The sequence below is a fragment of the Schistocerca americana genome, chromosome 2 (assembly GCF_021461395.2).
Source record: "Schistocerca americana isolate TAMUIC-IGC-003095 chromosome 2, iqSchAmer2.1, whole genome shotgun sequence".
Classification (NCBI taxonomy): Eukaryota; Metazoa; Arthropoda; class Insecta; order Orthoptera; family Acrididae; genus Schistocerca; species Schistocerca americana.
This window is the reverse complement of record NC_060120.1, coordinates 117,704,939-117,849,117: the sequence shown is the minus strand read 5'-3', so window position 1 is coordinate 117,849,117 and position 144,179 is coordinate 117,704,939. Positions and strand designations below refer to the sequence as shown.

General features: G+C 40.3%; 1 protein-coding gene across 1 annotated transcript; it reads left to right on the top strand.

Annotated features, from left to right (window-relative positions):
* The first annotated feature begins 67,962 nt into the window (after nt 1-67,962).
* On the top strand, nt 67,963-136,398 carry LOC124594997 (bystin). Its single transcript, XM_047133541.1, has 7 exons — nt 67,963-68,178; nt 70,357-70,548; nt 110,001-110,142; nt 111,076-111,225; nt 111,327-111,553; nt 127,705-127,913; nt 136,061-136,398. Exons 1-7 carry the CDS (start codon nt 68,044-68,046, stop codon nt 136,272-136,274), a joined length of 1,269 nt encoding a protein of 422 aa, XP_046989497.1. The 5' UTR covers nt 67,963-68,043; the 3' UTR covers nt 136,275-136,398.
* The last annotated feature ends 7,781 nt before the right edge of the window (nt 136,399-144,179 follow it).

Below are 144,179 nucleotides of genomic sequence, written 5' to 3'. Positions count from 1 at the left end.
TCACAACTAAGTCATCTGCATATGCAAGACTGCTTATTTTGTGTTCACATATCTTAATTTCACCCAGCCAGTCTATTGTTTTCAACATATGATCCATATATAATATGAACAACAGTGCAGACAGTTTGCAGCATTGTCTTACCCTTGAAACTACTCTGAACCATGAACTCAATTTACCATCAACTCTAACTGCTGCCTGACTATCCATGTAAAGACCTTTAATTGCTTGCAAAAGTTTGCCTCCCATTCCATAATCTTGTAGAACAGACAATAACTTCCTCCTAGGAACCCGGTCATATGCCTTTTCTAGATCTATAAAGCATAGATACAATTCCCTGTTCCATTCATAACACTTCTCCATTATTTGCCGTAAGCTAAAGATCTGGTCCTGACAACCTCTAAGAGGCCTAAATCCACACTGATTTTCATCCAATTGGTCCTCAACTAATACTCGCACTTTCCATTCAACAATACCTGAAAAGATTTTACCCACAACGCTGATTAAAGAGATACCTCTGTAGTTGTTACAGTCTTTTCTGTTTCCATGTTTAAAGATTGGTGTGATTACTGCTTTTGTCCAGTCTGATGGAACCTGTCCCAACTCCCAGGCCATTTCAATTATCCTGTGTAGCCATTTAAGATCTGACATTCCACTGTATTTGATGAGTTCCGACTTAATTTCATCCACCCCAGCCGCTTTATTGCACTGCAATCTATTGACCATTTTTTCCACTTCCTCAAATGTGATCCTATTTCCATCATCATTCCGATCCCATTGTACCTCGAAATCTGAAACATTACTGATTGCATTTTCACCTACATTGAGCAACTCTTCAAAATATTCCCTCCATCTGCCCAAGGCATCCACAGGATTCACCAGCAGCTTTCCTGACCTGTCCAAAATACTTGTCATTTCCTTCTTACCTCCCTTTCGAAGACTGCTAATTACACTCCAGAATGGTTTTCCAGCAGCTTGACCCATAGTCTCCAACCTTTTTCCAAAGTCTTCCCACGATTTCTTCTTGGATGCTGCAATTATCTGTTTGGCTTTGTTTCTTTCTTCAACATAACTTTCTCTGTCTACCTGGGTTCTGGTATGTAGCCATTTTTGATACGCCTTCTTTTTCCTTTTACAGGCTGCCTTGACTGTATCATTCCACCAAGCTGTTTGCTTCATCCTACTTTTACACACTACTGTTCCAAGACATTCTTTAGCCACTTCTAGTACTGTGTCCCTATACCTTGTCCATTCCTATTCCAATGACTGTAATTGACTACATTCAACTAACTGGTACCTTTCTGAGATCGCTGTTATGTACTTATGCCTGATTTCCTTATCCTGAAGTTCCTCCACTCTATCCTCCTACATATGGACCTGACCTCCTGCACTTTCGGCCTCACAATCCCAATTTCACTGCAGATTAACTAATGATCAGTGCCATCAAAGAAAAAGAATCCCCTGAATACACGTGTGTCCCTCACAGCCTTCCTGAATTCCTGATCTGTTATTATATAGTCAATGACAGATATGGTTCCCCTGCCTTCCCAAGTATACCGGTGAATGTTCTTATGTTTAAAAAATGAGTTTGTGATTACTAAGCCCATACTGGCACAGAAAACCAAGAGTTGTTTCCCGTTCCTGTTGGCCTCCATATCCTCTCCAAATTTACCCATAACCTTTTCATACCCTTCTGTTCGATTTCCAATCCTGGCATTAAAATCACCCATGAGCAGAACACTGTCCTTGTCCTTTACTCTAACAACTACATCATTGATTGCCTCATAAAAACTATCCATCTTATCTTGATCTGTCCCTTCGCTATGCGAATATACTGACACAATCCTAATTTTCTTGCTAGCCACTGTCAAATCTATTCACATCAGTCGTGCATCTACATACCTTATTGCAATTATGCTGGGTTCCATTTCTTTCCTGATGTAAAGCCCTACACCCCATTGTGCTATTCCTGCTTTGACTCCTGACAGGTAGACCTTGTATTCTCCCACTTCCTCTTCTTTCTCACCCCTTACCCGAATGTCACTAACAGCTAAAACGTCCAGCCCCATCTTACTTGCAGCCTCTGCCAGCTCTACCTTCTTCCCAGAGTAGCCCCCATTGATATTAATAGCTCCCCATCTCATTACCATTTGTTTGCCAAGTCGTATCTTAGGAGTCCCTGGTTTGTCAGTTAGAGGTGGGACTCCATCACCTCCAAAGGTCCGAGGCATTTTGCTCTGATTGTTGCCAGCATCATATTTAAAGTACCAGGGAACCAGGTTGCTAGCCTTACTTGCCCCAAGTCCCATTGGGTTTTACCCCTAATGGCTGAGGGACTAACCGGTGGATTTGGTAGTCTTTGCCGTATGAGCACAAAGGTGACCACGACTCAGAATATGTCTGAGATGCCCAGCCTTATTCCAAAGTAACTGGTATCCCGACTGTCGGGACCACTTACTTGGCCACTCATACGTTGCCCGTGGTTCATGAACTAGGACATGACTACAGGAACCCACACCAGTGCTTTAAAATATATGAGAAATGATTTTTGTTGTCTACAGTACTACTAGTTAAGAACTTACTGCTGTATTTCTGTACTTGTTTTACTACGAATAATACATGGTGCTTCAGCATGAAAGATACTTGCAACAAAACTTTCTTACTGGTGCTTAGACCAGTTGGTTTCCTGGTATGGTACGTAGAACATTCTTAATTAAGTATTTATTTTCTAATTTGTCTCATTACACAGGTCTGCGAGTGAAAAAGTGCATAGGATATTTTAACATTTTCTTATAGATTTTGACCTCCCAAAAACAGGAAAAATATTCAAAAATTTCCATCACATAGGTTTTTATGTATATTACAGTATTTAAGTTCATTAGTAATAAACCTATGTGGCTTTTTTTAATTTAATAATTATTAAAAATTATATCAATTATAATTGATAAAATAAACATAAATTTAAAAAATTTACAATGTTAGTGTTCTTTGTTACCACTTGCAGGTTTTACCATAAACTCCTGGGCGCCAGAACCAAATGCAAACAATGTTATTGTTCAGTTTTATCGTGTTGCGACAAGTCAAATGATGATTTGTATCTTGTATGAAATGAAGAGACACTTTCAGTAGACATATTGCTATTCAAGTGAACAGTGCTGTTGTTTATCTCTAGTCATAGCTACAATAGGTTGTGTTATTTCTCCAAACAGCTTTTCTTATATCTGTGGTGAATACACTATAAAAAGTCAACAGTGAAACATAAGCGATTTTGTGAGGAAAGTTTATTTTGCTAACTTTAAATTAAAACTTGGTGATCAAGATAAACCATGGGCCACGCATATGGTGTGTAGAAGATGTGAAGAAGATCTTCGTTTGTGGTTTAAGCGTAAGAAAAATGGATTTCAATTTGGAATTCCTATGATATGGTGTGAGTAGAAAAACCATATCACTGATTGCAAACTTCTATTCAGTTGATGTAAAGGGATTCAATTCAAAAAACAAATGAAGCATAAGTTATCCTAACCTCGACTCAGCTATACACCCAGTGCCCCATAGCTCTGATATACCTATACCACAGCCACCTTCCAGTTTGGATGAATACCCGAGTTGGAACACGAAGTTACATGCACCTCCTCAGGGTGAATCAAGCTCATATCTTTCTTTAGACAAAGATAAAAGGCCTCAACTATTTTCTCAAAGTGAGCTCAATGATCTAGAAAGAGAGTTAGGTCTTTCAAAAGATACAGACGAACTGTTAGGTTCCAGATTCAAAAATAAAAACCTTTTATCATCTGGCTCCTCATTTTAATGGTACAGACACCGAGTAAAAGAATTTACCCAGTTTTTCTCAAAAGAAGGAAATTTAGTTGTTTGCAATGATGTGGAAAGAATCATGCATTGCATTTATATGCGGTATGACTCATCTGAATGGAACCTATTCATTGATTCATCCAAAACTAGTCTTAAAGTAGTATTATTGCACAATGGAAATAAATTTGCATCACTTCCGATGGGACATTCTGTGCACATGGACGAAAACTATAACTATTTGGCCATTACCATGGAAAAAATCAAATATCAGGACCATCAATGGATGGTTTGTGGAGACTTCAAAATACTCGTGATGTTTTTGGGTCAGCAGACAGGCTATACTAAAATACCCATACTTCTTATGCTTGTGGGATAGTAGAGCCAGAGAACAGCACTGGACTAAAAGTGATTGGCCACCCCGAGATACTTTAAAACCTGAGAGAAAAATGTTATCAATACTACTTTGGTACCAACAGAAAAGGTTTTGTTGCCCCCTCTCCATATCAAATTGGGGTTGATGAAACAATTTGTAAAATCGCTGCAAAAGGATGGAGACTGTTTTAAACATCTATGTACAAAATTCTCGAAGCTGTCAGAAGCAAAATTGAAAGAGGGAGTCTTCACTGGCCCTGACGTAAGAAAACTTTTAACTGACACCCTCTTTGTGGAAAGTATGAATGAGAAGGAAAAAGAAGCTTGGGTATCGTTCAAGGATGTAGTGCGAAATTTTTTGCGAAATACTAAGGATCCAGACTACAAAACCATTGTTCAATGGATGCTAGCAGCATAGGAAGCTCAAGGCTGCAAGATGAGCTTGAAGGTTCATTTTTTACACTCGCACATAGACAGTTTTCCTGAAAATATGGGAGCTTACAGTGAAGAACAGGGGGAGCGGTTTCACCAGGATGTCCATGATATCGAGAGACGGTACCAAGGAAAATGGGTTGTCACTATGCTTGCTGACTACTGTTTGATGCACAACTAAAGATAGAAATCGGAAAAGGGCTCGGCGAAGTATCAAGGAAAAGAAGAAAAGGTTTCATAAAAAGCATGAATAAGTATAATATTGTCACTGTATGTCTCAAAATAATGTTTCATGGGTTGTAAAAAAATATTATGTTTGATAATTTTGAATAAACGAGTACTTTTACCAGTTTTTTGGGTTTGAATTTGCAAAAAAAACCTTATATGATAGAAAAAATGGACATCACATCTGAAATCACCGCATTCTAAAATATATAATTCACTACAAATATCTCATGCAGCTGACAAAAATTTTTTTTTGCAGACCTGTGTTATTTTTTGCGGGGATGCGGCGAGTAGCATAATTGTGTAGTATCAGAATATCTTCTCAGTTTTTTGGGTACAAATCAGTCATGTACAAACAGAGATATATTGTTTTTCATTCTCCTAATAAATCTGAGATTTGGCACTTGGAACGTTTCTCGCTTGTGCTCATAACAGCTACAGTGTATATCTGAATTGCAACATGCTGATACTTTCATCAATTTCTCGAAATATTTTTGCTCTCTTTTCTGCGATGAATTTTAATATCTTTAACGCGAAATTTTTTGAGTTTGCATGTGAATACGAGAATCATATTTTAGACGATCTCGCTAGTTCAAGCGTAGGGCATTTAAGTTGTAATCAATAAGGAAAAAAAAGGAGGAAAGTCCCTCTATTCCTGGGAGATAAGCACGGGAATAGAAAAGGTGGAACGGGGCATAGAGTGTGCGCTAATTGTACAACAAAGACTACTAGTCTGTGGCCTGCCTCTGAGGAAGAAGTATTTGGAGTAAGTTGCGAGGCAAAAGTGTTCAAGTGTGCCTCGTATGCGAATGACTTAAAATTGCAGTGTAGATGTATACGTAGACGTAGATCTAAAAACAGGCACTTTTTGACATAGTCATTGCAGCATATGTGGAGACCAGTGTATAATACGCAAACGCATGCCGCAGAGGACGATCGTTTGGTTGCAAAGCTTGGGCCATTTCCACTTTGTACACAAAAATGTGTAACCGCTCCGGTAACATTTTATGCACAATTGATCTTACTTCCTACAGTTTGCATGATGCACAATGGATTGACTTCTGGGAGCTGAGTTGAAACGTAGCTTGCACTCCGTCAACACCAGCTTGAGACACAGCGGGATATCCACTTAGAGGAAGGTTCTAACACTGCTTGTCTGTTTAAAGTTTTTAAATCGCCTCATTACGTTTATTTTTGTCGGTGGGTGCCTCTCATGCTGGCATCAATAGTTTCGTAGTACCATTGTAACAGATTTGGATTCTGTGTATCTGATGACGCTTTGCACGTTCTACTGATCTGTCACCATTTTGATGCACTCCTAGTCAAATGTGCAGCAAAGGATAAAGAAACAAACTTTGAGAACTGCTAAACATTTTACAAGAAACCACGGTCTTCCGTCTCTAGTAGTGTCCAGCTTATGAGAGTTTGTAATGATGCATGGAGAACGCTTCCCTAAACACTGACACATGGCAATATGGATAGGTTTACTGGTGAAGAGCACAGCGTTGTCACTTTGTGTACGGGAGCAACAAATACAATGGAACAGCAGCAGATCGACGCTGTCTTGAGTTGTTCCAGAAAAAACGGCAACCATATCAGAGTGCCTTTGCTTCTGTCCATAGGCGTCTACGAGAAAACGAGTCATTTCATGTTATCGTGATTGCATATTATAGGCTTTTGCACTGAAGTACAAGTATCTTCAAGGAAAGGAAGGTAAATGGGATAATACACTGAGGTGAAAAAGAGCCATGTGACACCTCCTAATATCGTGTCGGACCTCCTATTGCCGGGTGTAGTGTAGCAACTCAACAAGTGATTTGAAGTCCCCGGCAGAAATATTGAGCATTGCTGCATCTGTAGCCGTCCATAATTGCGAAAGTGTTGCCGGTGCAGGATTTTGTGCACGAACTGACCTCTCGATTATGTCCCATAAATGTTCGATGGGATTCATTTCGGGTGATCTGGGTGGCCATATTATTCACGCGAATTGTCCAGGACGCTTTTCAAACCAAACGCGAGCAATTTTGGCCCAGTGACACGGTGCATTTCATCGATAAAAATTCCAATGTTGTTTGGCTGCAGATGCTCTCCCAGTAGCCAAAGACAACGATTTCCAGTCAATGATCGATTCTGTTGGAGCAGAGAACCCATTCCATTCCATGTAAATATAAGTCACGCTATTATGGAGCCACCACAAGCTTGCAGACTAGTTCCTGTGAGTTACCATGGGAAGATGTCGTTCTTGCCAACCGGAATAAAACAATGGTTGGATCCGGGAGTTGTTGACAACTTGGGTCCATGATTCTGTGGGGTCTGCACTACACTCGAACCCTGTTATCAGCTTTATCAAATGAAATCGGGACTGAGCCGACGAGGCCACGGTTTTGTAGTCGTCTACGATCCAAGCAATACGGTCACGAGTCTAGGAAAGGCGTTGCAGGCGATGTCGTGCTGTTAGCAAAGGGACTCACGTCGGTCGTCTGCTACCTATTAACGCCCAATTTCGCCGGCCTGTCATAACGGATGCGTTCGTCGTACGTCCCGCATGGATTTCTGCGGCTATTTCACTCAGTGTTGCTTGCCTGTTAGCAGTGACTACTCTACACAAGCGTCCCTTACCTAGGTCGTTACGTGAAGGCCGTCGGCCACTGTGTTGTCTGTGATGAGAGGCAACGCCTGAAATGTGGTATTCCGGGCACACTCTTGACACTGTGGATCTCGGAATATCGAGTTCCCTAACTATTTCAGAAATAGAGTATACCGTCTGTCTAGCACCAAATTCCAAACCGCTTTCAAAGACTGTTAATTCCGGTCAGGAATCAGCTGTGTACAAATGATAGCTGCGCCAATGGACGGCCGTTTTATACCTTGTGTAAGCGATACTGCCGCCATCTGCGTACGTGCATATCGCTATGGAATGGTGTCTGTCGCCTTAGTGTAAATCGAATAAATGACGCTTCATTATTATTGTGTGTTGAGTCATCAGAGGCCACGGGTTCCTTATACCAAATGTGTGAATTGCTAATGGACCAAACTGCAAAGGTCATCGGTTCCTAGTCTTACACAGTACTTAAACTAACTTGCAAGGGGAGGCAACGGCGTTTGGAACGAGCATTTACTTCAAACTTCGAACACTCGTAGTACTCCATTAAGACAATAAAATGTGTAAGCAGTAGCGCGTACTTCTCAAGTGTTATTGAGAAAATCACAAGATAATTTCAGTCGTCAAATACATACCTCTGCGTTGCCGTTTCTGCCATGAAGCGGCGGCAGCCTGGGAAAAAAAAATGGGTAGCGTTAAAGCCCCGTAATCGCTGGATCGCTAGATCGAGTCCCATTCGTCAGTTGTTTTTTTTTTTTTTTTTTTTACTTTTAACACAGTCATTTTCTTTACTATTTATATTACAATTGATATAATGGGAAAATTTACAATGTTATTTGGTACTCTACAAATTTTTATTATCACAAATAATATAATATTCGTAACTATCAACTAGCAAACGACCAAACGCATAAAGTGGTACTGAAAATGTATGCTTGTCCGTGTCTTCAAAATTGTTCGTATATAATCGAAAAAGAACAAGAAATTTCTTCTCGTGAAGACGCTATTAAAATACACTCGATACTGCATGGTCAATTATCAGCGTCGATATTTGAGGAAATGCTGCGTTATGCACGGTTTGCTTCCAAATTATCAGCTGAAAGCGAGGTTTTCGAAAATATTACGGAGGTTTGTTTTTCCACGGAAAACCTAAAAAGACCTTGCGTATGCGGAAACAGCATTTGTTCAATGCAGCTGCGCCGTTTAACTTTATGTTTTCCATGTTTTTACGAAAAATACCATCCTGCCATTGTACTCGTAATGTCGAAAGCGACGATTGATTGTACATCTTTCGAAAGCCGTCTGTGCCGGACAAAACTTGGAGGTACCAAGTAGTTTCGGGCTCCTTCCACGTATAAGGGATTTCTCGAATCACGGACAAGCATACATTTTCAGTATCACTTTATACGTTTGATCGTTTACTAGTCGAGAGTTATGAATATTATATTATTTGTGATAATTAAAATTTGTAGACTGCCAAATAACATTGTAAATTTAAGGGGGGTAGGACGTCAAACTGGCCGACTTGGAACAGGAGAGGCACCACAGTCTATACTTTTATAAGTAATTCATAAAACTTTGTCAGCATGACCAGGAAGAATTCAGGATTCACACTCGTAGCAGCGGAAGTTCAAAAATATAACAAAATAATTTTTTTACATGTGAAATTTCATCATTTTTTCACTTACTATTGGCTGCATTTGTTGCTATAGGTACACTTTTCTTCATAAGTAAGAGAGACCGTTCGATGAATTTTGCACAGCATACAAACCATACCTAGAGGTGTCTTGAAACTCTTGAATCTATTTAATTTATGAAAAAATGAATGAGCTGTTACGTTTTAAACTTTATGCTTAGAAAAAAATCAAATTTTGTAGTTAATTATCTCATTTTTTACCACAGTTTTTAATAGATTTGGAAAATTCTAGAGTTTCATACACCTTTAAGTATGGTTTGTATGCTGTGCAAAATTCATCAAAGAATCTCTCTTACTTGTGAAGAAAAATGTACCTATAGCAACAAATGCAGCCAACAGTAAGTGAAAAAATGATGAAATTTCATACCTAAAAAAAATTATTTTGTTATGTTTTTGCACTTCCACTGCTATGAGTGTGAATTTTGAATCCTTCCTGGTCATGCTGACAAAGTTTTATGAATTTATTTGTAAAAGTATAGTAGACAGTAGAAAATCAAATGTCCTGTGGAGCCTCTCCTGCTCCAAGTCGGCCCGTTTGACGTCCTACCCCCTTAATAAAAGTTCATCCGATTACACGTATTTATCCCATTATATCAATTCCAATATAAATAGTACAGAATATGACTGTGTTAAAAATAAAAAATAAAACTGACAAACGGGACTCGATCCAGCGATTACGGGGCTTGAACGCTACCCATTTTTTTTTTTTTAATCTCATTTTGTTCGTCTTCGTTCTTTGTATCTGCTCGGGGTGGACTTCACAAGACAGCCATTTTAGTTCGTCGTTGATTCATTAACTCAGTTTTTTATTAGAGACGGCAGCTAACCGTCTGACCGAACACGCTGAGTTACCGTGCCGGCATCCACTCGGCTGGCGCCGCTTTCTGGTAAAAACGGCCACGCACAGGTATATATTTGAGGACCGAAATTATCTTGCCATTTTCTCAATAACGCTTGAGAAGTACGCGCTACTGCTTACACATTTTGTTGTCGTAATGGAGTACTACGAGCGTACGAATTTTTAAGTAAATCCGTGTTCCAAATGTCGTGGCCTCCCCTTGTTAGCCTAACTTACGCTAAAGCCGTCGGCACACGGACTGTGCCGTCGAACGTTAACGTTGAGCGTGCCAAGTTCAACGTGCTGCTGAACGCTCAGGAACGATGCGACTTGTGCATACGGTACGTGGGCCCCAACGTGGTATACGCGATCGCAACGCACTCCTGCGGCAGTTGAGGGATGTTTCTAGTTCGTAAATCACATCGTTTACTCAACGAGCGCTCGTAAATTTCCCACATTAGGTCTTTCAAAACGCACATTTCCTCCATCGTCCACGAAAAGGAAAGTACCATGTCCAACCAATAAGACACAGGCTTATAAAAGTTCCATTACAAACAATGTGGTACAAATTTGGAATACTTCTCCACATAAGATAAACATTATTTCATCATTCCCACATTTTAGTAAAACCCCAAGGTCAGTCTTACTTGATCACTGTTCCTACCCAGAAGCAGAATCTTTGCAACATGTGAATTACGAAGCGTAAAAGAAAAAGGAGCAAAATTTCTTTATACAAGTAGCGCAAGCTGTCCTGTAGATTAAGCCAATCGAACAAAGTTACCCTCAAAAAGAGGTGAACTTATATTTGCATAACATCAGACATTATAGTATATACTTACATTAAACTAATAATAAAGTATCTGAACCTAATAAAAACGCGAATGTTAGGAAAAGAAATTTGGAAGTGGCAAAACGCAAACCACTGCTACAACAGACAGTCCCATACGGTACAGTGATGCTACTCATTAAGCTAAACCAACAACACACAGATGTTTACTAAACATTTATTTTACTTGTTGCTGAAAACCTTAATCGTAAATATGTTACTAATTGCAATTTAATTATAACAAGTTGTATCAAGAACAATGCTTTTTGGGTGGATCTTCAGTGTGTCGCTGCCTTCAAATAGCATACTCTCATAATATGCAGGTTACAATAATTCTTTTCCCATGAATATGATGCTACTCATCATTTTATTGGAACGAATCACAAAGTTAACAATGGGTTTTTCCAGTGATTCTCAATTTGCGTGTGCTCAGAAACGGCATATATAGATATAAGCTTGAAATGAATGCGAATATGGCGCCTCACAACTCTGTACTGAAGGGAGACGGCGTGCGTGTGACGTAGGTGGCGTTGTGCCATCTCATTGGTCAACGCTCAGACGCACGCTCAGAAAATCTGACATGCCAGATGTTGCTCTGCGCGTTCGGAAAGACTCCAGAACGTGCTACTCCACGCTATGACGTCAGAAACTCGGCACACTCAATGCTCAACGTTCGGATCCACGCTCCCGTGCCGACAGCTTAAGGACCACACAACACCCATGCCCGAGGGAGGACTCGAACCTCCGACGGGGGCTCCTTATACCAAAACACTCAGAAAATATCCCTGAACAACCCCCCGCCCGTTGCCGCGCCTCTATCGCTGTATCCCTCCCTCTCTCCACCTCCACACGCTCCATCTCCTTCATCGGGGCAATTTCCAGCACCTCCCCCTCCCGGATGATGAACTTCGCCGTGACATCTACCCTTCCTTACAACTGTAACCTGGCCTTGTTCCCCCCCTCTCCCCAGGGCCCCCTTTTTCCTCTCCCCTCCTTCTCCCAGAGCGGATTTTCCTCCTTCCCCCCCCCCCTAAGGCCCTGCACCCCATCCTTGCCTCTTTCCTTCCCACATCCCTCCCTACCTGGCCCTCTTCAGCGCGCCCCCCGCCCATCCCCCCCCTCTCTTCCCCTCCCTCCCTTCCCCCTTCTCTCGGTCTCCCTCATCTCCTTGCGCCTGGCAGATCCTCCATTTTGATCATCGTCAGTGTGCCACGACAGTGCTGTGTTTAGTGCTGTTTCTCCTGTGTGTCAAGAGGTGTGATTTTAATTGTGTGCTGCCTTGAGGTTCACTGTCAGTGTTTGTTATGTGCTATGCCATCTGTCGATACTTTTATGCTCCAGTCATACTGTGCCTTGTGTTCTTTTAATTGTGCCAGTGTGTGGTTTTTTTGTGTGCACTACTTTTTTACAGTTTTTATCTCCATTTTACAGTCACCCTTTTTTTCTATTGCCTTCCACAATGTTCCCCCGTTTTTATATCTGTGTTCACCATATTTTCTCCTTTGTATACACTCCTGGAAATGGAAAAAAGAACACATTGACACCGGTGTGTCAGACCCACCATACTTGCTCCGGACACTGCGAGAGGGCTGTACAAGCAATGATCACACGCACGGCACAGCGGACACACCAGGAACCGCGGTGTTGGCCGTCGAATGGCGCTAGCTGCGCAGCATTTGTGCACCGCCGCCGTCAGTGTCAGCCAGTTTGCCGTGGCATACGGAGCTCCATCGCAGTCTTTAACACTGGTAGCATGCCGCGACAGCGTGGACGTGAACCGTATGTGCAGTTGACGGACTTTGAGCGAGGGCGTATAGTGGGCATGCGGGAGGCCGGGTGGACGTACCGCCGAATTGCTCAACACGTGGGGCGTGAGGTCTCCAAAGTACATCGATGTTGTCGCCAGTGGTCGGCGGAAGGTGCACGTGCCCGTCGACCTGGGACCGGACCGCAGCGACGTACGGATGCACGCCAAGACCGTAGGATCATACGCAGTGCCGTAGGGGACCGCACCGCCACTTCCCAGCAAATTAGGGACACTGTTGCTCCTGGGGTATCGACGAGGACCATTCGCAACCGTCTCCATGAAGCTGGGCTACGGTCCAGCACACCGTGAGGCCGTCTTCCGCTCACGCCCCAACATCGTGCAGCCCGCCTCCAGTGGTGTCGCGACAGGCGTGAATGGAGGGACGAATGGAGACGTGTCGTCTTCAGCGATGAGAGTCGCTTCTGCCTTGGTGCCAATGATGGTCGTATGCGTGTTTGGCGCCGTGCAGGTGAGCGCCACAATCAGGACTGCATACGACCGAGGCACACAGGGCCAACACCCGGCATCATGGTGTGGGGAGCGATCTCCTACACTGGCCGTACACCACTGGTGATCGTCGAGGGGACACTGAATAGTGCACGGTACATCCAAACCGTCATCGAACCCATCGTTCTACCATTCCTAGACCGGCAAGGGAACTTGCTGTTCCAACAGGACAATGCACGTCCGCATGTATCCCGTGCCACCCAACGTGCTCTAGAAGGTGTAAGTCAACTACCCTGGCCAGCAAGATCTCCGGATCTCTCCCCCATTGAGCATGTTTGGGACTGGATGAAGCGTCGTCTCACGCGGTCTGGACGTCCAGCACGAACGCTGGTCCAACTGAGGCGCCAGGTGGAAATGGCATGGCAAGCCGTTCCACAGGACTACATCCAGCATCTCTACGATCGTCTCCATGGGAGAATAGCAGCCTGCATTGCTGCGAAAGGTGGATATACACTGTACTAGTGCCGACATTGTGCATGCTCTGTTGCCTGTGTCCATGTGCCTGTGGTTCTGTCAGTGTGATCATGTGATGTATCTGTCCCCAGGAATGTGTCAATAAAGTTTCCCCTTCCTGGGACAATGAATTCACGGTGTTCTTATTTCAATTTCCAGGAGTGTATTTTTAAATGTTTTCTATTGTTTGTTCTATGTCTCTCGGCTATAGCGTAGCGGATATGCTGCTGCAAGCCCACCCCGATGGGCAATTGAAATACAATAAAGGAAAAAAAAATCCCTGAACAACCTCCGAAATGTTGTCGGAGTTCAGGTTTACTGCATATAACGACCAGACTGCTACGAACAAATAGTGCCTGTTTTCACCTGTCTCCGCGGGACGCAAACTTGCCCCGCCGTCGAAGTGGAGGGCTGTGGCGTCGACACGCAGATCCGGCGGGGAGGCCTGAGACCGGACCTGATCTGAGGCGCCCTGAGGCCGGAGGTCCGCGGGGTGGCTGTGGGCGAGGGCGCGCAGGGAGCGCACGGCGCCGCAGAGGCGCGGGCAGAGCCGTACGTCTGCGGCGGGCGCAGGCCGCTAGCGCGCGGCACGCGGGACTGTGCGCCCGGGCACGAGGACGGCGCGCGCACCGGCACCGGCAGCCGGCCCGCGCTGCGCGTCGGCATCGGAAGCTGAGACCGGCCGGCCATCTTGCGGGCGTAGCATCGTCTGCGGCCGAGCCCAACACGCAGCCTTGTTTTTGTAAACATTATTCAGTGTATGCTTTACGATCGTGTTCGTGATAATAAAACCACAAACAATTCGTGTACAAACTTTTTATTTAAAAACATATTCAAAACTTACAATTCGTGAAAACTGTGTGCACTTGAAAGCTCAACCCTGCCAATAACTGCTTTATGATTGACCTCCCTATCTGAATGCCCTTGTCGTGTTCTTTCTAAGGAAATTCTTATCTTCTCTGAAAACTGTGCTACTAAAAAATTACCTTCATTCAAAACTATTGATACACAGTACGTTGTAATCTTAGAAATTAAGGGGGATAGGACGTCAAGCGGGACGACTTGGAGCAGGAGAGACACCACAGGCATTTTTAACTTCCACTGTCTATACTTTTAAAAATAAATTCATAAAACTTTGTCAGCATCACCAGGAAGGATTCAGGATTCACACTCATAGTAGTGGAAGTGCAAAAACATAACAAAATAATTTAATTTTTACATTTGTATTTCACCTTTTTTCACTTACCATTTCCTGCATTTGTTGCTGTAGGTACACTTTTCTTCATAAGTAAGGGAGATTTTTCGATTAATTTTGCACAGCATACAAACCATACTTACGGGTGTATTAAACTCTAGAATTTTCCAAACGTATTAAAAACTGTGGTAAAAATTGTAATAATTAACTATAATATTTGAGTTTTTTCTAAACATAAAGTTTAAAATGTAACAACGCATTCATTTTTTCATAAATTAAATAATTTCTAGAGTTTCATACACCTGTAAGTATGGTTTGTATGTTGTGCAAAATTCATCGAAGATGAAACGTGTACCTCTTCCACTGCTATGATTGTGAATCCTGAATCCTTCCTTGTCATGCTGACAAAGTTTTATGAATTTATTGGTAAAAGTATAGACAGTAGAAATTAAAATGTCCTGTCGTGTCTCTCCTGCTCCAAGACGGCCCGTTTGACGTCCTACCCCCCTTAATGCTTTCGAAAATACAGGGCGTTCGAAATTTTTTTTTCGAAATTTGTCGTTAAGTTCCTACGGGACCAAACTGCTGAGGTCATCGGTCCGTAGGCTTACACACTACTTAATCTAAGTTAAACTACCTTACGCTAAGAACAACACACACACACACACCTATGCCCGAGGGAGGACTCGTACCTCCGACGGGGGAGCCGTGGCAAGGCGCCCGAGACCACGCGGCTACCACGCACGGCTGGTGTTTGGAAATTCCCGTTGTAAACTTCTACGACCCGTAGAGGGGAGTGAGTACATAATATCTTGAATAGGAACCCACTTCCGGAAAAGTACCGTTTCTGTTCTACGACAGTTTCAGTTGTGTAACAAGTCCACGTCTGCTGAAGGAAAGAGAAAAGTCTCAGAGCTGCTTGTCCTGATATGCAGTTGGGTAGACAGGATGACGTTTACACCTATGGACTACTTGTGTATCTTATGTAAAGTTTAATTTACGAGGCTCCTGTAGAGACAGAGGAAGATCTGCTGGCACGAGTTCTGGCCGCTGCACTAGAAACTGAAGAGACACCAGGTGGCAACGAGAGTTTATCAGAACAGGCTTCGTAGATACAATGTCAGTAACACCGTTGGTCGTCGCCACATCGAGCCGCAGTTGTAATACGTCAGTACTGTTCTCTATTTACAGTGTGCTTGGATCTTTTTTTGTTTTGGAATAGTGTAAAAACGTAATGTTTAAGTGTTAATACAAATAAAAGTGCTTAAATGATAAATGGATATTTCATTATGTATCCTTTCGAATGGTTACCTAGTAATTACACTGCATTATGACTAACTGAATTGCTCAAGCAGAAGTGAATTGAAACCGTCGTGTAACGCAAATGGTACGTTTCTCAGCATGTGTTCCTATTGAATATGTTTGTACTCACTCACCTCTACAAATCCTAGAACTTTGTAATGGGGATTTAAGAACACCCTGTACAACGTCACTGTCTCGTAGTCACAATTTTTCTGTATCCAAGAAAGTATAATTACCACTTTAGTGAAGTATGGAAAAACTGGTAGAAGCCAACCTCGTGGAAGATCAATTTGGATTCTGGATACGTCTAGGAAGGACCGTGGCAATACTGACTCTGCGACTTCTCTTAAAAGACAGGTTAATTAAAGGCAAACGTATGTTTATAGCATTTGTAAACTTAAAAGAAAGCTTTTGACAAAGTTGACTGGACTACTCTCTTTCTAATTCTGAAGATAGCAGGGGTAAAACACAGGGAGCGAAAGAAACCAGACGGCAGTAATTAAGAGTCGAGGGGCATGAAAGGGAAGCACTCGCTAAGAAGGGAGTGAGACACTGTTTTAGTCTATCCCCGATGTTATTCAATCTGTACATTGAGCAAAAAGTACAGGAAATTAAAGAAAAATTTGGAGCAGGAATTAAAAATCAGTGAGAAGAAATAAGAACTTTGAGTTTGCCAATGACATTGTAATTCTGTCGAAGACAGCAAAGGACTTGGAAGAGCAATTGAACGAAGTGCAGTGTCTTGAAAGGAGGATATAAGACGAACATCAACAAAAGCAAAACGCCTGATAGTAAATAACAACTGCACTTTAAAAAAAGACTAATGAGGCACCCATTCGCTGTAGTCAGAAAAGTAGGCTGTGGCAGATGGTATAGCCTCACGTGGCACAGAATAGTCCGTGTGAGCCACCTCCGCTCTACACGGAAATAATATTTCAACGAAAGGACACATAGCACTAATGCAGAAGCGACGAAATAAAGTACTAGGGTTAGTCAAAAAAAATGGTTCAAATGGCTCAGAGCACTATGGGACTTAACTTTTGTGGTCATCAGTCCTCTAGAACTTAGAACTACTTAAACCTAACTAACCTAAGAACATCACGCACATCCATGCCCGAGGCAGGATTCGAACCTGCGAGCGTAGCGGTCGCGCGGTTCCAGACTGTAGCGCCTAGAACCACTCGGCCAGCCCGGCCGGCTCGGGATAGTCTTAAAGTTTTAATTATCACTTCTAAAAGAATATAGTTACACAATTAATTTTGTTTATTTTCAGATACGTCCCTGTAGTCATGATACACATTGACATAGCTGCTCCAACAGTACCGTAACACACCGCTAGAGGACCTAAAACAAAACGCCGCAGCCGACCTCCACTTTGTGGTAAACGGACATTGTTCCTTACTACGAACAGTGACTAAAAACGTGTGATAATTCCCCAGGTTTTCTAACCAAAGCACATTTTCATCCACAAGTTAATCTTGATTTATTAAAAGGGCCGAAGTCAATTGACTCTGCTTTTGAGAAAACTAAAATAACTGTTTGCCAGCTGGTTCAGTTGTGTGACTTCAATTCAAGCTGCTGTAACGGGTGCTACTCTTATTTCTGAACGTGTTTATTAGAATACTTTTCGTTTCAGAAGCAGTTTAGACGTATTTTAAGGTATTCATAGTGACTGGAAGTAAGCCCACTTAACAATTCCAAAAATAGTATTTTTATTGCTTTTAATATTGTTAATCCCAAGTAAAACCATATTTTTATCTGAAAGCACTATTATTTTAAACTGAATAGTGGCTTCATATATTTTTCCGAATGACCACTAATTCCAGATATAATATTATTTAATACTTTTACAACGTCCAAGCACATAATAAACAAAATGTATACTGTGGTTTCTAAGAGTGGCATGAAGTCAATGATTTGACAAATACTTATTTAACAATGACCTCTAAGTAGTCTTCACTAACATTCTCAGCTCCAGCCATGCCGTTCAAGTTAACAACTGTATGGTACAAAATTATTTCTTCTCCGCTTTGAGGAATATATGACAGTCGTTGCTGAATGTCCAATGCTTTTTGCTTTTGGGGGGGGGGGGGGACACTGCTTTCTGGATATGCTAAGGTTTTAGGATTAGGTACACAATTCCTGTTATTACGCCATGAAAGCTTAAATGTATGACATGCAGGGCTGCATATGCAACTTGAAATCACTACAGTTTCAGATCTGAAGGGTACTTAAATTCCATACATTCACAAGGGCTTAAATGTTACTTTCTCATATTGTGGCACAGAACATTTCGTTCTTTCCATTTGTAGTGTTTTTTTTCCTTCCAGTATCATGGCCAACAGGCATTAACATTCAATATATCACATGATTCAATCATTTTCACAGTCTCTTGCGAGTGTTTATGTATTATTGTCCTTTTACATGAGCATGCTTTATTATGTTCCTTGAAAATAAGATATTCCTCACACCCTTCGCTTTTCGCCGTGTTTTGTTGTTTCATTAACAGATTCACCTCATTAAACCATGTTTAAAATATAAAGTAACCATGAATAACCAAACACAAAAGAATCGAAGCTTCTTCTCTATTACGTTTGTGGTCAGTGATTAGTCTATCACCTCCATATGAAACTGTTTTCATTCTGTTCACTCAGAGAGTTCAGTGTTATTAAAGCTTTGGTGTTTGGTCAAGGATTGGTAGGAGAAAAGTCCTTTTAACACTAACATATAAACTTATTGTCAGGATCCCAACAAAGTATTTCACAAAATAAAAAAGGTAAAACTTCCCTTAAACCCCTTTAACAAATCATGACTGAATTTAATATCGGAGCTGGTTGTTAGTCCAAATGAAGAAGAGTTTGACAAAGTGGAGATGGGCTGCAACATTTTGTTGTGACTCCTCTAGTGGCGCATTATACTGCTATGGTGCAAGGGATTTCAGTTTGTACTACAACTGCAGACATGTACCTGAAACAAACAAAACAATTAATTACTTAGCTTTATTTTTCTCAAGGTGAAATTTGAAACTTCATTACTACCCTTCACATGTTTTCCTTCCTTCCTTTAGGTCTAGGCTTTGTGCTAGCAGTGTCTATGTTAGAAATACACACTACAGTTGATTGTTACGTTTGTTTTAAGTCTTCATCTTGGCAAACTAGGATCACGTAACAACTGCATTGTAGTGAACTATTCAGAACAGTCTGACTGACCTTGAACCTGGTGACAGCATGTGACCTCATTTACATTGAATACATGACGTCATCAGTGAACTTGGTACATGCACATATGACATCATTATTGACCATGATCACATGATACCATGATGTGCAATTTAACATTCACGAGATGGTAGTAAATTTAAAAAATCCAATATGCTTCTGGTGGGAAATATTTTTTTCAGCCGGTCACAGTACAAGGTGTCGGTGGTAAGAAAAATAAAGTAGACAATCAAAGACTGGTGTGTAATCACTAAATTTCGTTGCTTTTATGCTTTCTTTCGTTTCTTTCTTCTCTCTCTCTCTATCTATCTGTGTGTGTGTGTGTGTGTGTGTGGGTGTGTGTGTGTGTGTGTGTGTGTGTGTGTGTGTATGTGTGTGTATGTGTGTGTGTGTGTTCATACTACACTAATGTTTACTTCAAAATACTGTACTACCTCTTCATTAGTATAGTTTATGTCTCTATGTTCATGTCAACTACTGTATTGCCTAACTGTCAGTAAATTTCACGTTAGTTTTTGTAATATATTACAGAGGAATGAGAAAGGAAAAAACTCAGACAAAAATTGCATCAATTTAAAATTTATTGTAAAAATTTATGACATTCCGAATAAAGTTAGATACTGCACTACCTTTTGCCTTTATCTGAACTTAAACTCTGCTGGGGTGGGCCGTGGGGTGGGGGGGGGGGGGGGAGGGAATGGAAGGAGGGAGGCGTCTATCAACTACTTCAGTGTAATGCAGACTTAAAGGTTTGCATGCTTTCTTAACCTCTGTTTAAATTAACTTGCTTGTAGGTGAGATAGCTGTGCTTATGAACATTGGTTGCTCAGAGAATTCTACTGTCGTTTTCAATATTTTGTGCTGTATAACTTATCTTAGATAGTTTAATTTTAAATACTAGAGTACATAATCGTGTCGTCCTTTGATATCTTATGCCATGAATAATTAAATCGTACCTTTTGACAGTTACCTGTGAATTACCAGTCATACACACTCTTGCTGTTGGTTCCGATTTGACATTGTATACAGTACCAAGCCTTTTTTCTGTTGGTTTACCAAAAAGATGATACTATCAGTTTACCCTATGTCTCTGCTATACCATTTTTTGTTACACTCCTCCACCTCCTGCTTTCAGAAATACATCGCTTTCTTTAGCCTCATTTCCATCTTGTCCCATCTTTTTCTCCTTTCAGAACAGCCAACACAATCTCTCTAGCAGTTGAGAACTGGTCTGATGAGAGGTTTAAATATGCTTCTTAAATCACATCTTTTCCTCTTACAGACCCAGCGATTTCTTTTTTTTTTTTTTTTTTTTGTATGCGACATTAAGTACAGCTGCATTAGGATTTTAAATTGCAAATAATATAATATCTTCTTTTGGTGATGATAAGAAACTATATAAATATCGTTGTTTTACAAAGTGACTTATCATTTTTGTTGTGAATGATACCAAAAAGTTTGAAAATTAATTCATGTTAAGATATTCAATAACTTTATATAAAATACTGCTTTCTTACCTAATTAAAATCTACAACCATGTGTAAATGTAAATACTAGTACCAACTGAATCAGTTATCATTTTTCAACAGAATCACTAAACCTTCATAAAATTTATTCCATATTTACCAGCGTTCTTCCTCTATGAAGCACCAACCATTATTCCTTTCCCCACATCGCTATATGTTTCCTTGGTGTTGTGCCTCTATTTGTCTTCTATATGTAATTTCTCAAGTTTCTTTTGTTCAGCCTAGCGTGACTTGACCAAAGACTCAAGTCAGTCCTTCAGATAAACCAGCACTGCCACTCCAAATTTGGTGGTCATGTGTCTTGCTCTCAAGATGTATTGGCGCTTCTCTTTCCCATGCCAAAAGTCTTTTGACGCATATTTTATTTCCACCAACACCTAGTTGTCTCAAGTTCTGTAACATGGACACAGAACAATCCCTGCTTTCTCGAATTATAATGAGTAACTTATAAACAAAATACAAGTTTTATTAGTAGCATTCCTTTCTAATTTGTTGATGCACGCACAGACGACAGCACCCGTAGCAACAGTATCATTGACCTACTTCTTATTGGTGGTTTATCTATACATATTTTCCCGTTGAATCAGCAACACTCGTTTTATACCGGCAAGCAAAAGCGCTTAGTGAACAAGCCAACACTGTTGCAATCTCCATGTGTATCATATTACGCCAACTGGATATCACAGCAAGAGAAGACATTTTGCTTATTCTAAGCAAATGAAAAGCTCAGTCAGCGAGTTCAATCTTGCTACTGCCTAGTAGACACGTATGCCATATTATGCCAGCCTGAGAGTAAAATACATTGGCAGAACTGTAAGCCACATAACGAGCTAGTATGGTTTATAGAAACATCAAACATAATTTGGTCAGGCATCATACCGTCAACCCCTATCTATAACGTGATTATGATAAGCAATGGAGTGTTATTAAATCATCGAAAAAAATCATTTAGGAAATTTTTGAACTTAATGCGAAATTCAGTTATCTTTGAACACGACAGCTCGTGTGCTGTGTTGTAGCATATCTCGCAGTGAATGACTATGCACAACCCGAGCTGTGCATCTGTCAGCTCTGTCCTTTAACAGATGTAGCGAGCTCGCCTTATGCGGTCTTCGGTGTACAACGCGAGTGCTGTTTATTTTTTCTCGAGAGCGCCTTGTTGTCTGTGCAAAGCCATGTCATACCCATTCGAAATGACGCCAGGCAGGCGATATGACTGATCCGTTTTTCAAACAACATTTTCTGCGTTTGTCTCTGACAATACATACAGCATTAGCTGGAGACGCATCGATTTCCTAATTTTCAGATCAAATTTACCTCATTAGCACTTATGAGGGCTGCCAATGACAGCCTTAAATATAAAATAATTTTTAAGTGTTAATTATCTTCTGTGTCTTGTAATATGTTATACAAGGTGTTTTTATATATATTCCATATTCCATGCAATAATGTCTGAAATAGTTACTCTGTGTCAGTCAGTTGTTTTCTTATCCAAGCATGCTGTAGTGCTGTACATAAGTGAATGATATGTTAAAGTGTTATCCTTTATATACCACAAAATAGTTACTTATCTTTAAAACAAGAATTTATCTAGAAGAATGCAACGTACTCGAGAACCAGCAGCATTTCAAATACTTCAAAACGCCACAATACACAAAATCTGTGAGGAAAATGTAAGGAATCTGTGTAAGGAACTGTTGAGAATATCTTAAATCCACAGAACTGGCCCACAGTGCATCTTTTTGAATTGTGTTTGCTGCACCAGCAGTGAATAATTTTGTCCTCACTATTATTTTCCGCTATTGGTCAAAACTTTTTAATCAAAATTCAATTTGTTTTAGGTGTTTCCTTTCGTTTTCTTTTTGTTTCCATTCATGCAGTAACATAAAACCTTCGTATTTCGTGACATGTGGTCTATTATAAGCTAGATCAGACAACAACTCTTACTCAGATACTAAGAAAATTACGCAAGGTGTGTGAAAACTGAATTGTATTTATATAAGCATTCTGTATTGTCATGCTGGTATATAAATTTTGATAACTTTGAAAATGATTTTGTCATCAGTTGACCTTGGAATAATTTTCATTAGTGTTTCAGTGAATTTTAGACCCTGAGGAGACAAGAGAGAATCACAGGCACTAGGTTGTTGAGCTCCAAGTCTAACATGCTAATTTTGAAGTGAGAAGTAACTAACACCGGCGTGAAAGCTATATGGAAAAACTGGAAACACAATGGGTTCCGTAGTTCACCTTCATATCACTTGAAGTGCTGGGAGAGTGAATGAAGCCCTCTAATTGTTGAATGGTTTATTCGATTTATATCTGCTATTGCGAATCATATTTACTTATATTTTCGTAAGATTGTATACTCTAATGTCGTACCCTTCACCATCAAACTGGAGGGAGTTCCTGCTGAAAGAAATGTGTCCGAGTAATACTGTGATAAGATTTTTAGCTGACAGTATTTTCTTTACGAATATATGAAATGTGTTATTAAGCTGAGGGATTTCCCTTTGTTTAGTTACATAAAAGTCTGATGTGTCATTAAGGATACAGGATACTTATAAATGGCGGAAAAATTGAAATTTTTATGACTTTATTAAATTCTATAGTCTTTACAGATTACATTGATGTATACATTATAGGGTTTCAAATGAAAAATGACCTATATACCAAATTTTAAAGTTACGGTCATGTATGCAGCCGTGCCCTCCTTTATTTCTGTTACAGAAACCAGTATTATTTCGAAAAGAACTGTGAACTTTCCAGCGATTATATGCATGATACACTGTATATGTTGGTAACAGTGAAGGTTTATAGTGTCTGTAAATGATTATCTTTGCTAGTATATACTTTTGTTTCGCTGAAGCAGTTTGTTCAGTTGTTACTGAATGTTTGTTGCCCAAGTGCTACATATATTTGTCGAAGTACATATCCTTTAGTGTGCAATAAATACTAACTATACCACACATCAAGAAATTCAATAAAAGGAAACTATGTGGTAAACAGTTCACAAACAAAGCAAGTCACACTATTGAAAGTAACCTATGAATCAGTTCTTCAGGGAAGAAACTCCCACATAGCACACCTCCTGGTGATTCAAATTTTTGTGTTAACAATGACGCTTTTTGTAGTGGATTTGTTGTTGCTGATGTGGGCATCTTATCTTGTTTGATAAAGGAAGTTATGAAATGTAAACAGCGTGATGGTGTAGGCTGCCTGAAAATAACTGAACAACAAAGTAGCAGGAAGGGGTTTGTGTCAAAATTAGTTGTTCTGTGTAGATCCTGCAATAAATCTACCTCGAAAATGACTTCGAACATTGTGCATAATTCAAAGTATGTAAATTTGAAGTTAGTGTATGCAATGTGTGCAATAGGAATAGGAAAAACGGCTGCTCAAAAGTATTGTGGTTTGATGGACCTTCCTCCTCCTCCCACCAGGTTCAGCAAGTACATAAAAATAGTTTAAGGTACTTTGATGGTTGTGTCTAAAGCATCTATGAAACGTGCAGTAGAACAAACTGTAAATATTAGTGGAACCAGGAATATTGCTGCTGCACTTGATGGGATATGGCAACATCGAAGACATTGTTCCTTAAATGGTGTTGTAAGTGCTATGTCTCTGGAGAATGGAAAAGTTGTTGACGTTCAGTGCTTATCTAAGTACAACTACAACTGCAATGGTAACTCTGAAGGACATATTGAACATCAGTGTTTTAAGAATTATGATGCTTACAGTGAAGGTATGGAGTGTGATGGAGCTCTAAAAATATTTCAGAGGTTGGTGCCCATTTATAACGTTAGGTATACGAAGTACCTAGGCGATGGGGACTCTAAAAGCTTTCAATAAAATTAATGAGTTCAATATTTATGGTGATACCTTGGTAACAAAACAGGGGTGTTGTGGACATATGCAAAGGAGGATGGGTGCTAGATTGAGGAAGCTATGAAGAGAAATGAAAGTTGGAAAATCTCTGTCTGGTCGAGGCAGACTGACAGAAATTGAAATAGATCTTCAGAGTTATTATGGACTGGCCATTAGATGAACTGCACCTTTGAGTGATGTTACAGCAACGGGAAAAGCTGTATGGGCCACCTACTTTCATCAGTTGTTCGCAGATGACCACCCTGTTCACAGACTTTGCCCTAAAGGAGCAGATTCTTGATGTGGTTACCAAAAGGCAAAAGAAAGTGGTCAAATATACCATCATAAACATTTTCTTTCTGAGCCTGTTATGAATTATATAAAACCAATTCTTAGATACCTGAGTGACCCTGTTTTGCTTAGTAAATGTCTTCATGGGGGCAGTCAGAATACAAATGAAAGTATCAGGCATTGCATATGGGTAAGATCACCCAAGAATGTTTTTGTAGGACTAAATATATTAAAAGCTGGTGTACTAGATGCAGTGATATGTTTCAATGATGGAGTGATAGGAAGGTTGGAAGTCCTGAGGAATTTAGACATAAAATGTGGCTCTAATATGGAAGACCAATTGCTTGCACGTGACAGACAACAGGTGCATAAAGCTGGAAGATTCGCTCTTCAAGTTACCAAAGAAGCAAGAAGTGCTAAAAGGAATGCCAAAAGGAATCTTGAACATGAAGAAATGCTGCAGGATGAAGACTATGCATCAGCAATGTTCTGAGGCACAGTTTAATTGGACTCATATCTTCACTCGCAATTTCCCGCATGTTGTGTTTTTCAGAATTCAGGTACAAATATTTCCTAAAGTTTATAAAGCATTGCTCAAATTTTTTCTGTAACTTACAATAGTCCATACTTATGTAGCAAACCTAAGCTTTATTGCAGAATCAACTAAATTATAAGAAATAACTTTTTGTTAGGAAAAAAATTATAAAAATTAAAATGTAAGATGTGATATTTTTTATCCTTGTAATATACATAACATGTGGAATTAAATATGTCTGGTACCTCAGCCATTATGTCCTGCATATCTGGTAAAAATTTGGTCTACTGCAAATGTATAAGATTGGATTAAATGGTACCGCAATTTGAGGAAGCACCTTGGAAAAAAAATTCCATCAATTTCTTTGTAATTTTTTAATAACCTTAAGCAGGTTCAAAAATATTCAAAATACTTCTGATTTGTTTAGAATGTGGGCTGAACTACCTGATATCCAAAAAAAATCTGTAAACCATATACATTATAAACACTGCCTGAAAGAAATAGGTCTTGATTTCTACATAATTTTGAGCCATTTGGTTATACAGTATCTTCTCTGGAGCTAGGCAGATGTGTGTATATGAAGCTCTCACTAAGTTAAGTGATTAATATTGAAAGGTAGCAAGCAAAGGACGAAAAAGGGAAACAGTTGAAAAACCTCCAGAAATTCAATTAGTAAATCAGTTTGGCTTGCTATCTGAAGTGGAGAAAGGGCCTCATCCACATGTGGTTAAAAATAGGTTGAAGCAGAATACTAGCATAATGAAAAAAGACAGGTCGGGATCAAACCAGAATTGGGAAAGAAGAATTCTGCTTATAGGCAGCAGTCATGGCAGGGGTGTGGGCCAGCAGCTTCAGGAGAAATTTGGTGCGGGGTACCATGTCACAAGTTTTGTGAAACCATGTGCAAGCCTTAGCCAGGTGACAGAAAACTTAGGTCAGCTATGCAGGGGCTTTGAGAAGGAAGATCAGGTAATTATAGTTGGGGGAGCAGGAAACAGCCTGGCTATGAATCCAAGATACAGTATCAGGGGTGACCTCGATAAAATAGGAGCAGAAACTGAGCACACAAATGTGAGGTTTGTGGATGTCTTTCAGCGCCATGATCAGCTCTGGGCAAACACTGCTGTAAGGCATGTTAACACTGAGCTGAACAGGATGCTCCAGATACTGGCAAAATCTCACATAAGTGTTGTTCCAGTAAATGCTTTTGGTAGGTGGGGATACACTACACATGGCTTGCACCTGAATAGGATGGGGAAAATTAAGTTAGCTTCTCTATTGGCAGAAACTGTAAGGGGGTCCACAGTCACACAATGGGTGATCCCTGTGGTTAATGGGTCCAGGCAGACAGGCTTTTTAGGTTAAAGCCAAAGTCCAGACAGATGACAATCAAGATAAATAGATTAAAAGAAACTTCACATACAGTTAATTGGGGTAAAGCTAAGGGGAGTATCAACATACTTCATCGAAATATCAGGGGAATAAAAAATTAAGTAGATGAGCTATTAGTGTGTTTAGATGATCTCAAAAATAAGAATGAGATTGATATACCCTGTCTGTCTGAACGCCATGTAACTGTGGGCATGGATAGTGTCAGTATAAGTGGTTATAATTTAGCATCTAACACTTACAGATCTAGGATGGATAAAGGAGGAGTTGCCATTTTCATAAAACAAGGGTATAATGCAAAACTGTAGAAGTAAGCATATTTTGTGTTGATCAGCACTTTGAGGTTTGTGCATGTGAACTTAAGCTAGATAATGTAGTATTGATAGCAACAGTGTACAGGTCATCATTAGGAGACTGGGAGCTGTTCATAAAAACGTTTGACTCCCTATTACTTGTGATGATAATTCTTGAAAGTAAGGTGTTATTCGATAATTAATAAGGTTTTTTTACCCACTTGCTCAGTATTTACTGCTGTAAGTTTCATGCAGCAATAGAAAGGATATTAAGGTATCTTCAAGTCGGTAAATTAGTTTTATTGTGCAGTTTCTTGAGACATCACAGTATATGACTTTACATTTAATTCACACATATGTTGTCAACAAATAATTAGATCTTTGTGGTGATTGCGTATCCAAAGTAACATTGACGTTTTTGATTTTTAAAATTTCTGTTAACAATTTAATTTTGTGGTTTAGTTCTTAGCACAACAAAAGATGGCGCTATACAAAGCTCATTTTACATTCTTAGTTCAATGTCAGTGGCATGCGCAGACTGGCAAGTTCACTCAACAGATAGACATAATGAACACTGCTGCATCTGTATGATTTCATTACTTCTTCATTTGTGGTTTAAACTCTCTTTCTAACAAACCCTTCAACTGCCAATAAATTTCGGCGATCTTATAGCTTACAATCCAGTGACAAGCACCCACTGCTCATACCCACTGTCATCTTCTGCTGTTTAAATGCTATTTAAGACTTAGCAGCTAATATCCATTGCACATACACACTGTCAGAGTCTGGTGAGACAGTGCTGTATAAGATCCAGTAGCTGACATCAATCTGGTGTTAGAATACTAGTTAAGATCCACTTGTTGACATTAATTGTAAGATTTTGACACATGCCATTTCGATGACCATTTACCCAAATGAGTAGTGATATCTAAAGAACCTTATAGGCTTAAAATCCAGTAACTAGCACCTGCTGCACATGTACACTGTCGGCTTCTGGTGTTAGAATACTGATTAGGATCGAGTTGCTGACATTCTCTGCACTTACACACTGTCAGACTCTGGTGATACGATACTGTTTCATTTACCTTTTACACAAGTGGACAGTAGTGTTTAAGGGATCTTATAGGATTAAAATCTAGTAGCTGCACATACGCACAGTGAGCTTAATGTGAGAAAATTTCGTTTAAGATCAGTAGTTGACATCCACGTCACTTACCCATAGTCAGAATCTAGTGATAAAATACTAAAAATACTATTTAAGACCCAGTAACCGACTGCGAGATTTTGGCACTTACTACAGCTGAACGTTCTTATAAGGACTTCAGTTATAAAGACAACTCGGCTATAGCGACGTGATTTCTTCAGTACGGCCATATGACTCGTAAGTAACATAGTTCTCATCCTTGTTTAATACGACAAAAGTAGATTCGCGTACTCGCATATAACGTCATTTTAACCCTTAATTAGCAACATTTTCCAGGAATCAATGTACTGTAGAAGGAAATCTGTTGTTGTAGTATGGCAACTTGGTATATTCTTCACTCTGCCCTTGAATCTACAATAGATGTAGTATAGACTCCTCACCTCATTGTTGCCATAGCGCATCATACTACAGTAGTGGTGACAAACACAGAACTAGTCAACAGTACACACATGTCAGTTTCCATAGCAATTTATTATGAAGTGCGTGCATTGTACAGCGGCATGTTCAGTAAAAGAAAAGTTTTGATGGTGGAAGAAAAAGTGAAACTGATTCGTGAAATCGAGAATGGTCGTCAATTTTATCCACAGTCCAAGGATAAAACTGTTATTGTGTTTGAAGAAAATGGATCTAGAATTAAGTGGTTAAGGAAAGCTGAACGGAGCGACGTGGATGAAGCGACGCTTAAGTGGTTTAAGCAACAGAGAAGCATTGGTGTACCCATTAGTAGACCTTTTCTTATGGTGAATGTAGAATAATTTGATAAAAAATTAAAAGATAAGGCATTTATGTGCAGCAGTGGCTGGATTGACAGATTTAACCAACTTCACAGCATTACTTTTGGCAAAGTGAGAGGTTAAGCCTATATTGTGAATACTGAAAAAATCCAAAAATAGCTCACTACCGTGTGGCCTACAGTTCGTGAAGGACACGCAAACTGTAACATCTTTAGTGCAGACGAGACTGGCATTTTCTTTAAACTGACATTTGACAAAACTCTGACATTCATAGGGAAAAATATGTTGGAGGCAAGGTATGAGAAGAAAAAATTGCTTGTGATAGATAAATAAAAAGTCCTAGGTGTGCTATGCATGTAAAAAATCTGCCAGTGCTACTGGTGTTGCTACTGCCGGCGATGGTGGTGCTGCTGCTGTCCTCTGTATGTGCCTCATCGAATTAGGAAAAAAAGTCTAATATGCGCTACTACTAATGAAATTTGTATTTTGCTTATTACGTGTTGCAGTTAAAAAATAGCCTTTTTGTAAGATGAGTTTGCTCATTGCTATTTTTTCCCAGAACCATGTATGATGTCCTCTTCTACTGTCAAGTATTTCATACCACATGCAGTCGATTTATTCAGAAGGAACTTGCATTTAGGATAGTGAGTGGTATTCGAAATAGCGTGGTTGTTTCTGGTGGTCTCGTTCTATAAATGACAGTGTCCTACTTTGAGCTGGATACAACTTCTGCAAAATGGTTAGTAGAAAGTGCACACCATCACATTGTGGTCTCAGCTGATCTATTATGGGAAACAATTACTGAATGGTTTATGCTCTGTTATTTCTCTTTAGTTGTGTTTCTTTGTGAAAGGCTTGGGAAAAATAAAATGGATTACCAGAATATGATGTGCAGAATGTTGAGAACAAGGCCTGCACCTCTCCCCCTGAACTCTGATCGGAAATGGTGTTGGCAAATACCAACCCGTGAATGCGGAATTAAATGGGAAGTTTTTGGGACAGTGGTAACATGATTGTCATTTCTGAGAGTTCCCAGATGATGTCAATGAGTGAAATGGACCTTGTTGTTGAACAAAGAAAGAAGTGTTATCTTTTTATGGTAAACGTTTGTCTGCACTCTGAATGAAAATATGCACTAAGAAGTTAATTTGTTTTTACTATATGTATGAAAACATGATTTATTGTGTGAAAAAGTAAGTAAAATTTATACCTTCCTATTCCTCTCTGTGATATAATGAAGTTACATCATTATGGAGAGAGCTAAAGAGAGAGAGAGAGAAAAGAAACTTCGCATGACCATTTTTAGAGAAGAATAATAGACAGTGCTGAAATTTGCTGATGAGATAGAAAAGTCCATGGCATGAATTTCCTTTTAGTGGAGTATAAATCATATGGCGAAAAGAAATATAATACTGATGCAGAATTTTAGTTGCTATTGTATTTTGGTAAACAAATGGTTCAAATGGCTCTGAGCACTATGAGACTTAACTTCTGAGGTCATCAGTCCCCTAGAACTTAGAACTACTTAAACCTAACTAACCTAAGGACATCACACACATCCATGCCCGAGGCAGTGTTCAAACCTGCGACCGCAGCGGTCGCGCGGTTCCAGACTGTACCGCCTAGAACCGCTCGGCCACTCCGGCCGGCCTTTTGGTAAACAATGTAGATGTAGAAAGGCAATAATTTTTGATACTGTGTGTATGTGTGTGCGTGGGGGGGGGGTGTAATTACAAAAACTTTTGTGTAAATAATTTTGTGTGTGTGTGTGTGTGTGTGTGTGTGTGTGTGTGTGTGTGTGTGGTTTGGGGGAGGGGGTTCTTATGAAAATTTTCGGTAAATAGAGCTGTGGATAATTTTGAATATGATGCACTGTGACTGGCTGAAAAATATTTCTCACTAGTGTCATCTGGCACTGTGACTGGTTGAAAGTATTTCTCATCATCTGCCATCTTCAATTTTTAAAATTTTTCGCTGTCTGTCATGTTTATTTATTTCAAATTCTCGCCATCAGCCATCTTGATAGTTCATATGTTCAAGGTCATTGATGACGTCAACGATCCTAAATGACGTCACGAGGGTCTTCTGTCTTTAAAGCCCCTTTTAATACTTTATTCTTACAAAGGTTTCTTTCCTTTATTTCTAATTCTTTGGTGTTGCTTCTTTCCTATCTTTTTCTTATTCCTGCAATCCAATTTATTGTCGATTTTTTTCCAAAATTACAAGAATATTTATGCGGTTTCTGCTCTTTCGGATGTCTCTCAAAGAATAGACACCACTCTGATCCAGCAGCCATTATGAATTAAGACATAAAGGAATTATAGACATTGGCTGTGGATGGGAACTTGAAACCAATGGGAAAGGTTGGAAATCGCTCTGATCACTGTGCCTTCCAGACACATTGGTCATCACAACTGCATAGACTACCCTAGCACGCCTCCAGTCAGACCCAAATTATCAACCTATCCACACAGTACAAATGTAGTGCCCCTTGTTCATTATCCTCATTACTCGCGACATTTTGCTGACTCCCCAGAGAGTTCAAGCTTGGTGTGCATCCGCACTGAAGAGATCATCAGCTGTCCTCGCCTTAATTATATATGAGTTCTATCTGTTCTTCCAGATGTGTCTGATGTGGATGGCGCAATGGTCAGGGCATCAGCCTAGTAAGCAGAAGATGAAGGTTCGAATAGTGGTCCAGCACCTTCCCAATTTATTTCAGTCAATGCCAACTCACAGCCATGGTCTGTAATTGTTTTGTGAAGAAGACCCAAGCTTGTATACTGGTCCAGCACCTTCCCCATTGACTTCAATCAATGCCAACTCGCAGCCATTCTCTGTAGTTATTTTGTGACAAGAATATTTGTATCTTTAGTCTATTCTCATTTGTTCAGGAGAGGTGTCCAAAGAAGATTAATCTTTGCTTTGGTATTAGTCCCACCATTTTTTCTGTACTTTCACAGATCTCTTCATTTCCTTCCAACTGTAGCTCGCACCCATTATTTTTTCTAATAATCCATATTTTAAGTGCCTTTTCTCTACCACCTTCGAGTTCATCCTTAAGCATTTATATGTATACAAACATTCTGGTCCAGCCTCTGTGGTATAGTGTTTTAGTATCTGTTTTTAGATATATATTTCTCACAGTAGATAGTTTTTGTCAAACCATGTGCTGTTTGCATTTTATTAACTCTCACATCTACTGGAAGTTTTTCTAGTCCATCCTGCTGTATATATCCTCCAATGTTATTAAATTTCCTAAATCACTTTCTTTCATCGGTTTGTGTTACTAAGTGTTTTGGCATATTTTTTACATTTTTCATGAATTTTGTTTCTTCAGTTTAAATTTTTGCTCCCTTGTTTCTCTGTCTATAGAATTAAATACTTTCTTGAAATAAATAAATGATACTATTAGAGGTTTGCTGGTTAACATCCTAGATCAAATTATTGGTTTTAAATCTGTTGTGTGTAGGATCTTCCTACGCAGAAGTCATCCCAGTTGTTTGTCTAAAGCTTCTTCAACTCGAGAGCCAGCCAAAAATTTTGTTAATATTTCACAATTTTCCTTGTAATTTAATAGTATTTTGCCATTTTCATCTTTGAACCAAGTACTTTGGGCTTGACACGCTTTACATATACGTAAAGTTTGGTAAAAGTTTCTGCCGATATTTTAGATGAAATTCTTTTCTATGTATATGAGTTAAGATTTTTCAATGGTTCTTTGGATTTTCTGTATTACTAATGATAGTTCTGTACTTTGTTGTCTGAATTGTTCTAAGTGTTGTCCTATTTTTGGAAATCTCTATTTTTGAGATCTTTGTTCTTCACAGTCCCCATTCTAACAAGTTTTCTTTTTATTCTTGGCCAGTCCTAATGCTTTCTCTGCCACTTTAGTAAAATGAACCTTGAGTTCATCCTAATGATCTGTTTTACTTGTCTCAATTTTTCTATATTATCTTCCGTAATACTGACCCTACTGCCATTGTATGTAATTACTTTCTGGCTTTCTTTTTTATTTTATATGGGAGGAATCGTATTTTAAACTGAGAAACATAATGTTCTGAATCAAATGCCCCATTTTTTATCATTTTAACATTCATAATATCCTTAATATTTGTTTTTGATATGACCTTGTAATCCAGTTGAAATCGTCCTAGATTTGGATTCGGAGATACCCAAGTTGGTTTTATTGGTAGTAAGAGAAAATGTGTGGAACATCAGTTTTAACTAGAATATTTTACATGTATGTTGTTGAGAAAAAAGCCTGGGTCCTTTCTTATTTGTATAGGTGACAGTTTTTAATTAGCTGAGTGAGCATTCTATCCAATAAGCCATAATAATTTCCTTTATTCTTCTGATATATCGACTGTGAAATGTTGAGCCATCTTCTTAGCCAAAAGACACACAGTAGGGCCCTCATGACTCTGCTAAACCATGGGCTATCATCTTGTACATGCATAAGCATCATGCAATTCATGGGTTTTATGTGGACTGTACTTATAACATGACAACATATTTTCACATAAAGTCCACAAAAAAAAATTTTTTTGCCACCTGAATATCTGCAAATGTGAACTGAAATCAGAGAATAAGCCTCTAAAGCCAGTTTCTTGTGAAGTAAAATAAAGTACAAATTAAATTCTTTCTATGCATCCTTATGTTTTTGCTTTGTATTGACTGATCTGTTAGATTTTGGGTGCGTAGGTGGAGAAACTCTTATTTCTTCTCTATCATAAAATTAATTTGCATACTGAGAAACCAATTTGATGTCAGTTGTACTACTTACTAGCAGCCTTAGGTACATTGGCTATCCGTGCATGCAGCCCTGAACCGATAAAAACCTCCATATGCCACATGCCATGCTAACTACATTCCCTTATGCCCAGAGAGAATATGATCTCCGCAACAGGGAGAGACAATGTTGTAATCCTTACTTGCATGTCTCATAGAACAGACCATGTTGACGATCAACAGTTGTAGGAAATGATTCAAAATTTATTCACTGACTGCGAATTCTTTGTACTACCTATTAGTGAGATATAAAAATTTGTGCCAGATGAAGACTCGAATACGGATTTCCCACTTATTGCGAGTGGTCGCCTTAACCAATATTTTTTTTTGGCTGTTACTGCACACCCCATAACGTCACTAATAGGTAGTACATCTGTAACTAATATAGCTGATGTTGAAGAATTCACAGTCAGCATACAAAATTTCTAATTATAACCTACATTGTTGATAGTCAACAATGTCTGTTCTTTTAGACATCAAAACAAGTATTACAACCCTAGATGGGCATATGGCAATAAAAACATGGTCTCAATTCCTCACAATCTTATTTCCCTGATATGGGAATCCAGTTAATAACGTTGGCAAGCATTAGGTAATAACTGTAGCAGGCTAGAGCACAAGGATGTACTCATCATGACATAGGGGGAGTTGGGAGGGTAGCTGAACAGGTTGAGGCAACCACTCACGGTCATCAGGAAATCAGGGCTCGAGTCCTCGGTTCAGCACAAGTTTTCATGTGTCACTAATAGGTGGTACATCTGTATTTAATGCAGCTGATCTCAAAGAATTCGCGGTCAATAAATAAGTTTTGAATTATTACATACAGCTGTAGGTTGTCAACAAGGTCTGTTCTTTTAGACATACAAGTCAGGATAGCAACTTCGTCTCATCCTGTTCCAGGAATAACATACTGTGTGAGCATTAGGGGTTGAGGATAGTGTTGTGTATGAAAGTCTGTAGCAGTCTGGAGGGTGTACATGGATAGCCAATGTAGTTGAGGCGACTGCTCGTGATAAGAAGGACATGTGGGTCCCAGTTTGGTACAAATTTTCATGTGTCAGTAATAAATAGTACAGCTGGCATCAAATTTATTTTGGCCTTTGCAAATCGATTTCCTAATGTTCAATACAGCTTTGGATGCTCAGCAGTGTTTATAATGATATACAGACACTGTAAAACAGAAACATTGTAAACTAATATATGTCTTATTTCTTCAGCTTATATTTCGGCTCAGGTGACATCTTCTGCTGTTATTGTTATATCAGTTTCCCTCAAAGTTGTGGGATGGCAGCGGAGAAAACAGCTTTTCAGCTTAAGGTTTTACATATCTAATATTACTTTTAGAATATATAAAAGATAAGTGAAAATAAAAAATATTTTTAAAATACATTTTGAAAGATAATTTTTGAGATTCTTTAGAACTTCAGATGATTTTATATTACAGTTAAAATATAATCACTGAGGAGCTTGTCAAAGCTGTCATGGTATAGTGGTGTTGCTGGCGGTGAATGGAAAACATCATGTTCGTGATGAAGGTGTGATGATGAACATGACTATAGGGCCTTGTGAAACTGCAACTAGAGATAACAAGTCACTGAAGGGAAGATAGGAGAACGGAAGAAAATGGAACATGAAGCACTGTGGAGAGTGCTGGAAAGAAGGGTGTATCTTGGGATGCATTGGTTGAAGTTCTTGCAGGAGAGGAAAGATTAGATGTGCAGGTGAATGGAAGTTCGGACATGGATGTAGCAGGGTGCCTGGATATGATTTTCGGTACCATGACTGAGTTTTGCATTTAACATATTGGGTCCGAAGATGCTCCGAGAAGAGCATAAATATATGAGTTGGTATAGGATGTAAGTTGGGGAAGATAGTAAAATGCAGAAGGTGAGGCAGAGTGCACGTTTTTTCAGTATTTCAAGGGACTTGTAGAATTTAGGTAAGGCAGAGATCCAGACAATGAGACAATGTTTGGACATGTCAGGATGAGGTGGATGAAGGATTTAGAAGTGATAATAATGGTAGAAGGATGTAGACCAGAGATGGGACCTCTTAATAGTTCTAGTCGGTTTTGGGCTTTCTGTTGCGTGATAAGGAGACATGCATACCACATTAGTTTTTTGTCAAGGGTTAGCCAGATACTTCTCTGTTTTAGTCAGAGGCATTGGTTGGTTCTAGATGGAGAGCCGGTAATTTGGACACTGGAAGATATACATTGTCTGTCCAAAAAGTTCCGAGAATGATTTTATTCCTGAATTGTAAGTGGTGTCAGTGCAGTAGCTATAGTTATGTGTTGAACTAGCAGCTTTAAAAAATAGATATGCATTCGACAATTCCCTGGTGACCACACAGTGTTAAGTAGTGGATGTGTGGATGTGTGACTGTAGTGTGTCAACATTGTTGTATCGCAGATGGCAATGGAGCAACAAACTCAACATTTTAAAATTAAGTGTTCAAGACATTCTCAAGAATGTTTTTGAAGAATGGAAAACAGCATACAAAGTTTGTCACCCCCTCCCCACACACTGACTCCTGAACAAGAAACGATGGTGAATGGACACCTGTCGTGACTTATGAAAAATGCGGACAGTTCTTTTGTGCAAATTTCGTCCCATATGACGAGACTTGGTATCACAAAACGACAAAATGCAGAATAGGTCTCTGATGGTTCGTTAGGGCTGAAGAAGGTGAGAATGTAATACCCGAATTAAGCAGCATCCCAATGAAGGACTTTACTGTTTCACATGGCTGTATAAAAGTTCTGTGCATCATACTCAAGTGAAGAGGGGGGGGGGATTATTTAGAACACCCTAAGCGTTAAAACCATCACCTTAACCTTTTTCTGTTTTGTATTAATCCAGTCTCGCAACGGTTTGATTGACAGGGTAAATCTTACATCAGTCCTTTGAAATACAAGAGCTGCTCCACCGCACAGGCCAACAGATACACAAGGGCCAGTGATGTTGTTTGGCGGCGTAGAACTCTGCATGAACTGGCTGCGGTTATTCTCTCGCTCCATGCTTTGACATCAGTCCATCAATAGGAACTGCACTGTAGCGACGTCTTTGCGAGTTGATCACAGAATGTGCTGGATTTCATGCTTTATCCAGACATAAACCGCTATCTCTATTAATTATATACTTCGTCAAATGATTTCCCGCTGCTTCCTTCATCACTGAGCACCTGATTGATGAAGTAAATGCTGGAGTTTCGACACTGAAATACTGCATATAGAGCGATTTGAGTTGTTGCTGTGCTCTGCTGCAGCCGATTTATTAGGCTGTAAGCAGCGGGTTCCCTTCAGTGTTTCATGCATCTCCCATGGACTACATGCATGATCTGCCTGTTGTATGAAAACCCACACTTGCATAGTATGTTATAGATCCCAGCATGAAGAGCATCATGTCATCCTGAATTTTCATTCACTGAAATTAACAGAATTCTAGAAATTCTAAAAAGCAAAAGCTCATGTGGTATTGATGGAATTTCAAACAGAATTCCCAACTTAAAAAGTAGTACCTTCAATGATATATACAATACATCACTTGCACAGGGAAGTTTTCCAAACAGGCTAAAATATACAGTTGCTTAATCTCTTCACAAGAAAGGCGACAAGGCAGTCCAGTTTCCTTACTGACATCTTTTTTCAAAATATTCGAAGTAGTAATGTACTCAAGATTAGTCTCACACTTAAGTGGAAACGATTTCCTTAGCATGTCACACTCTGGATTCCAGAAGGGGCTCAAGTCTTAAATAATAAAATATTACCAGCTGGTATGTTTTGTGGTCTTTCCAAGGCGTTTGATTCTGTAGATCATGTTACGCTTTTACAGTAAATCCAAATTTGATCTGGAAGGAGCATATTACTGAGCTTGTCAAAAACTTAAGTTTAGCAATTTTTTCTCTTCGTATAATTGCTGATCCTGAAAACAAACGAACTAACCTCTTGATATACTTTGCTTATTTTGCACTCAATAATGTCTTACAGAATAATTTTCTTGTGTAACTCATCACTCAGAAATTAAGAACTGATTGCACGAAAAAGAGTAGTAAGAATAATATGTGGTGTTCACTTATAGATGTCAATTAGGTACCTCCACAAGGAACTAGGCATTTTGACTGCGCCACCACAGTACATATGTTCAATAATGAAATTAGTTAAAACTGATCAATCACAATTTGAGAAGAACAGTGATGTCCATGCCTACAAAACTATAGGGAAAAATAATCTTCATTGACCATTATTAAAGCTGTCAGTGGCTCAGAAATCAGTTCAACATGCAGCAATAATATTTTTTTATCATTTACCCAATATCATAAAATGTATGACAGATAGAAAAGCAAGTTTTAAATCTAACTTAAAATCATTTCCCCTGGACAATTCCTTTTATTCCACTGACGAATTTCTACTTAAAACTGATAGCCAATTAAAAAATATCCTTGTTTTTAAGTGTGGTTGCATGAAGAGGACAAAAAATGTGTTCATTAATGGTAACGTGAATTATGTATACATATCCTGTAAACTGACTCGTTCTACTTCATTTTGCTAGAGGAATTGTTCAAATTATCTATTCAACACGTAACTAGTTAGGCAGCTATCTAACTTGGTGGAATACAAACGACCTGCTTTCTTCGAAGTGGGGCAAAACTCACTTTAATTTTATGCTTTGCGAGGATCCAACCTGTTTCCGACATATGGCAGAAAAGCTGTGGATTTAAAGCTCTGTATTACATGTTCTTCATTTAAAGTCTACCCTAGGTTTTATCTGTAGTGCCTTGCGTGTCTGTAGTGGAGAGCACTCACTTGCTTCAAAAACTCATTATAAGTGTAATAGTTCATCCTGCAGACTTCTCTCATCAGCAATGTTACATACCCTATGAACCAAATTTTCCTGGATGATGGATATTCTTATTACTTAGGGCACCAAGCATTTTGATGAGAGCAGTCTGTAGGTTAAGTCGTAAGGTTAAGGCATGTGGGTACTCTCACACGAATAGAAATGTAAGGCACTATTGATAAAACTTAAGGAGTAGTTAAGAAATGAGGATGACACATAGAGAAATTTTAATCCATGGGAAAAAAAAGGAAAAACAGTGTGCTACCTTTTTTTCTTTTTTTGGAGGGGCGGTTCTGGGAGGGCTGCGTCGATCCAGCGAGTATGCAGCTGTCTTCACACAATCGAAACGGTTCCAGTCGTCGATTACGAGCAACTGAGCAAACCTCATCACCATGGAGCGCGTTCAAGGTGGGAAAGGGTACACAAGAGCAGCAGAGCAAAACTAGATTCAGTGCACTCCGCAATGCTGCCAGATTTTATGTTTCAACTACCACCATCCCCTCCCCCTTCCCTACCGTACTGTTGCCAAATTTATCCAAGATGGCTGCCGAGATCAAGGTCAAGGTCACCCTCTTGCCCACCCTGTTCCCCACCCCTATTCACAGGAAAATGGCTTGACCAGTCTGTCACAATAAATTGTGTTCTGTTTACCACAGTGAAATGACCAGATAGAATAATAAGAAAATGTGAGTTTGTGGCAATATCCTACTTGTTATTACCCAGTTACTGTGGCTAATAATTATGGCTCAGTTCAGTAATGCTATGGATGTTTGTGTGTGACCAAATAACTGACCTAGCAAGTTCTACTCGTTCTGTTGGGAAGTTGGGTCAACTGAAATACCACATCAGTATGAAGGTACAGAAAGTACAACTAGTGAGTTCAGGTGTTATTACTACCCAATCATTGTGGCTTATGATTATGGTTGAGTCCATGTGTATGACTGCCATTGCACTGTTTCTAGCAGGTTCAATTGACATACATAATATATCACACCACTATGGCACCGAAAAAGCACATATACTGTATATACTATTACATACAGGGTGTTTCAAAAATGACCGGTATATTTGAAACGGCAATAAAAACTAAACGAGCAGCGATAGAAATACACCGTTTGTTGCAATATGCTTGGGACAACAGTACATTTTCAGGCAGACAAACTTTCGAAATTACAGTAGTTACAATTTTCAACAACAGATGGCGCTGCGGTCTGGGAAACTCTATAGTACGATATTTTCCACATATCCACCATGCGTAGCAATAATATGGCGTAGTCTCTGAATTAAATTACCCGAAACCTTTGACAACGTGTCTGGCGGAATGGCTTCACATGCAGATGAGATGTACTGCTTCAGCTGTTCAATTGTTTCTGGATTCTGGCGGTACACCTGGTCTTTCAAGTGTCCCCACAGAAAGAAGTCACAGGGGTTCATGTCTGGCGAATAGGGAGGCCAATCCACGCCGCCTCCTGTATGTTTCGGATAGCCCAAAGCAATCACACGATCATCGAAATATTCATTCAGGAAATTAAAGACGTCGGCCGTGCGATGTGGCCGGGCACCATCTTGCATAAACCACGAGGTGTTCGCAGTGTCGTCTAAGGCAGTTTGTACCGCCACAAATTCACGAAGAATGTCCAGATAGCGTGATGCAGTAATCGTTTCGGATCTGAAAAATGGGCCAATGATTCCTTTGGAAGAAATGGCGGCCCAGACCAGTACTTTTTGAGGATGCAGGGACGATGGGACTGCAACATGGGGCTTTTCGGTTCCCCATATGCGCCAGTTCTGTTTATTGACGAAGCCGTCCAGGTAAAAATAAGCTTCGTCAGTAAACCAAATGCTGCCCACATGCATATCGCCGTCATCAATCCTGTGCACTATATCGTTAGCGAATGTCTCTTGTGCAGCAATGGTAGCGCTGAGGGGTTACCGCGTTTGAATCTTGTATGGATAGAGGTGTAAACTCTGGCGCATGAGACGATACGTGGACGTTGGCGTCATTTGGACCGCAGCTGCAACACGGCGAACGGAAACTCGAGGCTGCTGTTGGATCACCTGCTGCACTAGCTGCGCGTTGCCCTCTGTGGTTGCCGTACGTGGTCGCCCTACCTTTCCAGCACGTTCATCCGTCACGTTCCCAGTCTGTTGAAATTTGTCAAACAGATCCTTTATTGTATCGCTTTTCGGTCCTTTGGTTACATTAAACCTCCGTTGAAAACTTCGTCTTGTTGCAACAACACTGTGTTCTAGGCGGTGGAATTCCAACACCAGAAAAATCCTCTGTTCTAAGGAATAAACCATTTGTCTACAGCACACTTGCACGTTGTGAACAGCACACACTTACAGCAGAAAGACGACATACAGAATGGCGCACCCACAGACTGCGTTGTCTTCTATATCTTTCACATCACTTGCAGCGCCATCTGTTGTTGAAAATTGTAACTACTGTAATTTCGAAAGTTTGTCCGCCTGAAAATGTACTGTTGTCCCAAGCATATTGCAACAAACGGTGTATTTCTATCGCTGCTCGTTTAGTTTTTATTGCCATTTCAAATATACCAGTCATTTTTGAAACACCCTGTACATTAACACCATGGTTCACTGTAGTTACATCGTAATTACACTGCTCAAACATAGTGCTTTTGGAGTGTCAACATAACACTTGCAGCTATTAAGGACTCCAAGATGTGTTTTAAAAGATTAATACGCTTATTGCATGGTGTATTTGTTTAAGGAGCATTTGATGTTGTTAATAGCGCACTCATTGCATCGTGTGTTCGGGCGCTAGCTGTCTCTGTGAACCACTGTACCCTCACATACGCCACCAGCACGTCCCAGTGAGCTGCATAAGGCAGGTACCAGCTGAATACACTCTGCCACGCTCACCACTTGGCTCTCAGCAGCACACTGTATCCTCATCTTGCCCTTCTAGCCTCATTAATGCGGCCCTTTCTCGCAGGCCGGTCCCTCCTGCACAAAGCATAAACTCGGTCCCTGGGGGAGCCTGTAACCCTCTTGCATAGATACATGGCATAGGAACATAAGACGAACAGCCAGATTTACACAGATGTAATCTGGAAATTGTTCTATATCTCACAAGACCATATGCGACAGGAATTCTGCAGTATCATGTACACTGCACAGAAAAATTTATGGATATTTCAGAATACATATACATTGATGCTGCAGCAGGAAATGTTTGAATATATGTGTGTGATCATATACACCTCAGACATGTAACATGTCAGACTTACATGTTTACTGGAAGGGGCAGTGCTCCACAGCCAAGTTAAATATACAGCATGTTTCATAATTCAGTGGTAGAAGAGACTTAGTAGATCAGATTTTATATGGGAACCTATGTCTGGAAACGTCATACAACAACGCTACAAAGTTATAGGTGTTAGTGCCTGTACATTTACGTATATACATGGCGATTCCACGATGATGTTACAGACTTTGATCGAGAACGATAAATGTACCACCCCGAGGTAAGGATACTTGGTTTCGAAACAAATGACAAATGACAAGCGAAAACCATTCTGATACCTCTGACAGTGAAATACATCCACTGGTACTGTTTTTGCGAAGAATGTAGGGTATGCAACTTCCAGAGGTAGTACAATGGACCAAGACAAGACAAAATATCTAGTAAATATAGGCTCTACAATGCATACCAGAGGAGCTATGAGAACTTCTTCATTTTCGCTAGTGAGGAACACATCTCCTATATTGAGCAAGTCCTCCTAGCTCTTAAGGTAAGCATTTTAGAGCCTGTGTTTACTGGAGAGTTTTTCTTGTTTTGATCTATACGACAACCTCTGAAAATTGCCTACCCTGTTATGTTATGTTAACCGGGGACCTAGAAACGACGGAGAGGCTCCATCCCCACCACAGCTGAAGTGGTCCACAACCCCACGACGACTACCACAGTCCACTTCAACCCTCCACTGCCCTACACTGAACCCAGGATTATCGTGTGGTTCAGACCCTGTTGGACTCCCCAGGGAACATCACACCAGACGAGTGAAACCCCTATGTCTGCATGGCAGAGTAATGGTGATGTGCCCCTACGTGGAGAACTTGTTTGAGCAGCAATCGCCAACATAGTGTAGCTCAGGCGGAAGGAGGGGAACCAGTCTGCATTTGCTGAGGCAGATGGAAAACCGCCTAAAAACCATCCACAGACTGGCCAGCTCACCGGACCACGACACAAATCCGCCGGGTGGATTCGTGCCGGGGACCAGCGCTCATCCCGCCTGGAAAATCGTGCGTTAGACTGCACGGCCAACTGGGTGGTCTTGTCTACGCTGTAATCTTAGCAACAACAGTACCAGCACATATGTTCCACTGTCAGAGGTATCTGAATGGTTTTCACTTATAACTTCCGACCCGTTCATTTCCGGTACAGGGACTCTTACTTCAAACTGATGGTTCATTCTTCCCTACCTTCCTAGAAAATCTGTGTCATCTTCACGGAATCAAACTTTATGTGTTTACATTCGCAGGTGCCAGCACCTATAACTTTGACACTCTGTAGAGTCGTTGGATGATGTTTCTGGACATGGGTTCCTATGTAATACTTGATCTAGTATGTCACCTCTGCTACCTCTTGAAGTGTGTAACACCAATTGTGGAAAATCCTGCACACACTTCTGCCATTGCTCGAGATCGAGGGAGAAGTAATAACAACTGCCTTCCTCTCTCAAGGACAAAAGGTCGAACTACAATGTCACTAAGATTGCTGCCAAGATGTCGGAATATGATATCACAAGATGGCTCCTAAGACTGCTGGCTATGACGTCACTCTGGCAGAAATATGGTGGGTCCTCCTTCCCATGCTAACAATCCACAGCTGTGGTTCTAAGAACAGAGACTTAGTGTAAGCTGAGAATTTGTACAATTCGCTCCATATTGGCTTTCTGAGTGAAGTACTTATTTGGCATGGAAATATTTGGCACAGAGTACTGCAGCACACATTGCAAATACTGTTCGTTGATATTAAATATCAAATTAAATTAAATTACATTAAATTAAATTTTAATACAGTTAAATAGGGTTGCAGAAGGTTGAACACACTGTCTGTCGCAAAACTATAAAGTTTGGCTTCAATCTAGTAATACTACAACTTTTAGCCAAGGGAGATGTAAAAGTTTCTTGTAGTGTAAAAGTTTCTTGTAGACACATTTCAGGACATGTTATAAAGTCGACAAGATTGTTACCGATATCTTTGTTCGCTTCTAGGCTTGTGATTTAATAAATAAATTCATCATATATGTTTACTCTGCAATTGGAGCTCATCCACGTTAAACAATCTATTCTGTATGTCTTGTCATTGTTTGCAATTACTTTTCTGTTTTTCCAGCAGTGTTCTTGAGGTTCAATGTTCAATGTTAGATAATCATATCTCCATTTTGTTAAAAAATACCTGCAAACTCTTGTTACATCCATGTCTGAAAGGTTCTAGCCATCTACACGAAGCTCCTACAATATTTCAGGCATCTGATCAATGAGACTATCCGTTTTGACGCCGACCAGTTCTATTTTATGCAGTATAATGTGAGGTGCAGGTTGAGCTGTTTATCATATTCTTAGACACTGTAAGTTCAGTCTCTGGCTATCTACAGGGAAGGGAAGTTCTCCGTAGGGTAATGCAAATTTAAGAGAAACAATGTCAGGCAGTGGAAACGTTTTATTGAAGGAAAGTTACTAGGGGTGACCCAATCAAGCATGAAAGAATAGGTATCACACCACACTTCGATATATTAATGAAGGGGCTCATCTAACTACAAAAAAAACTAGTAGTCACTATAACAATTTGGCTTTTTACCATAAAACAACGAATAAATGAATTAATCACTAAGATAAATATCTAAACATTTAATAGGTGGACACAGGATTGTAGTTAAGAAATGTAACATTGTCACAGGGGTGTAAACACACGAGAGCGTGATTCTACTGCTCGTAGGCATCTCGCCAGCCAATTGTAGCAGGCCTTGTGAGGACTGACAAACAATAATTTTGTAAATCAGCTAAACAAACTCTTACTCCTGTGGACTTTCTCATGGTTAACCAATAATTGTCTGGCAATGGGAGAAAGGCAGAAATCTTCCCCAATCCATGAAACATTTCGAACTTCAACCAAAAGAAGGGCTTAGACATAGAGATTAGTGGGAAAGCATGCCTGCAGAATTAATTATTGTGAGTAAACCATAGTCACTGTTACTAAAATTTCAAAACTGCATTCTTTCATAGAATGATGACAGAGAAACAGCTGGTGTCACACCTCTCCTATTCTGGCAGATACACCAGGTTTCACATGTTATCTTTCTGAAAGAATTTCTTCAGGTATCCTGCACAATAGAGTTTTGTGGCAGATAGGCTGCCCCAAGTCGACTGCTGTGCTGAGATCGAATGTAGCAAATTCTACATCTCCTACCAGCTCAGGTAGACTGTTTTCAGCTCCACACGTGTTTATTACCCTCTCGGTCATTTTAAATAAACTTCTACATTGCACAAACCAGCTAGGAACAGCTCTCAAGGCTGCAAGAAACAACAGTCTCCTCTCACTATAATAAAAGGAGATGAAAAAAAAGAAGTAACCAGCTGAGTAATCTTTGGCAGTATAGAATACAGTCCATAATTATAGTGCATCATTAAAGAGCTGAATACATTGACTATTCAGATGTTCAAAAATGTTCAAATGTGTGTGAAATCTTATGGGACTTAACTGCTAAGGTCATCAGTCCCTAAGCTTACACACTACTTAACCTAAATTACCCTAAGGACACACCCATGCCCGAGGGAGGACTCGAACCTCTGCCGGCACCAGCCGCACAGTCCATGACTGCAGCACCTTAGACTGCTCGGCTAATCCTGTGCGGCGACTATTCAGATGTGCACATCACATTATAAAATATGTTACATTATAGTATGGAGACAAACCGCCGTGTAACAATACCCACAGGATTTTTATATGTTATGGAAATGGTTTCCAGTGCTTCATCGCAAATGTTTTTGCAATACTTCTCTAGATACCACAGAGCTGTCCCTACGTAGGAGAAATGGTAGCTTCATCATGACACCAGGTCTTGCGGAGATAAACTTGGAGAATTTATTACTTATATGGTTGTTAAATGCACCACAAACTTCCTTCTTTAACATTATATGCTGCCCATGATCCAGTTGTTCTTGACATTCCACTTGATAAGATTTTAACCACCATAATATTGTCACAAAATGGTTCTTTAATAGGTGCAAGGACATTTCAATTCTTCTTACTAAGGAATGTTTTGGTATAATTTACATTAGTGATGTTAGGAAAGAAATTATCAAGGTGCTCCAATAACAACTATACACCAAAGTCAGCTGGTCTCATACGGCTCCCTAATAACTGAGGGATGTTTAACACATTAGAGGAAGCAATATTAACATTTCCTGCAACCCTAGTGGACTGATCAATTGAGTCTATCAGGTCTCCTTACATACTCTAAAGGTCCAAGACAGTGACACTTCAGGTCACAGGATCATGTCCTCACTTCCAGTCACACCTTCTAAATTTGATTGTACTTGCAATCAAATCACAAATCTTGGCCTATTTGCACTATTTTGTCACATTTATGTATAATGAGAAATAATAGTGGACGATTCCAACACTATAAAGCACTTGTTAACAGATTGTATGGAACTATTAATCCAGTTGGAGTGTGCATAATAATACAGCAGCACACGGAAAGGTTACTGCAAAAATTGTAACAAAATGCTCTCAAGCTGTAACAGAACGCCCTGAAACTGTAACAAATTAACCCAAACTGTGACCAACTGCCCACAACTGTAACATATTGACCCAAACTGTAACAGATTTTCCAGATTGTAACAAATTGCACGCAACAGTAAGAAACTGCCATCGTACTATAACAAATTACCTCCCCCTCTATGTTACAGAAAAAGTTGTAACGATTTTCTCTTATATTAGGAAAACTGTAATAAATTATATCAAAGTACATCTCAGTATACATAACTGTTGCATAGCATTATATTAAGAAGTCACAAAATTACTATCAGTACATTTACGTGATCTCAAATGACAGCATCATCTGCAAGGACAGAAAACGCCCAAGGGGAATTACGTGATATAACACATAGCTAATAAATATATAGCCCACTTACAGAAATGACTGTACCAGGGTGAATCTGCCATAATTCATTGTGTCAGCAATATGAGTCATGAAAAAAAAATTGGAAGCCCAACAAGTGACAACAAAGCATAGTATCAGCAGTACAGATAATGAAAAAAAAAATAATGGAAGCCTAATCAGTGACAGCAAAACCATGTATTCCTAAGAAAAATATTAAAAACTACCACTTCCCATCAAAAGTCAAGCTGATTGCTCCGAACTGTTACATGACAAGCACTTACATAAAACAAAGTACCCTTAGACTAGTGATGGGAACACCCAATCGACAGAATTATCATGGGAAGAATGAAACTACTCTGTAAACTAATAAGATTAGGTCATATGTTTACCAATAAATGTAAAAAGCATCATGACAATCTACTAGACTCTCAGTTCAAGAACTGTTTAAAATAAGATGTCATGTATTTCTAACCACACCGTATTATACTGGTCCAAGTGTGCAATAAAAGAAACGCTATAGTGCCCAGTCATTAATGAAATCCATTCGCCAAAAACAAACGATCATCAAACTATGGTAAAACCTGCGGTTTAGACGAAAAAATGTAAAAGGCGGCCAATAAGATCTAACATAAAATCCCTGTCCATCACACAAACCCATTTAACAGAAGCTAAATAACTCATAGTTGTTATCTTTGTTTAACTATATTTGTGTACTTCCATATTAGCTCAAGTCATTATGTCTTTGACCATTATGTTTCCGATTTTCTACACTTTTCCTATCTGTAGTCTTTTGTTTTTGAGTCTTAGAGTGCATATGCTGTGTTACTTTTATGATAATGCATTGGTTTGTCTGGATATGACATACAGTAGGTACCCTTGCTTTGAATACTGATATCTCTCACACATCTTTGTTGTTTCTGAAATTCTCTGGATCTCTTTTTATAATGCTCCATACTATTGGTATGTAGGACGATTTTATTAATGATCATGTTTTGGCCTTTTGTAATCTGATACACATGTATGATGGGATTTTCCTTATGATAGTGAAATCTCCTTGATATTTAGACAGGGAGGTTGTTTCTGTTTCCTTGTGGTTTGATTTGTTGTAATCAACTCGTTTGCATACCATTTTTAGCTGCTTACATTTTTAGACATAAATTGACATATTCCCCAGGTCACATGTTGGGTATTCAGTGTTTCTAGACTGCATCTTAAAAGTTTTGTTTGGCCGGTTTAGCACAGTTCTAGCTTTGTGACCTTTACTTCACCACACACCTTGTGGGGAATTTTATGGTGTTCTTACCATATACTCGTATTTTATTATTTTTGTGCATTTTCGATTGATGTCAGTCTGGTGATAGCTGTGAGGTTTGAGTTTGTTATGTGCTACTGTAGTGAGTCACAAGCTTTACTGAATGGGTCAAGAGTCCTGGCATTGCAGGCTTGTGCTACTACACTGTTTGTTTTATTGTCTTGGTTTTCCTCATTATTTAGAAGGTTTTGATTTAGTATTGTTCCATTGTGTGATTAGTTTGTAGTATGAGGCCATTCAACAACTCCTTTTTCACTCACATTTGTTGCCCTTCTTTGGATCAGTATATTCCTTAATTAGTGGATTTATATTTTGTTGCCTTGTTAGAATTCACACAGCTACCTTACTTTTAACTTGTTCCATCCCCACACAACCTACTGCGATACAGCTTGCTATGTGTCGGTTCCAATATGGATGGATTCTTCATTTTATGTGTAGGTTGATAGTATTATACCTTATATTCACAAGGAAATAGTAATTATATTGTTAATTGATACTTTGGAAGATTCTCCTTAGTTAATATGGATTTGAGGTCCTTGTTTGTTCCACTCTAGTATTTGCCCAGCTATTAATTGCTGTGAGGAACACCAAGTCATATCTCTTTAGTTTTTGTTTTGGTAAATAACATATGCCCTCTTGATATTTTATGAGTATTCCTCACATGTTCTTTGCACACATTCATTTACTTAATATTTGTCAGATGTTGATATTTGCGTCTGGCAGCGTTTTTGATGTCATGACAACTAAGTCTGATATGTCACCAGTAGTGATAACACTTAGGTGGTGGGTAAGTACACTACTGGGAACTTCATAAGTTATATCACGACATTTTTCTTTCAGTTTAGGTAAAAATAGTTCTCGAAGTGTACATTTTATTAATCTTCACTAGTTCAGAGCTAGATGCTACAATACCCCTTCAAAACTGTAGGCAGGTTACATACGTCAGCAGGAACGATCAGCCATTTGTAATAAGAGATAATAAAAGTAGATGATATTTAAGAAAAGAGTAGACTTTCACGTCATTTCAAAATGTGGATCAAGTTTAAAAGCACAGTGGACTATCTCCTGGATAGATAAGTACCTAGTAGAATAAGTCATAATGAGAGGGACGTTACACATTTTACTGTCACTACAAAGAAACTGCAAAGGAAACTGAATAGTGCATAACAGATGGAAACCAAAGCATGAGGCTATAGAACGAAAGATACTGAATAAACTGTATTTCGCTGTTAAAAGTGCAGTGTATGAAGCTTTTAATGACAAACACAGCAGAATGTTACACGAAGATTTCTCACAAAGCTCAAAGAAATTTTGGTTACATGAAAAGATTGTCAGTAGTATGATAGAGTACAGATACTCACAGATGATGCAGTAATTTAATTGGAAGGTGGCAACGTAAAAGCAAAAACTGCTGAACCCCATTTTCAAAAATGTTCATTTACAAATAAAAATCCAAAAGTTTTGTCCCAACTTAATTCTCAGACCACTGTAAAGTTGACTGAGATAGATTATGGTGTCAGAGGCGTTGAGAAAGTTGAAATTGCGAAAACTAAACATAATTCCAGAGCTCAATAGAATCCCTATCAGATCGTATGGAGAATCTTCAAATGAATTAGCTCTCTTTTGACCGTAATACACTGTAGATCCCTCAAATTAAAAAAAAAACCCTGCCCAGTAGTAGGAAAATGCACAGATCATATCTATCTACAAGACAGGTATCAGAAGTGATCTACAAAACTACTGTCCAGTATCCCTGACACCCATCTATTGTAGAATCTTAGAACATATTCTGAGTTCAAACATAATGAGATATATGGAACAGAATGACCTTCCCTGTGCCTGTCAGTATGTGTTCTGAAAACATCACTCTGTGAAATTCAGCATGTGCTTCTCTTACATTACATCAAGAAAACTATGGATCACAGCACTTACGTATATTCAATATTTCAAGGCTTCTGAAAAGCATTCAGCTCTGTAACACATCTACACTTACCATCAGAAGTATGATAGTATAGAACATTAAACGCAAGTTGTGTCTCAATTGAGGATTTCTTGGTAGGAACGATCCAGAATGTCATCTTGGATGGAGAATCGTCGACAGAAGTGGAAGTAACGTCACTTGTTTCCCCAGTGAAGCCTATGTTATTTATGCTGTATATTAAAGACCTTGTTGAAGACAACATTAATACTAATCTCAGACGATTTGCGAATGATGCAGTTATCTTTAAGGAAGTACTGTCTGAAAGAAGCTGCACAAATATTCAGTCAGATTTTAATATTTCCAAGTGGTGCATAGATTCACACCTTCTTTTACTTATCCAGAAATGCAAAACCGTGCACTTCATAAAACAAAAAGCATAGTACCTCATGCCTGCAATATCATTGAGTCACAACTAGACTCTCATAAATACCTGTGTGTAAGAATCTGTACAGATATGAAAAGGAACAATCACATAGCCTTAGTCGTAGGTAAAACAGGTGACAGACAACATTTCATCAGTAGGATACTATGAAAAAGCAATCAGTTTACAAAGGAGATTTATTACAAAACAATTGTGCGACCTGTCCTAGAATATTGCTCAAGGGTGTGGGACCTATAACAAGTAGAATTAACAAGGTTTTTGAATGTATATGAAGAAGGCCGACAAAAATCGTCTCTGGTTTGACATACTGGAGAGCTTTATAGAGATACTGAAAAACTGAACTGCTACACACTTGATATAAGCTATACCACGAAAGCCTGCTTAAAACGTAGAAGAACCAACTTTAAGTGCGGAATATAGGAATATACTACAACCACAATTGTATTGCTCCTACATGTTTCACAATGGAAAACATTCAGTGAGTACAGAGGTATTTAAGTAATCATCTTTCCCAAATAACATATGTGAATGCAATGAGAAGAAGCCCTCTAACTGGTACAATGAGAAGTACCCTCTGACATGCCCATCTATATCTACATACATACTCAGCGAGCCACTGCACAGTGCGTGGTGGAAGGTACCCTGAACAATTACTAGTCATTTCCTTTCCTCCACTCACAAACACAGCGGGAGGAAAACGACTATCTATGTGCCTCCATACAAGTCCCATTTTCTATTTCTTCATGGTCATTACACGAACTGTATGTTGGCGGCAGTGGAATCTTTTGCAGTCAGCTTCAAATGCCTCTTCTCTAAATTTTCTCAATAATGTTCCTCTAAAAGAAAATCGCCTTCAATTCAGGGATTTCCATTTGAGCTCCTGAAGCATCTCTGTTATACTTGCTTACTTCTTGAACCTGGTGGTAACAAATCTGTCTGTCTGCACCTGAATTGTTTCGATGTCTTACTTTAATCAAACCTGGAGGGGTTTCCAAACACTCGAGAAATATTCAAGAATGAGTCAGACTTGTGTCCTATATGCCATCACCTTTACAGATGCCCATACTTCCGTTAACTTCTCCCAATAAGCCGAAGTCGACCACTCGCACTTTCGACTGCAGTCCTTCAAAAAAAAAATATTCAAATGTGTGTGAAATCTTACGGGACTTAACTGCTAAGGTCATCAGTCCCTAAGCTTACACACTCCTTAACCTAAATTATCCTAAGGACAAACACACACACACACCCATGCCCGAGGGAGGACTCGAACCTCGGCCGGGACTAGCCGCACAGTCCATGACTGCAGCACCTTAGGCCGCTCAGCCAATCCCACGCGGCGACTGCAGTCCTTATACGCTCATAATACCTCATATCAATTTGCAACATTCTCCATAGCTGTTTAATAGACATAACCTCGTCAAGCAGATCAAGACCAATGCTGTATTCGAACATAACCTGTTCGTTTTTCCTACCCATCCGCATTAACTTAAATTTCTCTACATTTAGAGTTACTTGCCATTCATCACATCAATTAGAAATTTTGTCTAGCAGATCTTGTACCCTCCTATAGTCATTCAACAATAACACCTTCCCATACTCCACAGCATCACAGTATACATCTGTGAATTACTGCTAACCCTATCCGACAAATCATATATGTAAATAGAAAGTAACAGCGATCCTATCACACTCCCCCAGGGCATCTGTGACGATAGCCTTGTCTCTGATGAACATTCGCCATAGAGGACAACATACTGGGTTCCGTTACGTAAGAAGTCTTCACGCCACTCACGTATCCAGCAACCTATTCTGTATCACACCGTTAACAGTCTGCAGTGGGGCAGAGTGTCAAATGCTTTTCAAAAATTTAGGAACATGGAATCCGTCTGTTGCCCTTTATCCATACTTCGCAAGATATCATGTGAGGAAAGAGTAAGCTCAGTTTTGCACGATGCTTTCCAAAACAGTGCTGATTCGTGGCCAGAAGCATTTCCACCTCAAGGAAATGTATTATATTCGAACGGAAAATACGTTCAAGAATTCTGCAGTAAACCGATGTTAAGGGTATTGGTCTGTAATATTGTGTATCTGTTCTTTTACCCTTCTTTTATGCAGAAGTCACCTGTGCTTTTTCCAGTCACTTGGAACTATGCGTTAGGTGAGAGATTCACAATAAATATTTATTACTATGTCGTCCATATGGGAATTTGTTCGATGCTCAAATAAAACTTTGGCTTTCCTTTTGTTGTCATCTAGTGCCACAACAGACTGGTCAACCAGAAGCCTTAGACCTGCTCAGTGATTTTACATAGGAGCAAAATTTTCTCGGGTTCTCAGCAAGAGCTTTTGCTAACGCATGACGGTGGTAACTGTTTGCTTCAAGCATCGACCTTTTTACAGACTTTTGCCTGTCGTTGTTTGCGCATTTTCTTTTGAACACAGAATTCAATAGCCTTTGCTTCCTCAGCATCTTCTGAATTTCGTTGCTGATCTCGTTAGGTCCCTCCTGTCCACTTACTCGGCACATACTTCTCCAAAGCACAGTTTACAATCCATTTAAACATTGCCCATAATTGCCCTATATCCATCATACTGGAACTAAATGTTGTCAGTTCATTGTCTAACATTATCGTTAGACAACGAATTGACAACTATCAATGGCTTATCTGCTCTTTCTAGCAGAAATACTCTCCTAGCCTTCTTGACTGATTTATTAACTTCAGTAACCATAGTCGTTATGGAGACATCGTGCTCACTAATCCCTGTCTCTTTACTGATGCCGTCGATAAGATCAGGTCTGTTTGCATCTACAGGGTCTAAAATATTTCCAGTGCGTGGGCTGTCTAACAAGCAGTTCAATACAGCTTTCGGAAAACGTGTTCCAAAGTATTTTACAAAATTGTCTGTCTGTACTCCCTGCAATGAATCCACAGGTGTCCCAGTCCACACTCAGTAGGTTAAAGCTGCATCCAATTAATACTGCATGATCTGAGTATTTCTGCACTACTGACTGAACGCTTTCCTTGAATGATGTTAAAAGTGTCACAGCGGTATCGGGTGCCTGATAAAAAATCCAATAATTAACTTTATTTCACCTTGACCTCTTATACAAGAAAAGACAACCTCACTGTCTCTCCCAGATTAGATCTCAATAGAGACAATATTTTTGTCAACTGTAATGAACACTCCCCTTCATATGGTGTCTAAATATGGTGTCTAATCTGTCTTTTCGGCATACATTCCAAGAATTGCTAAATATCTCAGTGCTTTCTACTTAGGGTTTCAGCTGGCCCTTGGTCCTGAGAATAATTTGAGCATAAGGAATTTCCTGGAGGACAGTAATTCCGGAATTTTGTTAGGGATACTTCAACAATTTACTGACAAATTTTAACAGTTGAAGTGTCATTACTCTGAACAAAGTCTGATTTCACTATCTGCGCGGCTTCTGGCGAGTGTTCATTAGAGAGATGCAAACTACAGCCAAGCATAAAAAACTTGATGTGCACACCACAAGTACTGTGCTACCCAAGTAGCCGCTTCCCTTGTGTAGTGCACTGTGACCTATCCAGGGAGTCCTACAATTCCCCACCCAATAATACAACTTCAGGAATTTGTGGTCAGTGCCACCACAGAGTCGATAAAGCCTTTGGTTAAGACCCTCCACTCACCTGCAAACCAAAGGACCCTGATCAACTCTGGGAACAATGCTGCAAATTTTGAGCTCTACTTGCAGACCACACACAAAGCAAGCAGCCTTCACCATCTCAGCCAGACACATGTATTAACTGAGGACGGCTTCAGAACCCAAGCGACAGGCGTCATTGGTGCCAACATGAGCGACAACTTGCAGATAACTGCACCCTGCATGCTTGATAGCCACAGGCTCCTCCACATCTCAAATGAGGCCGTCTGGTAGAGATATTGAGTGCACTTTGGCATTCTTTCTGGCCCTGAATGCTATCTTCCAAAGTGGTTCCATAACAAACATAATTTTGGAGCTCCTGATAACAACCAGACCCCTGCTTCCACGTCCCAGGTCAGACACTGCTAAAGGAACATCTGTCCACTTACAGGGTGAATGGGCAAGGCGAGGTGGCCAGCCTCCACACTGGCCATCCACCTTGAGCGACACAGATGCCTTACCATTGGACCACTCATCCCACTGTGAGGTCCGATCCACCACATCTGATATGCTAGGAAGTGCCTCAGCAGCAGAGCCCATGGACAAAATAAACGAAGTGTCGCATGTGACATGCCATTTTCTCCACCACTGCTGCACCCAAAGGCCCAGATGTCTGACCATCGCCAAAAGTACATTCAGCTGTTTGTGAACTGCGGACAGTTTCTCCTACATCTGCACACAGCATGCACACGTCCTTATCCATCCTAGTATCACTAACTTGAGAACTGACCATAAACGTACAGACAGACACCTAGTTACACAATTTGCTACACTGCTGATGGGTCACCAACGAAGGCTATGAACTGTGTAGTTACCTGTTCACAAGAAATAACTGTATTACAGACTCCTTGTCTCTACATTCTGCAGTTACAAAAACACGAAATTAAACCTCTTAAAAAGAAAAACACGCAGAAATTTAAGAAACATACCGCTAAGAAAACACAGAAGAAGTTAATACTTAACTTTCCGCTCTACAGATGTCTACCAGGCGACATTTGGAGCTTGACTGACTGGCTTACTGGACTGAAACTAAAGGTCCCTGGCTCTTCAAAACAAACAAATGAATAACTAGTGGGCTACACATGACTGAATTTACATTTGCAGCAACAAAACGTGATATTGAACCTCTGAAATAGAAAAACACGCACGAAATTTAAGAAATACACTACTAAGGCAATGCAGGAGAAGCTAATACATAACTTGCCGCTCTGCAGGTATGTATCAAGCGACAGCTGGAGACTTCACAGTGGTTTGCAAAGTAAAGATGTAAAAAGTTACGTTTAAAATACAATCCATTGTCTACACCTCCGATTGTGAGTGGAAATATAATACTGAAGTCATAATGTTGACAATGTCAGCGATAAACACCAACAGTTTTGCTGCAAACTTTACTTTCCCCATTGCTGTTTCTCTGTACTTAAGGAAAGAAAATGAAGCTTCCCTATTGTGTAGACAGTGACCCCATTAGAAATACAGTCGTTCAGATGGTCAAGAGTGGATGAGATCATCAGCTGTGGTCTTGCTAAATACATCACACTGGTACTCACCCCACAGAAACTTAAACTTAGACAGGTGGACTAGGACTGAAATTTAACCAGTTCACAAAAACATTTAGTTGTAGCACTGAACTACTATCATATTTCTCAAACATTTGAAAGTGTTTTGCATACCAGGGGTATTAGCGTTGTTAAACTGAATGTGAAAGAAATTCAGTCCTATTTGGATTATCTCTGACAATATATCTTCAACTTGTGAGACCTTAACTTTTCCCAGCAAAATAGAGGGACAGAATTAGTGCTACCTCACCTGTTGATTAATAGTCACTATCGATATTTCTGATGTTGGTTATCTTTGGTTGTGTGTTGACTCTGCAGTTACTAGTTCTGTGTGTGGTATCTTCCTTGTTTCTCCTCTGTGAACCGAGGTATTAAATTCCCTTGCACATTTCATCCTCCTTGCAGTTTTGCCTTGAGAATGCCAGGGTGTACTCCTGTCGAAATTTCGGCCGTGGTCGACGACGTCACCCCATAGCAAAACCGTAAGTTATTTTAATATCTTCAGCTTACTTATAAAAGCAAAAAAAATAATCACCCCCCATGAGACACGACACTAATATCACGTCTCATCACCTCTAGCCTTGATAACAGTCTCAATTCAGTGAGAAGAGAGTACACAATTTTCTTCAGGTATGCCACATCCAGCTGATCTATCGGTATTCATTGAAGATTAGATCTCATAGTGTTAACAAATTGTGAGGATGTTGATTGCTACATTTCACCTAATATTCCAAATAGCCTCAGACATTTTCTATGGGGTTAAGATCAAGTGATTTAATGGGGAGTCGAGGTGTGATAGGATGCCTGTGTTTGTCAAACAAGTAACATACACATGCTGACCTGAAAAAACAACTGTTGCTGCCTTGGAAGATGGGAGTGGCCACAACATTCCTATCATGAAACTGTAGAAGAAAAGGCTACACTTGGTCATCCAGATTGTAGACATAAACATCCTGGTGCATGTAACTCTTCATGCTTTCGCGGCGATCTAATGACATCTTGGGTTGTCGGGTGTTCTGCCGGATATCAGAGTCGTACTTGCATGATATTTCGGTCACGTAGCTCGTGACCTTCATCAGGTGCGACCTGAGACTGCTCCTCGAGTGGACCTGGTCCAGTATTTATGCCTATGGCCTTCCCCCTCCACAAACGGCTGCAGGCGCTTCCTCTGCGGTCCGCGCCCATTCCCTGCGACCTGCTGGAGCGTTGCTGCTCCGTTTTCCGTCCGCTGCGGTTCTAGATGTTCCCTCTGCGGTCCGCGCCCACCAAACCCGCTCCTAAGGGTTTCATCTACGGTCTGGGGTACCAAGCGTTCCCCCTGCGGTCCGCGCCCGCTCACCACGACTGTTGGAGCGTTGCCGCTCCGTTTTTCGTTCGCTGCGGCTCTGGATGTTCCCTCTGCGGTCCGCGCCCACCAGTCCCACTTCTGGGTGTCCCTGACGGTCTGCCAGGCCCATCAGACCGAAGATGGCACACCCAGAAGTGGGACTGGTGGGCGCGGACCGCAGTGGGAACATCCAGAGCCGCAGCGAACGAAAAACGGAGCGGCAACGCTCCAACAGGTCGTGGTGAGCGGGCGCGGACCGCAGGGGGATCGCTTGGTACCCCAGACCGTAGATGAAACCCCCAGGAGCGGGTTTGGTGGGCGCGGACCGCAGAGGGAACACCTAGAACCGCAGCGGACGGAAAACGGAGCAGCACTTCACTTCACTTCACTCTTCTACCTTACGGGTCTGCCCTGACCCGTGCAGGAGCAGTCTAAGCAGTCTTCTGCTATTCCTGCATAGACCTTACGTTTTGGAAGTGCTGCCTCTCTTCATGGATTGGCCTCTAGGTTTTCCTGGATGTAGATGTCCTGTCTCTGTTGCGGAAGTTTTCACTCCCGCAGCAGGTCAGGCTAACGTGTTGTTGGCCTGTGGTGTGCAGGGTGGCCCAGATCCCTGATGAGCCAGTTTTCGGACCGTTCGGTCCGCTCGTAGAACGCCCGCGCCGATTGCTTGAAGCGGTCGCGGAGGAGGGGGCTTCCAGTCTGCTCGTGTAGCCGAGCGGTCGAGTATAACCTCGGCAGGCGCAGAGCGAGCTTGATTGCCCTGTTCTGCACCCTCTGCAGCTTGCTGATGTGTGTTTCGGCCGCGTTGGCCCACACCACAGCCGCGTATTCCAGCACTGGACGTACCAGCGCCAGGTACAGCGTGATGCCATGGTGAGGCGGCAGCGCAGACGAGGGATTGAGCAGAGGGTACAGGAAGCGTAGGCGCACTATCGCTCTGCCCCTGACGTCCTCGATGTGCGGCTTCCATGTCAGCTTGTGGTCCAATGTGACACCCAGGTAGTGGCCAGTCTTGCTTCATGGGACAGGGCTGCCCATGATGGTGACTGGTGGAAGATCAGGCGGCAGTGGTCGTCTCGTGAAGACCACCGCCTGGCTCTTCGCCGCGTTTTGCTTGAGGCGCCACTTGGTCGACCAGGCGCCAACGGCCTCGCAACCTCGTTGGAGAAGACGGCGCATCTCGACCGCCTTCATGCTCCGCACGAACAGTGCAGTGTCGTCGGCATATAGCGCCAACTTCACCAGCGTCAAGCGCGGAGCGTCGGCAGTGTATAGGGAGTACAATAGGGGTCCAACGACGGACCCCTGCGGCACCCCAGCACGGATGTGTCGATGGGTGGATGTCTCGTCGTCCAGCCTGACATGGAAGGACCGCTCGGCTAGGTATGAGCAGAGGAGGACTCCGTGCGACGTCGGTACCCTGTGCACGAAAAGTTTGTACACGAGGCCGTCGTGCCACACGGAGTGTAATGCCCTGGAGACGTCCAGGAACACCGCCCCAAGGTATTCCCGAGTCTCCAGGGCGCGCATGGCTTCTTCTACCAGCTGCATCAGCTGGTGGACAGTGGAATGTCCCCACCTAAAGCCGAACTGCTCGTCGGGTATGATGCCTTCCGCTGACACGTGGCGGAGCAGTCGTCTGGCGTACAGGCGCTCGAACACCTTCGAGAGCGCCGGCAGCATGCTGATGGGCCTGCAGTTGGCGGCATCCCGTGGGTCCTTGTTCGCCTTGGGGATTGCGACCACATCTGCATGTTTCCATACAGTGGGGTACACCCCAGAGCGGAGCACCTGATTGAAGATGCCCGCCAGGAACGGGTATGCACCCGCCGGCAGGCTCTTCAGCAGATGGTTGGTGACGCCGTCAGCACCGCCAGCCTTCTTGGTGTTGAGCGCTGTTATCTGCGCGGCCACCTCTTCGTCGGAGATGGGGTCGATCTCGTCCTCGTCGTCCCTGGCTTCCAGGAACACAAGGAGCTGCTCTTCAACCCAGTGGAGGCTCTTCGTCTATGTTGTCATCTACCAGGGTGAATGACAGCTCAAAGTGGTCAGCCAGGGCGGCTGCTTTGCCGTCCGGGCTGCAGACGACGTCTTGTCCGACGAGCAGAGGCGGGACGCACTGCATTCTGCGTAGAAAGGACTTCACAGTCCTCCACGCGCTGCCGTCCTCAGGGTTGAGGGAGGCGACGAAGTCCGTCCAGACGTTGTTCCTGTGCGCCTCAGCCGCCACTTTGATGTCTCTCCGCATGCGGTTGAGGCGCCGTTTCGTCGCGGGTTGGCGGGTGAGCTGCCACTCCCAGAAGAGGCGGTTCTTCTCCCGTATTGCGTCCCGGATGGGAGGCGGCAGGTTATGGGAGAAGTCCCTGGTACCCTGTGGAGGGGGAGGGGAGGCCGCGTCCGCTGCTTGCAGCAGCTGGCGGGTGAAGAATTGAAGGGCGGCATCCGCCCCCACTGCCGCGAGGTCAGGTGAGTCCGCCAGTGATGCCAGGACATTGTCCTGAAATCGATCGCAGTCCAGGCGCTGGTACGTCTGCCGACGTGGCGGGAGCGTGGCTCCAGCGATGTCGATTTCGTAGACCACCGGCAGGTGGTCGAACGACATCGCGCACCGCGTGGTGGCGTTCGTGTGGTGCCCGATGCCCTTGATGACGGCCACGTCGAGCATGTCAGACCGCCCCCTGGCCAGGAAGATGGTGTGTTCCCGTGGACCCAGGACCAGGGCGCCATTCCTCTGGGCAGCGCGAAGAAGTCGACGGCCACTGACGTTCGTGAGGCGGGAGTTCCATTGCAGGTGCTTCGCATTGAAGTCACCCGCAATGAAGGCCCTTCCCCCAAACGCCACCAGCGCGTCGATGTCCGCCTCATGGAGGTGTCCACGTGGCGGCCTGTATGCGGCCACGAAGGTTATTTGCCCCGCAGCCGTGGTGACGTTCACCCCGGTGGCTTCCAGGGTGGCCATGGCTGGGAGCAGCACCTGGTGGTGCCAGAGTGAAGCACGGACGTAGATGGCGGTACCCCCGCCTGCCGTCGGCCTGTCGTTCCGGTAGCAAACATAGTTTGCTACCTTCACATGAACTCCTGGCTTGAGGTGAGTTTCGCAGGTCAGACACAGGTCGATGGCCTCGTCCTGCATGAACTTACGAAACTCACCTTGTTGTGGAAACAGGCTGTTGGCGTTGAAGCCACAGATGGTCAGGCCATGGATAAGGACGTTATCCATGGTGTGGCTTCGTGGTGATGGTAGCGGCCTGGAGGCCCCCCGTTACGGCGGTGACGAGCAGCGGCAGTTGCTGTAGCAGGGCAGAGAGGGAGCCCAACAATGCTCCCAGGTCTGCTGCTTCTGGTCTTGGTGTTGTAGCTGGAGGCGCCGCAGTTGCGGGTGCGGGGGCGGTGGGGCGCGGAAGAATAGTCGCGTCAGTTCGCGGGACCGCACGCCTAGCAGCTTGAGGCGTGGCTGTGGGGGGGGGGGGGGGGGGGGACGGGTTTGCCGTCCGCCCTGGTATTGGCGCCGTGATGGCCGGGAAGTCCACCTGCCGCCCCCTGGGGGCGCCTGAAGACTCCCCCTTGGTGGCAGAGGCGAAGCTGGTGCCTGGTTGCACCTTTCGTGCGGGTGCCGCACGTGCTTGCTGCCGTGGGCGGCGCTTGAAGGCGGCGCAGCCTCTGTAGCTCGCCACATGTGGCTTGCTACAGTTGCAGCACTTGGGCGCCTCCTCCCTCTTCTTAGTGCAGTCCCGACTCTGGTGAGAGTCGGCGCACTTGACACAGCGGGCAGGCATCGTGCAGTAGGCCTTGGCAGGAGAAGCACTGGGCGCGCCTCGCCTTGGCCTTGAGCGGCTCAACTGCCACTCCGATCCTGGCCACAATCTGTAACTGAAATATCTTCCGGTTTTCGAAGTTGTCCAGAAGGACAACTAAGAGCAGTGGCATGGGTCTCCTCGTCCTAGGAGACTTCATGAGTGTGACCGAGCTGGCCATGTAGCCCAGCCCAGCTAGTTCACTCTTGAGGTGCTCGGTCTCCATTTTCAGCGGGAGGCGGCGGAAAACCACCTTCAGCTGCTTCACCGGCTCCGCATTGTGGGTGAAGCAGTGAAGCTACTCCTCCTCTACGAGCCGCATGGCGGCTCGGTATTCTTCCATTGTGCTGATCCAGACTCTGTACAAGTCCCGACCAGCACATCTGACCTTGGCGGAGGTCGTCACCGCCTGGAACTTCTCAAGGAAGGACTGGTATGTGTCCTTCCACGATACAGTGATCGGTCGCGGAGCGGGTGCCCGCCTCTAGGGTGCCTCAGCAGCATCCATGGCCTCTTGCTCGTCAGGTACGTCGGCGAATGCGTTCGCTGTGGGCAGCGGCTGCACAGTCTCGAGCCGTTTGGCCCGAGCAGTGTGCCGCTGCTTCGGGACAACGAAGCCGTCGTCAGTCCCCTGTTCTGTCTCGGAGGGGGCAGGAGCTTCCGGCATCTTCTTCTTCTGACTCCTCCTGCAAGCAGAATCAGAGATTTCGGAGGACTCGTCCTCCTCCGCCGCTGCAGGCCTCTATCTAGAGGGCTGCGTTGTGTCCATGGCTTCTGCCTCGAGCAGGTCGCCAAGGTTAGCCTCTGGGATCGTGCTGTCACGTGGCAGGACTGTGACGTCTTCTGTCGTCACGCCTGGCGGTGCAGCAATCGGTGTATCTGTGGTCTCTTCACTGGAAGAGACCGGAGTGGCAGTCACCAGTTTCTTCTGTAACTGGGCCTGGTGGCGCAACACTCATCAGAGCCGCTGCTGGCAGAACGGTGGCGTCTTCATTCGACACGCCTGGCAGGGCTCCCGACGGTACTCTCTCACCTTCGAATTCCACAAAATCGATTGACCCCAGGTGCTGATAGAACCGGCGGAGTGCTCGTTCGTCCATATCGTGTTGGGGATACTCCACGCCCCTTAATAATCGGGTTAAAACGAGGAACAGCTGCTCTGTCGTGAGTGGGCAAATGCGCCTTGGGTGTGCTGTTGCGTAGTCAGTCATCAATTGCTGCGTCGTCATACATGGGGGGCCGGATGGGGCCGCCGATGGGGCTGGCTCGGTCGCCTGGGCCTGAGTAGCGTGGTCCTCCTCGCACGGCATGCTAACTCGGAGTGCGAAAACGGAGCAGCAACGCTCCAGCAGGTCGCAGGGAATGGGCGCGGACCGCAGAGGAAGCGCCTGCAGCCGTTGGTGGAGGGGGAAGGCCATAGGCATAAATACTGGACCAGGTCCACTCGAGGAGCAGTCTCAGGTCGCACCTGATGAAGGTCACGAGCTACGTGACCGAAATATCGTGCAAGTACGACGCTGATATCCGGCAGAACACCCGACAACCCAAGATGTCATCCTGGTGCATGTTCATGCGACTAGAATAAGTGATCCCAAGAGATGGTACAAAAAAACATCCCCAAAACATCAGAGAACTGAGTTGAAGTACATTCTCTACATATTGTGTGTTTTAGACTTCATTAGTCCATTGGTGCACTCAGTTATTTTTATTTGTTTACATGTCTAGTTCTGTAGGATCAAACTGCAGAACAATTCTCCAGTTTCATGGGACGTGTTAGTACTAAGTAATAACAGATAAAATAAAATGTTTATGAATCCAAAAAAGTCAAACCATAAGTTTAAGTAAAGGCAATCAACAATGTAACGTAAGAAACAGCTTAATTTTTCAAGGAACTCCTCAACAGAACAGGAGGACTGATCCATGAGGAAACTCTTCAGTTTCGATTTGAAAGCGAGTGGATTACTGCTAAGAGTTTTGTTCTTGTAGCTTATTGAAAGTGGATGCAGCAGTATACTGCACATCTTTCTGCACAAGAGTTAAGAAAGAGTAATCCAAATGCAGATTGGATATCTGCCGAGTATTATCTGAATGAAAGCTGCTACTTCTTGGGAAAAAGCTGATATTGTTAACAAGAAATGACAGTAAAGCATATATATATATATATATATATATATATATATATATATATATATATATATATATATACACATACATATTGAGCCGGCCGCGGTGGTCTAGCGGTTCAGGCGCTCAGTCCGGAACCGCGCGACTGCTACGGTCGCAGGTTTGAATCCTGCCCCGGGCATGGATGTGTGTGATGTCCTTAGGTTAGTTAGGTTTAAGTAGTTCTAAGTTCTAGGGGACTGATGACCACAGATGTTAAGTCCCATAGTGCTCAGAGCCATTTGAACCAGCCATACATATTGAGAGGGCAATGTCGAAATACCCAGACTAATGAACAGGGGTCGACAAGAGGTTTGTGAACTTACTTCACTTATTGCCCGAAGTGCCCATTTCTGAGCTTCTCTTCCTTCACAACTGACCATATGATTTTAATTTCATCCTGTGAATTAGCTATTCTATTTGCATATCACATGCTCTTTGCCTTCCTAATAACATTTTAAGCGCTTTACAACACTGTCTGTAATGGGCTAATGTAGCTAGATTGTTATTACTTCTAACATTTTGATATAATTCCCACTTTGTTCTACATGATATCCTAATCCCACTAGTCAGCCACCCAGGCTGCCTTGTAGTGTGAGTACCTTGTTTAGAACGTTCTAATGGAAAGCCACTCTCAAATAAGATGAGGAACGTGTTAAGGAAATCATTATATTTGTCATCTATGTTACCGGCACTATAAATATCCTGCCACTCTTGTTCCTTAATAAGGTTGAAAAAAACTCTCTATTGCCATTGTATTAGGTTTCCTACATAGTTTGCGATTACATGTGACATTTGTTTAAGTACAAAAGACTTTTAGTGTTAAAATTTGTACATCATGGTCTGAAAGGTCATTCACACTTTTACTAACAGAATGCCTATCTAGTAATGAAGAACGAATGAAAATATTGTCTATGACCATGATAAGATTCCCCTGCACCCTAATTGGAAAAAACATAATCTGCACCAGATCATATGAGTTTAAGAGATCTACCATCATCTTTTTTCTTGCACAATCGCATACAAAATTAATATTGAAGTCACCTCATATAACTAATTTCTGGTACTACCTATAAAGTGAACCAAGAACCCTCTCTAGATTGAGCAGAAATGCTCTGACGTCAGATTTTGGGGACCTATAAATAACAACAATTAGAAGTTTAGTGTCCCTAAATTCAACTGCTCTGTTGATGGTGTGAATGGAGCTGTCTACTGCCCATCAAATCTCTGGAACAGTCCTGAAGCGAATACCACAAAGTGGTTCCTTCATCTTCGGAATCAAATCAAAGTCACAAGAACTTAAGCCTGGGGAGTATGGTGGATGGTACAGTACTTCCCAGTCCTATCGATTGAACAGAGCAGCCACAGCTTTCGCTGTGTGCGCTCGTGCATTGTCATGCAAAATGATGGGTGGGTTGCACAGAAAGTGTCGCCTCTTCTTTCACAAGGCTGGTCACAGGTGATGCTCCAAAAACTAACAGTAATACTGTGAATTGACTGTCTGCCGTGGAGGAACGTTATGTGTTAGGATAACACCATCACAATCGTCCACGAGAATCACCATAACTTCAGACCACTCCATTTGTACCATCAACAGAACAATCTCTGCTAACAGTGCTCTATGCCTTCCACATCACTGCCAATGGGTTCTACACAACGCTGGTGGCTACTTTGAAGGACAGTAACATGTGCAAACATGTAACTCTTTTGTATCGATTGTGAATAAATAGTTGCCACTATTTAAGTTCCAACCCTCGTATATTGCAGAATAATGAGCACAAGATGTGCATGGTTTTCACCTTATTTGAACGACAGAAAGCAATGTATATCAGTTCCATGTCAATTACATAACAATAGGTACTCAACACAGGCTGGAATCGGATGTGGTGTACCAAAAGGTCGATATTGGGTCCTCTGTTTTTTCTGATATAAATTATCTTGCTGTTTCTTAAGACAGAAATCTGGAATTTTGTGCAGATGCTACAATTATATGAACATAAATAGATCTTATCCCCTTCCTGGAAGGGCAGCTAATAAAATACTCATGAACACCAAAGATTGGTTCCAGGCAAATGATTTGTCATCGAATTTCTACAAGACTCAGCATTACAGAATTCAGAGCTTCTCATAAAACTCCGAGAGCTATAAAAATATGTCTCTCAAACAATAAAATACAAGAAGCAGAAAGTGTAACCTTTTAAGGAATTCAGATATACTACATCAACTAAATAATCCACTGCATTAAATTAATGAAGCAATTAAGTTCATTTACGACTACAGTAAGCATGATGGCATCGACGATTTAAAAATGAAGATGCTAGTTTATTCTGCATTTTTCCATTCACTAAGCAGTTATAGATAATTTTCTGGAGAAATGCAAGTTACAGGAATAGTATTTTCAGAATACAGAAGCTTGTAATAAGAATTATATCTGGTGTTAATTCTAGAACATCTTGCATAGACCTCTTCAAAAAATTGGGTGTTTGGACAACTATGTCACAACACACATATTTATTTATGTCCCAAGTCCATCAATTTTTCTCTTTTCACAAAAAATACTGTAAAAAATAAAATGAGATTAGAACCAAAAATCGAAACCTCTTCAAAAACCTCAAAAGGTTGACATTAATATGAAAGGGGTCAGATACATAAATGGATACATATGTGTTTAAAGACTTGGCACAGCATATTAAATATCATGTAGATAATGTAGTGGAGTTTATAACTGAATTAAAGAACTTTCTGTTGGGCATCTCCTTGTACTCCATTTAAGAGAATCTTTATAGAAAATTTTTAATTTAATGTTCTAGATAAAACTATAATTAGAAGCAATATAGTAATGCAACAATGTAACGTCCTTCCCACTGCATTACCCCTAAATGAAATGAACATCTTTGACTTCTTTTGACTTACTAGAAACCACTTTCCTTGGTATCGATGGAATGTCTATTTCAATGTGGTGTAATGAAGACATGCAGCTTTTCGAACTTCTGTGAGCAATGGCCTTTTGTGAAACACCTTATTCAAAATATCCATTGCAATATCCTCAGTAATGTTCACTTAGAAATTGACTGAGATGGGCCTGCATTCACCTGCAGCAGAAATTCCTGTCATGTTTGAAACTAACTGTAACTGACAATTCGTGACACTCGTCTTTTGCTCTTGTCTTTAAGATTTTTTTACAACCACTATTCTTACTCAGGTAACTACTAGCAGTATAATGTACCTTGTACACATATCAGACGATCAGGGTAATAGACCTACACCAACAAATCGGGCAAGTTCATTTGCAGAGTGATCATGGGCATGTCCTAACAAGTTAGACCCTCTTTGGCATTCTGTCACGTCGCCATATCGACCATCTCTCGCTGCTGAATGCATACAAGATACAACCTACTAGTTATATTAAAAGGAAGGTCAGCATTGGTCGTAATAACTTAATACCAATGTCTGAGTTTAATGTGTACAGCACCGAAGATGATCAGTATGTGATCGAAAATCGATTCTGCAATCAATAAAACATCGATATTAAGACCAACGCTGGCCTTCCTTTTAATATAACATATATGGGCGTGGTGCACACAGTACTCCATGGAATCACCAATCAACCTACTACTTAATACACTGAACTTCATTGGCATGACTCAAGTCAACAATGGGTGGTCACATGACAGACTGATGCCAGTTCTACATCATCTATGCCGCTACAAATCGACCAGATGCTCTTTTAACGGGTGACTAGTATTTTGTCCAGTTACCTTATAAACATATCCTTCTAGTTGGTAAGATCTACAATCTAAACAATCAGAGATGTGCGCGTAAGGTATAGGCACCAAGATGTTATCCACATTTCTCCATACAATTCGCACTAAACAATCACTGAATTGCTTTTAATAAATTCCCTTACCTGCCACTTGTCAATCAGATGGAACGCAAATCTTACAGCATTATAATAGACTTCGTGATTTACTATATCCAGCATCCGTTTTGATTTATGTAGAACCAAGATTTGCAGTTACTATAATTTAGATAGGGAGAGGAATTTTCCGAGACTTGCTACATGTTCAATACTCAAAATTTTGGTAGTTGTGTACTGTATACCATCAAAGACTTTACAACAAAAATATTAACTCGTTCTAAGAATAATGAATATTTTAAGAATAGCAGTGTAGAGCAGTGGAGTTTCGCAATCAAATATAAAGAGCGAAGCATAAACGACATGGAAAGAGAACGTGGCATTTGCTGTAGCAAGCAGCTTTGTTACGATACAGTGCAGCTAGCATCATATTTCTTGCAACCCGGACAGTTAAAACTAAACAAGTTTTTTCTGTAATTATCAGAAACGAGAAATTGCTATTCGAACGTTATATCTCAGCTCAGTACACGTGATTGCTGCAAACACGTATCAAAAATTAACTTTTTGTGTCGTCGTAAAGCATATCTAATGATTGACACAGATTTGCGGTACCTACTCAATGTTTTATTACCTGTCCTTACATTTAACCCACTTTGATAATATTATTCTGCCGAGTTTGTCCAGAAGGTCTCGACCACATCATTTTAAACAATAATTTATATGCTAAATAGTATTACTTTACATGTATGGTCTTTTACAAACGAAATGAGTTTTTCATTAGATGTGACACGAAAGACTAAATAATCACGAATTGCCTCTAAAAGAGGCAATCTTCCTAGGAAAGCTCGTAATACCTAATCGTCACTTATATATTTTCCTGTGATGTTTTTACGTTGTTACATAGCCAACTGCACTGCCAAGTCGACAGTGGTTGTAGACACACATTGTGTGCTCTGCAAAGATATATATTAATATAGATATGACTAGTGGTTTGTTTTTCTAATGATGTTTGACACCGACAGAGTAAACAGAGGTATGTGTTGTGAGTGATCCATGTGGAATAGGGAAACGTGTGTTGTTGGTATAAACATTATAGTATGGGTAAAGCCAAGAAAATAAAACTTGGGAGAAGAGCTCCGAAGGTAGCTTTAGACAAGCAAATTGAAGAGGACCAGTTTGCTAAACCAAGTAGTCGTACGAAAACTAGGGTTCGGAAGGACGAAGACGAAAATGTGAGAATCCAATAATATTTACCAAATTTTATCAATATTTACGTAGTTTAAACAAAACAAAATATTGTTCACAGGCACCAGTGTAAGCTGACTTGCAATCTGCATTTTTGTTTGCCTGTATTTTGTGCTGAAAGTTATGTCTCTGTCCACATTCACACACATTTACGATATAAAATGTCACTGCAACAAAGCGAAAACAGGATGTTTAGCAGAATTAATATAGCATATGTATGGATGAAAATGATTTCACAGGGAGTGTTGCATGTGCAGCATTTTTGTTTATTGGTTAATTAAATAAAAGTTGAAATTGAACGCATGGACAGTAAAGAAGATAACCATATTCCTTGTTCCATTTGTGCCTAAAAGGAAAAAGAGTTCTATTACATGTTTAACGGAAAATTTTGACATGTTAGAATTCTATAATGTCTCAAACTAAAATAATATTCTTCAGAACAAAATATTCCATTAGGCCTAATTTCATGAGTGCGAAGTATGGCATGCGTTACGTGCCCGTCTCGAAAGGAACGGGAGCATCAGAGAATTGAAAAAAACTTTAGGTTTGTTGTTTGGGAGTATGGCGGACAGTATTCAGAACATGGTGACAAAGTCGCATTATTATTTACAGCAGATGCAAGACAGTGAGCATGTAGAAATTAGAATTGACTGTCAGTCAGATGACAGCTCTCCACTCAGAAACAGTCACAGATACAATGAATTGAACCTTACAGTATTTCAGAATGTTTAACAGTATTCATACTCTGATAGTTGTTGTACAGTGTATGGTGAACTAAAAATTTTATAAAATTTATTGCCCATAATTTGCGATGTCCAATTCTCAGGTTGTGTGAGAAGGAAGTGGCTGAGTTTGTGTGCTATGTAAACGTCACTCTGTATTCTTGTCCATATTGTCAAAGTGTGAAATTTTATTTTATATCTCCACAAGGTACTGCTTCAGTGTTCATTTTGAAAGCTGGATGTTGTATACACTGTAAAGCATAAATACATATCTTTTGAGCATTTTTACGTGGTAATAGAAAATATTAATGTGATGCAACTGTTCTAACTAGAATGACTTCCACAAATTTTGCCCCATTTTTGTATTTAGCTTTGTATACTCTTTGTTCCGTAGTATTCCCTTGTCATTCATGTGTGTGTTCATAGGTGACAAATAGTTGACTGAATTTTATTTGCAGTCTAACATAGTCCATTTATCACACACTGAGGGACATTTCACATGTTCAGCCCTTGTACACTCTTATTTGTTTGTAACAGTATACTAGGTTCTTTATATCAGAATAATTATCCAGCCTTTCAAATGATGCTCTGAAGATGTCAATAGATTTTATTTAAATTTGACACTGGCTTGTTGTGTGAATCTGTTTCTTAAGTGCCACTGACCAGTTGTGGAATTGCACTGCACTTTAATGAATTTATTTTTACATTGTCTGGAAAGTCACACTCTTTTGTCATTTGTTAAACAGAACCACTTTGCGTGGTAGAGCAAAACTGTGTTATCACACTGTTGTCATGGAGATGTGTGACCTTTTTCATGTGTGCGTATGTAAAATTGTACAGACCTTTCAAAAACATAGGTAAAAGTTCCCTTGCATTTTTCATTGTGTATGTTTGGTATATGTACATCATGTGATTTAATATACTTATCAGAGACTTCTCCATTATCTGATATACATTTTCTTACAATTTTAGATTTTGTGGCAAAAAGTTAGTTAATGTATGGCATAAACATAAACATTAGGCTGTGCTGCAGGCCAATCATCTGCCACAAACTTTATTTGGCATTCACATTCGTTGTCTGTACCAGTTGTAAACTGTTACCTTTCAACCTAACGTAGATCTTGAGCTATGTGCAGATCAACCTGGCACTGCAACCAAGATTTCAGGCGAGATCCAATATTGCATTCTTGCTAAACGTGAATAGTGTCATTTAGTTCTGATCATTCAGATTAAACACAGTTTGAAAATTTTTATGTAAGTTCAGATTTTAATGTTTAATTATATTTTCTAATGAATTGTTAGCATTTATAAAAGTTAAAGAAACTTCAAATATGAGATTTTTTAGGTTTCATTATGGGATTTGCACCTTACCGGATTTCCTCCATGTAGTATTAACTACTTCTGAATAGTAAAATACAACTTTTTCTTGTTTATTTTTTTCAGTTTGTTGAAGCTAACCTGTCACAGAAAATTCTTCAACAAGCCCGAGAACAGCAACAAGAGCTTGAAGAAGATGCTGGGACTGCATCAAAGAAAAGTCCTATTTTGCCAAAACTTGGAAATGATGCAACAGAAGAATCAGCTGATGAAATTGACTCTGATGATGACTTGTCTGTGGCAGATTATTCAGAGATAGTAAGTTTCCATTAAAAGTGCACACTTGTTAAGTTTGCTGAACTATCCACAGACTGCTAAAATCATGCTCAAATTTGCAAACATCCATTATGTGTAACACCAGTGTTTTTACTTTTTGGGAAGTGAAACCCTTTTTAAAATTATGCTCAAATTTGAAAAACTCAATTATACTCTAGACCAGCATTCCTTGCTTTTTGAGAAGTGGAACCTTTTTTTAATGTTGACTATTATTGTAGACTCACTGGTTTGCTTATATAGTATGTTTTAATGTGTCCTCCTGTAAATGAGTTGTTTACAGCAAAAATGACAATTATTTTAAAATATTTATTCACTGCTACCAAAAGAACTAGGTATTGGTTCTCAAACATAATAGTCAAGTTCTGTAGTAGAATGCATCATGGTCCCTTTTTTGAACCATCTCTCTATCCTGCAACCAAATATTGGGAAGGATTGTGAGACAAATTGCAGTGGCAACTACCTCTTAAGGCTAAATAAATGATTAATTATATTGATAAGATATAATTAAAACTATACTAAAATTACCAGCCATGGAGCCAGACATAGATAAATTAATGTTCCTTTTTTATTGTCAAATACACCAAATTTTATCAAGCTACCTAAATAACTGTAGATTTCTATAACTAACATATGAACAATCTTCTTTGTATATATAGATTAAAGTTATAAAGGTTACTGAGCATCATGTGGCAGACCTTTCTGGTGATAGAGGACTGTGTGATACAGGTTGCTGTGGTACGGGTGTACTCTGAGATGGATGACAGTGATGGTTTTAGTATAATCATGCCTTGTGCTGTCATTCCTTCATTGCAGAGTTTTCTGTCTGCAATGCTGCTGATTGGCCTATGTTAAATACAGCCTTATTCACCCTCTGTGTCACACACATACTGACTTCTCATATTTGTAAGTGGAAGCAAGGTTTAGTTGTTGTTCAGTTTTTTACCTTTGTATATGTATTAATTTCTTTTTTGAGTTGCTTTGTTAAATATTATAAAAAACAAGTTGTGCAGGTTTCACAGAACCTTTGAGTGACCTCCATGGGACCCGAGAGTTAACTCAGAACACAGTTTTGGAAACATTGCTCTAGAGAGTGGGTGACTGCAACATTAAAAATTAATGTTGCTGTACTTCATCAAACTATATTTTAAATTATTACACAGCATTATTTCAGTATTGTGTGGTCAGTACTTATGCAGAAACAACTTACTCTCTTTCACTTCAGTTATTTTACTCCTTTTTCAGTTTCAGGATGTGTGTGTGTGTGGGGGGGGGGGGGGGGGGGGGGAGATTCATAAATCATTTCAACTAAATGTTTTGAAGCTATAGACATATATTAAATGTATCTCATAGCCAGCCATCTCACTATTGGTGGGCTGTTTAAACCTGTAAGGGAACTACAGTTGTGAGATTGTCAGATAAATGATAACCAAAGAGATGTCTTTCTGAGTCAGATCTCAATCCTTGAGAGAGGGCAGCAAGTAGAAATCTTTGACAGTGACATCTCAGCAAATTAATGAAGGAGTGAAGGTACTTTCCTCCAGAAACTTGAGTAAAAACTTACCACTTGATTTGACAATAGACTCCTGCATTTGAAGTTTGGTTCCATTATATGAAATACTAATATAATATTTGAAATTAAAAAACTGAGCAGTTAGATGCACCACTATACTATATAATTATTTTGTGTGGCTCAGTGGCCTGCTACAAGTCTTTCAATTAGACATCACTTTGGTGTCATGTATTCAGATGGTCGCCCTTCCAAGTACCAACCGCGCCCTGTGATGCTTAACTTCAGTGACTGGATGAGAACCATTGTATCCAACAAGTGGCAGATGCAATGGTGAAGGGAGCGCAGAAGTAACAATGGATGGAAAACAATAAACAGAAACATAAGAAATTTATGTCAGTAGATTTGGCAAAAGAAATTAAACATAAAATATGTAAGGTGAAAAACCAAAAAGTGGAGAAATGTGAAAAGGGAGGTTGAAGGAAAAAGAAAGCAAGTATGCAATAAATTGTAAGAGAAGATGTGGTGAGGGTAGTTGATAGTTGCTGGAAAAGAGAAAATGTGAGAGAAAGTGGATGAGAAGTAAAAAATGAAATGAGCATATGGCATTGTTGGTCAGGAGGCCCCACGTGGGGGTGTTTGGCCGACATATTGCAAGTCCTTTTTAGTTGACGCCACTTCGGCGATTTGCGGGTCAGTGATGATGGACACCAAACACAGTCCCCTGCCGGGAATCGAACCAAGCCCCCCTGCATGATAAGTGGAAACACTACCACTATGCTACAGAGGTGGACAAAATGAGAATTAAAGTAGTGTGAGAGAATTGTATAATTTGAGTCAGCAGACAAGGCGATACTGGAGAGCAAGTTCTCATAAACAAAATCTACTATATTTTATGCACACATTGCCTGGAACCTCAGAAATATTCAGTGAAAGTCATTGCTACTAATTGATATACCTTCCTTTTCAATCTGACTGATCATCGTCACTGGCCCCACAAACTGCAGGGTCTCGTCAAGTAGCCCCCCTTACGACATTCTGTCCTTGTCATCTACTTCCCTTGCTCCAAATATCTGAAGATCCTTGGCCTAGGCCACCTGTCTCCCTGTCATATTTTCGGTCTGCCTAAAGGTTGTTGTCCAGATTTCTTCACTGAAACTTCTCTCTGTCGTGATCCCTCCTCTTTCTTATCGATGCGACTGGCCCATCTCAATCTCCTTGTCTTGGTTTCCATGACAACATCTGGTTTCTTGTACAGGGCTACAGGAAATGATCCATTTGTTTTCAAAGGTCTCTTTTTTTCTTAAATATTTCACATATGAATATGATTGATACATGACTAAAACCGTAAACTTGCCATGTTTGTATTGTGCCCACCAGTTGGCATTAAGAGTGCAGGGTCTTCATAAAATGGCAACAAAGTAGGAAAAGAGTTTCTTCGTCTCCAAGCTGATATTCAGTGATCAAGCAGTCTTACATTTATTTCAAAAGGTCAGTCACCACAATGTGACAGTGTGGAGTATTGAAAATTCTCTTGAGTTTCATCAAAGGTAATGTTTTCTATGCGATGTTATTGACTAAGTTCTATGGGCCACTTTTCTTCTGTGAGAAGACTATGATGGGTACCTCTTACCTTGATGTGTTAAAAGTTGTGGTTTTTTCCACAACTGAGTGCTGATTCCAAGAATTTCATCTTCCAACAAGATGGGGTATACCATCAGTGGAGCATGAGTTTTGTCACTACCTAAATGACGGACTTCCCCATCACTAAGATGTGGCTCTGATCCTCTGGTCCCCTAGGTTGCCTGATTAATGTCTTGTGACTTTTTTCCAGGGGGGTACATTAAAGACTATGCTTACCTTTCCCTACTGCCAAGAACTCTGGAACAGAGATGACTGTTGACAAGATCGTGCTACATAAAATATGGAATGAATGTGACTACCTCTTGGACATCTGTTGTGTGACCACGTAGCACTCATAGAACTTCTGTAGAATGCAAAATACAAACTTGGTGAACTTATGGATCTGTTTCATGCCTCATACATATTTGGAGAAGTAATACTTTAGAGCTCTGAAAATGAATAAATTGTGTATATTACTCTTTATATCTCCATAAACTCCTTGATTTTTCTTCTTTGTCATTCTCTCTCCTCACAAATTGGTCCAGATATCTTCCTCATGATTTAATTTTCAGAAATGTTTTGCTTCCTCTCTGTATACTTGTGTATTCTCCATTTTTTTCTGTCTCATATAGTTATACTGTTCTGATTATAGTTTCATGTATCCTTATTTTGGTTCCTCTTGAAAAAAATTGAATGACAGTAATTTGATGAGTGAATAAGATGCTCTGGATGTCACTCTGATCCTCAGTTCTATTTCTTGTTTCTTATCATTTCTGTTGTTTACTACAACCCTCAGATATTTAAACTCTTGTGCTTCTTCAGACACATGAGTGATTATGAATCTACATTGTTTCCCACATTTTGGCCTGTAATTTCTTTCTTCCGTCACGATTTTCCTGCTCTCATCATTCACCTCTAAGGCTCATTTCATTTAAAATCACCCAAAATAAAGAAATCTTGTTGCCATCATGTCACAGATATTTGTGAAAAGTTCAGAAATTGAAAGTAATAAAATAATTTTTCAGAATTTTTAGATCAAAACTGTAGTCGGGGGGCCATATTGAAATGTCTAGCATTTTATTTATAAATCAATTTTATTCAATTTGGTGCCATTAGAAAGATAAAAGGACCAACTATATCACTGAACTATAAAAATGCTGCAATTGTGCATATAAATATGTGCAAATGTGTAATTAAAGTCAGTTTTCAAAAAAAAAAAATTACAAACTTCATGAATTTTTTTCATCAAAATCATGTTTCACCATTTTAAATCTTGTCTCAAAGATTTCCTATTGTCATACATTTCAACATAAAAAAACAGAAGGGTCTTTGTTCTGTTAATCTTTTAAAACAGGAAGACCATAAAGAATAATATACACGTTTCATTTTGTGACTCCTACTTATTGGTCACAAATGATGATCAGTTTTCATAAAATTCTAAAAAGCATTCATTCTTTCAAACAAGTTTTCAATGGACAATATTATATCTGATTCAAAAGTATGTAAACGATCAGTACTTGTGCTTGCACTAGAAGCAGGCAAAGTCATTAAAATGTTTTCATAAGGTATCCAGCAAACATCAGTGTGAAGTGGCCATGAATAAGTTGAGGGAGGGCCACTTGGACTCAGGAACTTGTTTTGCATCTCTGTGTTCTTCACTTATCTCTAGAATTTTTCCAAGCCACCACTGGTTATCATAGATAGCTGTGACATGTTTCTTCTTTAATTGTGTTATAGGCAGTGTTTTGAATTCCAAGAGGAACTTGAATGAATTTAGTAGATGATGAAACACACTTTATCAGCGACTTGTTTTCATTCAGTGGTTTGAAAAAATGATTTACTCTTGTCCCAGGAATGGTAGAACCAGTCTCGTATCATTTTTGTAACATGTTTGTGAACTTTGTTATCTCCTCTATTGTAACATAAAAGGTTTCTATTCCTGGAACATGAGTTCCGGCAAATGTAAACAGATCTTTTGGACGTAAAATGTGACTGTCATATGGACGCTGTAAACTCGCTCTTGTTGCTAAACATTTAATAGTACCACCAACTCCATCACATGCATTTTTTGCCATGACTAGTGGCAAAAAAATTCCATTCTGCAGTTACTGCATGATCTTGCTTGTGATGGCACAAATTTAGAAATTTCTTTAAGTTTTTATATAGTGCCATCACTGCCATAACATGCTGGATGTTTGGTAATTGTTCCAGTATATAAGTGAGAGCAGTTTTCTGGAAAACATAGAATGTGTTTGTATCATGCTGCAAACAGTCACTTATACAACACAGTGACATTGACTTAATGCAATCATCTGTTTTAAAGTACACCACAAAAGGATGAAGAGTGACTTGAATGTTCTGCCAGTGAAATCCTTGTGCGCCATCCTGTTGCAAACAGGTATAGTTATCTGCAAAATCCACTATGATGATGCATGTAGTATCAGGGAGGGTTTCTTTGCTTGATTTGAAGTAGTGACTCTGAGATTTTGATACATAATGATTGTGTGTTAAATTTTGAAGTTTTTGCATGAGATACTCAACAAATTCATCAGTCGTCTTCATCAATGTCTCCAGTGTAGGTCGATCATTTTGCATCCATTGTCTGAATACATTATTTTCACAATCTTGTAAGGACTGCAGCTACATAAAAAAATTGCGCAGTTCATATTTGTCAGGACAGAGAACAGCAATGCAGCATTCTCTCCTCATTTTCCAAATTGCACACAAGTTTCTGTAGAAGTTCAGTGTACGGTTGTTTCACATTTGGTGATACGTGCATTCACATACGTTATGCATTCCACGACTGTTTACAGTAACACATTCTTTTGGCCGAAGTTCACAAAATTTAGTAATACCAATTTTATCTTCTGGGTATATTTCTCTGTAGGCTAAGTATACATCTTTCAGATTATGTAAAATTAGTCTTTTTGTCTTATACACTTTTTTGCCACTTTCTGAAGTGACAGACAGATAGTCTTTTTTATTAGCAGAAATGAGACTTATATCATCTTCACAGTAAAAATTCTGGACATATTTTTCCATATCCTTACTTATTCTGTTTCCCTTTTTATAACTCCCTTTCGACAAAATACCGTCTTCTTTTAGCAATACCCTCAATTTCTTTACCATGTATTCGGTAGTGTTTAAAAACACTTGGATTTTTTTCTTTACTCCATGAAGCTGGTGCTAAGGCAAGTATTTGTAGTTTTTCTTTAACAGAACTTCTGCAGAATTTCTCTTTAAGTTTTTGCATTAAAATATTACAGTCTGTACATTCAGCACTGCCAGTTCCTTCAGATACATTTTTCACTGGAACATGTAGCACTTCTGATGCTGTTTGCTGGAATTTTAAAGCTAAACAACGGGACTTGGAACGAATGTATTCTAGACGCCCGCCTTGTGCTCTCTTGGTAACCTGAAATGCTGAAATTTCAAGTAATTCACAACTTTCATTAATTTTTTGAAGAGCTGTAGATGGATCTGGTATATACTCTTGATCTTGATCTTCAACTTCACATTCATCCATCCCTGGAAGGTTATCCCCCATAGGAGATAAAATGTAAATAAAATATTTCCTTGCCATGGTTAAAGTAATAGGTTTCAAAGATTTCTTAGCAGTCTTTTTACTGTGCTTCTTAAAAGGGTCATGGCAAATTCTTTGTCTGCCTTCAAATGTTCCCAAATAGAACCTTTTGTGAGAAGAACAAAGTCTCAATGTTTTCACAGGTGCTTCATAGCTTCAATAATTGAATATCGGCTTGATTCAGGCTTGGCATATCTATTAAACCAAGCTCTTTGCTGCTACTACTTTTCTTATGACACACAACTGCTGACACAAAACCTAAAGGACATTTGTTTTCCATTGTAATTTTTAATCAACTGTGTATGTTGCAGAAAGGAACTGAATGGTTTGAAACTTTTTCTTGTTCTCTAATTAATCAAGAACGTACTATGAAGAATCTGTAAGGGGGAAATGAGAAAGAGTTAATGACCACTTTATTAAGTGATCTCTAATATATTCACATTATGGAACAACTTTGTATTACAGTCAGACTCCTCAATATGGTACCCCCTGATATGTAAAATCCCTCAATATGATATTCTAAAACACCTCAACTTGATAGTGTGACGTATTTTACGAAAGTCAATCAGATGCTACTATAGGAGTGTAATAAGATTCATAATACATAAAACCTCCAATTGTGGAATTGAATCATGTTTATTTTAATTTGGTTTATTTATTTCGTTTGAATTATCATGTTGTTGTTGTTGTTGTTGTGGTCTTCAGTCCTGAGACTGGTTTGATGCAGCTCTCCATGCTACTCTATCCTGTGCAAGCTTCTTCATCTCCCAGTACCTACTGCAACCTACATCCTTCTGAATCTGCTTAGTGTATTAATCTCTTGGTCTCCCTCTACGATTTTTACCCTCCACGCTGCCCTCCAACGCTAAATTTGTGATCGCTTGATGCCTCAAAACATGCCCTACCAACCGATCCCTTCTTCTAGTCAAGTTGTGCCACAAACTTCTCTTCTCCCCAATCCTATTCAATACCTCCTCATTAGTTACGTGATCTACCCACCTTATCTTCAGCATTCTTCTGTAGCACCACATTTCGAAAGCTTCTATTCTCTTCTTGTCCAAACTAGTTATCGTCCATGTTTCACTTCCATACATGGCTACACTCCATACAAACACTTTCAGAAATGACTTCCTGACACTTAAATCTATACTCGATGTTAACAAATTTCTCTTCTTCAGAAACGATTTCCTTGCCATTGCCAGTCTACATTTTATATCCTCTCTACTTCGACCATCATCAGTTATTTTACTCCCTAAATAGCAAAACTCCTTTACTACTTTAAGTGTCTCATTTCCTAATCTAATTCCCTCAGCATCACCCGATTTAATTTGACTACATTCCATTATCCTCGTTTTGCTTTTGTTGATATTCATCTTATATCCTCCTTTCAAGACACTGTCCATTCCATTCAACTGCTCTTCCAAGTCCTTTGCTGTCTCCGACAGAATTACAATGTCATCGGCGAACCTCAAAGTTTTTATTTCTTCTCCATGACTTTTAATACCTACTCCGAATTTTTCTTTTGTTTCCTTTACTGCTTGCTCAATATACAGATTGAATAATATCTGCTTCCCTTTCATGCCCCTCGACTCTTATAACTGCCATCTGATTTCTGTACAAATTGTAAATAGCCTTTCGGTCCCTGTATTTTATACCTGCCATCTTCAGAATTTGAAAGAGAGTATTCCAGTTAACATTGTCAAAAGCTTTCTCTAAGTCTACAAATGCTAGAAACGTAGGTTTGCCTTTTCTTAATCTTTCTTCTAAGATAAGTCGTAAGGTTAGTATTGCCTCACGTGTTCCAACATTTCTACGGAATCCAAACTGATCTTCCCCGAGGTCCGCTTCTACCAGTTTTTTCCATTCGTCTGTAAAGAATTCGTGTTAGTATTTTGCAGCTGTGACTTATTAAACTGATAGTTCGGTAATTTTCACACCTGTCAACACCTGCTTTCTTTGGGATTGGAATTATTATATTCTTCTTGAAGTCTGAGGGTATTTCGCCTGTCTCATACATCTTGCTCACCAGATGGTAGAGTTTTGTCATGACTGGCTCTCCCAAGGCCATCAGTAGTTCTAATGGAATGTTGTCTACTCCCGGGGCCTTGTTTCGACTCAGGTCTTTCAGTGCTCTGTCAAACTCTTCACGCAGTATCTTATCTTCCATTTCGTCTTCATCTACATCCTCTTCCATTTCCATAATATTGTCCTCAAGTACATCGCCCTTGTATAAACCCTCTATATACTCCTTCCGCCTTTCTGCCTTCCCTTCTTTGCTTAGAACTGGGTTGCCATCTGAGCTCTTGATATTCATACAAGTGGTTCACTTTTCTCGAAAGGTCTCTTTAATTTTCCTGTAGGCAGTATCTATCTTACCCCTAGTGAGACAAGCCTCTACATCCTTACATTTGTCCTCCAGCCATCCCTGCTTAGCCATTTTGCACTTCCTGTCGATCTCATTTTTGAGACGTTTGTATTCCTTTTTGCCTGCTTCATTTACTGCATTTTTATATTTTCTCCTTTCATCAATTAAATTCAGTATTTCTTCTGTTACCCTCGTCTTTTTACCTATTTGATCCTCTGCTGCCTTTACTACTTCATCCCTCAAAGCTACCCATTCTTCTTCTACTGCATTTCTTTCCCCCATTCCTGTCAATTGTTCCCTTATGCTCTCCCTGAAACTCTCTACAACCTCTGGTTCTTTCAGTTTATCCAGGTCCCATCTCCTTAGATTCCCACCTTTTTGCAGTTTCTTCAGTTTCAATCTGCAGTTCATAACCAATAGATTGTGGTCAGAATCCACATCTGCCCCTGGAAATGTCTTACAGTTTAAAACCTGGTTCCTAAATCTCTGTCTTACCATTATATAATCTATCTGATACCTTTTAGTATCGCCAGGATTCTTCCAGGTATACAACCTTCTTTTATGAGTCTTGAACCAAGTGTTAGCTATGATTAAGTTATGCTCTGTGCAAAATTCTACAAGGCAGCTTCCTCTTTCATTTCTTCCCCCCAATCCATATTCACCTACTATGTTTCCTTCTCTCCCTTTTCCTACTGACGAATTACAGTCACCCATGACTATTAAATTTTCGTCTCCCTTCACTACCTGAATAATTTCTTTTATCTCGTCATACATTTCATCTATTTCTTCATCATCTGCAGAGCTAGTTGGCATATAAACTTGTACTACTGTAGTAGGCATGGGCTTTGTGTCTATCCTGGCCACAATAATGCGTTCACTAAGCTGTTTGTAGTAGCTTACCCGCAATCCTATTTTTTTATTCATTATTAAACCTACTCCTGCATTACCCCTATTTGATTTTGTATTTATAACCCTGTATTCACCTAACCAAAAGTCTTGTTCCTCCTGCCACCGAACTTCACTAATTCCGACTATATCTAACTTCAACCTATCCATTTCCCTTTTTAAATTTTCTAACCTACCTGCCCGATTAAGGGATCTGACATTCCACGCTCCGATCCGTAGAATGCCAGTTTTCTTTCTCCTGATAACGACGTCCTCTTGAGTAGTCCCTGCCCGGAGATCCGAATGGGGGACTATTTTACCTCTGGAATATTTTACCGAAGAGGAAGCCATCATCATTTAATCATACAGTAAAGCTGCATGTCCTCGGGAAAAATTACGGCTGTAGTTTCCCCTTGCTTTCAGCCATTCGCAGTATCAGCACAGCAAGGCCGTTTTGGTTAATGTTACAAGGCCAGATCAGTCAATCATCCAGACTGTTGCCCCTGCAACTACTGAAAAGGCTGCTGCCCCTCTTCAGGAACCACATGTTTGTCTGGCCCCTCAACAGATACCCCTCCGTTGTGGTTGCACCTACGGTACGGCCATCTGTATCGCTGAGGCACGCAAGCCTCCCCACCAACGGCAAGGTCCATGGTTCATGGTATCATATACATACATAAAGAAATTTTTTTTTGTTTAAATTCTGTGAAAATGTGTAAAACACTCATAACCTTAAAAATGTAGTATTGATAATGTCTTAACAGCCTTTAAAATGAAATACTTAAAAATTAACTTTCAACTATCAATAACAAAATCAATGACAAAAATAATTAATAATTATTTATTTATTACTTGGTTATATATTGTTAAAATTGAGTGGATTAATGATTGGTTTGAAGTACTACATATTTAAGTATATAAATTATGTTTAGTAAATAAATTAATATACAAATCTCGATTTTTTTTAATTTATAAGTGAACTGATGATATCATATAGTGAATAAATAATAATTTAAAGAGTGATAACTAATTATAAAAAAACCTTCAGAGTGGAGCTATAAATATGACTTAATTTTAACACATTGACTGCCACATGAGTTAAATATAACTCAAAGGAAGTGTTCTCTTTGGGCCACGCGAGGTAAATACAACTCACGGACATTTTTCCATTTAAAGCTTTGTGGTGCAGTTGTAACTCACAGGAGCATGCTGTGACTAGTTGTTGTTTTGTAGGTTATGGCCCCAGTAACAAATCATGTTCATGGCCTATGGTTTTCAAGAGCTCAAGAGTAGTTATTGACATTTGAATTTGTGAGTTATATATAACTCACATGGCTCATTCATATTGGACTTTTCTTCTTTTTATTATTAATATCTGGATACTTCCCACTAACAACAACCTGTCAGGACTCCGGAGATGGGAACTTGCCCTTCAGTATATCCTCTCTTCCTGTTACCCACCAGGCCTCAACCTCCGCTAATTTCAAGTTGCCGCTGCTCGTACCTCACCTGTCATTCAACAACATCTTTGCCTCTGTACTTCTGCCTCGACTGACATCTCTGCCCAAACTCTTTGCCTTTACAAATGTCTGCTTGTGTCTGTATATGTGCGGATGGATATATATATATGTGTGTGTGTGTGTGTGTGTGTGTGTGTGTGTGTGTGTGTGTGTGTGTGTGTGTGTGTGTGTGTGTGTGTATACCTGTCCTTTTTTCCCACTAAGGTAAGTCTTTGCGCTCCCGGGATTGGAATGACTCCTTACCCTCTCCCTTAAAATCCACATCCTTTCATCTTTCTCTCTCCTTTCCTCTTTCCTGATGAAGCAACCGTTGGTTGCGAAAGCTTGAATTTTGTGTGTGTGTTTGTGTTTGTTTGTGTGTCTATCAACATGCCAACGCTTTCGTTTGGTAAGTTACATCATCTTTGTTTTTAGATTTATTTATTATTTAGTTTGACATATTACTTACACAGTGGATTGCAAATCACATACAGTTTTATTTACATTCTTCAATTGCAACAACAATGAAATGGAAAAATTTGGGTCATTCCACTTTGTTTCTCTAACACCTGTATTCACTGTGTTTTATGAAAAAACACTCAACGCAAAAATATGAGTCACAATTCTTACATTTCCATGCAGTTTGTTTGACTTTCTTGACAGCTTGCTCTCGTCCGAATACTCTCTTCATTTTTTCGTAGCACACTGTACACTTACATCTGGCTGCTCCCACGTTCACAAGTGCACAATCTGCAGGTAACACGGTGGCTTTAGTGAGGCTCATCGGCATCTTCTGTATGGAGTAGTCTCAAAGTCACTTCCTCTTTGAGTTCTGTGATTGAGATCTTCTTCTTGTTGATGTATCGGTAAATCAAATGAGCATTTACCTGTGCTGACCCTGTCAACAATTCAATTGCAAGCTTCCATTGCTATTTTACACCCCACCTTAGACAATGAGAGTACGACTTCATTTGGTCACAAAGATCTATGAAAGATTTTGACTGATTATAGTCAGTTATCACTGCTGGTTTTTTTCTTTGTGCCCTTCCTAGTTTGAACTTCTGCTTCTTATTCTTCATGAACAGTACTCAGTATCAGAACATCCCTGTTATCTTTCCATTTCAGTACTGCTACACCTGCAGTACTTTCCTTTTCTTTGTGTTTCCCCTTCTTCAGTTTTGCCTGTACAACACCTTGAGGATTCAGTTTTCTGTTTGAACTTAGAGTACCAACTGAATGTGTTGATTGTTCAGGAAGCTGGTGTGCTAGATGAACACTTGTGTAAAAATCTTCTGCGTATAAAATTCTGCCCTCGTTTAGTAATACACTTATAAGGCTCATGCCAACAGAAGTGGCAAGAGGAACACCAGGATTCACATTCTTCCCATAGTAAACTTTCATATTCCAGGTGTAGCCACCCTTTAGACAAAGTTTGAACAATTTAATTCCGAATATATGGTGCTTATTCTTTATATACTGAATGAAACTTAGTCTTCCTCGAAATGGCACAAGTGTTTCATCGATGCAAACTTCTTTCTCTGGTACAACTGCACTTTGAAATCTCTGCAGTAATTTATCAATAAGAGGTTGAATTTTGAATAAGCGGTTTCCCGGTGGGGCACTGGTTGTTATCGGAAAAATGCTACATATGTAAAAGCAGTTCAAAACGATTGTGTAATATAACATTTTTCACATTGTTGTGATAGATCATATTTCTTGACCAATAATTTGGAATCCTCGGTTTTACATTTAGTGACATCCATAACAAAAATCCTAAAAATTGTTCAGTTTCAGTTTTGCTGACATCAGTCCACTTTTTCAGTCATGAATTAACAGTTACTGAATGATTTTCTAAGACTTGTTTTGCGTACAAATTAGTTTGTTGAGTCACATATCCCAAAATTTCATCAGTTACGAAATATTTGAAGAAATTGTATGGTGTTTTGCCTTTGAGAGTTAATGCAACAGAAGCATTTACACCAGGACTGGAATGAATAAATGTAAAGTTTTTCATATTTTTACCTGTAACTGGCACCCACACAATCTCATTAGAATTTGTTCTAAGTGTGTCATCTTCATGTTCAGAGCTTTCTGATATTACACTTACTTCAGTTGAACCTGAATCAACTGCAGTAGTTATGGCACTAACACAGTTAGAAGTGTTTTGTTGCCTGGTTTTTACAGCTGTGAGGTGTGGTTCTTTGACTGAATGTGGACCTAAAACTCTTCTTCCTACCTTCACTGATGTGATTCCATTATCAGAACTTCTGCTTTCATTTCCAGTCTCCTCTAGTAAAAATTTGTCTGAGCTATCACCAAATAAAGACACAGAATCTTCATCACTTATGTCCATAACTTCACCTAAGAGCTGCTGTTCATGCCTTTGTTCATCATCATAACTTCTACGAGACATTTTCTCCTGCCACAATATCACTCTGTTACGGAGCAAACAACACTGAATAAAGACTGTAGCAACAATGCAGGAAAGTGATAATGGTACTGTACACAAATAATGCTGTGGAATGAAAAACTGACAGGAGTACAAACTTAAAATTATTAGCGACATAGCAAATGACACACCTGGTACCTTTACCCTGAGGCCATGTGAATCATATGTAACTCACACAAAAAAAATTTAAAAAAGGTACTAAAATGCCATATTTTCACTTTATTTGTGCTTAACAAGGTTACTTGGAGCAAACTAAAGCAGGATATTGCAAAAAAGTAAATGGCCTCAAGGGCCCAACTATACCATGGCAGTCAATGTGTTAATTTAATGTGTTTTAAAATGAATTATCATTGACCATAATATAATTTTGTATGACACAAAATTATTTATTATTAATAAATAATAATAATAATAATATTTATATGAATTTAACATTATTTCTAATGATAATTGTTATAAAAAACACATGAAAAAACAATGTTAAATAAAATAAATGATCTTTTTTCACTCATTATAATATTTGGTAAATAAAATTCACTAAAACATCTGATTACAAGCCACAATTAAACAAAGCATATACTGCAACAACCGTTTGTAGATTATAATATGATTGGGTGGTCTAGCATCGCTTCATAAAAATTAGACAGCATCAGAGGGCACTGTAATGCGTTGAAAAATTGCAACCCATTGCACTTATGGGAGTTAAATTAAGTCTCCCTGGTTATACGTTACTACGCAGCTATGGATCGATTGGACAAATTCTTTCTCTTTTTAATTTCAATCATTCCTTTTCACTATCTCATATTGAGGGGCTCTATTTGTCGAACATTATCATATTGAGGGGTTCAACTGTACTTTCAGATAACGTACCAGACAGAATGGCTGCTTATGTAAGAAGCACAAATTCAAGACAAAAAAAGTCCTTCAGATATATAAAGTGCACAGACACGCAAAAACATAACTCACACAACCTGTGTTGCTTGTGAATGTTGCTGCTAGACTGAATTTTTCATTGTTGTTTCATGTATTGTTAATTAGCTATTTGAAGGAATTAATTATTACATCATTATTGAAAAAGTATAAGATCTAACAATAGAGGACAAACACCCTTCTGTTTTTTTTTATGTTGAATAGTACGGCAGTAGGAACTATCTGAAAAAAAAAAAAATCAGATGGTGAAACTTGTGATTCTGCTGAAAAAAATTCCTGAAAGTAGCAAAAAAGATTGGTGATAAATTACATTAATTACAAATTTTCAACATTTGTTGCTTAGACACAGCACTTTACTAATTTTTATATTATAGATCTATTCTTTTACTTTCCAATGACACCAAATTGAATAAAATTGATTCATAAATAAAAAAGTTATAGTGGTTACAAACTTACAAGGCACTTCGTTTCTCAACGCCAGTTGATAGAAGGGCGTATAATCTTAAAATGACAGTTCATTTCCAACGTAAGTCTATAATGTGACATCAAAAATACCACCAAAATTGGCAAAAAAAGTCTAAACTGGCAGTAAACACATGGAAATTGTCAGAAAAAGGCAGTAAAACTTGGCAAAAAGTTATTGCAAGTTTGGCAAAAGAAGCACTGAATCTGTTAAAAAGTAACACCGAATCTGGAAAAAAACACTGAGTCCAGAAAAAAATAACACTGAATCTGGTGGAAAAACATCAAATCTGGAAAAAAAGCACAAGGATTACACCAAAATTGGTAAAAAAAATATAACGAAAACACGGGAACTGACGAGAAGAGACTTTTGCAGACAAAACAGCAGTGAATTTGGCAAAAAATAGCCCCAAAATTGGCAAAAAGTAACACCAAATTTGGCTGTAAAATAAAACAAATCTTTCGTGGTCCTATTACTGTAGTAACAATGTTTACGTTACCTGATGATAATCATATATAGAAACTAGTAATGCATAAATGTCTGGAAAACAACAATAAATCCTGTCTATTGCCTTCATACCTTTTTTATTATGCCAGCATACATCGCAAAGTTACAGCTTCATTATCATCACAGATGACAGAGCTATGATTGCGAATTGTACTTTGGCATAATAAAAATGATATAATGGCTGTAGACAGAATTTATACAAGGGGCATACAAAGGGTAATGCAACACAATTTTTTTTTTTTTTTTTTTTTTTTTTTTTTTTTTTTTTTTTTTTTTTTTTTTTTTTTTTTTTTTTTTTCTGAAGGCAGCTTGGTTTTATTCAGGATTTCAATACATCATATTATTCCCTGCTCTTTTGGCTACAAAACCATTTTCTTCTACACAATCTCCATGCAATGTGATGGCCTTACGCCTCCTTACTGGAAGGGCCTGTGAGATTTACATTGGGAGAAACCAAATCTCGCTTGTGGAGAAGAGTCAGGCACAGCTGTGGTGTGGTGATCAAAAAGTAACGGGAATTTTTTAATTCAAGGGCTTTATGCGTCCAATTTTCAAAACTTTTTTTTAACCTGGTTGGTAGACGTGTTCCTGATGTATATTTGCATTTTCAGCTGTTGTGGATATTTAGTTTATTGTTGTAATTTGGAAAAAAGTTGTAAGTGTTTCCAAGTAATTGGTGAATTTTAACTACAAAAAATATGGATCAAAGAATTTTTATTGAATTTTGATTGAAAAAAAATTGACAAAGTTCTCTACCACATTCAAAATGTTGACTGTGGCTTTCAGCAAATCTACTACGAATAAGACAAGAGTTTATGAGTGGTATAAAACGTTTCAAAGAGGGTTGAGAAGCTGGTGAAGGTGACGACCCCCTGGATGCCCTAGCGCATCAATTACCAACAACAATGTGGAAGAAGTAAAGAACATTCTTCTTGAAAGTCACTGAATCACAATCAGAGAGGTTGCTGATGATGTCGGCATATCATTTTACTCAAGCCGAGCAGTTTTTTTTAATGTTTGGGGCATGAAACATGCGACAGAAGGGTTTGTTCGAAATTGTTGAATTTCAACTAAAAATGACATTGCGCATACATCGTGTAGGAATTGCTGAATGATTTCGACAATGATCCAGAACTTCTAAAAAATTTGTGAAGGTTGATCACATGTGAAGGTTCTTCTCACTGTTTTCTTTGATTACAGTGGGATAGTGCATCATGAGTTCCTGCCTTATGGTCGTACAGTCAATAAGAAACGTGCCAAAGTTGCGTTACAATAATGCTCCTGCTCCACTTCATTGCTTGTTCATGATTTTTTGGCAAAAAGAAAAGAAAAAAACGTAATGTTGCCTCAGCCACCATATTCACTGGACATGGCCCCCTTGTGACTTCTTTCTATTCCCCTAGGCTGAAGAGAACTATGAAAGGATGTCATTTTGTGAGCACTGATGATGTCAGAACAGAATTGTTGAAGGAGCTGAACACTGTAATGAAAAATAAGTTCCAGAAGGGCTCCCAAGATTAGAAAAAGCTCTGGCACAAGTGTATTATATCTGAGGGGGACTACTTAGAACAGGACAAAGTTGACATTGATGAACAAATAAAGGTACTTAAAAAAAATGAAAATCCTGTTACTTTCTTATCAAGCCTCATACATATTAATATGCAACATATTTTTTATACAAATAGGTTTATTCGTGCGCCCCTTGTAACATGTTTGTGATTTTTATGTGATAAACAATATTTCTTTCGTCTCTAACCATCAGTACACGTGCTTCAGATCCTCTTTGGTTGTTTCTTCCTGCATAAATACATTTTTTCACATTTAAAGGTGGTGTTGAGTTACATACAGGCACAAAGAAAAAGAATACTAGCAATATTTAAGTTTCTGCAAAAAGTCTTTCCTCGGAAGCAGAACACATTCACATAACAAGAACAACTCACATGCAAATGAATACTGTGTCTGGTTGCTAAAGCACAACTGCAGGCCTGAAGTTGGGCCTTAGCACCCAGAGATTGTACCAATATATTGAGAGTTATTGTTGTGTGAAAGAGTGAGAGTTCTACTTCTGAGGAAGGACTTTGGTGAAAGTTTAAATATCTCTAGTATGCTTTTTCTTTGTGTCTGTCAGCAACTCAGCTCCTGCTCTAAGTGGTGAGTAGCAATCAGTCCTTTCCATATTGTTGTTATTCTGTATCTATGTGTATACTCTGCAAATCAGCATGAGATGCAAGGCAGAGGGTGCACCCCATTGTATCAGTTATTATGGTATCTTCCTGTTCCATTAATGTATGGAGCGCAGGAAGAATGATTGTTTGAGTGCCTCTGTGCGTGCAGTAGTTATTCTAATTTTATCCTCACGGTCCTTATGTGAGTGATACGCAGGGTGTTGTAATATACTTCCCAGAGTAATCATTTAAAGCTGGTTCTTAAAATTTTAACAGACTTTCTCGGGACATTTTGTCTATCTTCAAGAGCCTTCCACTTCAGTGACACCCTCCCACAGATTAGACAAACCTGTGACAATTTGTGCTGCCCTTCTCTGTATACATTCAGTATCTCCTGTTAGGTCTATCTGGTGCAGGTCCCACATACTTGATCTATATTCTAGAACAGGTTGCACAAGTCATTTGTAAGCAGTCTCCGTTGTAGATTGACTGCACTTCCCCAGTGTTTTAGTAATAAACCAATGTGTAACATCTTCTTTACCCACGACTGAACGTATGAGGGGGTACCCAAAAAGATCCGGAATAACATTGCCGTGGGCAGAGCTTGTTTAGTACGCATTTCTGCCACTAGGCACATATAGCGCCCCCCCTGCGGGTCCGGGGATTAGAATAGGCCCGCGGTATTCCTGCCTGTCGTAAGAGGCGACTAAAAGGAGTCCATCCCCCTCACGGGGGTAGTTCGCGCCTGCGTCCGGAGACGGACGGTTCCACGACCTATCATAGTGGTCCTTTTGGTTTTTTCACTTCTCGTTTCTTCCTTCCTTTTGTTGGTTCCTTTCTTTGCTCTTCTCCACCTCACTGTCTTCCTTACTCTTTCCCTTGCCTTCTCCTTGCCTTCTCATTGCCTTTTTCTCCTTGCCTTCTCATTGCCTTTTTCTCCTTGCCTTCTCATTGCCTTCTTCTCATTGCCTTCTCATTGCCTTCTTCCCCTTGCTTTCTCATTGCCTTCTTCTCCTTGCCTTCTCTGGTCTCCGCCTCGGCGTTTGAGACAGTCTGTCCTCTTTCTCCCTCTCTCTCTTCTTTTTCCTCTTCTTCCTTCCTCCCTGTGCGTGCCTGAAGGCCGACCCACGCGTTCGCACGCGTAGCCGGTGACGGGGTAACGCGTAAGTCCCCGCCCTGGGTAGACATGTAAGGCACGCGCGTACCCCCTGGTAAAGGCCAGGCCCGGGGAGGGGTGATTGCCTGAGCTGATACCTTCTGACCATGCCGATTGGTCCCTCCGTCTGTTTCTCGGGAGGTGTGACCTGAGGTGTAAACATTCACCTAAGGCGGGAGTGCCCTCTGAGAGGGTCCCCACAAGGAAGGAGCGCGCCATCGGAGACGCTGGCAATCATGGGGGATTCCTCCGCAATGGATTCTACTCCATCTCTTTCGACTTCGACCCAAAAACGGAAACGTGACCAGCCAACAGTGACAAAAGTACTACCGCCTGCCCCACAGTTCCTCGTAGTTTCTCGAACTGAGGACGGAAAGGATTTTTCCTCTGTCAACCCTTTCGTTATTCAGAAGGGCGTAGATGCCATAGCCGGATCTGTCAAATCCTGTAGCAGGTTGCGTAACGGCACCTTATTACTAGAAACTGAGAATGCCTTTCAGGCACAAAAACTGCTTCGGGCCACCCTCCTGTACACGTTCCCTGTCCGGGTGGAGGCCCACCGAACTTTGAATTCGTCTCGTGGTGTGGTCTATACTGGCTCCCTCGACGGATTGACTGACGAGGAGCTTCAATCGTTCCTCGCTGAGCAGGGCGTGACGGCTGTCCATAGGGTCATGAAAAAGGTCAACAATGACCTTGTACCGACCCGGACAATTTTCTTGACCTTCGATAGTGTTAAGCTGCCATCGCGCATCAAGGCGGGCTACGAGGTTATTTCTGTTCGCCCCTATATCCCGACACCTACGCGCTGCTACCAGTGTCAGCGTTTCAATCACACTCGACAGTCTTGTTCCAATGCGGCTAAATGTGTCACCTGTGGCAGGGATGCCCATGATGGTGACTGTCCACCTCCGTCTCCTCGTTGTGTGAACTGTCAGGGTGACCATGCCGCATCCTCCCGCGACTGTCCTGTCTATAAGGAAGAACGCTGTATCCAGGAAATTCGGGTCAAAGAGAGAGTGTCCACCTCGGCTGCTCGCAAGCTATTGGCTAGTAGGAAGCCCACGCTGCTCCCAGCGGGGAAATACAGTACTGTCCTCGCCTCTCCTCGGACTACCCGGGAGGTAGCAACCCAGACATGCGATCTGACCTTCAGCACCACGGTCGTCCGTTCGGCCAGTGCTAAGATCGCGCGGTCGACGTCTCCTCTTCCTCCCATCACCCCACAGACACGAGCACCTTCCTCAGCTTCTGCTAAGACGAAGACACCGAAGTCAGATGCACGGGCCTTCAAGAGGAACCATCCCGTGCAGACTTCCTCCGTACCTCGACCTCCCAGCCTTCGACCGGTACTTCCACTACACGTCCTTCCAAAAAGGCGCTTAGGAAGCACAGTTCTCCTTCCCCGCCACGGCGCATTTCTTCTCTTGCGCCACCCAGCGGCTGCCGCCCCAGGCCGTCATCCGTTTCGCCTGGCCGCACCGCTGGTCGCCGTACATCTGGCCGTTCACTGGCGGAGGAAGCTCCCCCTCCCGGCCATCCTCCCGCGATGGCCGATGACCCTATAGACCCAATGGACGATGACTGTCCGCCTACTGATAGCGGCGGCAGTGCTCGCTCGAAGCCAGGCCCTAAGCGGCCTTCGAGGTGACCACTTCTCTCATCTTTCTTTTCTTACGATGGCACTTATTCACTGGAATATTCGCAGCATTCGCTCCAACCGAGAGGACTTGAAGTTGCTGCTCCGCTTGCACCGTCCGCTTGTCGTAGCCCTCCAGGAAACGAAGCTACGCCCATGCGATCAAATTGCCTTGGCACACTACACCTCTGTGCGTTTTGACCTACCCCCTGTGGTAGGTATCCCAGCTCATGGAGGGGTTATGTTGCTGGTCCGGGATGATATTTACTACGATCCCATCACGTTGCACACCGGCCTGCAGGCAGTTGCCATCCGCATTACTCTCCCCACTTTTACGTTTTCCTTTTGTACCGTTTACACTCCATCGTCATCTGCCGTTACCAGGGCAGACGTGATGCAACTTATTGCTCAGCTACCTGCACCATTTTTGTTAACTGGAGACTTCAATGCCCACCATCCCCTTTGGGGCTCTCCAGCATCCTGCCCGAGGGGCTCCTTGTTAGCAGACCTTTTCAACCAGCTCGATCTTGTCTGCCTCAATACTGGCGCCCCTACTTTTCTTTCGGACACATCTCACACCTATTCCCATTTAGACCTCTCAATATGTACTCCCCAACTTGCACGCCGGTTTGAGTGGTATGCACTTTCTGATACATATTCGAGCGACCACTTCCCGTGTGTTATCCATCTCCTGCAGCATACCCCCTCTCCGTGCTTCTCTAATTGGACCATCTCCAAGGCAGACTGGGGGCTCTTCTCTTCCAGGGCGACCTTTCAGGATCAAACCTTTACAAGCTGCGATCGTCAGGTCGCACACCTCACGGAAGTCATTCTCGCTGCTGCTGAATATTCCATCCCTCACCCTCCTTCTTCTCCACGTCGCGTACCGGTCCCCTGGTGGACCGCAGCATGTAGAGACGCTTTACGTGCTCGTCGACGTGCTTTACGCACTTTTAAACGCCACCCTACAGTGGCGAATTGTATCAATTATAAACGATTACGTGCTCAGTGTCGTCGTATTATCAAAGAAAGCAAGAAAGCCAGCTGGGCTGCTTTCACAAGCACCTTCAACAGTTTCACTCCTTCTTCTGTTGTCTGGGGTAGCCTGCGCCGGCTATCTGGCACTAAGGTCCACTCACCAGTTTCTGGCTTGAAGGTCGCGAATGACGTCCTTGTGGCCCCTGAGGCTGTCTCCAATGCCTTCGGCCGCTTTTTCGCAGAGGTTTCGAGCTCCGCTCATTACCACCCTGCCTTCCTCCCCCGCAAACAGGCAGAGGAGGCTAGGCCACCAAACTTCCGCTCCTCGAATTGTGAAAGTTATAATGCCCCATTCACCATGCGGGAACTCGAAAACGCACTTGGCCGATCACGGTCCTCTGCTCCAGGGCCAGATTCTATTCATATTCAGATGCTGAAGAACCTTTCTCCTGCGGGTAAAGGTTTTCTTCTTCGTACATACAATCGCATCTGGATTGAGGGACATGTTCCCGCATGCTGGCGCGAGTCTATTGTTGTCCCGATTCCTAAGTCGGGGAAGGACAAGCACTTGCCTTCCAGTTATCGACCTATCTCGCTTACCAGCTGTGTCTGTAAGGTGATGGAGCGAATGGTTAACTCTCGATTGGTTTGGCTGCTCGAGTCTCGATGCCTACTTACCAATGTACAATGTGGATTTCGTAGGCGCCGCTCTGCTGTTGACCATCTGGTTACCTTGTCGACCTTCATTATGAATAACTTCTTGCGGAAGCGCCCGACCGCGGCTGTGTTCTTTGATTTGGAGAAGGCTTACGACACCTGTTGGAAGGCGGGCATCCTCCGCACCATGCATACATGGGGCCTTCGCGGTCGCCTCCCTCTTTTTATTCGTTCCTTTTTAATGGATCGACAGTTCAGGGTACGTGTGGGTTCTGTCCTCTCCGACACCTTTCGCCAGGAGAATGGGGTGCCACAGGGCTCAGTTTTGAGCGTCGCTCTCTTCGCCATCGCGATCAATCCAATAATGGATTGCCTCCCAGCTGATGTATCAGGCTCCCTTTTCGTGGACGATTTTACCATCTATTGCAGCGCGCAGTGTACACGTGTCCTGAAGCGCTGTCTTCAGCGTTCTCTTGACCGTCTTTACTCCTGGAGTGTCGCCAATGGCTTCCGTTTTTCTGCCGAGAAGACGGTCTGTATTAACTTCTGGCGCTACAAAGAGTTTCTCCCACCGTCCTTACGACTCGGTCCCGTTGCTCTCCCAATCGTGGAGACAACCAAATTTTTAGGCCTTACATTTGACAGGAAACTTAGCTGGTCTCCACATGTGTCATATTTGGCCGCCCGTTGTACCCGTTCTATAAATGTCCTCCGTGTTCTCAGTGGTCTGTCGTGGGGAGCGGATCGAACCGTCCTACTTCGTCTATATCGGTCGATCGTCCGCTCCAAGCTGGATTATGGGAGCTTCGTATACTCCTCTGCACGGCCATCCATCTTACGCCGCCTCAACTCCATACAACATCGGGGTTTACGACTTGCGATCGGAGCATTTTATACCAGTCCCGTAGAGAGTCTTCATGCTGACGCTGGCGAATTGCCACTCACCTACCGGCGCGATATACTGCTTTGTCGGTATGCCTGTCGGCTACTGTCAATGCCCGACCATCCGTCTTATCGTTCCTTTTTTGACGACTCTCTTGACCGTCAATACGGGTTGTATGTCTCTGCCCTGCTACCCCCTGGCGTTCGCTTTCGTCGCCTCCTTCAACACCTTACTTTTTCCCTCCCTGCAACCTTTCGAGTGGGCGAGAGCCGCACGCCACCTTGGCTCCAGGCTCAGGTCCGCGTTCACCTTGACCTCAGCTCGCTCCCAAAAGAGGTCACCCCCGGTTCGGTCTACCACTCCCGTTTTTTGGAATTTCGTTCGAAGTTCATCGACATGACTTTCATTTATACAGATGGCTCTAAGACCAATGACGGGGTCGGGTGTTCCTTTATTGTCGAGGCACAAAGTTTCAAATACCGGCTCCATGGCCATTGTTCGGTCTTCACAGCTGAGCTCTTTGCCCTCTACCAGGCTGTTCTTTACATCTGCCGCCACCGACATTCTGCTTATGTCATCTGCTCAGATTCCCTGAGCGCCATCCAGAGCCTCAGTGATCCGTACCCGGTTCACCCTTTCGTACACCGGATCCAACGCTCTCTTCAGCAGCTGGTGGACGTCGGTTCTCCAGTTAGCTTTATGTGGGTTCCGGGCCATGTCGGTATCCCTGGGAACGAAGCTGCAGATGCCGCGGCCAAGGCTGCGGTCCTCCAGCCTCGAACAGCTTCTTGTTGCGTCCCTTCGTCCGATTTTAGCAGGGTGATTTGTCGGCGCATATTATCTCTGTGGCATGCCGATTGGGCTGCACTTACCGACAACAAGCTTCGGGCCTTAAAACCTCTTCCCGTGGCTTGGACGTCCTCCTCACGCCCTTCTCGGCGGGAGGAGGTCGTTTTAGCCCGGTTAAGAATTGGACACTGCCGGTTCAGCCATCGCCATCTGCTGACGGCTGCGCCGGCGCCGTTCTGCCCATGTGGGCACTTGCTGAGGGTTAGACACATTTTAATGTCCTGTCCAGATCTTAACACACTGCGCCTCGATCTTAACCTGCCAAATACTTTCGATGCCATTTTAGCGGATGACCCACGAGCAGCGGCTCGTGTTCTTCGTTTTATCAATTTGACACACCTCGCTAAGGACATTTGATGATGCTGTTTTTTAATCCTATGCCTGTCAGTCTTTCTTTTATCGTGTTTTCCCTTTTAGTTGTTGTGGTCAACTTGTGCCTCGCGGTGCATTCTTAGAGTAGTCAGGGCGCTAATGACCATTGAAGTTGTGCGCCCTAAAACCACAAAAAAAAAAAAAAAAAAAACATATAGCGCAACTCATTGCCAGTTCAGTGCCGCCTGTGTTGTTGACCTGGCTTATTCTGTTCATTTGCAGTGATTGTTTTTGCTAGCACTGTTTTGTTCTTGTTTCATTTTTTATGATAGCATGTTTAAATCAACAATGTGCAGCTGTGAAATTTCTTATTTCTACTTGGTAAAAATGATGCTGAAACTGTTTTAATGTTGAAAACAACTTACCAAGATGATGCTATGGGAAAAACTCAAGTGCACCCGTGGTTTGCTTGATTTAAAAATGGCGACATGTCGATCGATGATAAACCTTGTTCTGGACATCCAACAACTGCCCGAATCGATGGAAATATTGAAAAAAATTTGAGAGCCTGTTCTCACAGACCGTCGACAGACAGTTGATCAACTGTCTGAGATTAGTGTGTTATCTTGGAGTTCTGTTCAGTGAAATTTAATGGAAGATTTAGGAATGAAAAGGATTGCTGTCAAATTTGTTCCTCAGGTTCTGACTGACAATCAAAAAGGTACATCTAGTTGAAACATGTTGTGCTTTGAAACCACAGCTTGAAACTGATCCACATTTTCTATCAAATGTCGTTACTGGTGATGAGTCATGGTGCTATGTTTACAACCCAGAAACAAAGTAATAGTAAAGGCCATCCAAAAAAATGTTGTCAAGTCAAATCAAACATAAAAACAATGCTAATTTGCTTTTTTGATGCCAAGGGTATAGTTCATTCAGAGTTCGTTCCCACAAATCAGATCTTTTATTTGGAAGTTTTAAGAAGATTGCGCAACAGTGTTCATCTAAACAGACTCGATTTGTGGCAGACAGGAGACTGGTTCTTCCACAATGACAACGCTCTTGCACACACAGCTATCTCTGTTAGACAGTTTTTGGCTTAAAATGGCATGGCTTCACTCCTCCTCACACCTTACTCACCAGACCTGGCTCCATGTAACCTTTTCTTATTTCCACGCATGGAAAAGGGGCATGAAAGAACACCGATTTGACAACATTGAAGAAGTCAAGAAAAAATTGAGGGAGGAGATATCATCCTTTTCTAAAGATGACTACAAAAAATGTTTCGAACAGTGGAGAGTATGTTGAAGGGGATAAAGTTGTTTGGTAACTAGTTTGAAAATGTCTAGCTTTTAAAAAATGATATTTTTTTTACCGCACCATATGGGATCATTCCATTCCATATCCCTACAAAGTGTTACACCCAGGTATTTGTATGAGTTGGCCGATTCCAACAGTGACTCATAGTCATAGGATACTATGTTTTTTCGTTTTCTGAAGTTCAAAATTTTACATTTCTGAACATTTAAAGCAAGTTGCCAAGCTCTGCACCATTTTGAAATCTTATCGAGGTCTGACTGCATATTTATGCAGCTTCTTTCAGATAGTACTTCATTATAGATAGCTACATTATTTGCAAAAAGTGTGAGGTTACTATTAATATTGTCTGCGAGGTCATTAATATACAACATGAACATCAAGGGTCCCAACACACTTCCCTGGGGCACACACAAAGTTACTACTACATCTGATGACGACTCTCCATCCAAGACAACATGTGGCATCTTCTCTACCAAAAAGTCCTCAATCCAGTCACAAATTTCACTTAATGCCACATATGATCACAATTTTGATAATAAGCATAGGTGCGGTACTGAGTCAGATGATTCTCGAAAATCAAGAAACACTGCATCTACCTGGTTGCCTTGATCCAAAGCTTTCAGTATGCCATGTGAGAAAAGTGCGAGTTAGGTTTCACATGATCGATGTTTTCGAAATCCATGCTGTTTGGCATTGAGAAAGTCATTCTGTTTCATATACCTCATTATGTTTGAGTTCAGAATATGTTCTAAGATTCTACAACAAATCAAAGTCCGAGGATATTGGGTGATAGTTTTGTGGATCACTTCGACTACCCTTCTTGTAGACATGTGTGAACTGTGCCTTTTTCCAAGAACAGGGCACAGTTTTGTGTTCGAGCGATCATCAAAAAATATAGTTAGAAGAGAGGCTAACTCAGCCACAAATGCAGTTTAGAATCTGGCAGAAATTCCATTGGGCCCTGGAGCTTTGTTCAGTTTTAATGATTTCAGCTGTTTCTCAACAACACCGACACTAATACTTATTCCATTAATCTTTTCAGTGGTACAAGGATTCCATTGGGACAATTCCCCTGTGTTTTCCTTTGTAAATGAACATTTGAAAAGAAAGTTAAGCTTCTCAGCTTTTGCTTTGCTACCCGCAATTTTATTTCATGTCTCATTCACTAGGGACTGGACACTAACTTTGGTGCCATTAACAGCCTTTACATACGGCCAGAATTTCTTTGGGTTCTGTGGAAGATCACTTGACAATATTATGCTATGGTAATCATTGAAGACATCACTCATTGCTTTCTTAACAACCAAACACGTTTATTCAGCATCTCTCTATCTATAACCCTACACTTTGTTTTACACCTGTTATGAAGTAATCTCAGTTTCTTTAGAAGTTTCTGTACAGTGACTTATACCATAGAGGTTCCCTCCCATTATGAACTGTTCTACTGGGTACATATCTAGCCAGTGCATGGTCAACTATTCTTTTAAACTTGAGTCATAGTTCCTCCACAGGCTCCTGCCCTTTGCTGAAAAATTCAAGTTCCTCATTGAGATATGACACTACCGATGTTTTATCTAGTTTACTGAACGTATATATTCTGCTTGTTTCATTTGTCCTTTATACTTTGGTAGCCGTTGCTTCAGCCACATCACGGTCACTGATACCAGTTTCGGTGTCGACATCCTCAAAGAGGTAAGGTCTGTTTGTTGCCATTAGATCCAATATATTTCCATAATGAGTGGGATTTGTAACTGTCTGTTCTAGGTAGTTTTCAGAGAAGGCATATAGTAAAGTTTCACAGGATGTCTTATCACACCCACTGCTAACAAAACTGTAATTTTACCAGTTAATTGTTGGATGAATAAACTCTCCACCGATGATTACAATGATTGGGGAGCTTATGTACAAGTGAACTGAGGTTTTCTCTGGTTTTCAGTTACTTCAGGAGATGAGTCTGCTCTGGACATTCCATTGTTTGTTTTTCACATTTGACTGAGTCATTTTATTTCCATGTCTTAAGTAATTTTGCTTCAACATATTTTTATTATTATTAATTATTATTCTGATTGTGTGTTGATCATAAACACTAGTTAATTTCATGCCTTTAATTTCAACCTTGACAGGTTGTAATTTTTTTACTGAAAATTTTTGCTACTATTTCGTCATCCCCATAGTATGTTGAACCTCTGTAGATTGTCTACATAAGTGAATATGCCATTAGTTTCAAATTCATTCTTTAACAAAGTAGCATATGTCAGCAATGCTAGACTTCCAACAAAGAGAATATTACTATGTCACCAGTAGACTATGATACGACATTATTAGGCTTCTCCTTGGAATACCAGTTAATAAAGAAGAAAAGAAATACAAAATAACACGTTCTGAAGTGACTCCACACCACCTTCAACTGTTACCTTTTATTTTTGCACTATAGCATAATTTTGACCTTAGACCCTATGCCATTTTTAAGTACCATTTGTTGGCTGTTTCATATTTAAAATCTGTGATTGACAGTATTACCGTACTGGTTAGATAGTTTCATGTTCCAGGGAACATCTTGCCTGATAAATCATAATGGTGTTGAATGAGTCATTTTACGTTCACCTCAACAATTAATTTGTAATTTGTAAACATGGATACTTGCTGAACAGTCATAAGTTTTTTGTTTCTGGTCTGTTGGACATATTGTACATGTAGTATATTACTTGGCCTAGTACTAAAAATTCATATTACAACTGGAACCATTGTTAAGATAGAATCTCACCAAGTTAAAATCACATATGGTAAAACACACAATAACACTCTAGGTACAGTTTATGGCTGAGCAGCAGCGAAGATGTATTTCAGTAAAGACTGTAATGCTTGGAAAGTCGGGAGAAAGCTTTTATCCAGCTATGGTTGTCAAATGGCTGATGATTATGAAATGAAGCACACTGTCCATTCCATTTACTGATTTAAGTACGGTTGTCAGAATGTCCTAGTGAAAATTCTGTTACCGTTAATTGAAATGCTAAAACACACACACACACACACACACACACACACACACACACACACACACACACATTACTGCAGCATCTGTTGGAAAATCAACAGACAACTTCACTAGTAGATGCACCTAGCTATACTCACTCAATATGTTGTGAAATCTCATTTATCTAGGCAGTGAGGCTTGAATCACTCTGATGTCTTTGTATATAATGATTGTCTGTCATCCTGCTGCAAAGATATGTCTTCAGACATGGCAAGGTTGAGAAAGATCTCTCCGCAGTGATGTTTGTTACAGGAAATGTGCTCGGCAATAACACAAGACTGTAATACTTGGCAGTGCCGTTGCCCTTTGATAGGCTTCTACTGGAGACTTTGGCGTATTTTCGTCCATTTGTGCTAAAGTTGTAGCTCTCCCTTCAAATCTACAAAACAAGGGAATTGTGTGCATCAGCACTTTGCAAAATTCTCCATGTCTGTATCACTTATAATTTTTGTAGATGTCCAATTCTTTGCAGCTGGGTTCTAAGGAATCTTAACGACATTTCATTTAATAGATGATTGAAAAAAGGTATAAACACTGACAGGCAGTAATACTCTTCTTCCAACTGTGTCTGAAAATTGAGTACAGTGGTTTGACAGTTTGCTAGCCTGAAAATTATTTTAAATGTGTCTGTGCTAATTTTACATTGCTTTTGGAGGCTTTTTTGTGGCTGGTGACAAACTTCATTGCCGAAAGAGTATCAGTTTCAATGGCCTGTAAAGATCAAGATGAAGGGTTATTCCCAGAATGTCAACAAGGATGATAAAGCTCACATTGAATTCTGACAATGCGTAGCTTGGAGCAGCAGAAATGCAGGTGAGCATGTCTGTCTCCTATATCAGCCAGTTATTTGCAAAATTAGAGGGAGACATGGGAAGACATCTAAAAAGTCAAAATTGCTTCATGTCTTTACACCTGTCTTGTATTTTTTTACTATATTTTGAATGAGTTTCTTATTTGAAGAGAGATGTTCTTTCAACTGACTCTTGGAGAATGGTTGCTGCACCTGAAATAACTCCCAAAGGATTTGTTTATGTAGGTATGGTGCAGGCATTACTGATGGGTAAGTTAAGTCAATGGCTTCCACAGTGAGTATAAAATGCTACAGGTTTAATACTGGATATGCAGACCTGGACACCTTTTATTTTACTGCTCATATTGACCCCTATAGTATGCTTGTCACCAGCACAGCGAAATGTGTAAGTTCTGGTACTCCAATTCTCACAGTATATTGCAAGCTATATTTTCACCAGTAAGAACCACAGTCTGGACAGACTTGAGGAAATCTTCTTTGACTTCATTTGTATCCACATCGAAATAGTGAATATGAATGGATAATTGCTCACTAATATAAACAACTGTAGTCCAACAGTCAAGATAGAGAAATTTTCATCTCTTTTAATTTTGTTTATTACATTGTCTGTTGTTAATTACCCACAATTCTCAATACATTTTACATCGATTTATGAATGAAGGAAGCATTTTTAGCGCACTTTTTCCTGTGGTCGAGTAGTATCTCATCTCCAGCATCTATTCAGAACTTCAGCGAAGCTCTGAAGTTGCCTTCTCAAGCAGAACTTACCAATTCTAAATCACTGTCATCCACTTTTCCTCTTAATGTAATGTTCTGCATTCTACATAATATAATCATTTTTATAATGGGCATAAGTTTTTTTTTTCTTTTTACAGTTCTCTTCTTTAATTTTGCTCTCCTGGGGTCTCATTTGGGCAGTAGTATCTATTGACTTCCCCTTTTCCTTCATCAAAAATTGAGAGAGGCTACCCCACTTGCCTTTTGGTATTTGGTACTCTCATGGCATGTGTGCATTTCAACACTTTCTTATATAATGTGTGTGGTTCTGCCACTAACTTTTTCAATTTCACATCATTTGTATTTGCCGATGCACAAAAATAATGTGCACCTTGCATAAGCCACCACCACCAGCAGTTTTATTGTGTAGAAACCAGTCATATCCCTTAAACCAACATATTTGGAGAGAAAGGTTTTTATTTCCTTCGGGAAATAATGAAAACTTAAGAGTTAGTGTTCACCCCAGGTTTAATGGTTTACGTGTAATTTAAACAATCAAAGGAAAATAATTATTTACATTGGTGTAGTCAACAAAATTTTATGTTGTTGTTGTTGTTGTTGTTGTTGTGGTCTTCAATCCTGAGACTGGTTTGATGCAGCTCTCCATGCTACTCTATCCTGTGCAAGCTGCTTCATCTCCCAGTACCTACTGCAACCTACGTCCTTCTGAATTTGCTTAGTGTATTCATTTCTTGGTCTCCCTCTACGATTTTTACCCTCCGCACTGCCCTCCCATACTAAATTGGTGATCCCTTGATGCCTCAACACATGTCCTACCAACCGATCCCTTCTTCTAGTCAAGTTGTGCCACAAACTTCTCTTCTCCCCAATCCTAATCAATACTTCCTCATTAGTTAGGTGATCTACCCATCTAATCTTCAGCATTCTTCTGTAGCACCACACTTCAAAAGCTTCTATTCTCTTCTTGTCCAAACTATTTATCTTCCATGTTTCACTTCCATACATGGCTACACTCCACACAAATACTTTCAGAAATGACTTCCTGACACTTAAATCTATACTCGATGTTAACAAATTTCTCTTCTTCAGAAACGTTTTCCTTGCCATTGCCAGTCTACATTTTCTATCCTCTCTACTTCGACCATCATCAGTCATTTTGCTCCCCAAATAGCAAAATTCCTTTACTACTTTAAGTGTCTCATTTCCTAATCTAATTCCCTCAGCATCACCTGACTTAATTAGACTACATTCCATTATCCTTGTTTTGCTTTTGTTGATGTTCATCTTACACCCTCCTTTCAAGACACTATCCATTCCATTCAACTGCTCTTCCAAGTCCTTTGTTGTCACTGACAGAATTACAATGTCATCAGCGAACCTCAAAGTTTTTATTTCTTCTCCATGGATTTTAATACCTACTCTGAATTTTTCTTTTGTTTCCTTCACTGCTTGCTCAATATACAGATTGAATAACATCGGGGAGAGACTACAACCCTGTCTCACTCTCTTCCCAACCACTGCTTCCCTTTTATGTCCCTCGACTCTTATAACTGCCATCTGGTTTCTGTACAAATTGCAAATAACCTTTCGCTCCCTGTATTTTACCCCTGCCACCTTCAGAATTTGAAAGAGCGTATTCCAGTCAACATTGTCAAAAGCTTTCTCCAAGTCTACAAGTGCTAGAAATGTAGGTTTGCCTTTTCTTAATCTAGCTTCTAAGATACATCGTAGGGTCAGTATTGCCTCACGTGTTCCAACATTTCTACGGAATCCAAACTTATCTTCCCCGAGGTCGGCTTCTACTAGTTTTTCCATTCGTCTCTAAAGAACCCGCGTTAGTATTTTGCAGCCGTGACTTATTAAACTGATGGTTAAGTAATTTTCACATTTGTCAACACCTGCTTTCTTTGGGATTGGAATTATTACATTCTTCTTGAAGTCTGAGGGTATTTCGCCTGTTTCATACATCTTGCTCACCAGATGGTAGTTTTGTCAGGACTGGCTCTCCCAAGGCTGTCAGTAGTTCTAATGGAATGTTGTCTACTCCCGGGGCCTTGTTTCGACTCAGGTCTTTCAGTGCTCTGTCAAACTCTCCACGCAGTATTATATCTTCCATTTCATCTTCATCTACATCTACATCCTCTTCCATTTCCATAATATTGTCCTTAAGTACATCGCCCTTGTATAGACCCTCTATATACTCCTTCCACCTTTCTGCTTTCCCTTCTTTGCTTAGAACTGGGTTTCCATCTGAGCTTTTGATACTCATACAAGTGGCTCTCTTTTCTCCAAAGGTCTCCTTAACTTTCCTGTAGGCTGTATCTATCTTACCCCTAGTGAGATAAGCCTCTACATCCTTAAGTTTTTCCTCTAGCCATGCCTGCTTAGCTATTTTGCACTTCCTGTCGATCTCATTTTTTAGACATTTTTTATTCCTTTTTGCCTGCTTCATTTACTGCATTTTTATATTTTCTCCTTTCATCAATTAAATTCAGTATTTCTTCTGTCACCCAAGGATTTCTACTAGCCCTCGTCTTTTTACCTACTTGATCCCCTGCTGCCTTCACTACTTCATCCCTCAAAGCTACCCATTCTTCTTCTACTGTATTTCTTTCCCCCATTCCTGTCAATTGTTCCCTTATGCTGTCCCTGAAACTCTGTACAACCTCTGGTTCTTTCTGTTTATCCAGGTCCCATCTCCTTAAATTCCCACCTTTTTGCAGTTTCTTCAATTTTAATCTACAGGTGATAACCAATAGATTGTGGTTAGAATCCACATCTGCCCTTGGAAATGTCTTACAATTTAAAACCTGGTTCCTAGATCTCTGTCTTACCATTATATAATCTTTCTGAAACCTGTCAGTATCTCCAGGCTTCTTCCATGTATACAACCTTCTTTTATGATTCTTGAACCAAGTGTTAGTTATGATTAAGTTGTGCTCTGTGCAAATTTCTACAAGGCGGCTTCCTCTTTCATTTCTTGCCCCCAATCCATATTCACCTACTACGTTTCCTTCTCTCCCTTTTCCTACTGACGAATTCCAGTCACACATGACTATTAAATTTTCGTCTCCCTTCACAATCTGAATGATTTATTTCGCATACATTTCTTCAATTTCTTCGTCATCTGCAGAGCTAGTTGGCATATAAACTTGTACTACTGTAGTAGGAGTGGGCTTCGTCTCTATCTTGGCCACAATAATGCGTTCACTATGCTGTTTGTAGTAGCTTACCCGCATTCCTATTTTCCTATTCATTATTAAACCTACTCCTGCATTACCCCTATTTGATTTTGTGTTTATAACCCTGTAGTCACCTGACCAGAAGTCTTGTTCCTCCTTCCACCGAACTTCACTAATTCCCACTATATCTTACTTTAACCTATCCATTTCCCTTTTTAAATTTCCTAACCTACCTGCCCGATTAAGTGATCTGACATTCCACACTGCGATCCGTAGAATGCCAGTTTTCTTTCTCCTGATAACGACATCCTCTTGAGTAGTCCCCGCCCGGAGATCCCAATGGGGGACTATTTTACCTCCGGAATATTTTACCCAAGAGGACGCCATCATCATTTAACCATACAGTAAAGCTGCATGCCCTCGGGAAAAATTACGGCCGTAGTTTCCCCTTGCTTTCAGCCGCTCGCAGTACCAGCACAGCAAGGCCGTTTTGGTTAGTGTTACAAGGCCAGATCAGTCAATCATCCAGACTGTTGCCCTTGCAACTACTGAAAAGGCTGCTGCCCCTCTTCAGGAACCATACATTTGGCTGGCCTCTCAACAGATACCCCTCCGTTGTGGTTGCACCTACGGTCCGGTATCTGTATCGCTGAGGCACGCATGCCTCCCCACCAATGGCAAGGTCCATGGTTCATGGGGGGGGGGAGGCAAAATTTTATACACATATTTTTAGCATTGGAGAACAAAGTCTTCAAACAAGTTACTAATTTTTGTATTTTTTTATTGAAAATGAAACTCCTCCAGCTGTATTTAAGATTTCATATTTATTTGGCTACTAGTTTCGACGTTGCATCAACGTCATCATTAGGCCCGTACACTTTGATATCGTCAAAGTGTACGGGCCCGAAGATGATGACGCAGTGTCGAAACTAGTAGCCAAATAAATATGAAATCTTAAATACAGCTGGAGGAGTTTCATTTTCAATAAAAAAAATTATACCAGCTGATGTCCCACCATCATCCAATTTAAATATGGATGTACGAAGATAAAAAAAAAATGGTGGACACAGACACACAGTTAAAAAAACTGTAATTGAGAATTAATATTAATTTCTTTTATTTATTATAAGTGGCCACAGTCCTGTCTGTCACTGTCTAAGATAGTTATGTTGCTTATATAGCACAATCCATACAAATTTTAAAAATGGATGTATGTTTACCTGTATGTATGTGTGTTCCACATTTCTTAAACCACTGGACTGATTTCAGTCAAACTCAGTACACATATCATTTGCTGTGTGGAAAGTTTCACTGTAGGGGTAAGACTGAGCCACCCATCAAAGGAGTGAGGGTTGGGGTGAATAAACAGTGTAGCCGACAATGCAAGAATACCCATACTTAAGTCATCTAGTATTTGTGAAAGAGAGCACTTAGAGATTTACAACAAACTTTACACAAAATTTCAGAGCTTAGCAAAATGATGAAAGGAAAAACTTTTATCAATAAAATTAGAAGGAAGGTCAGCATTGGCCATAATTTTGATGAAATATTAACAACAAAATCGATTTTCGATCACGTAACGATCGTCTTCAATGCTGGAAGTTAAACATTTCACATAGTGATCAGTGAATAAGAAACACAAGACCACAAATACACCTGAGTATAAACCAACTACTGGTAAGAACATACCTTTAGCGTGCAAATTAAAACTCATAGGCACTGGTGTCTAGTTATTAGCAGTAACAGAAGCTATGAAACGATCACCGTAACTGAAGCCGCTGTTTACATTCACCTCTACAGCAGATCTCGATGTGACAGGGACTTGGAACGCCCTCCATGTGACATGTCATGTGAAGACTTAAAACTACTTTATTTGGCAAGTGATTACCACAAAATACCAAAAGTGCACTTGCGAATCGTTAATTGAATATCTCAGATTTAAAATTGTACATTAAAAATGCATAGCAAAAAGGAAGAGGGGGGGGGGGGGGGTTCCACATCTTGCCAACATACACAGGTGTGTTATTTTCAAAACAACTTAAAAAAGAAACATGCAAGAATAAAAATCCACAGGTAAATTATAAGATGTCAGATTACAGGACTAGTAAAAAAGAAAAATATACCAACAACATGACATCAGATATAACAGAATTTGTTATAACAAAGTAACCGCCATCTGGCGTGGGAAATCAGAGGTGCAAAGTTCTTAATTTATGTAAAATATTACGTTGAAACCAAAAAGTCAAATACATAAATAATGGTGATTGTGCAATATATGCCACATCTTAACAGGTCAAAATGTCATGAGACACAATATTCTTTATAAATTTTTTTTTTTAGAGTATAGACTAACAATTTTTTATTGTATTTAACGACATGATGATACACACATCTCATTCGTCCCGTTTGGACATGTTAACGCATTATAACTGTTTCAATTAAGGAAAGCAGAATGATATAAAAGCACATTGTGGATGCAGAGATCGTTTAGCACACTCATCACTAAGAACTACTGTTACAAATTGCAAAAAATTAGTGATACATTGGCTAGAGACACAAGTGTACGTAATATGCTAGCCTAGTAGAAACCTCCACAACCACACCTATTATTTATAGAAAAAATTTCCTCACATGATACAAACAGAACTTGGGTATAGGGAAACAGTGTTCTCTTTATTTAAAGTATGAAAGCTTTATCCCAAAAAATTCATCGCACTCTGGTTATACACTTTTGCATAAACACTGGGTCAGAACCCATCATTCATACATTTGCAGTTGATACAACAGAAATGAAACTGTCAAGCAAACAGTTTTGAATAATCATATCAAGGAGATAATTTTATTATCCGTCTTGTACCAGCAGTGGGACCCCTTACAACATAAAAGCTGATTTTGAAAATACCCATATATCCAAAGTAGGCCATAAAAATTAATCTAAAATGAAAGGTGTGGATAAGTAGTAATATATATTGTGCATCCAGAAAAATGCCATAAGTTAGGAAAGGTAACAGTACAAATTATTCCCAAGATATACATCGTACTGTAGAAAAATTAGAACCAGATTATACACATTTTTCCACAATTACTTACTAGAGCAGTTAAAATGTAGTGACAAACCAGCAACATGAAATAAACACATGAAAGTGATGATGATTTAAATTTCTGGTCTATTGGGAAAACGTGTGTTTATTTCATGGTGTTGGTTTGTCACCACATTTTAATTGCTTTTGTAAGTAATTGTGGAAAAATGTGTGTAATCTGGTTCTAATTTGTCTACAGTACGATGTATATCTCGGGAATAATTTGTACTGTTACCTTTCCTAACTTATGGCGTTTTTCTGGATGCACAATATATATTACTACTTATCCACACCTTTCATTTTAGATTAATTTTTATGGCCTGCTTTGGATATATGGGTATTTTCAAAATCAGCTTTTATGTTGTAAGGGGTCCCACTGCTGGTACAAGATGGATAATAAAATTATCTCCTTGATATGATTATTCAAAACTGTTTGCTTGGCAGTTTCATTTCTGTTGTATCAACTGCTAATGTATGTATGATGTGTTCTGACCCAGTACTTGTGCAAAAGTGTATAACCAGAGTATGATGTATTTTTTGGGACAAAGCTTTCATACTTTAAAGAGAACACTGTTTCCCTATACCCAAGTTCTGTTTGTATCATATGAGGAAATTTTTTCTATAAATAATAGGTGTGGTAGTGGAGGTTTCTACTAGGCTAGCATGCTTTGTACACTTGTGTCTCTAGCTAACATATCACTAATTTTTTTGCAGTTTTTAACAGTTGTTCTTACTGATGAGTGCACTAAACAATCTCTGCATCCACAATGTGCTTTTATATCATTCTGTTTTTCATAATTACGATTTTTTGTAATTAAGCCTCAGAAACAATTATAATGTGTTAACATGTCGAAATGGGATGAATGAGATGTGTGTGTCATCATGTCGTTAAATATCATAAAGTGTTAGTCTGCGCCCTAAAAAAAAGTATAAAGAATATTGTGTCCATGACATTTTGACATGTTAAATTGTGGCATATATTGCACAATCACCATTATTTATGTATTTGACTTCTTAGTTTCAACGAATTTTTTACATAAATTAAGAACTTTGCACCTCTGACTTCCCAGGCAAGATGGTGGTTACTGTGTTATAACAAATTCTGTTACATTTGATGTCATGTTATTTGTATATTTTTCTTTTTTACCAGTCCTGTAATCTGACACCTTGTAATTTACCTGTTGATTTTTATTCTTGCATGTTTCTTTTTTTAAGTTGTTTTGAAAATAAGATGCCAGTGTATGCTGGCAAGATGTGCATTTCCCCCTTCCTTTTTGCTCTGCGTTGTTAATGTACAACTTTAGATTTGATATGTTCAATTAATGATTTGCAAGTGCACTTTTGGTATTTTGTGGTAATCTCTTGCCAAATAAAGTAATGTTAAGTCTTCATGTGACACATGTCACATAGAGAGCGTTCCAAGCCCCTGTCACACAGAGGTCTGCTGTACAGGTGACTGTAAACAGCGGCTTCAGTTATTGTGATCGTTTCATAGCTTCTGTTACTGTTAATAACTAGACACCAGTGCCTACGAGCTTTAATTTGTACGCTAAAGGTATGTTCTTACCAATAGTTGGTTTATACTCAGGTGTATTTGTGGTCTTGTGTTTCTTATTCACTGATCACTATGTGAAATGTTTAACTTCCAGCCCTGAAGATGATAAGTATGTGATTGAAAATTGATTTTGCTGTTAATAAATCATCAAAATTACAGCCAATGCTGACCTTCCTTCAAATTTTATGTATCACATGGTCGTTGTGCACACAGCACTCTATGGAGTCGCCAATCAATAAAAAGCTTATCGCTTACTGCATTTTTGCTGATCATGCAGTAAAACTGCCACATGAAGTATGACATTTTAGTTTATTACTTCTTTACTTATAACTGTATCCATGACACTTTGTGCAGACAGTATTCAACTATACCACCGAATGTACCAGAAAATTTACATAATTGTACAACACTTAGTTCAGGAGATATGACATCGTAAACACTGAGACGTGAGGAACTGCTGCATCATGCATGACATTTTAATTTATTACTACCTTATTATTAATTCTATTCACAACACATGTTGCATACAGTAGCCACGCAAACCACCGGATCTGCACAACACATTTTGCAGACAGTAGCCACGCATACCACTGGATCTTCCTGCAAAATTGTATCATCGTACAGCGTATAGTTCAGAAGATACGTTATCATAAACATTGAGCTGTGTAGAAATGAAACTGCAGTGTAAAATTCGTTAGACACAGGTGAAATGTGTGTGAAATACATTTGTCTTGCGTGTATGCTGGCAAAGCCATGGGCAAAAAGCTCATCCTAAATCCCTGGAATGTTTTAATCAAATTTGGTATCAATATTATTTACAACCTGGAAAGAAATACTGTAAGGGTAAGAATCACATGTTCATTTTACACTGACATGTTTTACAACAAAAAGATTTTAAGACATACTCTGTTAAAAACGGTTGTGTTAAATCAAAAAATATGTTATGCAATCTTGGCTGTTGAATGCTTTTTAACAATTAAACAGATAGCCTTTCAGCTCTTTCAAAATGAGAAAATTCAGTCTGTTACTAAGATCGCATTCAGCATTGTATATTTGGTACCTGTAGCTGTTCTAAACCAGAACTGATTTTAGTCCAATATATCCTTTTTTTCCTTTATTTACGCCATCTGCCAGTATGACTATTTAGTTAGATATTTCATCTGTTTGAAAAATAAACACAGTGTCTTAATGTCCACATGCTTTTGTGTATGTAACAGTGTGTAAATTCTGTTTTGTGATATCATTATTGTGCCTTCTTTTGCAGAAAGTGGATGAAAATGATGTTGAAGATTACGAGAGATTTATGAACAAAAATCCAGAGCCACAACGCACACTAGGTGATGTAATTGCAGAAACAATAGCTCAGAAGCAAACTGAGTTGCAGACCCAGTTTTCAGATGCAGGAAGTGAGTGCAGTTATTATGTATATTTAAAGAAGTTATGTGTTTCTTTTGTAATCATACCTTTTTTCTCTGCAATATCTTCTGTGGACTGGGGGAGTCCTTCACACTCCATCACACCTTACAGCTCTATTTCGTACTGTAAAGAAGAAAGCTCCTATCTGCACCTTGAAAATCATGATGTAACATAATTAAATAGCTTCCATTGTGGTTGTATTAACATCTCAGTTCTTTTGCCACTTGATATGAAACAATGCATAATTAATAAGATGTGACCTCTTCATCACTTTAATAAATGACACTGTGTTGTACAGTACCTAACTTGTTATTGTGGATATACAAGTGCAGAGAATTAGTAGACAGTATGCTGCTTGATATTTTATTTTTGTATATAAGCTTATTTTGACTTTATTGCCTTCATCAGTACATGTGATGTGTTTGTAACACACCAGTAACAGTTCCATAGTACACAACCCACAACAACATAAATATCTTTGAATAAACAACTAGCTGTCAAATTTGAATTTATACGACTATGAAAATAATAAAAAATTCTATTATAATATATGTGTGACATCAAATCATCGAACAACTTCAAAACGTTACTGAAAAAGTATTACCTCCAGCAACTACGGACAGTAGCAATTGTTTACTAAAAGTTAACAGATGTTAGGACATGAGTACAACATCCATTGTAAAAAAACTTTTATTAATTATGTATTAAGTAAAATGCAATTGTTTGCAGATGTACTGGTGAAGCCAATAAAGCCAAAATAAGCTTATTTACAAAAATAAAATGCCAAGCATCATACTGTCTACTAATTCTGTGTATATGTCCTACTCTGACATAACATATGCTGCAGGTTCCATTATAAAGAAACTTATATATAAAATTACATATAAGCTGTTTGATTATTCCTAATGTGAATTTTCTGATAGGTATTCTTATGCAAGATCTAGACCCAAGACTCAGACAGATGTATGAAGGTGTAAGGGATGTGCTTTCCAAATATCGTTCTGGCAAGCTCCCCAAAGCATTCAAGATAATACCTCATCTTCGGAACTGGGAACAAATACTTTATATAACAGGTAATGTTGTTTTCATGGATATTTTATTAATGTATAAGTTAATTATAACAATAGCAAACTTTTCTTTTTAACTTTCATTTATCCATTTTACAATTTGTCAGATCCACCAAAGTGGAGTGCTGCAGCCATGTACCAAGCAACTCGAATATTTGCTTCAAATTTGAAGGAGAAAATGGCACAACGTTTCTACAATTTGGTCTTGCTACCTCGCATTCGTGATGACATATGTGAATACAAACGGTTGAATTTCCATTTATATCAAGCTTTGAGAAAGGCCTTATTTAAACCTGGAGCTTTTATGAAAGGCATGCTTTTGCCTTTGTGTGAGGTTAGTATATCTCTCTTTGCTCTTTGCTTTTTTGTGGGATTAGTCTCTCTCTCTCTCTCTCTCTCTCTCTCTCTCTCTCTCTCTCTCTCTCTCTCTCTCTCTCTCTCTCTGATTAGGTCGTACTGTAGTATAGAGTGATTCAGATATTGTAAAACATTTTGCTTTAATGCAACTTTTCATCGTAATGTATTTATGAACCAAGAAAGTGTCTTAAGGCAAATAGAAATCATTTCATCAACAACTTCTTGAAACAGAACGGTAATTATATAGAATGTCATGCAGTGAAAAGTGTTGGAGGCATTTGGCTTCCAAAGTGCCATAGTGTGCTTGACAAAAAGATCAGTACAGATGCATAGTCATGTAGAATTTCACTTTTTTGTTTGTAAGAAGATTAAATTGAATAGAGTACACCATTGGGGAGTGAACTACTTGTAACTGTCACATTCACTGTAATTCCAGAAGAATGACAGAACACACTTGTTTCTCAAATATACTTGATAACAGAAGAAATGGTCAGTGCTGATTTTTACTTTCCCATCAAGTTATGCAGGAGTCACTCACTTAAGTGATCGGTTGGGTTGTTTTGTATCCCATAGTGATTTGGGTTCCCTGCCTAGCATGGATGTGGACATGTCAGATGTGCTGAGGCTGTGAACGGTGGCTACGGCTGCCATCATAAGGGGATCCACTGCCTAGATATGCACATCATATGGCACCACCTGGTGGTGACTGCTTGCCACTGAGCCTGTGGCCCGGGTTCACAGCATTTGTGTACTTTGTAGCTGTTTGTACCTCGCAATTGCATAGCAAAGGTGACTCAGTTTGTTTTCCAGTCCTGAGTGGTACTAATTTGAAACTGTTGTTTTTCTACACTGACTCCACTATGTCCCAGACTTGTTAGTGCATTGTTCACTTTGTGAACTAAGTCTACTGCGGACTTAAAGGAATGCGTGTTCGTTTCCCTGTGGTTTGGTGTACCCACTGGAGCAAGTGACAATCAACACTACCTACACCACACAGAACAGAAATGGTTCTATTTTCTTCTCACTGTGATTGTGGAAGTCCTTTCTAAAAATACACAAAGAAACCATGTAATTTCTGGTATTACATAAGTGCACAAAAAAAATAGTCATCTTGAAAGACATCTCACTAATACTGTGTAACACCACTGCCTTGATGCTGTCCTCAGTTTGGTGAGGAAGAATCCAAAATGATTAGAACAACCAAATTGCAGGGATGTTTATTGCTATATTTTGCCAGCTGTTCCAGGAAATCCCAGGTATTATCCATGGGATTAAAATCAGGGGATTGAATAAGCTTGTCAAGGTGTGAAAGGTTGCCCGAATGTTTGTGAAACCAGGAAAGAATACATGCTGCATTGTGCACATAACTGTTGTCACCTTGGAAAAAGGAAGTGTAGAAAACATACTCATCATGAAGCTGTGAATAAATAGAAATACATGGTCACAGAGACAGTTCAAATAAACGTCCTGATTGTTGGTCACGGTACTATAAATAAGTTGACCATAATTAAGGTACAAAAAATACCCCTGAAGCATAGCAGAATAAATTATGTCCTGACCTACACTGTCCATGCTAAATGCCTTAGTGGGTCCTCGGTGCACTCAAAGCTTTGCATCATTTGAAGAGAGGCCAAATCATGACACATTGAACCACACTACATGCCTCCTGTTACCTACTTTCCAGTTTTTGTGTTGTTGGGACCATTGAAGTTGTACCACTGTCAGCAGTGGCCCTTTGTGAGATAAAAAATACGCTCCTCATACAGGTTGTGAGGGCCCAAGGGATGTCTACTGACCGCTGTGTCATCCTCTGCCTTGCAGCATCATGCGGGAGCAGTATGGAGGGCACGTGGTCAGCATACTGCTGTTTCGGCCACTTTGCAGACTCCTCCGCATGGCAGCCATCTATGCTGACCCCCTCAGCTGTAGAGGTGGCCTGTTTTGTGGGATACCTGGCTCAAAGTGTCCATTGCATACAGTTCAGTTCACACTTTTTACTTGGAAAATGGTTGAGATGAATCTGCATTCACTGACAGTAACAATTCCTTTCAGATTTTAAACTGATTGACATTGACTTGTATCCAGCATCTGCATACACTGCATCATACTCTGTAAGCCAACTAATGATGTGTAGCAGAGAATACTTCTGGTACCACTAACTAATCCCCCCTATTCTGTTCCACTCCTGAATGGTGTGTAGGAAGATTATTGTCTGTAAGCCTCTGCATTGGCTGTAATTTCCCAGATTTTCTCATTGTTGTCCATTTCATAAGATGTATTTCAGAGGAAGTAATATGCCATCTGACTCTTCCTGGAAAATGCCCTCTTGGAATTTCAGTAGTGAACCTCTCCATGATCCACAGTGCCTCTCTTGTAACACCTGCCCTTGGAGTTTGTTGAGTATCACTGTAATACTCTCACACTGACTAAATGATCCCATGATGAAGCATGCTCTTCATTGGATTCTCTCTCTCTCTCTCTCTCTCTCTCTCTCTCTCTCTCTCTCTCTCTCTCTCTCTCCCTCCCCCTCCTCCCCTCCCCTCCCCTCCCCTCCCCTATCAGTCCTACTTGCTAAGGATCTCGTATTAATGAACAGTACTCACGAATCGGTCAGTTACCTTACTAGCCACTTCCTTTGTGGATGCATTACATTTCAATAAGATTCTTTCTACAAATCTCACTGTTTGTTATATGTGGTCATTTGACTTGAGGTTGTTCTGTATAGTTACTCCCAGGTATTTTATGGTAGGTACTGTTTCGAGCAGTTTTCCCTCAGTAGTGTAGTTGTACAGTGGGGGACTTCTTTTTCTTATGTACATACAGTATGTTACATTTACTCATATTCAGAGTCAATTACCAGAGCCTACAACACATCATTCCTTTGTAGGTCATTCTGCAAATTGATACTGTCTTCTGGCATTGCTGCTTTCTTATAGACAACCACATCATCTGCGAACAGTATTAAAGAGCTTCCAACACTTTCTGCTAGATCATTTACCTAGAAATTACCTTTTCATCTGTCAACTTTATTCTATTAAGGGCGATGTGTTGAGTCCTGTCTGCAAGGAAGTCTTGAATCCAGATGGAAATTTGGTGTGATACTCGATAAGCTCTTATTTTTTCCCCCTAACTTGCAGTGCAGGGCGGTGTCAAATGTGTTCCTGAAGTCCAGGAACATCAACCTGAGCACCATTGTCCCCAGTTCTGTGGACCTCATAGAGGCAAAGAGCAAGTTGAGTTTCACAAGATCTCTGTTTGCAGAATCCATGTTGATTTTTATAGAGGAGATTTTCGTTCTCCAAAAAGTCCTAATTCTGTAGCATAAAACATGTCCCATAATTCTACAGCGGATTGACATCAACATATAAGTCTATAATTATGTGCATCTTTCCTACAGCCCTTCTTGAAAATGAGCTGCACTGTTTTTGCAGTGACCAGGTAACCTTCATTGCTCCAATGTTCTATGATAAACTGCTGCTAGTAGGGGAGCAAGTTCTTTTGCATAATCTTTATAGAATCTTTTAGGTATCTCATCTGGTCCTGTTGCCTTTTCAATATCAAACAATTGTAGTTGCTTTTCTATTCCATGATTGGCTATCTCAGTATCTGTCATTTCGACATTGTACGATGATTGAAAGGAGGGACCATGCTACAATTTTACGCGATGAAACAATTTCAGAAGACCTATTTCAGACTCCTTTCTGTTACCTTCCATTTTGGTACCAGAACTATCACTGAGTGAATGAATGGAGGGCTTTGAATTGCTCACTAATTTTACATAAGACTTGGTTTTTTCTCAGATTGGTGGACAGAATTTTAGTTTCAAAATACTTGTTTCATTGCTCTCCTTATAATCAGCTTTTGTTTGTCAACAAGATTTTGACTTCTTTGGAATCTGAGGTGAATCTCTGTTTGTTTACATAGCAGTTTTCTAACACACCTATTATACCACAGTGAGTCTCCCATGTCCCTTAAGATCTTGGTTGGAACATACTTGTCTAAGTCATATTGAACAATGGTTTTGAATTTGTACTCCACATCTTCATCATCGTCATTGAAATTTGATGCTGACATCTCAAATTCTCTGCAGTTTGTATCCTGTCACTCTTGCTAAGCAAATATATCTTCCTACCTTCCAACTTAACATTCCTCATAAAACCCTTAGTCATAGTTGGTATTACAGCCTTATGATCACTGATACCTTCCTGTGTATTAACTGATTTGATAATTCAGGTCTGTTTGTTGCTAGGAGTTCTGTGATATTACTTTAATTCCCTGTCTCTGGCACCAGTTTTGGTTCCATGACTTCCCCAATCTGTGACTTCCCCAATCTGTAGTTGAAGTCACACCATATACCACAGCGTGACTGGAAGAATTATTAACAGCATTCTGCAAATTCTGTGTGAAGTGCTTTACCACTACAACTTCTGACCTGCGCTCTCTATAAAAGCATCCGATTACCATATTTGATCAACTTACGGAGCTTACCTTCACACACATTAATTTCACATTCAGAATCTGTGACAACCTCAAAGATATTATTGAGTTCTTTACCCTGCGTTCTAAGTTTAGTAGGGGTCAGTGAAGTGAAATGCAAAGAAGACTAGGATTTCTGGTGAGACGAGTGTAGAGTAATATCAGCAAGAACAGAAAATGGTATAGTGAGAGTAGGATTCGTTGTGAATAGGAAGGTAGGGAAGAGAGAGTGTGTTACTTTGAATAGTTCAGCGATAGAGTTGTTCTTACTAGAATCAACAGCAAACCAACAGCGACAGCGATAGTTCAGGTATACTAGTTGACATCGCAAGCTGACAATGAGGAGATAGAGAAAGTGTATGAGGATATTGAAAGGGTAATACAGTATGTAAAGAGAGATGAAAGTGTAATAGTCCAGGGGGACTAGAATGCAGTTGTAGGGGAAGGAGTAGAAGAAAAGGTTGCAGCGTAATAAGGGATTGGGACAAGGAATGAGAGAGGAAAAGACTATTCAAGAATTACAAGAGGAAGAAGTATATGTGGAAAACACTGGGGGATACGAGAAGATTTCAGTTAGATTACATCATGGTCAGGCAGAGATTCTGAAATCAGATACGTGATTGTAAGGTGTACCCAGGAACAGATACAGACTCAGATCACAATGTAGTGCCGGCCGCGGTGGCCGTGTGGTTCTAGGCACTTCAGTACGCAACTGCGAGACTGCTACGCTCGCAGGTTCAAATCCTGCCTCGGTCATGGGTGTGTGTGATGTCCTTAGGTTAGTTAGGTTTAACTAGTTCTAAGTTCTAGGGGACTGATGACCTCAGATGTTAAGTCCCATAGTGCTCAGAGCCATTTGAACCACAATGTAGTTGTGATGAAGAGTAGACTGAAGTTTAAGAGATTAGTTGGGAAGAATCAGTGGGCAAAGAAGTGGGATACGGAAGTACTAAGGAGTGAGGAGAAGTTGTCTAAGGCTATAGATACAGCAATAAGGAATAGCTCAGTAGACAGTCCAGTTTCATAGGAGTCGGAAAGAAAACAATTACAAAGAAGGTAACTGTGAAGAAACCATGGGTAACAGAAGAAATACTTCACATGATCAATGAAAGAAGGAAGCACAAAAATGTTTAGGGAAATTCAGGAATGCAGAAATAAAAGTCACTGAGGAACAAAATAAATAAGAAGTGCAGGTAAGCTAAGATAAAAATGGCTGCATGGAAAATGTGAAGAAGTTGAAAAAGAAATAATTGTTGGAAGGACTAACTTCTTGACTCAGCATACAGGAAAGTTAAAACAACTTTCAGAGAAATTAATAGCAAGTGTGGTAACATTAAGAGTGCAATGAGAATTCCAGAGTTGAATGCAGAGGAAAGGGCAGCGAGGTGGAAAGAGTATATTGAAGGCCTCTGAGGGGGAAGAAGAAACAGGAGTAAATTTAGAAGAGACAGGGGATCCAGTATTAGGATCAGAATTTATGAGAGCTTTGAAAGACTTAAGTTCAAATAAGGCTGAAGGGATAGATAACATTCCATCAGAATTTCTAAAATCATTGGGAGAAGTGGCAACAAAACTACAAATCATGTTGTTGTGTAGAATGTATGAGTCTGGAGACATACCATATGCCTTTCGGGAAAATTACATCCACACAATTCTGAAGACCGCAAGAGCTGACAAGTGCAAGAATTATCGCACAGGCAACTTAACAGCTCATGCATCCAAGTTTCTGACAAGAATAATATACAAAAGAGTGGCAACAAAAAAATTGAGGGTGTGTTAGATGATGAGCAATTTGGCTTTAGGAAAGGTAAAGACACCAGAGAGGCAATTCTGACATTGGAGTTGATAAGGGAAGCATAACTATAGAAAAATCAAGACATGTTCATAGATTTGTTAACCTGGAAAAAGCATTCAACAATGTAAAATGGTGCAAGATGTTCAAAATTCTGAGAAAAATAGGGGTAACCTATAGGGAGAGACGGGTAATACAGAATGTGTACAAGAGCCAAGAGGGAAAAATAATAAGAGTGGATGACCAAGAATGAAATGCTAGGATTAAAAAGATTGTAAGACAGGGATGTAGTCTTTCACCCGTACTGTTCATTGAAGAAGCAATGATGGGAATAAAAGAAAGATTCATGCCTGGAATTAAAATTGGAGGTGAAAGGATATCCCAGTGATAAGATTCACTGATGATATTGATATCCTGAGTGAAAGTGAAGAAGAGTTATGTGATGTGCTGAATGGAATGAACAGTCTGATGAATATGGAATATGGATTGAGAGTAAATCAATGAAAGACAAAAGTAATGAGAAGTAACAGAAATAAGAACAGTGAGAAACTTAACGTCAGGTAGGAATTCTGCTACCTAGGCAGCAAAATAATCAGTGATGGATGGAGCGACATCAAAAGCAGACTGGCACTGGCAAAAAGGGCATTCCTGGCCAAGAGAACTCTACTAGTGTCAAACATAGGCCTTAATCTGAGAAAGAAATTACTGAAAATGTATGTTTGAAGCACAGCATTGTATGGTAATTGAACATGGACTGTGGAAAAACCAGAACAGAAGAGAATCAAAGCATTTGCAATGTGGTGCTACGGACAATTGTTGAAAATTGGGTGGACTTATAAGGTGAGGAATGAGGAGGTTCTGTGCAGAATTGGAGAGGAAAGGGATATGTGAAAAACCGTGACAAGGAGAAGGGACATAACGAGAGGACTTCTGTTAAGACATCAGGGAATGTCTTCCGTGGTACTAAATGGTACTGTAGAGGGCAAAAACAATAGAGGGAGATAGAAAATGGAATACATCCAGCAAATAATTGATCACATAGGTTGCAAGTGCTACTCCGAGCTGAAGCGGTTGGCACAGGAGAAGAATTTGTGGTGGGCAACATCAAGCGAGTCAGATGACTGATGACTAAAATAATAAAAAAAAAACTGCAGTAAATATGCCTCCACTATTGGCGATCCACCTATCATTACAATAAATATTCCAGCCTAAAGTTAGGATATTGTTGCTATTCACTTCAAGTTTCAATCAACTTTCTGTTCCTAGTACTACGAGGTGGAATCCAAAATTTCCGGGACTTGTGCTGCCATCTGGAAAGTAGGAGTAGTAGATCTTTGCACTGCTAGGTGGCAAGAGCTGCATATCTGATGAGTCAGTGTGCGGAGTGGCATTCAGCTGGGAGGACAGGTTGCGTGTCCACAGTGATTTCCAAAATACTCTGTGTTTGGTGTGTGGTGATTTAACGATGGATCTGCGAACAGAACAGCATGTGTGTGTCAAATTCTGTGTGAATCTCGGGAAAATTGCTACAGAGCCCCTTGCAATTATTCAACAAGTGTTTGGGCCACAGAGCATGAGCCGTACGCGTGTATTTGAGTGGCTCTCCAGAACCCAGAAAAGCAAGACAGTTGAAGAGCATGATCATTGTTTTCTTTGATACCAAGCAAATTGTGCACAAAGAATTCATCCCACCCAATCAAACAGTGAATTCCATGTACCACGGTGACATTTTGTGACAGCTCCGTGAAAACATGCGGCGTCAACGGCCCGAACTTTGGCATCAAGGGAACTGGCTGCTGCATCACGACAACGTGCCCTGTCACACGTCCTTGCTCACCAGGATGTTTTTGGCAATAAAACAACATGGTGGTTGTACCCCATCCACCGTACTCGCCAGATTTGGCACCTTGTGACTTCACGCTATTCCCAAAACTGAAACTCAAGTTCAGAGGCCGTCGGTTTGACACTCTAGAGAGGATTCAAGAAGCATTGCTGGCGCTGATAAACACCTTCAAAGAACAGGACTTCCAGAAAACGTTTGACCAGTGGCAGATGCGCTTGACCAGTGTGTACATACGGATGAGAACTACTTCGAGGGTGATGGTGACCATTAGTCTGAAGTTAAGGTTTTCAACAGATGGCAGGACCAACCCCAAAAATTTTGGATAGCACCTCGTATATGGGCTTTATAACCTTCAGTAAGCAATACTAATTTTGGAACCTTTTCTTGGATGTTCCTGCAGTTTACAAATATCATGTTAACCTTTTCTACATCCAGTCTGTGAGGACGAGGATCCTCTGATAACACTGGCTGTTGTAAGTTTTATTTCGGCCGGCAGTTTGTTTTTGATCCCAAGGGAGGTTTCTCTAACGTAAAAAATGCCCATGTGCATGCCACACTGACTCCGCTACCGTAGTAAGCACTTCCTACAGGAAATTCACACTTGACGTATTAATTAGAACCCTACGATTCTGCACCAATAGTGGAGGGTGAGAAATCCGCTTCGGATACCATCTGAGCCTCTGGTATACGCCTTTCACTCTGCTCCAAAGCAGAGTAACACAATCAACTATGAATATAATACAACAGATAGTGAGCTTATGTCACATCCCACGTGCAGTGCTAGTTGCCTTCACCAAATCAGCCATCCACCGAAAAGGAGCCAAGGATGGCCTCAGAACCCTTGCGGCAGGCATATTCGTGCCAACATGTGCAGCTACTTGCAGCCGGTTGCACCCAGTGCACGTGATAGCTGCTGGCAGGGCCTCCTCGATATCTCTCAATTAGATTCTTTTACGAGCACTGTTGTTGCATCATGTTAGATGGCTGCAAGTATGTCATTCCTTCAACTTTTGTGGTCCTGTCCTCCTCAGTTGCGCGTAATACTACGGTATATTGATAATTTTCACTTATGGACCGTCTGACAGCAACTGAATAAAACACAATTTTTGTGCCATACGCATTTCACCTTTATTTTCTGCAAGGCATCATCAGTGGCCTGGAATATGTACATATGTTAGCTATTTTATTTACATTTTTGTCACTATGCCTATAGGTTATAAACAGTTCTGGTGGTTGGTATTTCCTATTAAGTAGTAATGATTTGAACTGTACTTATAGGTTGCGTAGACAGTTCCTTACATATTACGCTCCTGTTGCATTTTTGGTATTGTTCTTCTTCCTATGAGCGCCAATTTGCTGTTTTTTCCGCATTCCACAGCACTATGCACTGAACGCTTGTTTTAATGCAATGTTTTGGTTTCTGTTGCCGACTGTCAAATGTTTTTTCCAAAGATCGAATATTACTGCCAAACTTATGAGTGTAACTATTGAAGTATCTGTGGTCTGTTCGTGTACGCATTTGTGTGTGCGTTTGTGTATGTGTGTGTGTGTGTGTGTGTGTGTGTGTGTGTGTGTGTGTGTGTTTTTTGGTGTCGTTTTAATTTAATTTAATTTTATTGTATTTATTTATTTATTTTTGTTTTTGTCCTGTGTGTGTGTGTGTGTGTGTGTGTGTGTGTGTGTGTGTGTGTGTGTGTGTGTGTCTGTCTGTCTGTATTTTGGTGTTATATATATATATATATTTTTATGTTATCATTTCCTTTATTAAGTGTAGTAGGGAGCCTGTGCTGATGTGTGTTTGTTCATTTATCACATGTTTGTTTTCTGCTATGGCTTTCTGGATGTGGAAGTTTTCTTGCATTTGTATAAGATGTTTGTCATGGTTGCTTATTCTCATTATTTTCATTTCTTGTTACATGTTTGTAGGATGATGGTTGTAGTGTTTTAAATGTTCTGCAAATGTGGAATGGTTTGTTTCCTACTTCCAACATCTGATATGTTCTTTGTATCTTGTTTCAAAATTCCTGCATGTCATGCCTATGTATACTACATCACAACTTTGACATTCAAGTTTATATATTCCTGATTGTTGGAATTTGTCCCTCTTGGTAGCTGGCTGGCTTAGGTGTGATTGAAGGGTTTGCCCAGGCTTATATGCTATTTTGAAGCCCTGTCTCTTTAGGATGTTTGCAACTCTGTGTGTTAGTTTATGTGTGTAGGTCATGGTGTACCATCTGGTTCTTTTCTGTGTGGTGTTGTCATTGTGTGTGTTTGTTGAGTGTGTTTGTAAGTTTTCAGCTTGTGAGTTCTTTTGTATTGTGGAAATGTTGTATTTGTTTTTTATTTGTGTTTTTATTTTTTGATTGAGCCTGTGTACCACATGTGTGTCATACCCGTTGTTCCTAGCTATTTGTATGATCGTGTTCATTTCTTGTTCATAGTTTCTCTTGCTGAGTGGGATTCTGTTTAATCTGAAACACTGCACCAATAGCAAAGTGAACAATCAATACATAGAAAATCTCATAGTAGAAACCGAACACATCCTTACACGTGAAGAACAACAAAACAATTGTGAAATAAACATAGGACTGACAAGAGAACTAGTAAAAGAAGAAATAAAAGGCATAATAAAACAAACACAGCAGACACACAATAAGAACAACCAAACAGAAGCAGCTACTATGAAAAGGTTAAAACAAAAGTTAACAATCAACAACATATTAATAACAAGAGCAGACAAGGGAAATGTAACAGTACTCATGGATAAAGAGTAATACATCACAAAAACCAAGGAATACATAAACACCAACGCAATACAAAAACTGAAGTCAGATCCAACTACACGATTCCAGGCAAATGTGAGACGAACACTGAAAAACATTGAACACACACTCACAGACAAACAGAAATACTACTTAACACAGAAAAACACACAAGCACCAACACTCCGCAGTCAACCGAAAGTACATAAAGACGGAATGCCAATGAGACCTGTTATCAACTTCAAGAAAGCCCCAACATACCGCATAGCCAAACACCTCCAAAAGTTAGTTACAAAACACTATAAAGTAGAAAACAACAGAACAGTGATAAACACAGGAAACCTAATAGAAAACATACAGAACATACAGGTACCACACACAGCATCACTGATTTCATTCGATATAGAAAATATGTATACCTCCATCCCTATCACAGAAACAATAGAAATCATAGAACAAAATCTCTCATCCCACAGCAACCTCACCACAGACGCAATAAAAGAAATAACAGATATGCTCAGACTGACAACGGAACAAAACTACTTTCAGTTTGAGGAAGAATATTATCTACAAACTGATGGACTGCCCATGGGATCCCCAATATCAGGAACACTAGCAAACATTTTCATCAGTCACCTTGAAAATCAGATATTTGATAAGATAACCACAAATGAAAGTTTCAAGATCATATATTGGTACAGATACATGGATGACATTATTTGTCTGGTAGACGAGCCAAGTGAAAAAATAGATGAACTCCATTCAGAAATAAACAAAGCTCATAAGAACATAAAATTCACACTTGAAAAAGAAAATCAAATAAATTTTCTTGACATTACAATTAAAAAAGAAAATGGAAAACATACATTTAACATCTTTAGAAAACCAACAGCCACGGACACAAGAATACATTCCACATCCAACCACCCCCAAAGCCAGAAACTTGCAGCACTAAGGCACATGTTACATAGATTCATAGATTAAACAGAATCCCACTCAGCAAGAGAAACTATGAACAAGAAATGAACACGATCATACAAATAGCTAGGAACAACGGGTATGACACACATGTGGTACACAGGCTCAATCAAAAAAAAAAAAAAAAAAAAAAAACACAAATAAAAAACAAACACAACATTTCCACAATACAAAAGAACTCACAAGCTGAAAACTTACAAACACACTCAATAAACACACACAATGACAACACCACACAGAAAAGAACCAGATGGTACACCATGACCTACACACATAAACTAACACACAGAGTTGCAAACATCCTAAAGAGACAGGGCTTCAAAATAGCATATAAGCCTGGGCAAACCCTTCAATCACACCTAAGCCAGCCAGCTACCAAGAGGGACAAATTCCAACAATCAGGAATATATAAACTTGAATGTCAAAGTTGTGATGCAGTATACATAGGCATGACATGCAGGAATTTTGAAACAAGATACAAAGAACATATCAGATGTTGGAAGTATGAAACAAACCATTCCACATTTGCAGAGCATTTAAAACACTACAACCATCATCCTACAAACATGGAACAAGAAATGAAAATAATGAGAATAAGCAACCATGACAAACATCTTATACAAATGCAAGAAAACTTCCACATCCAGAAAGCCATAGCAGAAAACAAACATGTGATAAATGAACAAACACACATCAGCACAGGCTCCCTACTACACTTAATAAAGGAAATGATAACATAAAAATATATATATATAACACCAAAATACACACACACACACACACACACACACACACACACACACACACACACAGCCCCCCTCCAAAAAAAAAAAAAAAAATTGCATAACACCAAAATACAGACAGGCACACACACAGCACAAAAAAATATATATCACACCAAAACACACACACACACACACATACACAGGACAAAAACAAAAATAAATAAATAAATACAATAAAATTAAATTAAATTAATACGACACCAAAAAAAAAAAAACACACACACACACACACACACACACACATACACAAACGCACACACAAATGCGTACACGAACAGACCACAGATACTTCAATAGTTACACTCATACGCTTGGCAGTAATATTCGATCTTTGGCAAAAACATTTGACAGTCGGCAACAGAAACCAAAACATTGCATTAAAACAAGCGTTCAGTGCATAGTGCTGTGGAATGCGGAAAAAACAGCAAATTGGCGCTCATAGGAAGAAGAACAACACCAAAAATGCAACAGGAGCGTAATATGTAAGAAACTGTCTACGCAACCTATAAGTACAGTTCAAAACATTACTACTTAATAGGAAATACCAACCACCAGAACTGTTTATAACCTATAGACATAGTGACAAAAATGTAAATAAAATAGCTAACATATGTACATATTCCAGGCCACTGATGATGCCTTGCAGAAAATAAAGGCGAAACGCGTATGGCACTAAAATTGTGTTTTATTCAGTTGCTGTCAGACGGTCCATAAGTGAAAATTATCAATATACCATAGTATGTCATTCCTTGTATATCCGTTGGACCATCTGCATTGATACATCAGCAAATGGAATGACTTTATTCATGAAGCAATCATGGGCACTTCCAAACACAATTGCTTATTTCTACCGTATCTCCACATTGACCCATCTTAGTGCACTGATTCATACAACCAATGGGGAAATACACACCAGTTCACTGTGATGACTTTGCAGAAATAGATTAATTCCTCACAAAAATTATAATGCGAGTGTACTGGATAGCATCAATTTGAAGATCTATACTACGAAGCATTCCAAATCCACAGGAAGAGATCCAGGTTCACATTATCAATCATAAGACCAATGCAGGATGGTGTTCAGATGTATTTGGGTTTGAAGAGGATACATTGTGGTCCTTATATTTGTACTGGATCCTCATTTGGTGAGGAAAACACCAGTTTGTAAGTGTGCTTTGCAGGTGAAACCTACCAGCTCATTCCTTATTCATTCGACTGATTATGTCATTACATGTAGCAATTCCTACTTTGAGGGAAAGATATACAACAAATCCACTGTGCAGTGATGGGCATCTACATGGCAATCACCTATGTCAACCTGTTTGTGGGCCATCTAGAGGAAACCCTCCTATCCACTCAGAACACCAAACCCATTGCCTGGTTCATGCTCATTGATTATATGTTCATGATCTGGAACCAGGGCGAAAATACTCCATCTTTGTTCCTCCCAGCCTCAACACATTTTCTATCATTTGCTTCACCCAGTCCTCTTACAGCTCTGCATGTCATCTTCATGGATGTTAACCTCCACCTCTCTGATGGCTCCATCCATACCTTTGTCCATTTCAAGACCACTAACCAACAACAGAGGCTGCATTTTGATAGCTTACTTTTCATCTGCACTAGAAAATCCCTCCCTTGTAGTGTGGCCACACATGGACAGCAAATTTACACTGACAATAATTCAGTTCTCAAGTACAGGTAGGAACTACTCCCCCCCCCCCCCCCAAACCTAGTCCCCAGACAGATTTCTTGTACCATATCATCACACACCCCTAATCCTGCCACCAGCTTCCCAAGAACTACCTGCAAAGGAGTACTTTCCCCCTTATCACCTAGTATCATCCCGCAGTAGAACAACAGAACTGTACCTTCACCAGGGCTTCAACTATTTATCATTGGGCCCAGAAATTATGAACATCATACCCACAATCATTCCCACTCCTCGCAAAGTCGTACGCCATCACCCATCTAATCTGTGCAAAATTGTAGCCCATCCTTGTGCCACATGCACTCCTGTCCCCTTGCCACACAGATCATATCCCTGTGGTAGTGCCAGGTGTGTGACCTGTCCAATACACCCAACCAGCAGATCCTACTCTTGTCCCTTCACTGGCTATATGTGAAAGCAGTCATACGTGAGCTTTCTGCAATTTCTGCACATAATTTTACACCAACGTGATCACCAACCAGCTGTTCACCTTAATGAGCAGTCACCACCGAACTGTGGCCAAATGGCAGAGTTGACCTCCCAGTGGCAGAATACACTGCTAAGCACAACATGCTTGAAGTTAGTTTCTGCTTCACAACACATGCCACTTCGATTGCCCCTCCCTCCCCCCCCCCCCCCCCCTCTCCCAAACACCAGCTTCTCTAAACTACAAAGATGGGAGTTATCCTTTCAGCTTCCACTAGCCTTCTGCCCTGTACCCATCTCCACACTGTCCACTGTCCTTGGACCTTAACTATACTCATTCTGCAACCACATCCTCTTCCCAAGGTCTCTCTCTCCTCTGTTCCATCCTAACTCCTCCTAATCCATTCATCCATGTCATCATGCACTGAACACACTGATCATGTTTGCGTATGTATTTATATGTACTCTAGCACAAAAAAGGATTTGGCTTGTTTATTTGCGTGTTGGGGAAGGCTCAACACCTGTACTGTTCCTTTACTCCTAAATTCTACCAGAACTTTCCATTACCATCTTTCTTAAATTCTCTAACGTATCTACCTGATGAAAGGATTTAACATTCCATGGTGCTACACATATAGTGCCAGTTTTGTTTTTCTTGATTATGACATTTAGCTTTAGACTCCATCAATAAATGATTTCATTTTCGGTCACTGTTCACTATATGTATTAATAGTAAGATGTCATTGTATTTGCAGGGAAGTTGATTTGTCATTTTTGTATATGCCTAGGTATGCTGCATAATATTTCATGTGTCCCCAACATAGACTGAAAAACTGACATACTGCATTTCATTCAAATGTGTGCTCTTCATAGCTTTCAGATGTACACTGTAATAGCCAGTGACATGGAAGTTTATAATCTCCGCTGTATATAGCTACCTCTGTAAACTACACATATTGTAGAAAATGGGCTTACTATCTTATTGCTATTTTAGATTATATAAAAATGTATTGCGCATCCAAATACAGTGCGTGCTGCTCATGATTAACTTTCTTTTCAACCTCTCGTTTTGTTAGCATAGAATGTTTCTCACAACAGAGTAAGATGGTAAATAATTGTTTTGTTGATTGTGTTAAAGAGCAGTAGCCTTTATCGTAGCTTGACAATGGTTGCATTTTTATGTACCTGGCTGTGATTAAATACACTACAGATTATAATAAATACTGGTTTATTCTGCTTGGCTTGTACCTAAAATGCTACTCAACATTGGCAGTATAATTCTTTGTTATTTATTTGTATCACTTTATTTCCATGTTTTAAAGAGGAAATTTTAACATGAGTTTTCTATATTGCAGAGTGGAACGTGCACCTTGAGGGAAGCCATAATATTTGGCTCTGTCATAGCTCGTAATTCCATACCTATACTGCATTCTTCAGCAGCTATTCTTAAGATTGCAGAAATGGATTACAATGGTGCCAATTCCATATTTTTAAGAATATTTTTGGATAAAAAGTATGCTCTACCATATAGAGTTGTTGATGCTGTTGTATTTCACTTCCTAAGGTATGTATTCTTAGTTTATTAATATGCTCTCCAAATCCGTCTTTTCACAGTAACGGTATGCACTGTAAAGCATCCAGATAATGATTTTTTTGCATTATTATTGAGAAATTGTTTGTAGTGTTTAAACACATTTATTAAATCAGTGAAAATGAGCATGTTCATATTGATGCTATGAGACTTTTGTAATTTTTATGATTCCAGTTAGTCACCAGTCGTAAATATATGCCATTAAGAACAACTAAAGCTATAACTGAAGTAATTTCTAGATAACTAGGTATGTAGTATACAAATGCTTGTACAGGGTGTTTCAAAATGTTTTGATGAATTCATATTTCAATAACACACAAACTAATCATGAAAAAAGTTGAATGTTTTACACAGGGCACAACATTTATTTGAGTTTGCTTATAAAACATTACATTGGCCAAAAGATAACCATTAGCAGCTACACTACACCTGAGGCTTTTAACCCAATTTTTGAACACATCTTTCATAACTGCTGGAGGAATTCTGGAACTTTCATAGTGAATTTGATCTTTTCAGTATTGTAAGCTTCTCAGCCGGTCAGAGTACACTCTTTCCATCAGGTAACCCCATATTAAGTTTGGCATGTTTAACTCAGGTGAGCAAGACGGCAATTTGATACAAGCACATTTGGAAATCATGTGCTCACGAAACACTTCATTGAGAGCTTTGCAAGGTCTTGTGTGTGCAGCATGTTGTGCCATCTTGTTGGAACATTTTTGTAACAAATGCCATAAATAGCATTCCACCACAAATGCCCGCTGATGCTTTGACCAGTACAACATGACTACTGACCTGTATACGGGATGAAACTTGACGGTGTCTCCATCAGTGCATCTGGTTTTTAGTGCACATTGTTCAGATTTGAAATCATAGAAACATTGTGAAACAGCCCATACTGTAACTAACAACTGGAGAGCTACTTCAGGAGTGTGTGAATCCTATGGTTTCCTTACTTATTTTGTTATGTACCATGTTTGGAAATGCTATCTATGGTGTTGTTGGGATCTCAGTCTTTTGACAATTAAGGTATATGGCTGAAGGGTCTGCAGCATGCAGCATATGTGAGTGATGTCAATACAGTGAAGTTGTAGATCTTGAATGGATATGAGGATGTAAAATTATATCAGGCACATTTGGTTATCATTTTGCTAAGGATTGCTTTAATATTATCTTATCTCCAGTTTGAACTGCTGTAACATGTATTATTTTGTCTGAGAGGATATGACCACAGGCATTCACTGTGTACAGCAGCCTTTGTAATGGCTGTAAATGCGAACGTGTGTTTTAATGCATTTCATTAGAGTGCACTGTGTATCCAATTGTGAGCAGTACATTACAGCTTGTGTTCACTGTTCAGTTTACCAACGTGCCTTTAAGGATCATCTGAAGCTTACATTGTGTGTGCATTGTTATTTTATGCCCTAGAAGACTGTCAGCAATAGCATTTGAACATTAAACCTCTTCATAAGAGACGAAATGCATGTCTGATAATGGTTACCTGCAGATAATCACAAGTGTGTTACCACAACCTGCAAATTATAGTTGTTAGGTACTCTGAGGAGAATGCAACAGAACTGTGCACTGCCCACTAGGAGGCTGTAGGGAGGGCTGTGATGACCCAAACAGTATGCAACAGTCTCGCCTTGTTCGGTTTGGGTGTCAGATGTCTGTTACAAGTATTGGTACACAGCCCCCAGCATTGTCTTACACAAAGGAAGTGGGCAAGGGAACACCTAGAATGAAGCCTGGGTTAACCTGACATCAGCTTCTCTTCACCAAGTATTAGAGGGCCCAGTGTCCTTCACAGGTACACAGTCCAATGGATTCACAAGGGATTTGGTCCTGTCATGCTTTGGATTGGTATCATGCAGATCTCAGACACTCCTCATCACTATTGATGGTAATTTGGAGACATTATATTATCAGGAAAGGATATGCTAATCTGTTTTCAAGGCCTGTAGTCAACATTTATATGATGGTTTTATCTCTTGTAATGATAATACACGAGCATCCTGTGACCCCCCCTTATGGACATCTTTCTCCAGGATGCAGGACTCAACCAAATGCAACAGCCAGAGGTACTTGCTGATGTAAACTCAGCTGAGTGTGTTTGGGACCAGTTGAGACTTTGCAGTGTGTCTTTTTTTATCATCAGTCTTCTGAGCATTTTTGAGCAGCCCACCACAAATTCCTCTCTTGTGCCATCCTCTTCATCCCAGAGTAGCACTTGCAACTCATGTCCTCAATTCTTTGGTGGATGTATTCCAGTCTCTGTCGTCCTCTACAGTTGTACATTCTCAGAAATTTCTTCCTCAAATTAAGGCCTATGTTTGATACTAGTAGACTTCTTAGCCAGGAATGCCATTTTTTCTAATGCTAGTCTGCTTTTGATCTCCTCCTTGCTCTGTCCATCATTGGTTATGTTGCTGCCTAGTAGTAGATTTCTGTAACTTCATCTACTTCATGGCCATCAATCCTGATGTTAAGTTTCTTGCTGTTCTCATTTCCGCTACTTCTCATTACTTTCATCTTTCTTCGATTTATTGGCAATTCATATTCTGTACTCATTAGACTTTTCATTCCGTTCAGCAATTCATGTAATTCTTCTTCACTTTCACTCAGGATAGCAATGTCATCAGCGAATCATATCATTGGGATACCCTTTCACCTTGAATTTTAATTCCTCTTGTGGATCTTTCTTTTTATTCCCATAATTGCATCTTCAATGTACAGATTGAACAGTAGAGGCCGAAAGACTAATCCTGGCACTTCGTTCTTGGTCATCCACTCTTATTATTCCCTCTTGGCTCTTGTACATATTGTATTTTACCTGTCTCTCCCTATAGCTTACCCCTATTTTTCTCAGAATTTTGAACGTCTTTCATCGTTTTACATTGTCGAACACTTTTTCCAGGCCAACAAATCCTATGAACGTGTCTTGATTTTTCTTTATTTTTGCTTCCCTTATCAATTGCAATGTCGGAATTGCTTCTCTGGTGCCTTTACCTTTCCTAAAGCCAAACTGATTATCATCTAACACATTCTCAGTTTTCGTTTCCATTCTTTTGTATATTATTCTTGTCAGCAACTTGGATGCACGAGCTGTCAAGTTGCCTGTGCGATAATTCTCGCACTTGTCAGCTCTTGCAGTCTTCAGAATTGTGTGGATGATATTTTTCCAAAAGTCTGATGGTATGTCGCCAGACTTATAAATTCTATACAACAACTTGAATAGTTGTTTTGTTGCCACTTCCTCCTATGATTTTAGAAATTCTAATGGAATGTTATCTATCCCTTCTGCCTTATTTGAACCATGTCCTTCAAAGCTCTCGTAAATTCTGATTCTAATTCTGGATCCTCTCTCTCTTCTAAATTGCCTCCTGTTTCTTCTTCTATCACATCAGACAAATTTTCCTCCTCTTGGAGGCCTTCAATATACCCTTTCCACCCATCCACCCTCTCCCCTGCCTTCCCAAGTGGAATACGCATTGCACTCTTGCTTTTAATTTTATCAAAGATTGTTTTGATTTTCCTATACGCTTAGTCAAGAAGTCAGGCCTTCCGACAATCATTTCTTTTTCGATTTCTTCACATTTTTCATGCAGCCATTTTGTCTTAGCATACCTGCACTTCTTATTTATTTTGCTCCTCAGCGACTTGTATTTCTGTATTCCTGAATTTCCCTGAACATTTTTGTACTTCCTTCTTTCATCGATCAAGTGAAGTATTTCTTCTGTTACCCATGTCCTCTTCACAGTTAATTTCTTTGTACCTATGTTTTCTTTCCAATTTTTGCGACTGCCCTTTGTAGAGACATCCATTCCTCTTCGACTGTACTGTCTACTGAGTTATTCCTTATTGCTGTATCTATGGCCTTTGAGAACTTCAAGCATATCTCCTCACCCCTTAGTACTTCTGTATCCCACTTCTTTGCCCATTGATTCTTCCCAACCAATCTCTTAAACTTCAGCCTACTCTTCATCACTACTACATTGTGGTCCGAGTCTGTATCTGCTTCTGGGAATGCCTTATAATCAAGTATCAGATTTCAGAATCTCTGCCTGACCATGATGTAATCTGACTGAAATTTTCTGGTAACAGCCAGTCTCTTCCAAGTATATCTCCTCCTCTTGTGATTCTTGAACAGAGTAGTTGCTGTTACTAGCTGAAATTCATTACAGAACTCGATTAGTCTTTCTCTTCTCTCATTCCTTGTCCCAATCCCTTATTATCCTCCAACCTCTTCTTCTACTCCTTCCCCTACAACTGCATTCCAGTTCCCCATGACTATTAGATTTTCATCTCTCTTCGTATATTGTATTACTCTTTTAATATCCTCGTAAACTCTCTCTGTCTCCTCATCGTCAGCTTGCGACGTCAGCTAGTATACCTGAACTATCATTGTCACTGTTGGTTTGCTGTTGATTCAGGTAAGAACAACTATACCACTGAACTGTTAATAGTAACACACTCTCTGCACTATCTTCCTACTCATTGCAAATCCTACTCCCGTTATACCATTTTCCGCTGCTCTTGATATTACTTTATACTCATCTGACCAGAAATCCTTGTCTTCTTCCATTTCACTTCACTGACCCCTACTATATCTAGAGTGACCTTTGGATTTAACTTTTCAAATTTTGTAGCTTCCCAGTCCACATTCAAGGTTCTGATGTTCCACGCTCCGACTCGTAGAACATTATCCTTTTGTTGGTTGCTCGTGCTTTCTCTAATGGTCACCTTCCTTGTGGCAGTCCACTTGCAGAGATCCAAATGGAGGACTGTTCTGGAATCTTTTGCCAGTGGATAGGTCATCATGATACGTTTTACATTACAGGCCACATGTCTTGTGGATACAAGTTGTGTGTCTTTAATGTAGTAGTTTCTGTTTGCCTTCTGCATCCTCATGTCATTTATCATTGATGATTTTTCTGCTTTTAGGAGCAGTTTCCCACCCCAAGTACAAGAGAGTGCCATGAACCTCTGTCCACTCCTCCGCCATCTTTGACAAGGCCGTTAGCAGAATGAGGGTGACTTCTTATGCTGGAAGTCTTACTGATTATTAATCAAAATTTAAGCAGTGGCAGGTTTTGAACCTGTGACCGAGGACGTTTTGATTAGCAATGGAAGATGCTACTCCTAGGCCATGGGGTGTACCATTACAGGAACTTTACTTGTGCCCTGAATGACCACAGAGCTGCTACCAGAGAGTGGAAAAAGCATAGACACTGTGTAAATAGTGTGCCAAGAAGGATCTGCACATTACATTGTGTGGGGTGGACCAACATGTTATTGAACATTATCCAGCAGCATATTTTAATTTCACAAATGTGCAAAGATGTCCAGTTTCCAACAGACTGCCTTTTATTTTGTTTTTGTTTCACAGTATTTTTCCCCCGTTAGGCTTCTCCTTCATTTCTTGCTTGCCTCTTGTCTAAGCCCACATATATTCACAGGTATGCAGGTTGTGCAAAACTTTTCTTGGGCAATTTATTAAAATTGATGCTAATGTTGCTGTTTGATATAGTACTGCACAAAACAGCAACATGCATTGTAATTGGAAGTTTTGTGTTTTTATTTTATGGGTCAGTGTTGATAAGCTGGAAGTATTGTCATGGAAAACCTTACTTTTGTCAAAAAAGTTAAATCTCTAGATTTTGCACAAAAAATCATTCACGTGCCAGTTATCAGTTAATAGTTCGTAACTGATTAGTTTCATAATCATGTTAGTGTCATCATCAGCACAAAGTGCCTCCAAATGCCAGAAGTATGGTTTTTGTATCAGATACAAATATCCACACAGGCATAAGTATAGCTTCTAGTCCAAATGTCCCTGTGTAGATATTCATATTTATGACTTCTACATGAAGATGAGTAGTAAAACTTCAAATTCCAAAATTGTCAAAGATAAACGTTAGGAAATCCCTGTTAGGTATGAAACATTGAGCCAGAGGTGCTGAAAGAACAGTTGGTCTTCAGGCCTTTGGATTGAACCAAACCTGTCTATCCATTCACAAAATCGTTTTAAATCCACCTCAGATTCCTTTTCCTCATGCCATGTAAAGTAAAATTACTGTCACTCATTCACTTTTGCAGTTTTTCTTATACTATCCTTGCAGTCATAACAGCTGAGTGCCTAAAATTTCTCATACACAACCTATACTTGATTCATACACAACCTCTACTTAATTTAGCTGTTTCAGTCTAGGTGCAATTCTTAATTTTTTTATGTCAAGTAAATTCGTGACACATCGTGAACCTTTCTGAGTTTGGGTGGCTTACGTGCCTCAGTGAGATAGATAGCCATAGTGTAGTTGCACAACACAGGAAAGGTGTAAGTGGAGAGGCGTGACAAACCTACTATTCCTGATGAGGGGCAGCAGCCTTTTCACTAGTTGCAGGGACAACAGTCTGGATGATTGACTGATCTGGCCTTGTTGTAATGTTAAACAAATTGGCATTGCTTTGTTGCAACTGTGAACAGCAAAAAGCAGTGATGAACAATGCCATTAATTTTTTGTACGCCATTAGGATATGCAGCTCTACTGTATGGTTTAATTAAGTTGGCATCCTCTTGGGTAAAATATTCCATAGGCAGAAAGTCTCCCATTTCAATATCTGGGTGGGAACTACTCAGGAGGATGTTGTCATCAGAAAAAACAAAACTGGCATTTCCCAGGCCAAAGCATGGAATGTTAAATCACTTACTCGGTTAGGGACATTAGAGAACTTACAAAGGGAAATGCATAGGTTGAAGTTAACTCCTGGTCAGGCAAATACAGGGAGCCAAAGGTTATTTACCATTTGTACATGTTATTCAAACCTTGTACTGAAACCAGACTGCGGTTATATTGACTTTTAATCACTTCATATCTCTTTGTTTTAACACATTTGTGCTAAAAGTCTTTATACTTGCTGCCTCCTCTTGTTTGTGTTATGGTCTTTTTTAACCTCTTGGTTTTAACTTTTTAGTTTCTTTTCCATGGCATACTTCAAGAATGATTTTGTTATCATGTTATGTATCAGTGCCAGATATATCAATCTTTTTTTCTGCTGTTATTCCATATATTCTGTATTATTATAAGGTTGAATCTGAGCAGAGGTGTCATGTTTATGTATTCAGTTATATGCCTGTTCTACTAGAATGCACCTGCATTGTAGAGGAGTTTTTGTTTGTGGAAGAATTAATCTCACGTGAACATGTAAATAAAATACTGCATTGCTGGTACTCATGTGTCATCCATTTAGTTTAACCAAAATTTTACAATAAAAATAGTAATTAAGATTCTTAACACTGTGTCTCGGCGTTACGTAGACATTTGCTCAGACATGATTTATTTGATTTCTTCATTGAGACCTCATTGTTCCAAATGTATATTAAAGATTTGTTTGCATTATATATTTCCTATTAACTTCTGTCATATTATTTTTAAATTTTCATTTGCTGCAGGCATTATACTTGTATTCAGATTTGTGCAACAGAAACACATCTTCAAATTGGATATTACTCAACTATTTTTGTTACCATTATGGTTTCAACTGTTGGAACCTACAACTTAATCGATGATGACTTGTGCATTCGGTATCACTATACAGTTCAATATCGTTTTCCGAATCCATTTATTGATCTATACACAAAACAGTCAAGATTAGCTACTCATGCCAAATACCATTTTGATTTTTTCTGGACATCTAGATATTGTTCCATACTAGGAACCTAATCATCTGTTAATTTGGTTTTCCTGAATCATCAAGATGTCTCAAGTAACAGATGAGGCCTTGCAGATTGACAGTTTCACAGCTGTCTGTAAATAAGAGCATACACACCTCCACTGCAAGGCCAACACAAATCGCAGTGTTAACTATATTAACAGTGGAGTAAGTAAACCCACTGGTTACAAAATTTTTGGCAGTTCTGTTCAATATATTTTCTTCCAGTCTGAGTTGCCTTTCATTTCCCATTTTAGACTGTTATTGACCCTTGCCCTCTTGACACTTGTATCCCAAGACCCTTGACTGTTATGGGGTGCTGTTTAGCATAAAATTTGTTTCTTGTATGTCATGGGTTCCAAACAACTGGTACTTCTCATCAAAAAATTCCTTCCTTTCCGCTTTTTTAGGTTTGAGCGTGATCGCCGTGAGCTGCCAGTCCTATGGCATCAAGCTCTGCTAACTTTTGTTCAGCGCTATAAAGGAGACATAAGCTCAGAACAAAAAGCTGCTCTTCTTGGACTGCTACGACATCAAAGTCATCCGAGTATCACTCCCGAAGTGCGGCGGGAACTTCAAGCTGCCCGCTGCCGTGATGAAGAGGTGGCAGAACCTATGTTGTAGAACTGGACTTCACAACTACGGTTGTTTGCTGTATAAGTTCTGGAATTATAATACAACTGTATACATTGTACATAAGTTTTCTCATTAAATGGGGCATTTTTTCCAAAATGCCAAATCAGTGAAATATTTTTGTTATTTATTAATATTTTTGTCTGTAGTCATCAAACCATCTTCAAGTTTCTTAATTCTACAAATACAAGAATTAGACACAGTACTGGAATTAAAAGAGAACAATAGTTTTATTGCAAAAAGTTTATGCATAATCCGTATGTACATGTAGCTGCTTAGTGTAACATTTTTTCTTTAAGAATTATAAGGTGGAACAAGTGCAGTGTGTCCCAGGTTGAAATCTTGAAGATTTTTTGTGTAAACTGCTACAAGCAGTTTTACATAGACTAGGCATACTGCCAAAGGCCAGCACAGTGACTATCTTGTAAACCAAATTCTTTTAGTATAAAAGTTTTCTTCATGTAGAATTCTGTCATGTTATAAAATAACTGTCACTTAATGGATGACACTGTATGGACCACCCTGTAGTGGCGAGCTCTGTAAGGGGTAATGTGTGTGTGGTGATGCTGTAGGTGATGGGTAACCAATGGAAACACTGTGGATAACTTAACGATATAAGTTTATTATATCATCAACTCTACATGAGACAGCACACACCTCCTTGTGAGCTCTGGACGGTACAGCTGGTGTCTGCTGTTAGGACAGCAGCCGGCGATGCTGTGTCAGGACTTTGGCTCAGCAGCAAAAGCAAGGCCACGGCTGGTTGCGAAAGCGACACTTCCCGGTGGAGCAACACGCCAGGCGGCGCCTCCACAGCTTTTCACTTCACAGTGACGGAGGCGGCTGTGCGTGGGTCTCAACCCTCGTCCCTCAGACGGGCAGCGGACGGCAGCTGGCATTATGATGCCAAGTTCCTCCCAGGGCCTCAGCATCAGTGGCAGCAAACACTGACAGCAAGCTGGTGGCACTATGGAACCAAGTCCCGTGAAGGGCCCAGTGCAGCAGCAGACACAGCCTGGTCTCAAACTGAAGGCTGCTGCTGGTGTTGCCCAGTCATCTCAAGGTCTGGCAGTGCTCTCATCTCATGGTGCAGCTGCCAGCGATGACTAAGTCCCTGAATCAAATGACATTCTGTCTTCAGTTTCAGCCTCTTTTATATTGTTACTGCCCATTCCTTTCTCTAAAACCTGGTGTCTAGTCATGTCACCGATAACAAAGAGACTTGCTCGAGTGTGTTGGCAGTGAACTGCTTACTACATCTTTCTTTGCTGTGCGGGGCAGTTTACCACTGCGCTTAGCTATCCTCATTTTGCAACTCACTTTCACTTCTGTTTGTGTCCTACACGTCGACGTAGTGTGGCTGACGGCCAGCACTGTTATTGCAGTACTCCACAGTGATCTCTGTGCCACTTTCCAACACACATTAAATATGTAAAACTTTTATCTAAAATGCTGGGTAGTGCCACTACACTGCCTCCCTCCATGACCCGGTCCATTGGGTCTTATTCCGACTATTCGCTATACTTTGATTACCACTAAACTTTTTATCTGTACAATTACCCCAGATAGTCTGTTCCTAACTATTACCTAAGTACTATATCAAATAAGTCAATCTATCTGTCGTCTCTTGCTGTGGAAATCCAATATACCACCACCTCATACCACATTGCATCAAATATAAAAATCCTATGTGGATCAAATGAGAATAATCATGGTGCTAGGAATTGTGACACATAATGTCACTATTACTTGACATTTCCTGTTCCAATACTGCCCTACACAATATAGCGTTTGTGCCACACTTATCTGCCCTTCTTGGGCTTCTATCATTTCACTTAAGGAGTGGTCTAGACATGGCTCACAAGTTTCGTTTGGAAAGGTAAGATTCTGTTTGCATAAGATCTCTAGTTGTTTGGCTGGCCACTACAGCTTTGGCTGTGCCACATTAAATAATGTAATTCCCTTCATTAAATACTAAATTTAAAGACCATTTATGGCTAGAAAGTGACACATCTGGCTGTCTGGAAAACACACTTCACTGTCTAGGTGATGCAGTTGCAGTTCCATTCTTGAGCCCCTGCCAAGGAGGTACGGTACTGCGAAAACTATTGTTGTTCTCCTCCTCCTCCATGTGGCAACCTGAGGACAGAGATCCATATCAACTCCTCCCCTCCCCCCTTCCCCTCCCCCAAGAAGCCTGATGTCTCTGAACAGTGATCATCGTATTGTTCTACTGATAAGACTACCACAAATAAATGTATAGGTCTACACGTACTACTATCCACATTATGTCCTACACTGTACATACAAATAAACTGCTCAAAATTGATACACGTAACTACTCTCTTGACATTAACGAGACTGAGGAATCCAGACTTCCATCTCTTGCGCTCATCATTTTGCTTTTTCCTCTTAATATCCTTCCTTGCTTTTATTTGCATTTCTCTAGCACACCTCTAGCGTGCCCTTGAATGGTCACAGACGTCCCACATGCACAATTGTCATCCTTGTTGGTGACTGCAGCTTCACATTCACTGTTGATGTAGTTTCAACTGTTTGGTACAGGCCCTGGTACCGTGTTAAAAACACTGTACCTTCGCCATATATGGACTCGACAAAGTCACCCATTGGCCCACCTTGTGCTGCGTTAAATGCCCCACAGGCCTCACTGCCTCTTCCCATTTCTCCTAACCTTCATATTTTCTCTTTGTACCCTGTTCCACACCACCTTCACTTTTCTTGAAAAATCATGGACTGCTTCCCTTTTTTCCACTCTTCTGGTCAATTGTGTCGAAAAGTTATGGCATCTTTTTGCCATACACTACCTCAAATGGTGATAACCCACTGCTAGTATGTACTTTAGAGTAATGTGCATTTACGACAAATATCACTGTTTCAATGATTTGAATCTATTTAGTAACAAAGCATTTTCCCAATTGTTCTATCAGCTCCCTCTGTGCTTCCATTAGCTTGCAGATGTAGTGGGCTAGTCCTCAATTTCTTCACAAGTCTTTCATCAGCTCTGACATGAAGTTCGTCCCCTGGTACATAATTATTGTCTGTGGCACATCGAACTTCAGTGTCCACCTATTAACTAACACCTGTGTGACTGTGAATGCCTGTTGGTCCAGCATTGGCACCGTCTTGACATAACAGGAAAAATTATGTATTGTGGTCAGCACAAAGGCATTACGCACTGGTGTTCAGTTGAATGGTCCTAACACATCCAACCCAATGAAACTAAAAGGTTCAACTGCTTCTGGCAATCTTTATACCAGTATCTGCTTCCAACTCAAATTGGCCCTCTATGCACCATCCACACAATTCTTGATGTATCGATCCACACCATCCTTCCTTCCTTTTCACCAATACTTCTCTGGCACCCTTCTTTTCATCACCCTGCATCAGCCATGGCCTGACAAAATGTGATCACTCATCTCACATAATGCTTCCAATTTTAACAGGGCAGAAACTGCCACTCACAGTCCTAATTTTGTCTATCTGCACAATAATCCGTCATCCATACCAAATTGCTGCTGTTTCTTATACTGCCTACATTCCTTGTCAGTGTTCTGTACTGGTCACCATTCCGCAAGATCGTGACCCAGTGCTTGTATTACAGCTGTCTTTCTGCTTGGCCCATCTGCATTTCTGTGTTTCATTCCTGGCTTGTGGATTACCCAAATTCACTGAGTTTCAATGCCCATCTCATTAATATACTACACGGTTCCCTCAAGCCTAGTAACCACTTTAAAGCTTAACTTTCCTTCCGTACAAATAACATCGAAAATACGTTATTTCGTATGCCAGACTAAGCATCTCTCTCTCTCCATTGTAGAGTAATTTTTTCCTGTTTCATTCAATTGTCTTGATGCAAAGGCAACAGGATGTTCTTGCCAATCGACCTCCAGGCTCAAAATGCAGCCAAGAGCATAGTTTGACACACCACATGTTAATATAAATTCTTTCTGAAAGTCAGAAAACACCAAAACTGGACTGGATGTCAACACCTTCTTTAACTCTTCAAATGCTCCATGACATTCCTTCCACCACACAAATTTAACCCCTTTCTTAAAAAATTGCGTAAACAGTGTTGCAATATCCACAAATCCCTTCACACACCTCTTATAGTAATTCGCAAGACCAAGGAAAGATTGTAACTCCATAGTAGCTTGTACTGAAAAGTCTTGCACTGTATGCACCAACCTTGGATCTGTTTGTTACACCACCCTTACTTATGATGTGGCCCAAATAGTTAACTTCCTCCAGTGCAAAGTGATATTTTTCATTGTTGGGTGTGAGGCGTGCTGCCCGTAGTCTGCTGAATATTTCTTTTAGGCATTGTCTATGTTCTTGCATATTCCTTAAAAGGATGATTATACCATCAAGATATTATACTAAGCACTGGCGTGATTTCAGTCCTCTCGGTACTCCATCCAACACCTGTTGGAATTTCACTGGTGCATTTTTCAACCCAAAAGGCATCCTGGTATATTGGTAGTGTCCCCCATTTTCTGGAAAAGCTGATTTTGATCTATCTTCAGGAGCCAGTTCTAATTGATGACATCCACTCTTTCAGTCCAATGTTGAGAAATACTTGCTTTTGCCTAGGTTATCTGTGTCTCCGTGACATTCGGGAAAGGGTATTGCATCTGTTTTAGTCTTGCTATTCAAGTAGTGATAATAGCAACAAAACAGACACTTCAGTGAACCATCCATAGACTTCTTAGGTACAATTATAAGTCCTGCCCCCATGCACTATTACTTTCTTCTATTATTGCATCAGCTAACTGTTGATCTATGAACTGTTCCTAAACTACAAAATTGTTAAGACTTTCATGGCCACTTGTTGACAAACTGCCTACCGGTTTCTATCTCAGGTTCTTCGGCCAACGTTCGTCTGATGATTTTACTGACATTTCACCAGCACGAGTGGCTGGCATTGTCAAAGCTTTTCCCTCCATTGCTGGTAGTGAACTCGCCACTCATGCTGGCGAAATGTCAGTAAAATCACCAGACGAACATTGGCCAAAGAAGCCGAGACAGGGTCCGCAGCTCGTGGTCGCGTTCTCGCTTCCCGAGCACAGGGTCCTGGGTTCGATTCCCGGTGCGGTCAGGGATTTTCACCTACCTCGAGATGACTGGGTGTTTGTGTTGTCCTCATCATTTCATCATCATTCATGAAAGCGGTGAGATTGGACTGAGCATTGGTTGAGAATTTGTACTTGTGCTGATAACTGCTCAGTTGAGTGCCCCACAAACCAGTCATCATCAACCCGAGACAGAAGCCAATAGGCAGTAGTCTTGTAAAACTGGTTGCAACAATCATGGCATTCCAAATGATCTTCGGTATACCGGTGCTTCATTTTCAGCTGGAATCCTGTTTGCATTACTGCCATAGCAGGCAATGGCCCTCTTGGAAAAATCAGATCCTTGAATTCTAGCACCAGTTCCTCCAACTTTGCTGCTTCTGCTCTTTTCAGATGCTTCACCTTCTCATGAAATGCAGTCCTAGCAGTGTCCTGTGCCCCCTTATAGCTCACACCTTCCGTGTGGCAATCTTCCTCGTTTGGAATCTCTAGTGTAGCTAATAACATTCACTTCAACAACTTTCCACACTGACAGGTACCATTTTTCCTCCAGCCCTTTCCTGTACACGTACAATATTTTTTTTAACAAACTACATGCTGTGTCTAATACTTCACTACCTTCCAACTGTTCTATTAAACATATCGCACCTACTGGTAAGTTCAGTTCCACATCACCCATAGCGATTTTGTGGTACCTTTCAACACACAATCATGGAAGTCAAGCCTCAATGCTATTGCTCTCAGTTTAACTGGACCGTCTTGTATATTAGACACTCCTCACAGCAGATTAACATTGACAACAGTTTCCCCTAGTCGGAATGTCTTTACACTCAGTTCCACTACACATTATCAAAGGTCAATTATGGCATGGCGTTGATTCAGAAAATCTAACCCTAGGACCATGCTGTACCCTCATTTATGTGAGACACCACTTCCACACACTGTCTAAACATGGCTGTCCCAACATCACTGTTCATCACTACTGACCCCCAATGGTTGTATAACTTTATCCTCTAAACCCCGTAAATCACATCGTGAAGGGTTCCACTGCATCCTGCTCACTAATTCCCTCGACCATTTCCACCAAACTGTTGGCATCCCTTGTCACACCAGCTGTCTTCATACATGTTCTGTTTGACTGCAGTTAAAACACTTAATATGCAATGTCAATACCTGTTTCCACTCTCTTACCCCTGTCGACCTATTGATTTCTACGTATTCCAAAGCTAATCTAACCCCTTCATGAAGATCGTTTGATGCCCCTGTGCGCACTCTCCTAGGCATTTCTGGTGTCAGGCCCCTTAAGAAAACATTGAGTGTTCGTTGCTCAGCCTCTTTCAGCCCGCTTTATTACCACCTCATTCAATGGGAGCTCATACATGTTAACGTTCATTTTCTTAATTCTATCCTCAAAGTCTTCTACTGCCTCATTATGTATCCTGGATACTGTCCCTAATTGTCCCCAAAAACACCGTGCCGTGTTATGCTTCCTGTATCGTTGTTCCATCCCCTGTTTCAACTGGTCAAAAGTTTCAGTATTTCATAATGCTTCTGTGCACCTTATGAATAATTTTGCTTCTCCTGACAAAAATAACCTTGTTATCTGCAACAACAGTTTATCTAGCAAACCTCCTATGTTGGCTGATAAATGCCAAGTATCCTCAGATGCTCTACCGGAGATAGGAGAAACAAGATTCACAACAGTTGGACCCACTCCTAGAATTTGCGACTTCAACATTTCTATCTCATGATTCTCTCCTGCTAGTTCATAACAACGATACAGGAAGCATAACAGTGCATGGTTTTTTTGCGAACAATTAGGGATAGTATCCAGGAGACATAATGAGGCAGTGGTTAAATATAACCACATTATCTGCTCTCAAGTGAACCACCTGATCCATTAATGACTGCAGTGTTTCTTCATTGGTGACACCTCGTGTTTCTGATTTCTCTCTACATCCATTACCCATGATAAAAATAGCACTACAACAAAACAATACGCACAGAGCAGTTAGTCCCATAGTGTTGTACTCTAACCATGAGCCACCTGGACATTCTTCATTGCCTAGCCATGTGCCCAAAACAGTTACAAGGAAAGGAGCTCTGCTACTGATTCAGCGCAAGCTACATAATGCCTGAGTAAATGACACTCAGTGCAACATGCAGGTACTAACCATTTATCTTTACCATTACTCCTAAACTGTGACAAATCCATAGATTCATTTGGTTTTGTAAGGGGTGGTACGTATGTGGTGATGTCATAGGTGGTGGGAAACCAGTGAAAACGCTGTGATCAATTTAACAATATAACTTTATTATATCTTCAGTTCCACATGATGCAGGCACACCTCTCCTCATCAGCTCTGGATTGTGCAGGTGGCGTCAGTTGCTAGGACGGCACCCAGTGATGCTGCATCAGGACTCTGGCACAACCAGTTGCAATAGTGGCACTTCGTGGCAGAATGACATGCCAAGCAGTGGCCCTGCCGTTCTTCGCTCTGCAGTGGCAGAGGCAACTGTGTGCGTGTGTGTCTCAACCCACGCCCTCGGAGAGGATATGACTGGTGTTGTGATTCCAAGTCCCTCCCTGGGCCTCAGTGTCATCAGTGGCAGGCACAGCGGGGCTGTGGCACCAAGTCCCATGAAGGACCCAGTGTGACAGCAGATGCAGCCTGGTCTCGAACTGGAGGCTGCTGCTGGTGCTGCCAGTCATCTCGCAATCCGGTAGTGCTCCAGCATCACGATGCGGCTACTCAGGAATAACTAACTCCCCAAACTGAATGACATCCAGTCCTCAAATTTAGCC

Bases quoted from the DNA above. Each gene is read 5' to 3' on its own strand.
- LOC124594997 (XM_047133541.1), top strand. From the start codon at position 68,044: ATGGGTAAAGCCAAGAAAATAAAACTTGGGAGAAGAGCTCCGAAGGTA. The intron at 110,143-111,075 runs GTGAGTGCAGTT...ATTTTCTGATAG, and splicing joins CCAGTTTTCAGATGCAGGAA to GTATTCTTATGCAAGATCTA. The intron at 111,554-127,704 runs GTTAGTATATCT...TCTATATTGCAG, and splicing joins TGCTTTTGCCTTTGTGTGAG to AGTGGAACGTGCACCTTGAG.